The sequence below is a fragment of the Anolis carolinensis genome, chromosome 2 (assembly GCF_035594765.1).
Source record: "Anolis carolinensis isolate JA03-04 chromosome 2, rAnoCar3.1.pri, whole genome shotgun sequence".
In the NCBI taxonomy this organism is placed as follows: Eukaryota; Metazoa; Chordata; class Lepidosauria; order Squamata; family Dactyloidae; genus Anolis; species Anolis carolinensis.
Window position 1 is genome coordinate 4642061 of NC_085842.1, and position 134857 is coordinate 4776917.

General features: G+C 41.7%; 5 protein-coding genes across 8 annotated transcripts; 2 read left to right on the forward strand and 3 right to left on the reverse strand.

The window, feature by feature from the left end:
- Positions 1–1113: 1113 nt before the first annotated feature.
- Positions 1114–14344, reverse strand: LOC103281591 (oocyte zinc finger protein XlCOF6). 2 transcript variants are annotated; one of them, XM_008123485.3, is made up of 4 exons: positions 14206–14344; positions 10759–10854; positions 9119–9245; positions 1114–3865 (listed from the first exon to the last, which is right to left on the reverse strand). In XM_008123485.3, the coding sequence occupies exons 3-4, from the start codon at positions 9228–9230 to the stop codon at positions 1953–1955; spliced, it is 2025 nt and encodes a 674-aa protein (XP_008121692.2). In that variant the 5' UTR covers positions 9231–9245; positions 10759–10854; positions 14206–14344; the 3' UTR covers positions 1114–1952. The 2 variants fall into 2 exon arrangements, with proteins under 2 accessions (XP_008121692.2, XP_062828963.1); XM_062972893.1 differs by having other exon boundaries at positions 10729–10854.
- LOC134292272 (zinc finger protein 160-like) lies at positions 14297–31579 on the forward strand. The gene is made up of 2 exons (XM_008123484.3): positions 14297–14355; positions 22970–31579. Exon 2 carries the CDS (start codon positions 23213–23215, stop codon positions 24995–24997), a length of 1785 nt encoding a protein of 594 aa, XP_008121691.1. The 5' UTR covers positions 14297–14355; positions 22970–23212; the 3' UTR covers positions 24998–31579.
- A 907-nt stretch (positions 31580–32486) lies between these two features.
- Positions 32487–46092, reverse strand: LOC134296882 (zinc finger BED domain-containing protein 4-like). Its single transcript, XM_062972890.1, has 3 exons — positions 43563–46092; positions 41555–41690; positions 32487–35224 (listed from the first exon to the last, which is right to left on the reverse strand). The coding sequence occupies exons 1-3, from the start codon at positions 43677–43679 to the stop codon at positions 33162–33164; spliced, it is 2316 nt and encodes a 771-aa protein (XP_062828960.1). The 5' UTR covers positions 43680–46092; the 3' UTR covers positions 32487–33161.
- Positions 46093–47952: 1860 nt separating this feature from the next.
- Positions 47953–61298, reverse strand: LOC103281592 (zinc finger protein 135). Of its 3 annotated transcripts, XR_010003705.1 has the most exons (3): positions 61150–61298; positions 53444–55156; positions 47953–50801 (listed from the first exon to the last, which is right to left on the reverse strand). XR_010003705.1 is itself a non-coding variant. In XM_008123490.3 (2 exons), exon 2 carries the CDS (start codon positions 54869–54871, stop codon positions 53534–53536), a length of 1338 nt encoding a protein of 445 aa, XP_008121697.2. In that variant the 5' UTR covers positions 54872–55156; positions 61150–61298; the 3' UTR covers positions 53311–53533. The 3 variants fall into 3 exon arrangements, 2 of the variants coding, with proteins under 2 accessions (XP_008121697.2, XP_062828976.1); XM_008123490.3 differs by lacking the exon at positions 47953–50801 and having other exon boundaries at positions 53311–55156; XM_062972906.1 differs by lacking the exon at positions 47953–50801 and having other exon boundaries at positions 53311–55159; positions 61150–61255.
- Positions 61299–113247: 51949 nt separating this feature from the next.
- LOC103282171 (uncharacterized) lies at positions 113248–116247 on the forward strand. The gene is made up of 3 exons (XM_008124752.3): positions 113248–113496; positions 115079–115287; positions 116082–116247. The coding sequence occupies exons 1-3, from the start codon at positions 113368–113370 to the stop codon at positions 116212–116214; spliced, it is 471 nt and encodes a 156-aa protein (XP_008122959.3). The 5' UTR covers positions 113248–113367; the 3' UTR covers positions 116215–116247.
- The last annotated feature ends 18610 nt before the right edge of the window (positions 116248–134857 follow it).

Genomic DNA, 134857 nt, shown 5'->3' on the forward strand with positions numbered 1-134857 from the left:
AGAGATGTCATTCCGCTAGATTAGCTGCCAGAAATGCAGCTGAGTAATTAGGAGCTGTCGTAGCAGCTGTGTGGGAACTCAGGGCTATAAATCAGAAGCAGGTGCAGTCAGCTTTTGCTGGTAACAAACTGACTGTAATGCCTAAGCCTTCGCTCCCCTTGTGCCTGCTTTGAGTCTGCATCTGGGAAACTGCTCCGAAGGATTTATTGCTGTTTCTTTGTTTGAAATAAGACTGCTATTTGATTTGGGAATTTATCCGAGATTTAAAACTGTGTTTGCCTCAAGACTTCCTTACTTTCTTTTGCATTATACCACTGAGTGTGCTGTTCTTTTAAGTTTTGTTGAAGTAAAGCAGTATTCATTTACTTACCACATTGTTTTAAGGCTGTTCTTGAAAGACAAAACAGGACACTCTCCTCACAATAGGCATGTTCTGCTTCTTCCGCTTTTCTTTTTGCCCCTGAGCAGAAGCTGGTGCAGGCAATTACCTGTGTTACAAAGTTCCTGTGCCTGACTTGTCACCCAGATCTTGCATCAAGTGCTTCTAGATTGTGGAAATCACTCCTAGATTGTAGTCTGAGTCAATTTTTTGTAGTCTGAGTCAATTTACATTTTATTAGTATTGGTGTTTTAATATTTGTTCTATTTTTAATATAAGTATTTTGATAGGCCTTTGTCATATTTATGCGTTATAATTATGCTGTATTCTGTCCTGAGGCAAGAAACAAACAATAAATTAAAGGAGGTGGAATAATATGCTCCTTTGTTTGGCAGTTTTTATGAAGTTTATGTGTTTTAGCTATGTTGTAACCCACTTTGAGCCAAAGTGAGGTGGGTAAGAAATAAAATTATGATCATCATCCCCAGTGGACCATCCTTCCCTTTTGTTCTTCAAAACTGCAGTGTAGCTCATTCACTTTTGTGTCACCAAGTGGTCTTTCTTTATGTCACCTGAAACAGGCATCTTGCTCTGGTTTCACAATATGTATCGCATTCCCAAACAGCCTTTGTCAGAAATGTTGGAGGTTTTAGATATAAATAAATAGAAGCTTTACCATAGTTTCTGAACCATAATATACCCTGCAGTATAATAAAGTGTCACTCAGGCTGGTGTAACAAGTAACAGTATCTTTACTTCAGTTCAAAAGATCAAACAGATCAAAAATAAATACAGCAGTCTCTCTGAATTCACACAGAGAACAGAGGGAATATACCGTCCTTTTATACAGTCTTTAAATATGCCTCATTTGCCTTATAAATAATCAGGCTTCGGAGAGTATGGCAGCCATTTCCTTTCTGACCAATTTCCAGTCAGCTGCTCTCTTCCCTCTCTGAGATGAAAGTGGCAGTTAAAACAGTTTGCCTCAGCACCAAGCTAGAGACAGCAGCCAATCAGAATCCTGGCTCCTCACTGGCTCAGCCAATCAGCTGTTGACACATGCCCTTTCCAGTTAACTCGCCTCTTTTACAAACCCTCACAGTTTCTGGCAAGGATTTTATAACCGACATTTACTCCAATCTTCTCCCAATTTACTCCAATCTTCTCCCACTTCTTTTCCTAATGGAGGTGGACAGGGAGGTTTAAACTCAAACTGATGTATGCCGCTCTTCATCCCATATGTAAAAGCTGGCAGGTGGAGAGGGGCCCCTACACAGATCTTGAACAAGCCCCAACTTTGCTGCCTCTTACTAGGAGACAGGAACCTGGGATAATTCCTTCAATACTGCCAGAAAGAGCAATTAATTCATTCAACACAGAGACCCTGTACTGATGAAACAATTCCCTTCTCACGCATAAAGCGGTACCTAAATTTTCTACTTGACAGATGCAACTGTCTTTCAATCTGCTCAGGTCAACAGCGAGCTAGGCTATTAAATGGTCGGGAGCTCAATCCGACCCAAGTTTTGATCTTATGACCTCTCAGTAAGTATCGATTTATTGCAGCTGGCTACTAACCATACAGAAGTTTCTCCTCTGTATGAATTTTCTGATGTGAACGCAAATGCTCATTGCGAGTGAAGTTCTTTCCGCATTCCACGCACATGTACGGTTTCTCTCCTGTGTGGGTTCTTTGATGTAAATACAGAGACCCACTATTAGTAAAGCTCTTCGCACACCCCGTGCATTTATACGGTTTCTCTCCCGTGTGGGTTCTCCGGTGGGAGTGCAGGTGCCCACTCTCCCGGAAGCTCTTGCCACATTCGGGACACGTGTACGGTTTTTCTCCTGTGTGGGTCCTTTGATGGGACTGCAGATGTCCACCCTCGCGGAAGCATTTTCCACATTCCATGCACTTGTAAGGCTTCTCCGCTGTGTGGATTCTCTGATGCGCATGCAGAACCCCATTAGAAATGAAGCTCTTCCCACATTCTGTGCACATGTATGGTTTTTCTCCTGTGTGGGTTCTTTCGTGTACACACAGAGATCCATTCTGTTTGAAACTCTTCCCACAGTCCGTGCACTTATATGGCTTCTCTCCTGTGTGACATCTTTGATGTTTATGCAGATTGTCACTCCGACTGAAGCTCTTTCCGCATTCCGTGCATGCGTAAGGTTTTTCTCCCGTGTGCGTTCTCTCATGTAAACACAGAGATCCACTCTGACTGAAGCCCTTTCCACACGCCAGACACATATATGGTTTCTCCCCCGTGTGGGTTCTTTGATGTGAATCGAGATTTCCGCTGTTGGTGAAGCTCTTTCCACACTCAGTGCACGCGTAGGGTTTCTCCCCTGTGTGAGTCCTTTGATGCAAATGCAAGTGTCCATGTCGGCGGAAGCTCTTTCCACATTCATCACACGTGTAAGGTTTCTCTCCCGTGTGGGTTGTCTGATGTGCATGTAGGTAACCTTTGCGAGTGAAGCTCTTCCCACATTCCATGCACATGTACGGTTTCTCTCCTGTGTGCGTTCTTTGATGTAAATCCAAAAGTCCGCTATTACTGAACCTCTTTCCACAGTCCACGCATACATAAGGTTTCTCCCCCGTGTGGGTCCTTTGATGCGCATCGAGATTTCCCCTGTTAGCAAAGCTCTTTCCGCATTCGTTACATATATATGGCTTCTCTCCAGTGTGGGTTCTTTGGTGTGACTGAAGACTTCCGATATAACCAAAGCTCTTTCCACATTCCGGGCAGTTGTACGGTTTCTCTCCGGTGTGGGTCCTTTGATGTTTGGCACACGATTCGCTATGGCTGAAACGCTTCCCACATTCCATGCATTGATAGGGTTTCTCACCCGTGTGGGTTCTGAGGTGCGAACGCAAGTTTCGATCCCGACTGAAGCACTTTCCGCATTGAGTGCAGATATAGGGTTTCTCTCCTGTGTGGGTCCTTTCATGTGACTGCAGAGACCCACTCTGGCTGAAGCTCTTTCCGCATTCCTGGCACGTATAGGGCTTCTCCCCTGTGTGGGTCCTCTGATGCGACAAGAGACTCCGACTCACGCTAAAGCTCTTTTCACATTCCAGGCATTTATATGGCTTCTCCCCTGTGTGGATTCTTTGATGTAAATACAGATTTCCACGCTGACTGAAGGTTTTCCCGCACTCCATGCACTGAAATGGTTTCTCTCCTGTGTGGCTCCTGCAGTGTGCATTCAAAAGCCATGTATCTTTGAAGACTTTCCCACAGACAGGACAGTTTTCTTTTCTTTCTCCTTTGGGGTCTTCCTGTAACGTCAGGACTTCACAGCCGTCATACCACTGAGAAGCAAACGGATTCGTCCTTCCGGTCTGTGAAGGGTTTCCTTCATCCCTTTCCGTTCTTTTTTGATATTCCAAAATCTCTCGGCTTGTTTGATGCCGTCTTATTTCCGAGGATATTAGAGCTGCTTCCAAATCATTCTCACTCTCTTGCTCGTTTTCAGCTTGAGGAAGAAGGAAAAGAAAATCACATTAGGGTTTGTGAACATTATGTTTTGTTAATGTGGGATTTGTGTATTAGTAGTGTTTAAATGAAATTTGTGTCTAGCATGTATTGCATCATCCAGGAAATGCTATAGTGTGTAAAGAGTTAATTTGGTAAGAAGCTGTATTGACTTTGGATGTGTGGCTGGAGCCAGATAGGAGTGTCCAGACTACAAGTGTGTTTGTATATTGCTGATTGCATCAGATGAGAGATGTTTTCTGCCTGCTGAGAAGATCTGTGCTGTTTGCCTAGAGTGAAAGTCCTATGTCCATCGTCTGCAAGTCTGTTTGTCTTTTCCAGTAAACTTTGTAAATACTTTTTAACATCGTCTCTGACGTTCCTTCGTTCTGCACTCAACTGACATCTTACATCTGCTGCTAAGCTGCGCGCATTACTCTGACATGTTTAACATCTGTTCAACATCTTTATTAATGTGTTGTCGAAGGCTTTCATGCTGGAATCACGGGGTTGTTGTACGTTTTCCGGGCTGTATGGCCATGTTCCAGAAGCATTCTCTCCTGACGTTTCGCCCACATCTATGGCAGGCATCCTCAGAGGTTGGGAGGTACCTCTCAACCTCTGAGGATGCCTGCCATAGATGTGGGTGAAACATCAGGAGAGAATGCTTCTGGAACATGGCCATACAGCCCAGAAAACATACACAACCCTCTTTATTAATGACTTAGATCAGTGGTTCTCAACCTGTGGGTCCCCAGGTGGTTTGGCCTACAACTCCCAGAAATCCCAGCCAGTTTTCCAGCGGTTAGAATTTCTGCGAGTTGTGTCAATGTGTGAGAGGCTAATTGAGACATACACATTTTCTCTGTCTCAATTCCTCTCCTTCTGAAGATCTGGCGATCTGTCCAGTCTCACAGAAAGAATAAACTCTCATCAGTCAGATGTCAGCCGAAGTCGGCGGTTCTGAGCTTTATTGATGTTATTTACAACTATGTACAGACGCAGAGCTAACACACGTCTTTTCTCCAGCAGAATTAATGGTGTCTAGCAAAGAATCTTATCAGTAAACTTAGCGCCTCCCAAATTTGTTACCAGGTGAGTGTACAGCGGAATCAGCAGCGTCCAGTTAACACCATGTGCAAAAGACTCAGACCAGGCAGAGGAATTGAAAGAACAAAAGGAAACTTTACTTGTTGAGTTGAAGTTAAATAAACAGTTCAGCAATCTTACAATATCCTTGTAGTTGCATAGGATCAATAACTAATCAATCAGCATTCAAAATATATCCAGCATAGCATATTTAAACAGCTACTTGACCGTAGCTATAGAGAGCCTGTCTTTTTCTGTGCTCTCCCAACAAGCTCAAATTCCAACTGACAAATCCAGCCATCTGCCAGCAAACTGATACATTGTTTGAGGCGTGGCTAGCCTCTGCAAAAAGAGCTCAGCTCTCCTTTTGCAGAGATCTCTTGCAAACATCTCTGCAAGGATTTCTTTACACACACACACACACATAGCAATTTGGCGCAATAAAATTCCATTCTCAGTGACTGCATTCCTGTCACTCTAGGCAGTAAACCTACTTCTATGAACTTAACCATTCCTCTGCTGGAATGCTTACTGAAGCATTGCACACTTACTCTAGCTTTAACAATAAGTGAACATTTCACTATATCAGGGGTCCTCAAACTTTTTAAGTGGAGGGCTGGTTCATGGTCCCTTAGACTGTTGATGGGCCAAATTAGAAAATTCCTATGCACACTGCAAATGTCTTATTTGTAGTGCAAAAAAACAACAACAGCAACAATGAAAGAACAGTACAATATTTAAAAATAAAAACAATTTTCACCAACATAAACCTATCAGGATTTCAATGGGAAGTGTGGGCCTGCTTCTGGCCAATGAGATAATCAAGTTAAATAGGATTGTTGTTGTTGTTGTTGTGTGCCTTCAAGTCATTTCAGACTTTGGGCAAGCCTGTCTAAAACTGAGAGCAGGGGCCAGGTAAATGACCTTGGAGGGCCACATCTGGCCCTGGGCCTTAGTTTGGGGACCCTTGCACTATATTAACCATTACTCTGACAAGTTGAAGGCCAAAACATCTGGGGACCCACAGGTTGAGAACCACTGACTTAGATGAAGGGTTCGAAGGCATGATCATCAAATTTGCAGTCAGGACCAAATTGGAAGGGAGAGCCAATACTCCAGAAGACAGGAGAAGAATTCAAAATGATTTTAACAGATTAGAGAGATGATTGGCCAAAACCAACCAAATGAAATTCAACAGGGACAAATGCAAGATACTCCACTGAAGCAGAAAAAGTGAAACGCAAAGAGACAGAATGGGGGACGATCCCTGGCTCGACAGTAGTACGTGTGAAAAAGATTTTCGAATTCTCGTGGACAACAAGTTAAACATGAGCCAACAATGTGATGCGGCTGCTAAAAAAGCCAACGGGATTCTGGCCTGCATCAATAGGGGAATAGCATCTAGATCCAGGGAAGTCATGCTCCCCCTCTATTCTGCCTTGGTCAGACCACACCTGGAATCACACTGTGTCCAATTCTGGGCACCACAGTTCGAGGGAGATGTTGACAGGCTGGAAAGCGTCCAGAGGAGGGCGACTAAAAGGATCAAGGGTCTGGAGAACAAGCCCTATGAGGAGCGGCTTAAAGAGATGGGCATGTTTAGCCTGCAGAGGAGAAGGCTGAGAGAGAGGAGACATGATGAGGGCTATGGTTTAAGATGTGTGAGAGGGGAAGTCTTAGGGAGGAGGGAGCAGGCTTCCTTTCTGCTGCCTTGGAAACTAGGACACAATGGAGCAATGGGTTCAAACTACAGGAGAGGAGATTCCACCTGAACATGAGGGAGAACTTCCTCACTGTGAGGGCTGTCCAGCCGTGGGACTCTCTCTCTCTGCCTTGAAGTGTGGTGGAAGCTCCTTCTTAGGAGGCTTTTAAGCAGAGGCTGGATGGCCATCTGTCGGGGATGCTTTGAATGCGATTTCCCTGCTTCTTGGCAGAATGGGGTTGGACTGGATGGCCCACTAGGACTCTTCCAACTCTAGGATTCTTTGATTCTAACTTGAGGACTGCCTGTATATAACCGCACACTGAATGAGAGGTCTTACCATGCATTTAACCATGCTTGTATTTGTTTGGATATTGGAGCTGGTGAGGAATGCCGTTTTTTTCTCATCATCTTGGAATCCTATCTTGGCCTGGTAGATGGATGACTAGCTGCAGGAGGAGTTTATAATATAGCCAGAAGCTGCAAGGTCATTCTCATGAGCAACGTAAGAGGAAGGGGAAAGAGGGATATCCCTGCAATGTTTTGATTAGCCAAGAAATAAGGAGGAAACATGCATAAGGAGAGTGTTTTCTCTAATTGACAAATAATGCGAAAGTCCTTGAAAAGTTGAAATGCTTTACCTCTTCCTGCTCAAGCAAATCAAGCCTGAACTCCCCTCGCTAGAAGTATATGTATACACATATACACATCAAACACATACACTTATAAAAATACATATATACATATATATCTTGCACATGTATATACAGATATATACATGCACATGTACACACACATATATACATATACATAGAAACATGCACATGTACACATACACATATATTTATATATATATATAAATGTGTGCACACACATATATACATACGCATACATACATATACATGCACACAAATATATATATACACACATATATGTACACATGTATATACAGATATACACATGCACATGTACCCACACATATACACACATAGAAACGCAGACATGTACACATACACATATATGCATACCATATGCATACATATACACATACACTTATAGAAATACATATATACATATATACATGCACATATATACAGATATACACATGCACATGTACACTCATATATACATACACATCTAAATGTACACATGCACATATATGCATATATATCTGCAAAACCTTGCTCTTCCGACAAGCTTTCAATGGGTGAAAAACTCAGGGCTATATCTGTTTTTATTGTTGCTTTTATTGTTGTTTTTATTGTTTTTATTGTTATTTTAAAGCTAAGGGTATTGTTTTAATCTATTCCTGTAAACCGCTCCGAGCCAAACTGGGAGTAGCGGTATACAAGTCTAATAAATAAATAAATAAATACATACATACATACATACATATACAAATGTGCACATTCATATATATACATGTGCATACATACATACATATATATATATATACATACATACACACAAATATATATATATACTGATATATACATAAACATATATACATATACAAATACACATACAGTATGTAGTCAAACACATAAATGTACACACATATATACATACACATACATACATACACAACAATATATACAGATATACACATACACAAATATACATACAGAAATATGCATACGCATATATGCATACACACACATTGATTTATTATTTATTATCTTTAAATAATAATAATAATAATAATAATATAATAATAATAAGTTTATTTGTATCCCGCCTCCATCTCCCCCGAAGGGGACTCGGGGCGGCTTACAGAAATATCAGATACAAAAACAATGATAAAATATAAAACATCAGGACAAAAACAAAAACCAATAAAAAATATACACAATAAGTTAAAAAACACAACGCAGAATTAAAACATCAGGTTAAAAACAATGAGGTTGCAACAGTAGATAAGCAAAGTGTACGGTGCACATTATGGGTAACAAATTCATAAATAGATAAAGTGCATTAGAATCATTTAAGGTCACATTATTTATACCCTGTCTTTCTCCCTGTATGTATGCCTATGTATGGCGTACTTTGAAAACATGATGGGATGACACGGCTCTTTGAAAAAAGATAATAATGTCGAGTGAAGTGGAAAGTAACAGGAAAGGAAGGAGACTGTATTTCAGATTAATGATCCCAATCAAGGAAAATACAGTCGTCCTGAGTTTACAAGAGAAAGACAAGACTCTGGATGATTGGGAGTCTAGGAGGCCTCTCATTCATAAAGTCACCATCAGAGCAACCAAGATGATCAAAGGTCTCAAAACCAAACTTTTAAGAGGATCAAAGTATTGGACTTGAGAAGTTTAGTCTACAATATCGCTTCCTTTCTCAGATTCCTTTTGGCAAGGTGGTGGCCTCAAAGAACATAGGGATGATGGATAATAAAGCAAAGGGATTCATCCTTCTCTGGGTCAATATCCACTGAAGTCAAAAGGGATTCCTTACCCACAGAGGTCACTTCGCCATCGTCCTCCACCTTGACATCCTTGCAGAGGTCCTCCTGGCCTGGATCCAGAAGATCCCATTCCGGCTTCACAAAACACATAGTCATCTCCATAGAAGGAACCTAGAGCTGAAAGGGTGAAAGCATAGGACACTGAACCAATAGACAGCAATCCAGTTCAAACAGTATAACTGAACATTCATCTAAAGCAGTTCAAAACATTAGACCAGGAATGGGCCAACTTCAATTCTCTGGGTGTTTTGGACTCCTGCAATTTCCCGCAATTGGCATAATGACGACTTGGACTGGCCCTGAAGTATTATTTGGATGGTGTGATTTTAATTGATGTTTTAATTGTTATGATTTCAACGCATTTGTTTATTTATCAATATGTATATGTGGAGCCCCCAGCAGTGTAGTGGGTTAAGCCACTGAGCTGCTGAACTTGCAGACAGAAAGGTCGCAGGTTCGAATCCGGGAAGCGGAGTGAGCTCCCGCTGTTAGCCCCAGCTTCTGCCAACCTAGCAGTTCAAAAACATGCAAATGTGAGTAGATGAATAGGTACCACTCCAGCGGGAAGGTAATGGCGCTCCATGCAGTCCTGCCAGCGGCCACATGACCTTGGAGGTGTCTACGGACAACACCGGCTCTTCGGCTTAGAAATGTAGATGAGCACCAACCTCCAGAGTTGGACACGACTAGACTTAACGTCAGGGGAAAACCTTTACCTTTACCCTATATGTATATGTGGCATCGAATTGTTGCCCTTGTAAGGCTGCCCTGAGTCTCCTTTCGGGTTGAGAAGGGCAGGAGACAAATGTGATAAATAAATAAATAAATTTCTAACAGATGATGGGCATCCCTAATAGCAGAGGGAAACTATCTCCACACCTGACTAGTCTCTCTCCATGGAATACGAGGGGTACCATCTTGTAATAATAATAATAATAATAATAATAATAATAATAATAATAATAATAAGTTCCTGTGAATTTTCCAGGCTGTATGGCTATATTCCAGCAGATAATGAGGGGTATAAATATGATGATGATGATGATAATAATTTGATTTTGTGTTGTCGAAGGCTTTAATGGCCGGGATTACAGGGTTGTTGGATGTCTTTCGGGCTGTGTTGCCATGTTCCAGAAGTATTCTCTCCTGACGTTTCGCCCACATCTATGGCAGGCATTCTCAGAGGCTGTGAGGCATGGATAAACTAGGCAAGGCAAGGAAAAAAAAATATATCTTGTGGAGAGTCCACAAAAAATTTGATTTTTGATTTACATGACTATTGCTACTATATGTCAATTCTGTATCTATGTTTGGTGCAGGTTTTTATATTTTTGCGTTTTTCATCTTTGTAAATTATTGTATATATTTTATGTTCATATATTTTCGACTTTTGTTATACCTTGCATTGAGCCATCAGGAGAGGTGGGTAATAAATAAATATTATTATTATTATTATTATTATTATTATTATTATTAGCATTCGCATTAACATTAGCATTTTTCCTCAACACAAAGAAAGCAATTCATAACCATTATTTTAAATTACATTATAAAAATGTAGTTAGCAACACAATGTAGGTTTTAACATAAATATAAAAACCAAAGAACAGGTCATTGAGATGAATCCCACAATTCTCTTTCCTGGTCTTCCTCATTGGCATCTGGAATGTTTACAAACAGATCTGTTTTGATTTCGTCCAAAGCAGGACTGAAGCCCCCGTTGATCCTGCAGAGGAAAACAACAGACACAGATATAATTAAATTTATTTGTAATGAACACATCTAAAAGAACTTTATGATATTGCAATATGGCTGATATGGTCTACTGCCTTTCCCTGCTTCTGGTCTTTTTTGGCCAAAGGTGATGTTGAGAGACTGTGGTCTGGACTTTTGGCCATTAGTCTATGGGAGTCTTAACATGAATAAGACTCTTAATGTGAATAAGACCACCTCACCCACACCATAGGAAATCTGCTACAAAACAGGAGCTTTTCTGTTGAGTTCCAGGATCAGAGAAGCAGAAGAACGGCCTGCCTCAGGAAAGCGTGCTTGCTCCATCTATGTTTAACATTTACACAAATAATCAGCCACTGCTAGAAGGGACAGAGAGTTTCATCTATACCAGGGGTCCCCAAACTAAGGCCTGGGGGCCGGATGCGGCCTATCGAAGCCATTTATCCGGCCCACGGCACAAGGGCAGAAGGGGGTTGGGGTAAATGATCCAAGGGGTCTCTTCTTCTCTTACAACCCTATTATTATTATTATTATTATCATTATTAACATTGAGGCTGGGTGGCCATCTGTCAGGGATGCTTTGCTTGTGCTTTTGGTGCGCAGAGGCAGAAGGGGGTTGGACTAAGGGTCTCTTCCAACCCGCTTTTTTATTATAAGTATGACACAGCAAACAAGATAGATCTGCTGGATTTCGTTTCACAAAATCACAAGTCGAACACTTCCCAAGTGTCTAGGACTGTGTGATGTATTTTCGGATGATGCGCGCAGATCCCAGTAGGGTGGCCTTCTGCAGTTGGCAGATCGTAATTTTGTCAATGTCTATTGTTTCCAAATGCCGGCTGAGATCTTTTGGCATGGCACATTTTTTATTATTATCATTGTTATTGTTATTATTATTATTATTAACATTGAGGCTGGGTGGCCATCTGTCAGGGATGCTTTGCTTGTGCTTTCAGTGCACAAAGGCAGAAGGGGATTGGACTCAATGGCCCAAAGGGGCTCTTCCAACCCTCTTTATTATTATTATTATTATTATTATTATTATTATTATTATTATTATTTATTAACTATTATTGCTCAGTGGCCAACTATAGTCCGGCCCGCCAACAGTCCGAAGGATCGTGAACTGGCCCCCTGTTTAACAAGTTTGGGGACCCCTGATCTATGCTGACGATGGTGCCATCACTGCTCAATCCGGGAACTTTGAAATGGTTGAACAGAAGCTCTCCAAAGCTTTAGGTGCTCTTATTGCCTATTACAGGGAAAACCAGATGACTTCTAATCCATCTAAGACCCAGATGTGTGCTTTTCATCTTAAGAACAGACAAGTATCTCGAGCTCTGAGGATGACCTGGGAAGGAATCCCAATGGAGCATTGCAGCACAACAACATACCTGGGAGTTATTTTATTTATTTATTTATTTATTTACAGCATTTATATTCCGCCCTTCTTTCTCACCCCGAAGGGGACTCAGGGCGGATCACAATATACATATAGGCAAACATTCAATGCCTTTTAACATAGAACAAAGACAAGACAAACATAGGCTCCAAGCGGGCCTCGAACTCATGACCTCCTGGTCAGAGTGATTCATTGCAGCTGGTTGCAGCTGGCTTGCTCTCCAGCCTGCGCCACAGCCCGAGCCAGTTACCAGTCTCACAGCAACACCAGAGGCACTCAAGAAAGTGGCCAAGCTTCTGGTCGAAAGACATTTAGTATCATGCCAAGTTTTTAACTTTGTGATTTTTCTATGCATTATAATTATATTTCCGATTCGCTTCTGATACAATAAATAAACAAACCGTAAATAAAAACTTGAATCCATTAAACACGCACAGACAGGATTAAAACACAAAACAAAAACAATCATTGCTCTAAATTATCATGATATCATAGAAGCCCAGGGATGGAAGAGACAGATCCCAAGGGCCATCTAGTCCAACCCCATCCTGCCTTCATGCAGGAAAACAAAATCAAAGCACTCCTTACAGATGGCCACCCAGCCTCTGCTTTTAGAAGTCTTTAAAGCATGCCTGGACCAACTTGGGCCCTCCGGGTGTTTTGGACTACAACTCCCACAATTCCTAACAGCCTACCGGCTTTTTTTTTCATTTATTTGATTGGACAAGATTGTAACCAATCTAGAGACTACAACAGTTTTATGTTAAGACTTATGTGAAGGGTTGCCTTGTTGTACATATATACGTTAATAACTGTTTTTTTACCTCGATTCAACGCTGCGACAACTATTTTGATTGTTATTAAGTCAACAATAAGACCTTATCTGGTTTTGATTTCTATTTGACAAAACTGACACTGAAACTATAAAGAGGAATAGTTTTTCCATAATACCTTTGTAAGTGTTGCTGAGTGTATTCCTTTATGTTAAGAACCATACTAATGTAGTCAAAGTGAATACAGGTAGTGGATACCTAAAGTAAAGTATTCATTGTAATATATACTATTAGTAAATGTAAGAGATTCTAGAGGGCTATGATCTACCACTGTTTCTAATAAAATCCAATTTTGATTGATGTTAATAAGATACCACAATCCCCTTCTTTGGCAGCTTGTATGACAAGTGCCACTAAAAGTTGTTTATATAGAAGATAATATTACATTACTAACATAGTACAGTAGAGTCTCACTTATCCAACATTCGCTTATCCAACGTTCTGGATTATCCAACGCATTTTTGTAGTCAATGTTTTCAATACATCGTGATATTTTGGTGCTAAATTCGTAAATATAGTAATTACTACATAGCATTACTGCATACTGAACTACTTTGTCAAATTTGTGGTATAACATGATGTTTTGGTGCTTAATTTGTAAAAACATAACCTAATTTGATGTTTAATAGGCTTTTCCTTAATCCCTCCTTATTATCCAACATATTCACTTATCCAACATTCTGCCGGCCCGTTTATGTTGGATAAGCGAGACTCTACTGTACTCAAACATTACATACCATACTTTCCTTTTTACGTTTCACTGTAGATTATAGACATCTGCGTTTTGAGGGCTTTGATGGTGCCTTCCTGTACAGCAAAAGGGGGCTGGACTAGGAATATAGAAGCAGAGGCAGGCTGGCCATCTGTCGGGTGGATTTTGATAGTGCCTTCCTGTATAGCAAAAGGAGGCTGGACTGGATGGCCTTGAGGTCTCCCTTCCAAGCTTAGGATTCTATAAACAGAGGCAGGCTGGCCATCTGTCGGGAGGGCTTTGATGGTGCCTTCCTGTACAGCAAAAGGGGGCTGGACTGGATGGGGGCTGGACTAGGTTTCTATAAACAGAGGCAAGCTGGCCATCTGTCGGGAGGGCTTTCCCCTCCTTACTTACCTCTCTCTTCCTTTGCAGAGAGCCCTGCAGGAGGAAAACAAGCAGAGACAGGAAGAGGCGGGGCTTGTTGCCTGTGGCCGTCAATCCCGCTCTTTCCCGCTCTGATGCCGCTTCCGGTGTGGCGTGAGGAGAATTTCTTCGGTGGGGAAGGTAAGGGGGCTCTCTCTCTCTCACTCTATAATATAATTGCTGTATATAATAATGTGATAATGTAATTGTAAGAATATCATGTAATTCTAATATAATAAATATATAACAATATGGCATGACAACAATAATATGCCTATGATTTTATGTAGTAGAGTCTCACTTATCCAAGCTAAACGGGCCGGCAGAAGCTTGGATAAGCGAATATCGTGGATAATAAGGAGGGATTAATAATTACTGTATTTACGAATTTAGCACCAAAATATCACAATCCAGTAGAGTCTCACTTATCCAGCATTTGCTTATCCAACGTTCTGGATTATCCAAGGCATTTTTGTAGTCAATGTTTTCAATACATCGTGATATTTTGGTGCTAAATTCGTAAATACAGTAATTACTACATAGCATTACTGCCTATTGAACTACTTTTTCTGTCAAATTTGTAGTATCACATGATGTTTTAGTGTGCAATTTGCAAAATCATAACCTAATTTGATGTTTAATAGGCTTTTCCTTAATGCCTCCTTATTATCCAAGATATTCACTTATCCAGCATTCTGCCGGCCGTTTATGTTGGATAAGTGAGACTCTACTGTACTTACTTACCCTGTTTCCCCGAAAATAAGACATCCCCAGAAAATAAGACCTAGTAGAGGTTTTGCTGAATTGCTAAATATAAGGCCTCCCCCGAAAGTAAGACCTAGCAAAGTTTTTGTTTGGAAGCATGCCTGCTGAACAGAACACCAGAGCATGCAAGATTGGTAAATGTACGTATTATAGATCGTTGTACATGGAAATAATGGTAGTAACAAGAAATTCTTGATAGGATTCACAGTTTGTCTGGTTATGCTGGTTTACTGTATATTATATAATACATGTTCGTCTTTTGTTCAACAATAAATGTGAATTCTTCTTCATGGAAAACTAAGACATCCCCTGAAAATAAGACCTAGTGCATCTTTGAGAACAAAAATTAATATAAGACACTGTCTTATTTTCGGGGAAAAGGTACTTAGGTGATCCCTCGTAGCCCGAGGATGATGGTCCTCCAAGTGTACTGGATGTGGCTGTGGTGGCTGTGGAGTCCTATTCATGACCTGCATGTTCTTCCGCAGTGAGGACATTGGTTTCCAGGTGGAAAGGTGGTCCCGCTTTCTCTTGGCACGTTTCTCCATTTGTGCCTCTTCAACCACAGCACTGCTGTTCACAGCTGACCTCCAATTAGAGCACTCAAGGGCCAAGGCTTCCCAGTTCTCTCTTGGTGTCTGTGTCACAGTTTTTAAGTTTGGCTTTAAGCCCATCTTTCAATCTCTTTTCCTCTCCACCAGCATTACATTTCCTGATCTCGAGTTGGGAGTATAGTAACTGCTTTGGGAGATGGTGATTTTTGGGCATTCGGACAACATGGCCAGTCCAGCGGAGTTGAGAGTCGGATGTGACTAGACTTAATGTCAGGAGAAACCCTTTAGTTTTACCTTATAATATCTATATATATTTTGGCCTAGGACAAAACAACAAAAATACACATCCCAGAAACACTAAACTTGGCAGCACAACCCCTCATCCATGCCTCTACGTTCATACAACAAAAAGCTCCAGCTACTCCAGAAAACGGCTAGGCTTTGAGATTGCAAGGCTATTCACTGCTATTCCACCTGGCCAACAAAGGATTCCCATAAGCCATAGCAACGCGTGGCCGGGCAAAGCTAGTAATAATATATAATAATGTGCTGGAGAATAATGTCCCTCCTGCAGAGACAAAATTTTTGCAGTTCAATAAACTTTTTCCATATTTTTGTGATAGAATTAGGAAGTGACATTTATAACCCAGGAACCAAAAATGTGTTACACGATGTAACGTAAATACTTCTCTTAGAGATGATTTGCCCATGAATGTCCTTAATATCCCACTAGTGTCGTTAACAGCTCCCACCGGCCCCATTCATTGATGATGGCGCAGGCTGGTGAGCAGCCATCTGCAGCCAGCTGCAACAAATCACTCTGACCAAGAGGTCATGAGTTCGAGGCCAGCTCCTGCGTTTGTCTCTGTCTTTGTTCTATGTTAAGGCATTGAATTTTTGCCTTATATGTGTAATGTGATCCCCCCTGAGTCCCCTTCGGGGTGAGAAGGGCAGACTATAAATACTGTAAATAAATAAATAAATATAAATTGTTGCCTGTGTTCCCTGATTTTCTGTAAAGAACAGGACTGGGGCTCATGTTCAACTTGTTGTCCACAAAGACTCCAAGATCCTTTTTTACATGGACTGTTGTTGAGCCAGGCACCACCTGTTTACAAACTTGATAAGTATGCTCTCTAAACCTCCACCAAAGTCATTCATAAAGATGTCTGGGACAGGATGAGAAAGTCTGTTCAGCGCCTTCCAGGTCGCCCAGTCTTCTGTGTGCCCAGGAGGGAGTTTCTCATCCAGTACCAGTCACTGTTTGAGATTCTAAGTTTTAGCCTGCCACTTTTGGACTCTCGCTTGCTGTGGTATTCCTGCGATTGTCTCTGCAGATCTTAGGAAGCCGTTTGTTGATTTAAAGTGTTGGCATGCTGGCTGATATCCGAACAGAGGATGGGCCGGAGATGTCCATGCCTTGGCCCTTTAATTACTGGCAGCTACTTCCCGACAGATGTCATGTGGTGCAGTACCGGCTAAACAGTGTAATTTCTCCAGCGGTGAAGGGCGTAGACATCCTGTGATAATGTGGCATGTCTCATTAAAGCCACATCCACTGTTTTAACGTGAAATGTATTCCACACTAGGCAAACGTACTTAGCAACAGAGTAGTAAAGTGGAAAGGCAGATGTTTTCACTGTGTGTGGTTGTGATCCCCAGGTTGTGCCAGTCAGCTTTCATATGATATTATTTCTAGCACCCTCCTTTTGGTTGATAGTCAAGCAATGCTTATTGTAAATCAGAGCACAGTCCAGAGTGACTCCCAGGTATTTTGTTGTGCTGCAATGCTCCAGTGGGATTTCTTCCCAGGTAATGCTCACAGCTTGAGAATACTTGTCTGTTCTTAAGATGGATTAGGGGTCAGCTGGTTTTCCCTGCAATAGGCACTAAGAGCACCTAAAGCTTTGGAGAGCTTTTGTTCAATCATTTCAAAGTTCCCTGATTGAGCAGTGATGACGCCATCGTCAGCACAGATGAAATTCTCTGTCCCTTCTGACAGTGGCTGAACGTTTGTGTAAATAATAATAATAATAATAAGTTTATTTGTATCCCGCCTCCATCTCCCCCGAAGGGGACTCGGGGTGGCTTACAGCAAAATCAAAATACAAACAATGATAAAATATAAAACATCAGGACAAAAACAAAACCAATAAAAATATACACAATAAATTAAAAAACACAACGCAGAATTAAAACATCAGGTTAAAAACAATGAGGTTGCAATAGTGGATAAGCAAAGTGTACGGTGCACATTATGGGTAACAAATTCATAAATGGATAAAGTGCATTAGAATCATTTAAGGGCACATTAGGTACGGTAGGGAGGAGTCCTGAGTAATATTGAGGGAGTAAGCACGCTCCCTGGAGGCAGGCTATTCTCATCACAGTCAGTGAAAATATTTTTACTTGGCAGCTGAAGGAAAGCAAGATGAAGTAATCTTGTCTTCCTAGGCATTTAATGTAATAAATGTAATAAATAATAATAATGATGCTCATCTTATGAGCTTGAGAATGTGGTGAGTCAGAAAGAAGGACTTCCCAGAGGATCTTAGCACTAGGAGATATCCATGAAGGGTTGTTTGCATTACCAAAGATTAGGGTTTCTTTCTTTTCGGGTCCTTGACTATTTTGTGGAGGATCTCCTGGGTCCAGTCCAGAGAATTATCTACCGTGTTTCCTCGAAAATAAGACAGTGTCTTATATTAATTTTTGCTCCCAAAGATGTGCTAGGTCTTATTTTCAGGGGATGTCTTATTTTTCCATAAAGAAGAATTCACATTTATTGTTGAACAAAAAAAAATGAAAATTTATTATATACTACACAATAGTTGTCATCACAAACCAGACAAACTGTGAATCCTTTCACGAATTTCTTGTTACTACCATTATTTCCATGTACAATACTCTATGGTACATACATTTACCGATCCTGCATGCTCTGGTGTTCTGTTCAGTAGGCATGCTTCCAAACAAAAACTTTACTAGGTCTTACTTTCAGGGGAGGCCTTATATTTAGCAATTCAGCAAAACCTCTACTAGGTCTTATTTTCTGGGGATGTCTTATTTTAGGGGAAACAGGGTAGGAAGATAGCCTCACTAGGTAAGGATACCTTCTTGGGATGCAGCCTTAGAAAAAGATGTCCTCTGAGTCACAGTGTGCCAGTTTGCCCAGTTCAAAGAAATTGCCAGACTTCAGTACCAGCTCCTTCTCTCCCAATCCCAAAATCTAGCTGATGTTGAGAGAGATGAGACACCTATTTCTCTTATCTATTGCTTCCCTCTCACTAAGTCCCACATCCTGATAAGAGTTAGGGAAGGGATCTATTTCAGGATGGTTGGAAGAGAAGGCTTTCTGTCAATTATTCATCAGAGGAAGGGGAATTCATGATTTAGATCATGCATGGGCCAACTTTGGCCCTCCCTCCAGGACTTCAACTCCCACAATTCCTAACAGCCTATCAGCTGGGTTACACTGAGATTTTTTGGGCTGTATGATCATGTTCCAGTAGCATTCTCTCCTGATGTTTCACCTGCATAATATTAAGCATATTCAGAGGTTTGTTCAGAGGTCTGTTGGAGGTGAGGGAAGTGGAGTGCATATATATCTGTGGAATAACGTACAGAGTGGGAGAAAGAAGTAAGTGTGATTGTTGCGATTAGCAAGCTTGTGTAGCATTGTGAAGCCTTGCAGCTGTAAAGTGAATCAGCGAGTATTTATTTATTTATTTATTTACTACATTTATATCCCGCCCTTCTCACCCCGAAGGGAACTCAGAGCGGCTTACAAATAATATTTACATACAGTGTATTATATCAATAGCACAGCACAACACTAGTAGTATATACCAGCATATTGCACCACACCAATATACTGGTAATTAATGTTATTATATTGTAGTATTATTAGTATTATATTGCATTATTTGCATAGAGGTAGCCTGGCTGTTGTTTGCCTGGAGGCATCCTCTTTTTGGGCGGTGTTAACTGGCACTTGATTGTTTGCTGTCTGGGGTTCCCCTGATTCTGAATACTGTTCTTTATTTCCTGTCTTGATTCTGGTGTTTTTTAATATTGATGAGCAGATTTTGTTCATTTTCATAGTTTCCTCCTTGCTCTTGAAATTGTTTTACATGCTTGTGGATTTCAATAGCCTCTCTGTGTAGTCTGACATGGTGGTTTTTAGAGTGGTTCAGCATTTCTGTTTTTCCACTCACCTCCTTATATCCCTTATTGCTCAGTTGTTAATGTTTTATTTGACTTGTGTTGTTGTGTCTGGGCATGGCCCCATGTGAGCCGCCCCGAGTCCCTTCGGGGAGATGGGGCGGGATATAAGAATAAAATAATAATAATAATAATAATAATAACCCTGGACCGTTTCCATGGAGACCCTTGGTCCTGGTCAGCTCTCCCTTGCTTCAGGTGTGTTACCAGCCAAGCATGACCTACTTTCATGGTTCCCCACAACACCAGGAAAGGAGGTCATGACAGTTGGAGCTCTTCCAGCAGGTCATTCCACAGTCTTGGGGTGGATGAAAAGGTCCTCTGGGTGATGGTTGCCAGTTGGGTTCTGGCTGGTTGGAGTAGGCGTCCTCCAAAGAACCCCAGTGTCTAAAGGGCTGTGGATTATATAATCAATCCTGTAGGTAACCTGGCCCAAAACATGTAGGGCCTTAAAGGTTATATCCAATGCTTTACCTTGAAATTAATTGACAACCAGTGAAGTGATTTTAGTATAGGGGCAATATGCTCACTCCTAGATATTCCTGCAGTCAATCTAGATGGCATGTTTTGAACTACTGTAATTGCAGTTTCTCAGCTTGGTACAGAAGTAATGAAATGCAAAGATACAGAATGAGAGATGCCTGGCTTGACAGCAGTATGTGTGAAAAGGATCTTGTAGTCTTCATTGGGAGGAAGGGGAACATGAGCGAACAATGTGATCTGGCTGCAAAAAAAAAAGCCAATGGGATTTTGGCCTGCTTCAAGAGGAGTCTAGTGCCTAGATCCAGGGAAGTCATGCTACCCCTCTATTCTGCCTTGGTCAGATCACACCTAGAATCACACGGTGTCCAATTCTGGGCACCGCAATTGAAGGGAGATGTTGATAAGCTGGAATATAGAGGAGGGTGACTAAAATGATCAAGTGTCTGGAGAACAAGCCCTGTGAGGAGCTGCTGAAAGAGCTGGGCATGGTTAGCCCGCAGAAGAGAAGGCTAAGATGAGACATGATAGCCATGTACAAATACGTGAAGGGAAGTCATAGGGAGAAGGGAGCAAGATTTGAGGGGAAGTCATAGGACGGAGGGAGCAAGCCTGTTTGCTGCTGCCCTGCAGACTAGGACGCAGAACAATGGCTTCAAACCACAGGAAAGGAGATTCCACCTGAACATGAGGAAGAGCTTACTAACTGTGTGAGAGAGCTGTTCAGCAGTGGAACTCTCTGCCCCGGAGTGTGGTGGAGGCTCCTTCTTTGGAGGCTTTTAAGCAGAGGCTGGATGGCCATCTGCCAGGGTGCTTTGAATGCAATTTTCCTGCTTCTTGGCAGGGGATTGGACTGGATGGCCCATGAGGTCTCTTCCAACTCTATGATTCCAAGTACCCCAAAATATGGCGCATTGCAGAAGTCCATCCTTGAGGTGACCAGCACCCTTATTGTCTTCAAGTTCTAGGAAAGGGCGCAGCTTGCAGACATGCATATGCACCAGGAATAGCCATCTGTGGGCGGGTGAGGGTCTACATCCCACCCTATCAGTGTTCCCAAATGCCCTCTAGGATTGTTGAAGTTATTTATTATTATTTTTAAACAACCCTGGGCCATTTTGGGACCAGGAGAGGCTTTCTTCAGAACAGGAAGGCGAAAAACCATTTGTTCTGTGTGTATTTTATTTATAACTTATCAAAAGAAGGTGTTATAACATATTCCTATGGAACCCCCAGTGGAGTAGTGGGTTAAAGCCTTGTGTCTTGAAGGTTGGGTTGCTGACCTGAAGGCTGCCAGGTTCGAATCCCACCCGGGGAGAGCACGGATAAGCCCCCTCTATCAGCTCTAGCTCCACGCGGGGACATGAGAGAAGCCTCCCACAAGGATGGTAGAAACAGCAAAACATCCGGGCGTCCCCTGGGCAACGTCCTTGCAAACGGCCAATTCTCTCACACCATAAGCGATTCAGATTGCTCCTGACATGAAAAAAAACACAAACATTTCTATTGACAACTCTTTCCTCAAATAAACATGTTGATTTCCCATTCCTAACATACTCAGACACCCATTTTATTTAACCACTGATTTTATTTAAGTCGTTCCTGTCTGGCTTCTCAAAACGTCTGGAGCCCAAGATGGTGCAACAGCAACATAGCCTTCTAACCACCCAATGGCCTCCTTTTCTCCTCCTCTGTGTCCCTCCCAGGCAGTTTAGAAGCAGCAGAGCCCTGATCTGACTCCAAACTCCATTCATGTGAAATCATAAATCCTTCAAAGATGTTTTTTTTTAAAAAAATAACTGTATTAAATAGCTTGGGGGCCCCTGGTGGTACACTGAGCTGACCTGAGCTGCTGAATTTGCGGACCAAAAGGTCCCAGGTTCAAATCCCGGGAGCGGAATGAGCGCCTGCTGTTAACCCCAGCTCCTGCCAACCTAGCAGTTTGAAAACATGCAAATGTGAGTAGATAAATAGGTACCGCTCCAGCGGGAAGGTAACGACACTGCATGCAGTCATGCCAGTGGCCACATGACCTTGGAGGTGTCTAAGCAAGGAGGCATGCTTACAGATTTGAGCTGATAGCCAACTTTGTAAATCAGCACGGCTTCGAAGCAGAAAATCCAGGGTAGATGTAATGCTTTTATGTCTGATAACTAAGAGATAAGGAGAGCCACGCCGGCCACATGACCTTGGAGGTGTCTACGGACAACGCCGGCTCTTCGGCTTAGGAATGGAGATGAGCACCAACCCCCAGAGTCGGACACGCCTGGACTTAACATCAGGGGAAACCTTTACCTTACCTTATTAAATAGCTTCTGGGGAGCCACTCATTTTTTTGCTGTTTGTAGGAGATCACTTTCAGAAGACAGGATTTGTGGTATGAGAAATGTAATTTTCCCCTTTTAGCTTCCGGTCTCCTTTGAAGAAGTGTTGGGTGTATTTCACTGAAGAGAAGTGGGATCTCCTAGGTTGGGACTAGGGGGCTCTCCACAAGAAAGTCAGGATGGAATGTGAAGTGAACGTGGTTTCTGATAGTAAAATCTTTAATGTGTAGTTTTTTGAAGAGACAGAAATCAGCGATTAGTGCCATTAATGAAGGAAATTGACCAGAAAATAATCGATATCCTTGATTGATGGGGAAGGGAAAACTATTGGTTAAAAGGGAGTGATTGTTCTCCATTGAGAGCCAGAGTGTGTTTATCTCCTAATGAGATCTTTTTTTTCTCAAACAGGTCATGAGAAGGAGAAATTTGTATAGCTTTTTGTGGTGATGTAGAAAGCAATCAAGACTGTGGTGTAGAAGGACATGAAAATCAAATTGCAAAATGAAAAACCAATGAAAGAAAGAGAAGAAGAATTCAGCTCAGTTGGAGAATATCTGTGAACTCGAACCTCCCCCAGGAAAACTAGAGAGTGTAAAGAAAGGCAAACTAATAAGTCTGGGGGAAAAATTCCAGTATAAATTTAACTGAAACATGAATTGCACAATTAGCACAGAAGAGAAACCACATGAATGCATAGAAGTTGGAAAGAGCGCCAGTCAGAGTGTGAATTCACATCAAGAATCCCATACAGGGAAGAAATCCTATCAATGCTTGGTATGTGGTAAGAGTTTCACTCAGAGTGGAAATTTGCTCTCACATCAAAGAAGACATACAGGGGATAAACCATATAAATGCCCAGTATGTGCAAAGAGCTTCAGTGACAGTGGAGCATGTACTGTCCATCAAAGGACCCATACCGAGGAGAAGCCATATAAGTGCATGGAATGTGGAAAGAGCTTCGGTCAAAGGTCATACCTAAGTGTCCATCAAAGGTCCCATACAGGGGAGAAACCATATAAATGTGTTGAATGTGGACTAAGCTTCCGTTACACTGGAAGTTTGCGCGTACATCAAAAAATCCACATAGGGGAGAAATCATACAAATGTATGGAATGCGGAAGGAGTTTCTTGCGTAATGACTGTTTACTGTCACATCTAAGAACTCATACAGGGCAGAAACCGTATAAATGCGTGACATGTGGAAAAAGCTTCACTCAGAGTGGAAGTCTGAATATCCATAAAAAATTCCACACAAAAGAGAAACCGTATGAATGTACTGAGTGTGAAAAGACTTTCAAGTTCATGGGAAGCCTGCGTTCCCACCAAAAGATTCACACAGGGGAGAAGCCATATAAATGTGAGGAATGTGGAAAGAGCTTCTCTCGTAATGGCAATTTACATTTACATCAAAGAATTCACACAGGGAAAAAACCATATGAATGCATGGATTGTGGAAAGTGTTTCACACAGAACGCACATTTAAAGGGACATCAAAAAAGCCACACAGGAGAGAAACCCTTTAAGTGCATAGAGTGTGGAAAGAACTTTGCCCATAGTCAGAACTTACGGGTGCATAACAACATGCACACAGGGGAGAAACCATATAAATGCATGGAATGTGGAAAAAGTTTCACACGGAACACACATTTAAAGCGACACCAAAGAACCCATACAGGAGAGAAACCCTATAAATGCACAGAGTGTGGAAAGAACTTCTCCCAAAGTCAATATTTACAGGCGCACAACAGAACCCACACAGGGGAGAAGCCATTTAAATGCATGGAATGTGGAAAGAATTTCACACAGAATGCAGATTTAAAGGTACACCAAAAAAGCCACACAGGAGAGAAACCCTATAAATGCATGGAGTGTGGAAAGAACTTCACCCATATTCAACAGTCACGGGCGCACAACAGAATCCACACAGGAGAAAAACCCTATAAATGCATAGAGTGTGGAAAGAACTTCACCCATATCCAGAACTTACGGGTGCACAACAGAACCCACACAGGGGAAAAACCATTTAAATGCATGGAATGTGGAAAGAGTTTTGCACAAAATGCATATTTAAAGGTACATCAAAAAAGCCACACAGGAGAAAAACCCTATAAATGTATAGAGTGTGGAAAGAACTTCTCCCAAAGTCATCATTTACGGGCGCACAACAGAACCCACACAGGAGAGAAGCCATTTAAATGCGTGGAATGTGGAAAGAGTTTCACACAGAATGTAAATTTAAAGGTACATCAAAAAAGCCACACAGGAGAAAAACCCTATAAATGCATGGAGTGTGGAAAGAACTTCTCCCAAAGTCAACAGTTACGGGTGCATAACAGAACCCACACAAGGGAAAAACCATTTAAATGTATGGAATGTGGAAAGACCTTCAGACAGAGTGGCTATCTACAATTACATAAAAAAACCCATACAGAGTAGAAAGGTTATTGAGGCATGGAACATTGAAGCAGCTTTAGACAGAGTCAAAATCTACATTCACGTAAGTCACTAAGTTACGAACAAGACAGGTTCTGTAGGTTTAGTCTTAAGTTGAATTTGTCAATCAGGAACAGGTACATTTTTAAGTGTAACTCCAGTCATAGAATCAGAATTGAAAGAGACCTCGTGGGCTATCCTATCTAATCCCCTGCCAAAAAGCAGCCAAATATATATTTTAAGCTTTGGAGAGTATAGGGTAGGGTTAACACTCTTGTGAGGTTTCCTTTGCTGTCTGTGCCTCTGTTGAGAAGATTTCACCTCACTTTCTGTTCCTGTGAGAATTGGATTTTGAAAAAGTTGACTTGTGGAAACAAGGATTGGAGATCAAAGTTCAGTGGAGACACCTTTTCCCCGTGAGAACTCTTTCAGGAGTAAATTTCCCTTCCAAGCGGTAGATTTCTCTTATTCCCTGTCGTCTCATCCCTGTTTGTAACTATAAGTCATTTCTAAGTTAGATGTTTGTAACTTGGAGACTGCCTGTACATGGAATGTGATTCAGTCTAGAGTGGATGGACATCTACCTTCAGATCAAAGAATTCACAGGGAACTCTGACCGAGATGGCCAACCATTAGCTGTATCGGCTTTGCAAGATTTATTACTGTTATAGCCCAGCAGCAGTCACAGCAGTTGGGGGCTGATCAGTTGACTTAGAGTCAGATGGAATTGTGGACTTTCCTGGGATTCGTTCTAATGGAGGCCCTGGGAGTCATTCTCATAGAGGGCCAGAAAATGAAACTATTTTAGATAGCGATACAGGCATAGATGCAGTGCCTGAGACTAAGTGCCTCTGAACCTCAAGGCCAGTCACAGGAGTTGGAGTCAATTAGTCTAGCGAAGACTAATTGATGAGAAAGTCTCATGGGAACGTTCCTGGTGATACTGACCTAAGCAAGGAGGCATGCTTACAGATTTGAGCTGATCGGCAACTTCGTAAATCAGCATGGCTTCGAAGCAGAAATTCCATGGTAGATGTAATGCTTTTGTGTCGGTTTACTAAGAGATAAGGAGTGCCATGCCAGCCACATGACCTTGCAGGTGTCTACAGACAACGCCGGCTCTTCGGCTTAGGAATGGAGATGGTCACCAACCCCCAGAATCGGACACGACTGGACTTAATGTCAGGGGAAACCTTTACCTTTACTAACAGGCACTCTGATCTTCAGTTCAGACAACATGGCTTTCAAGTTGCAGTCAGGCCTGGGTTCTCTAGTTCTCTTGGTTTTGGGACTCAAGTATTCTGAGAGTTTTTCCATGTTCTTGCTGATAACCGTCGTTCACGTTTTGCTTATGGACTTAAGCTGCCTTTGGATTCTGGAACTACTCTAGAACTGTATTGCTTTTGGATTTACAAGAGAATTGATTGCTGACCTTTTGGATTCTACACCTTATTATTCCTGCTTTTACTATATATCTTTTGTCTGTTTTTGCAATAAACTGTTAGTCTCTACTCTAGATGCTTATGTGTGATGCTGTGATCATAGGTGGCCTCAGGCCTGGAGTATGACAAGATCAGACATAGAACTGAGCTGAGAACTTGCAAGAAGAAAACACTTACTTAGGCGATCCCTCATAGTTCGAGGATGATAGTCCTCCATTTCTTGGAAGACGCCTGTGCGTGATTTTTTAAAAATGTGTGGAGGTCGGTCAACACACAGTCTTCACAGACTGAGGCCCCAGCAGTGGTGTGATTAACACAAGAGTGGCTTCTCAGTCTGTTGCAGCCTTCTTCCGCCTTCACAGCCATTGTAACATGTACCATGTTATCCTCCGCCTGCTCCGCCATTGAGGTCTTTGGGTCTTCAGATTGTTCTTGGTCTGGATCATCTCCTGTGGCCACTCCTGGGAGTGTGTGACTCCTGTGGTTGTGCCCTCAGGTTCATTGGAACATGCAAGCCCCCTCACCACGTCAAGGTGACATCACTGCACACAATGAAAGTGAAGAGAACAATAGAGAATCCATTTAGGTCATTTAGACAGAACGCGCCTCCAAATTAGTAGGTATCTTCAACCTGTGGCCCTCTGGTTGTTTGGGTCTCGAACTCTGAGAATCCCTCGCCAGCTTATCGAATGGTAAGGAATTTTGGAGGCCAAAGTCCAAAACACTTGGGAAGACTGCAGATGGTGCAGATCTGATTTACAGCATAATTGATAGCCCCCACTTGGGCTTGGAACGCGCCTGAATGTATATTTATATGTACAGTAGAGTCTCCCTTATCCAAGCTAAACGGACCGTCAGAAGCTTGGATAAGCGAATATCTTGGATAATAAGGAGGGATTAAGGAAAAGCCTATTAAACATCAAATTAGATTATGATTTTACAAATTAAGCACCAAAACATCATGTTATACAACAAGTTTGACAGAAAAAATAGTTCAATACGCAGTAATGTTATGCTGTAATTACTGTATTTACAAATTTAGCACCAAAATATCACGATATATTGAAAATACTGTCTACAAAAATGGCTTGGATAATCCAGAAGCTTGGATAAGCGAGGCTTGGATAAGTGAGACTCTACTGTATAACTATGTAGGTTTTTTAATGTAAGCTCTCAATTTTAATGTAATTTTTAATCTAAATGGATTTTCAAATGTGATATAAATTGTTTGAATGTATATGTTCATGTTGTAAGCCGTCCTGAATCCCCTGAGGGGTGAGAAGGGCAGGGTAGAAATGATGTAATAAATAAATAATTTTTTGATGGAAAGAGAGCTTGGCTGGAAATCTGTTACCTTTGAGTGAATGCAAATAACTTACATTGTAAATATGTGAACTCCGCCTGCCATTATGAAATTGTTTGTAAATTGGAAGTACAGTAGAGTCTCACTTATCCAACATAAACGGGCCGGCAGAATGTTGGATAAGTGAATATGTTGGATAATAAGGAGAGATTAAGAAAAAGCCTATTAAACATCAAAATAGGTTATGATTTTACAAATTAAGCACCAAAACATCATGTTTAACAACAAATTTGACAGAAAAAGTAGTTCATTACACATTAATGCTATGTAGTAATTACTGTATTTATGAATTTTATGAACCAAAATATCGTGATATATTGAAAACATTGACTGCAAAAATGTGTTGGATAATCCAGAACGTTGGATAAGTGAGTGTTGGATAAGTGAGACTCTACTGTAGTTCTGAAAGGGATGGACATTATACTCCTCGAAAGAACTTAAGACCAAATTTAAGTGGTTATAGGCAGAAAATTAGAATTAATCTTATATATATATAAAAGAGTGATGGCATCACGGCGACCCACAAAACAACAAAACTACAGGCCCCCCCAACCTCGAAATTTGACAACACAGCCCATCATCCACGCCTCTAGGTTGATACAACAAAAAGAAAAGAAAAATAAAGTCCTAATTAGAGAGAGAGGAATAATTGCTTTTATCCAATTGCTGCCAGTTAGAAGGCTAAGCTCCTCCAACTTGGTCTCCTAGCAACCCAAAAAAATAAATAAAAAACACTAAAAAATTAATACAATAAAATACTATAATAACAGAAAATAACTAAAAATAATACAAGAAAATAATAAAATATAATAAATAAAAATATAACTTACAATAAAATTGATAAAAAATGCAAATAACGTCAAATAAAAATTTCACAACAATTTGTAACCAATACCACCACCACTTTGCCACAGCAACGCGTGGCTGGGCACAGCTAGTCTTACTATAATTGAGATTTAAACAACTAAAATGTGGAAAGGGAAAAATCAATGTAACCTTTGCAGTTATCTGTGACCTGTTAGCGGATTATTCCAAAACTATAACGTTAAAAGTTGCCATATTTGCAGTCGCAGCTCAAAAAATCCAAGTCAAATTTGTAAAGTCTGCAGCGGAGGCTAGAAATGGAAATGGAAACAGTTTGGGATAATGCAAATCAGATATTGTTATTATCATGCCTACGGGGATTGTCACTGCTACTATAGCTTGAAAGAGCTAGTTTGTAGAATAAGTTTTAATATTTGTATTGGAAAGTGTATTTTGTACTTTTAAAAATTGTATGTTATTTGATGGTCATGGCCTATGGCTAGTACAATAAACAACTCATTCATTCATTCATGTCTTCTCTGATGCTTGCAAGGGGGTAGAAAGTGTTTTACAACATGCCATAAAATACTGAAAACATTGAGAATGGACAGTTCGAAGTTTGACTTCGAAATTCCAGTAGTATTACTATCTGAGATCTGCAATCGAACGTTGGATCTGAAATAACGTGTGAAAGACATCCAAATTCCAAACAGATGATAGAACCAAAATTTGATATGTTTAGATCGGATATTTTTTGTTGAAATATATCGTTTTAAGAAGGTAGTTGAAAGACATTTTAGGGAAATCACTGTTTCTATCAAGAAACTCTGACACCACCTCAGCCCTGTCGGCTTGTTCGCAAACTGCTTTTTTTACGTTTAATGTTTTAACTGTTTACGATTATTACATCTATTAGTAAACGTCCTAAATGTTTGATTTATATATTTAAGTTCCTAATTTTGTTACTTTTGAGTTCTATAAGTACACCTGATGTTTACTGTTGAGGATTTGGTCTGTTTTGTTCTGTTATACCGGCATTAAATGTTTGCCGATTTTCTGTTGTAAACCGAGTCCAAGATAGGGCGGTATAGAAATAAAGTTTATCATGATGATGATGATGATTAAGAAATACAAACAGGATTAATCTACTTTCACACAGAGCATATTGCAAATTCAAGGTAAGACTTAGAAAATGCCCAGGATAGACTAATGATGATTAATTTAAAATCAAAGGCAATCAGATTCAGAGCTGACTAATTTTAAACAATTTAAAAATCCTTGGTAGAGCTCTTCAAGCAGGCCTTTGACAATGGCTAAGGCACCAGCTAAATTAGATGCCCAAAACAGATTGTTGTTCTGCTCTCGCACTTTAATGTTTACATTTTAACTTGGTTCGTGGTTGGGATGTTCAACTTGGTTTTATAGCCCATTTTTAACTAGAAACTACGTTTTTATTATTTTTAAATTGAGTTTTTTTTTTTGTTAATTTCTGTGTTTATGTCAATTGGTGTCATTGATATTTATAAATGCTGATGTATTTTATGTGCTTTGTGTAGCACCGTTATGTGTTACGTTAGGTAGATAAATAATGGACTGTTAGACAGGATTGCAGTGACTGTAACCTCGTGTAATACTGTTGGAAAATACAGTTCTAATGGACATGTGGTCACACATCCACTGAAGGGTTAAGTAGGTGGTGATGTGAAACTGAGGGGACATGGCCATGGGACAGGCATGACTAGTTACATCATTCACTGTTGTCCCTGTTTGATGACGAAGACAAAGTTTTGTGTAATCAAGTTTTGCCATGTTTTTGTGACAGAACCAATTAGGAAATGACGTTTATCAACCAGGAACAGAAATCATAGCACACCATCAAACCACTCCTGACAGATGCCCATCAGCCTCAGAATAAGGAAACCTGTTCCTGATTTAAAAGTGTTATTTCCTGTTTGATTGGGTTTTTTTTGGGGGGGGGGGTTGAGAGTGTGTGACATGCCCAAGATCACCCAGTGGGTTTCCATGGCTGAGAGGGGAATTAGGCCACAATTGTAGTCCAACTCTCAAACCACTACACTACACCATTCTCTCTCTCTCTCCCTCCCTCCCTCTCTCTCTCCCCCCCCCTCTCTCTCAACCTCTCAAACCCTCAACAGATGAAAACCAGGACATCTCCTATGGCCAACATCCAAGTTTGGTCAAGATGGTCAATGTTATTAATAACGAAAGTGTGAGGACCAAAGGGGGTGGGGAATGTTAAGAGGAGAGAGGAACTGGGACATCTGGAAAATGTAGTTTTAAATCAGTCATATGGCTCCTCTGACTGTTATCATTGGGGAAAATTCAGGGGCTGCTATCTCCCTTATTTTTAAAGCTATTGGGGTGAAACTTGCTACAGTAGTAGGACAAATTTACCATGCATCAATGCCTGAGAAAGAGGAGCAGGGAGTCAGGACGTGTTCTTCCTTGGGAAGCCACCCAGGTGCACACTGACTTGAGAATGGAGGATGGGAGGTTGGAAGATTCCCAGCTTACTAATGAATCTCAGCAAGTTAACAAGCAAACTGACCTTGATGGGATGGGCTCCTTAGATAGAGCTGAGCGTTTGGAATTGAGAGTGCATCGTAGTGTAAGGATTGCAAACAGACGGGGGGAGGTTAGAGGGCAAAGGAATGCTTTCATGTGTTGCAAAGAGTGATGTGATAAAAGAGGTGCTTTGGGGAAAAACTGTTGTCAAAGCAACTTTCTCGCAACCGGAGAAGCAAGCTCTAGTTTCCCTGCTGTGCTTTGGATTATATTGCAGGACATGTATCTATGTTTCTTGGATTTTGCCATGTTTCCTTTGGATGTTGTTTATTCCTGGTAAGCTCTGGACTTATATCTCAAGACTATATTTGTAACTGACTTTTGGATGCTTTACTTTTACTTTTGAAACACTTTTGACTATCTTTCTTTAATAAACTACAAAGACTCAAACCTGTGTGGAGTTTGTGTGCTAGAGCAAGGTGAATCAAGGCTGGGGTGCAACAGCACTACTGCACAGTGCACAACCATCCTGTACAATTCCATCTTAGGCGTGGGTGGCAGGATGTTTGTTCTCCATTTCCCCCTTGGATGCGGGGGCTTTGTTTTCCCAACAATTCCATAGAATTTGCCTTCACAGGATTTGATAGTTTTTTCCAGGGACAGGACGTCATGTTGTCCCCGAGGGCCTAGGCAGCCCCAGATCAGCAATCCAACAGCTACCCCTTCCGCAAGGACGAGATGTACTCCCAACCCAGCTCAGCATCAGCATGAGACACATGGCTTTACAACCCTCTTACACAACTTTATGTGAGCTGTGGCTGTTTCTTCACCCACCGACTTCCCTTTGCCCGTGGTATGTGGCCGGTTGGCCGCAGAAAAAGTACTTTTGTGAAAAACCCATCCACAACTACCCAAAGACATCACGTGAGTCCTGGAAGGCCTGAGTCATCATCATTAATCCCTACCACCTGTTTCTCTGACATGGCCAATGGCGTGACCTCTGGCCGGGCCTGACCAGTGGCCACAGGCATGAGAGATGTCCAAATCAGGGACAGCTAGGACAAGATTTCACAACCCGACAGACTTCTTTGAAAACAGAGGAACACTTTTTATTAACAGAAAAGCATTGCAGTCAACACACACGTTGGTATGGTATCGTGATTTCCCAGAAAAGAAGTATTTTAGCATTATGGGCTCACAAGAATATGTAAGATAAGGAGAGACAGTGGCAGCTGTTTGTCTCCATGTAGAGTTGGTATGCCTAGGAAACATCGGTGACAGACAATCTGCCTTGAAAAAATTGGAAGAAGAAATAATAATAATAATAATAATAATAATAATAATAACAACAACAACAACAACAACAACAACTTTATTTTTACCCCACCACCATCTCCCTGCAGGGACTCAGGCTGGCTTACATGGGGCAAAGCCTGAACAGCATAACTGAGCAAAAACAACAACATAAATACAATTCTAAATATACAAAAGATAAAACAGTAATATGATAAAACAGGAATTTTACAACAGGAACATGGTCTGGTCTGCTTTGCTAAATTGGAGAACGGACCCATCTGCCTTGGAAACAAACATAACAGAAAGTAAGAGCTGCAGAGAGAAATGGATGTCTCTCGATCTAGGAGACGTTGCTGTTGTCAAAATCCATCTCGGGAAAATTCAAAAGGTTGGCCTTCAGGAAGACCAGTTTCTCGACCAAAAGGGGATCCAGCAAGCTCCAGTGATGGGTGACAACATCTCCCGCAATGTTAAAGACCCTTTCGCTCTGCACACTGGTGGGAGGGCAGCTGAGAAACTTGCGGGCGACGTGTGATAGATCCGGCCAAACATGGCTCTGGCCAGTCCAGTAGGCCAACGGATCGCAGGAGATAGGCTCCTGTGGCTCCTCAAAGTAACGGTTGACCGAATACTCAGCAGATTCGATCATGTGTACTTTGGCCGACAAAGATGTGCTTGCCTGTACTAATATGGCCACCATTTCCTCAAATAAAGTGCCCGCCCGTCGCTGCTGGTGCTACTGTTGGGCCGGCACCTTGGGGCGGTCGGACTCGGCACTGCCACTTGTGCTGGGGATGACGGGCATCTCTGGAGGTGTGGCGACATGGGCAATATCCCCCACCCTGGCTGTGTATGCCTCTCTCACTAGGGTTACAAGCTGCACCTTCCATGCTGGAAAGTCTTTGCGGCAGATGGTGTCCTTCAGCCGCGGATCACAGATGGCTGCCAGCATATGGACCTTGCTGCTTAGCAGCGGCTCCAGGCGTTTCCAGACAGCAAGGGTCAACTTCCTCACAATCTCCTGGACCTGGGGTGTCAGCGGCCCAGCCGGGGAGTTTAACATATCCAAACGCCTCTTCAGCCCTAAGACGAGAGGCACCACCTGGCTGAGTAGGGCTCTTGTGGTGGAAAGGGTATCAATGGTATTTTTAAAGAGCCTCAGAACGTCGACCAACTGGGAGATGGTGTCCCACTCTTGCTTGCTTGGCACCAACTGGCTTACGGGGGCAACCAGTGTCAGGGAGATGCCGTGGACCGCCTTCTGCTGCTCCACCATGCGTACCAGCATCTTGTATGTTGAATTCCAATGGGTGGAGATGTCCTGCAGCAGCATGTGCTGCGGGAGGCCTTCCAAGATCTGCCTCTCACGCAGCTCTTGGGCTGCCTTGCTGTTCTGGTGGAAATAGCCAGCGATCTTCCGACAGCGCTCTATCAACAGACTGATTTGGCCAGGGTTCTGTTCATCTGTGGCTGTGCCCTTGAAACCATCTTTAACGGTGTTGTGGAGCAAGTGGGCCATGCAGCCGACGTTGGTAAATCCGGCACTTTCCACTGCTCTTATCATATTTTTGTCGGCGTCGGTCACCATGAACCCCGTTTTCATGGCCTTGTTCCTGCGTGGCATCCACTCCCTCATCATGCTTTCGAGGCACTGGCAGATTGTTTCAGCCTTGGGGTCCTGATCTATGACCTCCATCCCAAGGAGGGCCCAACGATGTCCTGTGTCGAGGCTTCCTTCTTTCTCCCACCAATGTGCTGTTAGAGAGAGGTAGGTATGCCGTCCTCCTAAGCTCGACCAAATGTCGGAAGTGAAATGGATGTAGTCTCCCATGGTGCACTGCAACATCTTCGCAACACGTTGCTTGCAGCCCTCATACAAGTTGGGTATCACAGTTCGGGAGAAGGTGGTGCGAGAGGGGATTTTGTACCAGGGACACACTAGTTTCATCAAGCGAATGAAGCCTTCTTGCTTCACCATACGGAAGGGCTGGTGGTCAAGAACCATCATCTCTGCCACACTCTGGGTGATCTGCTGGTGGGTGGGCAGTGTGTTCCCCGTTTTCTTCCTGCCCGTGACAAAGCCGCAAACATTCAAGGTGGCCTGAGTCTGTCTCCTGCCCTCGACAGAAGGCAAAGTGGGAGTGCTTTGACTGCTGCTGCAGCGGCTGATGGCTTCTCCCCCCAAGGGAATTGTTGGGTGATGCCTCTTCATGTGGACCCTCAACCCTGTGGTGGACAGATGCTTCAAGTTTTTTCCTCTGCTGATGTAGGCACCGCAGTGCCCACAAACTGCCAAATTGGCACGCTGGGTATGTACACTGAAATGGTCCCAGAGAGAAGACTTCGGCCTTCCCAACGCTACAGCGCCCCGAGACCTTGGTATGGTAGCGGGGCTGGGGTGGGTGGGTGTTGGCAAGGCCTCCTCAGAAGGACCCTGATTGGAAGGGTCTTCCTCCTCCTCCTCACTCTCAGATGAGAGAAGAGTGGGGGTGAGGCAAACAATTTCTTGGTTGGGCCCCATCTCAAGCTCCAAGACAACAACATCATCTTCCTGCGTTAGGTTAGGGGAGGGTCTAATGTCTGCAGTTGAACAGGTGGCTGAAATACCACCTCCACCACCCACAGTTTCATGTCCCTGATGGCTGGCTGGCCCCTTCCCCTTCTTGCTGCCTTGCGAAGTACAGGCAGAGACTTGGACAGACGTCGGACCCGACCCGCTTTCACTGGAATGCGTCATGTTTTGAGCGGCAGAGAGGATTGTCGGGAACGATGGGACGTTGAGGAGGCTCTGTGGCCATACTAAAAAAACAAAACAAAACAGAAAGCAGAGATAAGGATTCAGCAGCTATGTGACATTGCTGCCGCTCCCCAGACGAAGGGAGGACAATGGACAATTGTTTTGGGAACAATGGGATGTGCAGTGCTTTAAGGAGTCTCAGGCCAAACAAAACACAACAGGCAGAGAGCTTGAACCCGGAGGATTCAGCTATGTAACGTGGCTGGGGTCCCCAGACTTAGAGGGTTTGGAAATGATGGGACATGCAGTGCCTTGAGGAGGCCAAACAAACAAACCAAGAGAAGGCCTTGCCTGAACCCAAAGGATTCAGCTATGTAATGTGGCTGGAGTCTCCAGACTTAGGGAATCCAGCTGATTTTCTTTCTGGAAATGATGGGACAGGCAGTGCTTTGAGGAGGCCAAGCAAACAAACCAACAAACAAACCAAGAGAGGGTCTTGCTTGAACCCAAAGGATTCAGCTATGTGTAACCTGGCTGGGCTCCCCAGACTTGGGGAATCCAGTTGAGAGGGTTTCTGGAAATGATGGGTCATGCAGTGCTTTGAGAGGGCCAAACAAACAAACAAACATAAAATAAGCCCTTTCCCCTCCCCTACCCAAAATACCACCAACCCTCACTTTTTCTCAAAAAATAAACGCTTATTTCTAGCTCCTTGATTTTAAAATAAGATGCACTAGATATTTAAAAGAAGCCCTTTCCCCCACCACCAACCCCTTTTTTTCTAAAAAAAAAAAATCAAGGAGATTCTTCTAGCTCCTTGATTTTAAAATAAAACGCATCAGATTTTAAAAATAAGCACTTTCCCCTCCTAACCCCCACTTTTTTCTCAAAAAATAAACGTTTCTTCTTTTACTCCTTTATTTTAGAATTTTAAAAGAAAAAACAACAACCCTCTTTCCTACTGCGCTCCAAAAAAATGCCTTTTCTTCTTTGTTAAGAATTGACTTCTTCTTTCCATGGCTGGTTGCTTCCAAAATGCTTCCTCATCTATCCGAACAAATAACGAGGCCATTAAATGAATGGGCTCCAATGCGTCGTAATCGGGGGTTAAATCCAACACGCTAATGCGCGTCGGAACTCCTTTCGCAAATCGGAATAAATACAATTTTATTCCAATTTACGACATTCCAATTAATTCACCCATGCCTACTGTTTAGCTAGCACTGCAACACCTGACATCCATCGAGAAGTAGCAGCCAGCAATAAAAGGACCAAGGCATTGACATCTCCAGCCCATTCCCTGTTCAGATATCAGCCAGCACACCAATGCCTTAAATCTAGAGATGCTTTTCTAAGATCTACAGAGATACTCGCAGGAACACTACAGCAAGCGAGAGTCCAAAAGTGATAGGCTAAAGCTCAGAACCTCAATCAGTGGCTGATGCCGGAAGAGAGAATCCCTCCTGGGCACATAGAAGACTAGGTGACTTGGAAGGCGTTGAACAGACTGCGTTCAAGCACCAGGAGATGCAGAGTCAACCATAAGAAAGGGGGCTACCAAGTGGAGTCCACGACATGCGAGTATGGAGAAGAGCAGACCACAGACCACTGACTACAATACAGTCTGACCCTGCCACATGCACAATGGAGGACCTTCTTATACCAACACCAGAGGCACTCCAAGTGGCCAGGTATTGGTCAAAGGACATTTAGTACAATGCCAAGTTTTTTTAACTTTGTGTTTTCAAATACCGTATATACTTGAAGATAAGCCAAGTTTTTTTTATCTCTGTCTGGGGGCTGAAAAGGCCTCCCCCGGCTTATAATCGGGTCAAGGTCAAGCCAGCAGCCGAGCCTTGAGGCCACAGTATGTTTTCTTCTCCTCCCAGGCTGGAGTTAATCTTATTTTTTAAGAGTGAGAGGGACAAGGAGGGAATGTTTTTAAAAGCGAAAGGAGAGTGAGTGACAGAACCTCTTGCAAGCCAGGAAGAAGAAAAAGATTGCATGGGTGGAAGGGGAAGAAAAAGAGAGACTCTTGCAAATTTGCAGGATTTATTATTATTATTAATATTATTGCAAGAACGTTTGAGTCAAAAGGGAGGGAAAGGAGAGCAACAGAAGGTGTGTATTTCTTTTTGTTCCTAAGGAAACAAAAATGGAGTGGGTTTTTTTGGGAGAGGGAGGGAAGTTTTAAAAAGCCTTTTCTGGCTACTTTTAGAGTTTGAAAGAGGGAGAAATAAAAGAGGCGGGAAAGGGGAGGAGAAAAGAGGCCAAAGTTGTTTTTAAGAGGGCTTTGCTTGCATTTCTTCCGTGGGCAAATGCATGCCTCAAAGCTTGTAAATAATATATAGATTTCCCCCTACAAATACATTAATTTAATATATGAATTTTCCCCTCATATGTTTGCAGGTCTTTGCAAATCCTATATACATATAGATATCTAGAGATTTCCATGTACCTGTATATCTGTACCTATATGTATGCATTAATTTTATATATGAATTTTCCCTCACATGTTTGCAAGTCTCTGCAAGTCCTATAAAGATATAATTCTCTATATATAGAGCAATGTATAGATAGATATATAGAGAGATAGATATTAATATAGATATAGGCCTTTTAAATATGCACACACACAGAGATGTCTAGATAGATGTAAACATAGATAAATGGGACTTGCAAATATTGCAGGAGGGAAAAGCACATATACGTATATTTAAATGTATAATTATGTATATTTTAATGTATATTCTTAATTTTATTGTAATTTTTAATCTTGATGGATTTTTAAATTTGATGTGTATGTTTATATTGTAAGCCGCCTTGAGTCCCCTGATGAGTGAGAAGGGTGGGGTAGAAGTGATGTAATAAATAAATAAATAAATAATAAATATATATAGAGAGGATTTACAAACTTTTCAGGGTGAAATGCAAATGTGAAATTAGTATATATAATTATAGAGCTATATCTAGCCCTGCATTGTTTATATAGGCATTGAATGTTTGCCTGTTACTATGTTGGAAGCCGGCCTGAGTCCCCAGGGGGAGATAGATAGAGCAGGATAATAATAATAATAATAATAATAATTATTATTATTATTATTATTATTATTATTAAACTTATATACCGCTACTCCCGGTTTGGCTCGGAGCGGTTTACAAAAATAGATTAAAACAATACTTTAAAATAACAACAAAAACAATAAAAGCAACAATAAAAGCAACAATAAAAACAGACATAGCCCCGAGTCTTTCACCCATTGAACGCTTGTCGGAAGATAATAATAATAATAATAATAATAATAATAATAATAATAATAATAATAATAAAACAACTTTATTTATACCCCGTCACCATCTCCCCAACGGGGACTCGGGGTGGCTTACATGGGGCCATGCCCAAAACCATACAATATGACAAAATATAAAACAACATATCATAACACAATTTAACAATACAATAAATAATAACATACATTACAATCCAAAATTCAGAAAAGGAAGTTGTTGTTATTGTTGTTGATGATGATAATAATAATAATAATGATGATTATAAAGTTATTGTTGATACCATATTGTTTTTGGTGACCCTACTTATGCACTTACAGAGTTAGCTTACTGTTTTTCTTTGAAACACGGTAAATATTCAAAAAACATTTACCCCACTTATGCCTCAGTTAATATAATTTTATTGGTATCTAATTTTATTTTTGAAATTTACCAGTAGCTGCTGCATTTCCCACCCTCGGCTTATACTTGAGTCAATAAGTTTTCCCAGTTTTTGTGGTAAAATTAGGTGCCTCAGCTTATATTCGGGTCGGCTTATACTTGAGTATATACGGTACATTACAACTTGTACCTTCGGTTTGCTTCTGACATGATAAATAAATAAAACAGACAAGTGTCCCTTCCCCTTCTGTGTCAGAACAGCTCTCATCTCAGCCCACTGCAATAAATCTCACGAATCAGGAATGAGGCTGATATCTCACATGTTCTTGGCATATTTTCTAGTGAAACCTGGCTATTCTTATTTTGGTCAACGATACCTTTTCAGACTCTAAGCAACATGCAAAAGGAATGTTAAATCCTCAGTGCCCACCCAAAATCTTTTGGATTACCTCTGACAACGGGATCAGGATCCAAAATGACCATAACAGATTAGAACAATCTTGGGCCCTCCCTCCAAGTGTTTTGGACTTCAACTCCCACAATTGTCACGAGATGAAAAATGAATACCGTATATACTTGAAGATAAACTGAGATTTTCAGCCCTTTTATGAGCTGAAAAAGCCTTCCCTGGCTTATAATCAGGTCAAGGTCGGCAACGTAGCCTGCAGGCTGTTGCTTGCAATATGTGATCTATTTCTCTCTTCTCCTCCCTTATCAGTGTGTTTACTTTTGCAAAGCCTCCCTCACTCTTAATCAAGGGAATGTTTTGAAAAGAGAAAGACACCCTTGCAAGTCAGGAAGAAGAAAAAAAAATATTTTCATTAATCTTATGAAAGCATTTTTGCCTGAAATATTTATTAAACTTTCCTACAAATATATATAGACATTAACCCCTTGCAAGCTTTTGCAATCTCTATGTACCTTTATATTTGTATCTATCTATATACAATAATTTTATATATGAATTTCCCCCTCATATGTTTGCAGGTCTTTGCAAATCCTTTATATATATAGATCCATGTACCTGTGTATCTGTAGCCATACATATACATTATTTTTATATATGAATTTACCCTCATATGTTTGCAAGTCTCTGCAAATCCTATATAGATATAATTATCTATATAAAGAGAGATGTCTGGATAGATATGAATATATTCTTACCTACCTATATATAGGGCTTGCAAATATTACAGGGGGGAAGTGAACACACAAATATATATAGGCCCTGTCTCGCGCTCTTGGGAAGAGGCCCCGCCCCCTCCCCAGCCCCGCCCTTTAGTCCTAAAAGGCCTCTCAGGAGAGGTATAGAGGCTCAGCCCTGTCTCGGGCTCTTGGAAGGAGGCCCCGCCCCCTTTCCTAGCTCCGCCCTCTGTGTCCCAACAAGAGCTCCAGGAGAGGTATAGATTCTCAGCCCTGTCTCAGGTTCTTGGGAAGAAGCCACGCCCACTCCTCTAGCTCCGCCCCCTGTGTGTCCTAACAGGCGCCTCAGGTGCTCAGTCCTGTCTCCGGCACTTGGGAAGAGGCCCCGCCCCTCCCCTGGCCCCGCCCTCGTGTCCTAATAGGTGCCATCACCACCCCCCTGGATCACTCCAGTGCCCACCGAGGGGTGGTAGTGCCCACTTTGGGAATCACTGGCCTAATGTCATTCTTTGTGTAAATGTTCTGCAAAAGTCCTTATGTACCCTCTCACACTGAAATTGCCATAAAAAGAACTTATGCTTTAAAAGTTATTTGTAACACAATTCCTAACAACCTACTGGCTGTTAGGAATTGTGGGTGTTGAAGTCCAAAACACCTGGAGAGAGGGCCAGAGTTTGCCCATGCCTGAACTAGATTTTGGACACAGAGCAATTGATTCAAATTGCAGCGGGAAAAAGATTTCACCAAAACATTAGGAAGAACTTCCTGATTGTAACATACCCTGTTTCCCCTAAAATAAGACATTCCCAGAAAATAAGACCTAGTAGAGGTTTTGCTGAATTGCTAAATATAAGGCCTCCCCCGAAAGTAAGACCTAGCAAAGCTTTTGTTTGGAAGCATGCCCAGTGCCTACCGAACAGAACACCAGAGCATTCAGGATCAGTAAATGTACGTACCATAGAGTGTTATACATGGAAATAATGGTAGTAACAAGAAATTCTTGATAGGATTCACAGTTTGTCTGGTTATGCTAGTTTGTGATGACAACTACTGTACAGTATACAATAAATGTTCACTTTTTTGTTCAACAATAAATGTGAATTCTTCATGGAAAAATAAGACATCCCCTGAAAATAAGACTTAGAGCATCTTTGGGAACAAAAATTAATATAAGACACTGTCTTATTTTTGGGGAAACACGGTATGTTTGGCAGTGGATTATGCTGCTACCTGGGAGTTTTTTTAAAGCAGAAGCTTGACGACCATCTGTTTGGGATGCTTTGTGTATTCCTACCTGACAGAATGAGGTTGGACTGGATGGTCCTTGGGGAACTTTTCCAACTCTGTAAGTCTGACAACTAACTCTATATCTTTTTATCTCCAAAACATGGAATTTTGTATTTTAAAAAAGGCATCGGCCAAGCTGAGGACTGGCACCGTGTGGCCCAGGAAGCATGTCCAGAGGGCATGGCAGCGCTGCCCATTTCTATACCGGCATCCGATCAGAAGAGGGACAATTATCAAGAAGATCTATTCACCCCACACAAGATACTTTCACTAAAGGCAAAAGGGATCCTTACCCAGCGAGGCCACATTCTCATAGGTCTCATATGTCTCCAGCATGACTTCCCTGTAAAGAGCCCTCTGGCTGGGATCCAGGAGGTCCCACTCCTCCTCTGTAAAATGGATGGCCACTTCGTCAAAGGAGATCAGGCGCTGAAAGGAAGGAGAAAATGGGAATTCCTCTCTAATCACAATTTACCAGCTCAGCTTTAGTATAGCTGGTAAATCCCCAGCAGTAATAAGATTTACCAACCGAAAGGTGGCCAGTTCGAAGCCCGGTCGGGGTGAGCACCTGACCGTCAAGTCCAGCTCACTGTTTACCTAAGCAGTTCGAAAACAGCTTATAAAATGTAAGTAGAGAAATTAGGTACCGCTAATTAAGCGAGGGAGATATTTTACAACACCATAAAGAACAAGACCAGAAATAATGTGATCAAAAGGAAGTCCTGATGGATCTTCATCATAGAGAATGGAGCAACACCGTGCCCTTGTGGTTGAATCCGAGCTCAATTTCCAAGACTTTCAGACAACATACAGTAGAGTCTCACTTTTCCAACACTCACTTATCCAACGTTCTGGATTATCCAACGCATTTTTGTAGTCAATGTTTTCATGCATTGTGATATTTTGGTGCTAAATTCGTAAATACAGTAATTACTACATAGCATTAATGTGTAATGAACTACTTTTTCCTGTCAAATTTGTCGTATAACATGATGTTTTGGTGCTTAATTTGTAAAAACATAACCTATTTTGATGTTTAATAGGCTTTTTCTTAATCTCTCCTTATTATCCAACATATTCACTTATCCAACGTTCTGCTGGCCCGTTTACGTTGGATAAGTGAGACTCTACTGTACCTCCTTTCTGTCTGTTCAGTTCTGTCCTGACTGTCCAAACGGCATTGAATGTTTGCTGTGTATGTGTACTGTGATTCGCCCCGAGTCCCCTTGGGGAGATAGGGCGGAATATAAAGTGTTGGTATTATTATTAATAATAATTATTATGATTATCTCTTTCATATGCTCTCTTGTACCTTCTACATCCCACTGCTTTCTTTGGAAATGCAAACGATAAAGTGAACATCTCTAATAGGACTTGATTAGTTCTTTAAAAATATCTTCACGGGATGTTTTTATAGGAGAAGAAAAGGGCCAAGTGTTGGAAATAGCAACCTTCTACAAGCCTACTTACTGGTCATTTGCTATGTATATAATGGAGATGGTTTACTATATTGTACGTATATTTTGATATGCAGCTTTCCCTTAGCTCTATGTTGTTTGAGGTTATGGGAGGGACTACAGGCCATGTGACTAGATCTGGGACTATAGACTGAGACTTCATTTTAGAAATCAGTACAGTTGAGTATACTATAGTAGTCATATTTATTTATTTATTTACAACATTTTTACCCCGCCTTTCTCACCCGAGGGGACTCAAGGCAGATACATAAGTGTACGAATAAGTCTTTTGGTATGCAACAGAAGAGAGTGTTAGTCTGTATGCAATAGAGAAGAGACTAAAACAGATTGCTTAAAGAACACTTAAATTTGTAACCAATTAGCAATGTACCTGTATGCTGAAGACATGAAGTTTTGTAAGCAAATCAACAATGTTACCTTTTAACAAAGACTACTTATTTTTGGTCTCTTGAGAGTATGATTTAAAAGCAATATATTTTATGGGAGAGTAGAGGTTCTTTTGGGCAACTGAAATAACACTTCTCAAGATCTGCTATATATTTTATGCATTGGCATATCTTTGTTCCTAACAGTTCAAAGACAAGACCAGGGATATGAGTCTAACAACCAAGAAACCTAAGTTGCCTTGCATGAATACTTGTGAATATTTACCACTAAGGAGAAGGATTGACTCAAGCGTGTTTTTAACTCTTCTTAGGAAGATCACACTTTACAAAAAGGTTATGATTATTCCAGATAGTTTGAATGCCAATTAATCTCCAAAAAGGGGTCACGCTTTCAAATGGCTATGGAGATTCTAGTTTTCCAAAAATCAAGTTCTTACTTGGTCCATTGGACATATTCTTTCAGCATCGAAAGTCAAGAGTACAGAAGGCTCAGCAGCAGCAACTTCCATTCCATCCCAAAGAAAAAACGATTCAGTTTGGGTCTCTGATGCCATTGCGCTGCCTGAAGGAGAAGGGGAAATAACAATAACAAACTGATAATAATAACTTTATTTTTTGCACCCCGTTTCTATCTCCCCGAAGGGACTCAGGGCGGCTTACTCATGGCAAAAGGCACAACAACAACAACAAGCTGACTCTCCTTGTGAAGAGGCAGCAAACATAAAGCAACACAACCCATCATCAGTACCATCATTGTTGTTGTCATCATCAACATCAAGGGTTCTCAAACTTTTAAAGTGGAGGGCCGATTCACAGTCCCTCAGACTTTTGGAGGGCCAGACTATGAAATAGTCAAAAAATAGAATTGTTGTTGTTGTGTGCCTTCAAGTCATTTCAAACGTAGGTCAATCCTAAGTCTAAAGGACAGAGGCCAGGTCAATGACCTTGGAGAGCCGCATCCAGCCCATGGGCTTTAGTTTGGGGACCCCGATCTAGGCGATCTCATAAGACCATAGGTAAGCAAAGAGACCTCCCAAGACCATCTAGATGGTCTCATAAGATCATAGGTAAGCAAAGAGACCACCAAAGACCATCTAGATGATCTCATAAGACCATAGTTAAGGAAAGGGACCCATAGAGGCCATCTAGACGGTCTCATAGGTCCATAGGTATGGAAAGTGACCTCCAAAAGCCATCTAGATGGTCTCATAAGGCCATAGCTAAGCAAAGAGACCTTCAAAGACCATCTTGACGGTCTCATAAGACCATAGTTAAGGAAAGGGACCCTCAGAGGCCATCTAGACTATCTCATAGGACCATAGGTATGGAAAGTACCCCCAAAAGCCATTTAGGTGGTCTCATAAGGCTGTAGCTAAACAAAGAGACCTTCAAAGACCATCTAGACGATCTCATAAGACCATAGTTAAGGAAGGGGACCCTCAGAGGCCATCTAGACTGTCTCATAGGTCCATAGGTATGGAAAGTGAACCCAAAAAGCCTCCAAAAGGTGGTCTCATAAGGCCATAGCTAAGCAAAGAGACCTTCAAAGACCATCTAGACGATGGTGGCTAGACCATCTAGAGCGTGGCTTGTGTTGTTGTTGTTGGGCATGTTGGCTGGCTGCGCGTTGCTGCCTAGAGAAACAGCCATGGATGTGGGCGGGAGGCAGACTGTGTTGGATAATACAGACCTGATACTGGACTTCATATCACAAAATCAAAATCACGAACACTTCCTAAGCATTTAGGACTGTGTGATGATTTCTTATTATTAACAACATTGAGGCTGTGTGGCCATCTGTCAGGGGTGCTTTGCTTGTGCTTTTGGTGCACAAAGGCAGAAGGGGTTGGACTAAAAGGCCCACAGAGGGCGGTGCTAGGGAAGGGGGCGGGGCCTCCTTCCAAGAGCCCGAGAGAGGGCTGAGCCTCTATAACTCTCCTGAGAGGCCTTTTAGGACTAAAGGGCGGGGCTAGGGGCGGGGCCTCTTCCCAAGAGCGCGAGACAGGGCTGAGAATCTATACTGCTCCTGAGGCGCTTGTTGGGAAACAGAGGGCGGGGCTAAGGAAAGGGGCGGGGCCTCCTTCCAAGAGCCTGAGATAGGGCTGAGCCTCTATACCTTTCCTGAGAGGACTTTTAGGACTAAAGGGCGGGGCTAGGGATGGGGGCGGGGCCTCTGTATACAATCCGAGGCACTTGTTAGTTCACAGGGGTGGGGTATAGAGGTCCAGCCCTGTCGGGCACTTGGGAAGAGGCCCCACCCCCTGTGTCCAGGACAGGGGTAGAAGCTCAGCCCTGTCTCAGAGCTTGTAACTCCGCCCATCCCAGTCCTGGCTGCCCATTTGTGGCCCCGCCCACCTCCCCCTCCCAGCGGTGCATCTTGGACTAGGGGAGAGGCTCAGCCCCGCCCTCTTGAGCAGGAGCCACGCCCACCCCTCTAAGCCACACCCACTTTCTAATAGAGCAGGCATGGTCCAACTTGGGCCCTCCCTCCAGGTGTTTTGGACCTAGCCCATTCCCTAAGGAGCCTGCCAGCCCCCAGGCCCATTATCCTACCCCAAGGGGGTCCTCCTCCTTCCTCGCCTCTTCCACCCACCTGCCTCTCAAAACCGAAAGCACTCTTTGCCCTTCCGGAAATGGGGAAGGGTCCAGCCTATCCTCTCCCCCCACCCCCTAAGTCACACCTCTAGGAACCCTCCCTCGCTGCTCCTTTGGGTCTTGGAGGACTCCAGGTGCAGCCACATTGAAGCTTTACCCCACTTATGTACCGCTTTAACAGCCATGGCTCAAGGCTATGGGGCCCTGGGAGTTGTAGTTTCACCAGGGCTTCAGCCTTCTCTGCCCAGGAGACCTAACTACAAAGCTTAGGATTTCATAGCATTGAGTCAAATTGCATTCAGTCACATGTGGGCTTTATTATTATTAATATTATATAAATATATTATATAATTATTATATGATATATAATTATTGTACATTATTATATTGCACTATAGTACCGTACCACAATACATATAATATGCATTGAGTTTATTGTACTATTGGTATTATATAATATATCGTATCATAAGTTTGTGGGCTTTATTATTAGTAATATTATATATAATATATAATTAATATACATTATTATATTGCACTATAGTATCATACCACACCACATATAATATGCCATGAGTTTATTGTACTATTAGTATTATATAATATATTTATCATAAGTTTGTGAGCTTTATTATTATTAATATTATATATAATATATAATTATTATATTTATACTATTAGTATTATATTGCACTATAGTATCGTACCACAATAGATATAATATGCCATGAGTTTATTATACTATTAGTATTATATTGCACTATAGTATCGTACCACAATAGATATAATATGCCATGAGTTTATTATACTATTAGTATTATATTGCACTATAGTATCGTACCACAATAGATATAATATGCCATGAGTTTATTGTACTATTAATATTATATAATATATTGTATCATAAGTTTGTGGGCTTTATTATTAGTAATATTATATATAATATATAATTATTATACATTATTATATTGCACTATAGTATCGTACCACAATACATATAATATGCCATGAGTTTATTATACTATTAGTATTATATTGCACTATAGTATCATACAACAATAAATATAATATGCCATGAGTTTATTGTACTATTAGTATTATATAATATATTGTATCATAAGTTTGTGGGCTTTATTATTAGTAATATTATATATAATATATATAGTTATTATATTGCACTATAGTATCGTACCACAATACATATAATATGCATTGAGTTTATTGTACTATAGGTATTATATAATATATTGTATCATAAGTTTGTGGGCTTTATTATTAGTAATATTATACATTATTATATTGCACTATAGTATCATACAATACATATAATATGCCATAAGTTTATTATATTATTAGTATTATATAATATATTGTATCATAAGTTTGTGGGCTTTATTATTAGTAATATTATATATAAAATATAATTAATATACATTATTATATTGCACTATAGTATCGTACCACAATACATATAATATGCCATCAGTTTATTATACTATTAGTATTATATAATATATTGTATCATAAGTTTGTGGGCTTTATTATTAGTAATATTATATATAATATATAATTATTATATTTATACTATTAGTATTATATTGCACTATAGTATCATACCACAATACATATAATATGCCATGAGTTTATTATATTATTAGTATTATATAATATATTGTATCATAAGTTTGTGGGCTTTATTATTAGTAATATTATACATTATTATATTGCACTATAGTATCATACAATACATATAATATGCCATGAGTTTATTATACTATTAGTATTACATAATACTAACCATAAGTTTGTGGGCTTTATTATTAGTAATATTATATATAATATATAATTATTATACATTATTATATTTACTATAGTATCGTACCACAATACATATAATATGGCATGAGTTTATTGTACTATTAGTATTATATAATATATTGTATCATAAGTTTGTGGGCTTTATTATTAGTAATATTATATATAATATATAATTATTATATTGCACTATGGTATCATACCACAATACATATAATATGCCATCAATTTATTGTACTATTATACAATGTGTTATATTGCAACAATATTAATATTATATGTAATATATAATTGTGTTATCGAAGGCTTTCATGGCCGGAATCACTGGGTTGCTGTGAGTTTCCCGGGCTCTATGGCCATGTCCCAGAAGCATTTTCTCCTGACATTTCTCCCAGTCTATGGCAGGCATCCTCAGAGGTTGTGAGGTCTGTTAGGAACTAAGTAAGTGAGGTTTATATATCTGTGGAAGGTCCAAGGTGGGAGAAAGAACTCTTGTCTGCTTGAAGCAAGTGTGAATGTTGCAATTGGCCACCTTGATTAGCATTGAATGTCCTCGCAGTTTCAAGGCCTGGCTGGTTGCTGCCTGGGGGAATCCTTTGTTGGGAGGTGTTAGCTGGCCCTGATTGTTTCCTGTCTGCAATTCCCCTGTTTTCTGAGTGTTGTTCTTTATTTACTGCCCTGATTTTAGAGTTTTTTTTAAATACTGGTAGCCAGATTGTATTCATTTTCATGGTTTCCTCCTCTGAGGATGCCTGCCATAGATGTCTGTGAAACATCAGGAGAGAATGTTTCTGGAACATGGCCATACAGCTTGGAAAACTGACAAGTTACAACAACCCAGGGCTTTGGCTTGTTTGAGCTATTTTTAATTTGTTGAATTCTTTAATATGTTTTCGGCTCATTAAACTGTTTTATTTCCACATCTGGGGTTGTTTCGCACTGCTTAAATTTGTCTTTATTTCTACATGGATCTTATGATTGAGAGTGGGAGTAAAGATACATCCATGAAACAATATCCTACTTTGTTGTAACTCTTAGAATTTTTTTTTTTTCGTGTCAGGAGCAACCGAAGTTGCTTCTGGAGTGAGAGAATTGGCCGTCTGCAAGGACGTTGCCCAGGGGACGCCCGGATGTTTTTTTTTTTGATGTTTTACCATCCTTGTGGGAGGCTTCTCTCATGTCCCTGCATGGAGCTGGAGCTGATAGAGGGAGCTCATCCGCACTCTCCCCAGGTGGGATTCGAACCTGGCAACTTTCAGGTCAGCAACCCAACCTTCCAGTCACTTAGTCCACTACGCCATCTGGGGCTCTTAGAATCATAGAATCCTAGAGTTGGAAGAAACCTCATGGGCCATCCAGTCCAACCCCATTCTGCCCAAAGCAGGAAAACCGCATTCTTGCAGGCATGTTCCTTGCCTTTTAAACTACAATTCCCTACGTACATACATACCTTAAGAGCAAAGTAGGTTGATGCATAGTCATGTGGGAAATATTCCAAGGCAGTTTTTCAGCTTGAAATACACACAATCTCTTACTTCTTTGACTTACCTCTTTCTGTACAAGCTGGGCATTCACTATCTGGAATTCTTTCTTTTTTAAAAATATTTTTTATTGGTTGTTTTGCACATAGTAGTGAAATAATAATAATAATAATAATAATAATAATAATAATAATAACAACAACAACAACAACAACAACAACAAGGAAAAGCTGATAAGGAGAAGACCTGGCTCTGGCTCACAAATGGAGCCCTGAAGAAGGAGACAGAAGGCCTGATCCTTGCAGCCCAGGAGCAAGACATCAGGACAAAGGCAATTAATAATAATAATAATAATAATAATAATAATAATAATAATAATAATAATAATAGAAGACCTGGCTCTGGCTCACGAATGGGACCCTGAAGAAGGAGACAGAAGGCCTGATTCTTGCAGCCCAGGAGCAAGACATCAGAACAAAGGCAATAAATAATAATAATAATAATAATAATAATAATAATAATAATAATAATAGAAGACCTGGCTCTGGCTCACGAATGGGACCCTGAAGAAGGAGACAGAAGGCCTGATCCTTGCAGCCCAGGAGCAAGACATCAGAACAAAGGCAATAAATAATAATAATAATAATAATAATAATAATAATAATAATAATAGAAGACCTGGCTCTGGCTCACGAATGGGACCCTGAAGAAGGAGACAGAAGGCCTGATCCTTGCAGCCCAGGAGCAAGACATCAGGACAAAGGCCATTCAGGCCAAGATCGAAAAATCAGCTGATGACCCAAAATGCAGACTGTGCAAGGAAGCTGACGAAACCATTGATCATATCCTCAGCTGCTGTAAGAAAATCGCACAGACAGACTACAAACAGAGGCACAACCATGTGGCCCAAAGGATTCATTGGAAATTATGCCTCAAGTACCACCTCCCAGCAGCAAAGAACTGGTGGGATCACAAACCTGCAAAAGTATTGGAGAATGAGCACGCAAAGATACTGTGGGACTTCCGAATCCAGACTGACAAAGTTCTGGAACACAACACACCAGACACCACAGTTGTGGAAAAGAAAAAGGTTTGGATCATTGATGTTGCCATCCCAGGTGACAGTCGCATTGACGAAAAACAACAGGAAAAACTCAGCCGCTATCAGGACCTCAAGATTGAACTTTAAAGATTCTGGCAGAAACCAGTACAGGTGGTCCCGGTGGTGATGGGCACATTGGGTGCCGTGCCAAAAGATCTCAGCCGGCATTTGGAAACAATAGACATTGACAAAATCACAATCTGCCAACTGCAAAAGGCCACCCTACTGGGATCTGCGCGCATCATCCAAAAATACATCACACAGTCCTAGACACTTGGGAAGTGTTTGACTTGTGATTTTGTGTTACAAAATCCAGCATATCTATTTTGTTTGCTGTGTCATAATAAAATAATAATAATAATACAAGCAAACATATAACAAAATTAAAATGAAATACAGCAAGAAAAAGACAAAAAAACCCTAATATCAAATATAAACTAATAAAGGAAAAAGTGAGTGGCCGCTGTTAGCTCCAGCTCCTGCCAACCTAGCAGTTCGAAAACATGCCGATGTGAGTAGATCAATAGGTACTGCTCCAGCGGGAAGGTATCGGCGCTCCATGCAGTCATGCCGCCACATGACCTTGGAGGTGTCTACGGACAACGCCGGCTCTTCGGCTTAGAAATGGAGATGAGCACTAACCCCAGAGTCAGACATGACTGGAAATCATGGGAAATCTTTACCTTAAGAACAGAAAACAATCGAGGTAAACAACTGGTCGTAGAATGCATCTTTAAACCACTGTGAGGTCTTACAAACACATGAAGAGAAGCAAAGAAAAAAGAAGAGAGAAGGAAAGGCGAGAAAGAACACATTTTTATAGTAATAATAAAATGACTTCCATTTCTCTGAATGGTGTATTTAATAAAATTCCTTTTGCAATCTGTTATTCTTTTGTCATTCTTGTTTCAGGAGTCTCTGTTCTTTATTGTCCGGGGAAGTTCGATGTCTTGGACACTTTCCATACTATTCTCAAGTTAATATTTTAATTTTCTCTTTTTTAAGGTAATTTAATTAGTCTGCTTCCTGAATGCAAGAGCGAGGAGCAAACAAATCACCCGCTCTCGCTCCTTTTGCAAGCCCTGGCCAATTCTGGCTGCTCCTCCTCGGAAGGAGAGATAAACCCACACCTTTTCCTTGAGCTGACAGGAAGGGAAAGCCTCAATATTTTGATTCTTGAGATCTTGCAAAAGAAGTGAGAGCGGGTGATTTGTTTGCTCCTCCCTCCTGCAACCATTCTTCAGCTGGCTGAGTTTCAGGACGCGGCGGGAAACTGCAGAGGGTAGGAACTTTCTAAACTCATTAATAGTTCTGAAAAGGGCCTAATTTTGAATGGGGACTATGCTTAAAGGTACTATTGAAGTATGGCTTTTAACTGCATAAAATAAATATTTTATCCTATACTTCGTTAATTTTTAATTCCAAAACGTAACATACTTTCTGGATAGCCCTCGTATGTATTATTGGTGAGGGAGTGGGAGAGGGTATCCATATTCCTAATCTCTAAGATCTTATTAAACCTGGGACCTTTTGGTCTGCAAGTTCAGCAGCTCAGTGCTTTAACACACTTTGCCATTGTTAATACCATATTTTTTTACCTTACTTTTCCACTTAGAGAGCTAGTTTACTGTTTTTCTTTGAAATACGGTAAATATTCAAAAACCTTTAACCTCCTGATGCCTCAGTATAATTTCATTGGGATCTATTTTCATTTTGAAATTTGCCACTGGCTGTTGCATTTCCCACTCTTGGCTTATACTCAAGTCAATAAATTTCCCCAGTTTTTTATGTTAAAATTACGTGCCTTGGCTTATATTAGGGTCGGCTTATACTCGGGTATATAGGGTACTCAACCTATATTAGTATCAAGCCATCATCCTGAATGAGTTTGGTGATGTTTAATCAATATTCTGCAATCACGGAAGCTCTTTCCACATTGTAAGCATTTAAATGGTTTAAATCAGGGGTCCTCAAACTTTTTAAGTGGAGGGCCGATTCATGCTCCCTCAAATTGTTGAGGGGCCGAATTATCATTTGAAAAAAAAATGAACAAATTCCTATGCTCACTGTACACGTCTTATTTGTAGTGCAAAAAAACAAAAAACAAAACCCAGCAACAATTACTTATTTATTTATTTACTACATTTATACCCCACATAGCATATTGTGCTATGCTAATAATATATTGTACATACAATATATTATATTATTAGCATAGCACAATATTAGCATTATATATTACTGTATTGTACTATACCATTATACCGTAATATTATTAGTAATATTACATTTAATATATAATATATAATTAATATTATTATATTGTGAAATATTATTATATTGTATTATTATTATCAGCCGTCCTGAGTCTCCTATTGGGTGAGAAGGACGGGGGTAGAAATACTGTAATAAATAAATAAATACATATTATATTGTATTACATTATAATATTATCATCAATATTGAATGTATACACCAGGGGTCCTCAAACTTTTTAAGCCGAGGGCCGGTCCACAATCCTTCGGACTGTTGAGGGGCCGGATTATCATTTGAAAAAGAAATAAAAACAAATTCCGATGCACACTACACATGTCTTATTTGTAGTGCAAAAACAACAAGAACAATGAAAGAACAATACAATATTTAAAAATAAAAACAATTTTAACCACATACATTGATCAGGATTTCAATGGGAAGTGTGGTCCTGCTTCTGGCCAATGAGATAGTCAAGTTAATTAGGGTTGTTGTTGTTGTTGTTGTTGTGTGCCTTCAAGTCATTTCAGACTTTGGGTGAGCCTAAGTCTAAAATTTATTTATTTATGTATTTATTTATTATTTACTACATTTATTTACTACATTTGTATCACACTCCTCTGACCCCAAAGGGGACTCAGAGTGGCTTACAAATTATATGTACACACAATATATTATATTATTAGCATAGCACAATATTAGCATTATATATTACTATATTGAACTATACCACAATACTGTAATATTATTAGTAATATTATATGTAATATAGAATATATAATTAATATTATTATATGGTATTATTATTAGTGTTATATTGTATTACATTATAATATTATTATCAATATTATATGTATATACAATATATTATATTATAAAACTGAGGGCGGGGGCCAGGTAAATGACCTCGGAGGGCCGCATCCGGCCCCCGGGCCTTAGTTTGGGGACCCCTGGTATACACAATATATTATATTATTACCATATCATTCATTTACAATATTTCATTTACAATATTGATAAATGAAAGAACAGTACAATATTTAAAAAATAAAAATAATTTTAACCAACATACTGTAAACTTATCAGGATTTCAGTGGGAAGTGTGGACCTGCTTCTGGCCAATGAGATCATCAAGTAGGATTGTTGTTGTTGTGCCTTCAAGTCATTTCAGACTTTGGGCGAGCCTAAGTCTAAAACTGAGGGCGGGGGCCAGGTCAATGGCCTTGGAGGGCCGCATCCGGCCCCCGGGCCTTAGTTTGGGGACCCCTGGTTTAAATGGTTTCTCCCCATGTTGGGTTCTTTGATGTGAACGTAGAGATCCACTCTCGCTGAAACACTTTCCACACTCTATGCATTTATACGGTTTCTCCCCTGTGTGGATTCTTCGATGTCCATGAAGATGTCCATGCTGGCGGAAGGCCTTTCCACATTCAATGCATTTATATGGCTTCTCTCCTGTGTGGGTCCTTTGATGGGAACGCAGCTGTCCAGTCTCACTGAAGCTCTTTCCACATTCACTGCATTTATGTGGTTTCTCCCCTGTGTGGGATCTTTGATGTGAACGTAAAGTTTGACTATAAGAGTAGCTATTTCCACACGTCACGCATTTATAGGGTTTCTCCCCTGAGTGAATTTGTTGATGCGAACGTAAACTGTCACCACGAGAAAAGCTCTTTCCACATTGCGTGCATTTGTATGGCTTTTCCCCTGTGTGAGTTCTGTTATGAAACTGTAACTCTTGTCGATGAGAGAAACTCTTTCCACATTCCATGCATTTATGTGGTTTCCCGCCTGTTTGAGTTTGATGGTGTCCATTTTCACAGCTCTTTCCACTCTCTGTGCATCCATGTGGTTTCTCCCTTGTGTGGATTCTTTGATGTATACGTAGAGGTCCACTCCGACTGAAGCTCTTTCCACACTCTATGCATTTATATGGCTTCTCCCCTGTGTGGATTCTCTGATGTACGTGAAGATCTATACTCTGACGGAAACTCTTCCCACATTCCATGCACTTATATGGCTTCTCCCCAGTGTGGATTCTTTGATGTTTAGCGCATGTTCCACTATCCCGGAAGCCTTTCCCACATTCCATACATTTGTATGGTTTCTCCCCTGTATGGGATCTTTGATGAGAACGTAAGGTATGACTATAAGAGTAGCTCTTTCCACATTCTGTACATTTATATGGCTTCTCACTTGAGTGGGTTCTCTGATGTAAACGTAAAGTCTGACTATGAGAGAAGCTCTTTCCACATTCCACGCATTTATATGGTTTTTCTCCTGTGTGCGTTCTCTGGTGTACACGTAAATACTGACTATTGGAGAAAGACTTTCCACATTCTATGCATTTATGTGGTTTCTCCCCCGTGTGAATTGTTTGATGTCTATGTAAAGATGCTCTGTAACTGAAGCTCTTTCCACATTCCAGGCATTTATAGGGTTTCTCCCCTGAGTGGATTATTTGTTTTCCAGTCACACTGAAGCTCTTTATACCTTCCATTCAATAATATGTTTTATTCCTTTGTGTGGACTCTGCAATTTGTCTTTAAGTGAAATTTACACCAGAATGTTTTTTCCTAAGACAGAACAGTTAATCCTTCTTTTCCTCTTGTCGTTTTTCTGCAGGGTCAGGCATTCACAAATATAATCTTCTTCAGAATCAGAGCAGTTTTCTTTTTGCCTTTTCAGTTGTCTTTAATTTTGAGATTCCTCTTCCCCACAACAATCTTGACTTTTTCTTATGACAGCAGAGAGGGCTCCACAATATTCTTCTTCTGTTCATTACCTGCTTGAGAAAGAAGAAGATCCCATCAGGAGTTGAACACAGAAGCTCAGGATTACATTGGGAATCAAGACCAATTATCTAATACTAGTTGTACCCAGCCACGCATTGCTGTGACCCAGTCTGGCTCAATGGGAAAGAAAAGATAAAGAACGACTGTATATACTCGAGTACAAGCCTAGTTTTTCAACCCTTTTTTAGGGCTGAAAAAGTTCCCCTCGGCTTATACTCGAGTGAGGGTCCTGGCCGGCTTCTATTCAGGTCGGCTTATACTTGAGTATATAGGTATTCAGAGTTGGACAGTCTTATCTTATTAAAGTCTTATTATTATCTTAAATTACAGTTTTATATAAATATTCAAAAACATTTAACCTACTGATGCCTCAGATAATGCAATTTTATTAATACCTATTTTTATTTTTGAATTTGACCCGTAGCTGCTGCATTTCCCCACCCTCGTCTTATACTCGAGTCACTAAGTTTTCCCAGTTTTTGTGGTAAAATTAGGCTTATATTCGGGTGGGCTTATACTTGAGTATATATGGTATGTTATTTTCCTGTAAATGAAGAACACCACTTAGAATACAGAGGAATTCCAGACATGAAACAATCAGGGCCAGGTTACACCTCCTAACAACGGATTCCCCTTGGTAGTAAGCAGCAAGGCTATTCAAGTTGGCCAACAAAGGATTCCCCTCTGTAGGAAGCAGCCAGGCTTTGAAGTTGTGAGGCTATTCAGTTATAGTCAAGCTGGCCAATTGTAACATTCACACTTGCCACATGCAGAAAAGAGTTGTTTCTCCCACTCTGGACCTTCCCTTTCCTCTCAGCCTAGGATGTCTGGCCAATTGGAGATGGCTGTAACTCATAGCCGATGACTGGAACATTTTTGCTAAGCTTCACACAAATCTGTTCAGTAGGGCTTTAATCTGAGTTAAGGGGGCAGGGGAAAAAGACAATATTCTTGAGAACTACAGTGTTTCCTCACTTATTGCGGGGGTTATGTTCAATGACCACCTGCAATAAGTGAAAATCTGCAAAGTAAGGACACTATATTTATTTAATATTTACACATTATGTCAGTAGTTAGGTAGCCTTTCACCCCTTTGCAAGCCTTCTTCCTGTGTAGGCAGGGAACACTGTGCTGCAGATTCCCTGTTTCCACAAAAATACAACATACCCATAAAATAAGCCGTAAACAGGAGTTCGAGGCATGTGCACAATATACAAGGGCTATCCAGAAAGTAGGCTACGTTTTGGATTTTAAAAAGATCAAAGTATAGGATAAATCATTTCCCATATGCAGCTGAAAGACACATCCCAAAACTACAATCTCATGTAATCCCCATTTAAATTTAGCCACGTTTCTTATAGATAAATGAGTTTGAAAAGTACTGCACCAGTAAATTCCCCGCTTGTGTCCTCAGCTCTTCCCCCTTCTCCCTTCCTGCAGCGTCGCCAAAACGCTGCGCTGCCAGCCACGTCCCCATTGTTGGAAACGGAGGAGAGAGGCGGCAAATTTACTGGTGCCGTACTTTTCAAACTCATTTATCTATAAGAAACGTGGCTAAATTTAAATGGGGATTACATGAGATTGTAGTTTTGGGATGTGTCTTTCAGCTGCATATGGTAAATGATTTATCCTATACTTTGATCTTTTTAAAATCCAAAACGTAGCCTACTTTCTGGATAGCCCTCGTAAATCATACCCTAAAAATAAGACATAGTGATAGGCATGGCTATACTGCAGTGGTTCCCAAACTTATTTGGCCTACCACCCACTTTCCAGAAAAAACATTACTCGGCGCCCCCTGGAAATGGGGGCGTGGCTTAGAGGGGTGGGCATGGCTTCTGCTCAAAGGGGCGGGGCTGAGCCTCCCCCCTAGTCCAAGATGCAGGGCTGTGAGGGGCGGAGTTATTTCAAAACAAATGGATTTTTGGTGTCTAGCACACCTCTACAGTAGGAGCCCCTGGTGGCGCTGCGGGTTAAAGCGCTGAGCTGCTGAACTTGCGGACTGAGAGATTGCAAGTTTGAATCCAGGGAGCGGAGTGAGCACCCGCTGTTAGCCCCAGCTTCTGCCAACCTAGCAGTTCAAAAACATGCAAATGTGAGTAGATCAATAGGTACCGCTCTGGCAGGAAGGTAATGGTGTAATAATACCAATAATATTAGAGAAAAATAATAAATGTACCATATATACTCGAGTATAAGCCAAGGGGGGCTTTTTCAGTCTTGATGAACCAACCTGGACACAGCAGATAATTGGAGAACACAGAAATACTGGACCACTTGAACAACCACCATGTCAGACTACACAGAGAAGCCACTGAAATCCACAAGAAGCATGTGGACAATTTCAACAGAAAGGAGGGAATCATGAAAGGAACTCCAGACAGCAAACAACCAAGTGCCAGTCAACACTTCCCAGACAGAGGCAAGAAAAGTCAGGCTTTGCAGCTGTAAGGCTACTCAATGCAAATCAAGCTTGCTAATTGCAACATCCACACTTGCTTCAAACAGACAAGGGTTCTTCTTCCCACCCTGGACAGTCCGCATACATATACTGTATATATTCGAGTATAAGCTGTCCCGAATATAAGCAGAGGCACCTAATTTTACCACAAAAAACTGGGAAAACATTGACTCCAGTATAAGCCGAGGGTGGAAAATTTCAGAAATAAAAATAGATACCAAAAAATTACATTAATTGAGGCATCATTAGGTTAAATGTTTTTGAATATTTACATAAAGCTCAAATTTAAGATAAGACTGTCCAACTCTGATCAAATCATTATTCTCATCTTCTTCAATGTAAATGTGCTTATGTATCCTATTAATAATCGAGTAAATAATAAATGTATTAATAATAATAAAAATAGAGTAAAATAAATGTAATAGTAGCAACAATGAGAAAAATAAAAAATGTAATAATACCAATAATAATAGAGAAAAATAATAAATGTACCATATATTCTCGAGTATAAGCTGACCCAAATATAAGCCAACCAGGACCCTCACCTGAGTATAAGCCCAGGGGGGCTTTTTCAGTCTTAAAATAAGGCCTGAAAAACTAGGCTTATCCTCAAGTACAGTAGAGTCTCACTTATCCAACACTTGCTTATCCAACGTTCTGGATTATCCAAGCCATTTTTGTAGTCAATGTTTTCAATATATCGTGATATTTTGGTGCTAAATTCGTAAATACAGTAATTACAACATAACATTACTGCATATTGAACTACTTTTTCTGTCAAATTTGTTGTATAACATGATGTTTTGGTGTTTAATTTGTAAAATCATAACCTAATTTGATGTTTAATAGGCTTTTCCTTAATCCCTCCTTATTATCCAAGATATCGCTTATCCAAGCTTCTGCTGGCCTGTTTAGCTTGGATAAGTGAGACTCTACTGTATATACAGTATATATATATATATTAGCTTTGCCTGGCCACGCATTGCTGTGGCTTATGGGAATCCTTTGTTGGCCAGGTGGAATAGCAGTGAATAGCCTTGCAGTCTCAAAGCCTGGGCGTTTTATGGAGTAGCTGGAGCTGTTTGTTGTATGAACGTAGAGGCATGGACGAGGGGTTGTGCTGCCAAGTTTAGTGTTTCTGGGATGTGTAGTTTTGTTGTTTTGTCCTAGGCCGAAATTTCATTGCCCTTCTATATATATAAAAGAGTGATGGCATCACGGCAGCGGACAAAACAACAAAAGTAAACACCCCACAACCTCGAAAATTGACATCACAACCCCTCATCCATGCCTCTAGGTTGATACAACAAAAAGAAAAGAAAAATAAAGTCCTAATTAGAGGGAGAGGAATAATTGTTTTTATCCAATTGCTGCCAGTTAGAAGGCTAAGCTCCGCTCACTTGGTCTCCTAGCAACCCACTCAGCCCAGGGGACCCTTTACCTTAACTACCACCAATTCCTCAATACTTTATTTCCCATACCACCATACTTCACCACAGCAACGCGTGGCCGGGCACAGCTAGTTTATATATATAGATGTACACACATCACACACACTCCACTTGCCTCATAGAATCATAGAATCATAGAATAGTAGAGTTGGAAGAGACCTCATGGGCCATCCAGTCCAACCCCCTGCCAAGAAGCAGGAAATCGCATTCAGAGCACCCCCGACAGATGGCCATCCAGCCTCTGCTTAAAAGCCTCCAAGGAAGGAGCCTCCACCACAGCCCTGGGGAGAGAGTTCCACTGTCGAACAGCCCTCACAGTGAGGAAGTTCTTCCTGATGTTCAGGTGGAATCTCCTTCCCTGTAGTTTGAAGCCATTGTTCCATTGTGTCCTAGTCTGCAGGGCAGCAGAAAACAAGCTTGCTCCCTCCTCCCTATGACTTCCCTTCACGTATTTGTACATGGCTATCATGTCTCCTCTCAGCCTTCTCTTCTGCAGGCTAAACATGCCCAGCTCTTTTAGCCGCTCCTCATAGGGCTTGTTCTCCAGACCCTTAATCATTTTAGTCGCCCTCCTCTGGACGCTTTCCAGCTTGTCAACATCTCCCTTCAACTGTGGTGCCCAAAATTGGACACAGTGTGATTCCAGGTGTGGTCTGACCAAGGCAGAATAGAGGGGAGCAGGACTTCCCTGGATCTAGACGTTATTCCCCTATTGATGCAGGCCAGAATCCCATTGGCTTTTTTAGCTGCCGCATCACATTGTTGGCTCATGTTTAACTTGTTCCCCACGAGGACTCCAAGATCTTTTTCACATGTACTGCTGTCTAGCCAGGCGTCCCCCATTCTGTATCTTTGATTTCCATTTTTTCTGCCGAAGTGAAGTATCTTGCATTTGTCCCTGTTGAACTTCATTTTGTTAGTTTCGGCCCATCTCTCTAGTCTGTCAAGATCGTTTTGAATTCTGCTCCTGTCTTCTGGAGTGTTAGCTATCCCTCCCAGTTTGGTGTCGTCTGCAAACTTGATGATCGTGCCTTCTAACCCTTCGTCTAAGTCGTTAATAAAGATGTTGAACAGAACCGGGCCCAGGACGGAGCCCTGCGGCACTCCACTTGTCACTTCTTTCCATGATGAAGACGACGCATTGGTGAGCACCCTTTGGGTTCGTTTGCTTAGCCAATTACAGATCCACCTAACCGTAGTTTTGTCTAGCCCACATTTTACTAGTTTGTTTGCCAGAAGGTCGTGGGGGACTTTGTCGAAGGCCTTATTGAAATCTAGATACACTACATCCACGGCATTCCCTGTATTGACCCAACTCGTAACTCTATCGAAAAAAGAGATCAGATGAGTCTGGCATGACTTGTTTTTGGTAAATCCGTGTTGACTATTAGCAATGACCGCATTTGTTTCTAAGTGTTCGCAGACCACTTCCTTAATGATCTTTTCCAGAATTTTGCCTGGTATTGATGTGAGGCTGACCGGACGGTAATTGTTTGGGTCGTTCTTTTTTCCCTTCTTGAAGATAGGGACCACATTCGCCCTCCTCCAATCTGCTGGGACTTCTCCCGTTCTCCAAGAACTCTCGAAGATAATTGCCAGTGGTTCTGAAATAACCTCAGCTAGTTCCTTCAGTACTCTTGGATGTAGCTGGTCTGGCCCTGATGTACACACATCACACACACTCCACTTGCCTCACCTCCAACGGACCTCTGAACAAACATCTGAGGATGCTAGCCACAGATGCAGGTGAAACATAAGGAGAGAATGCAGCTGGAACATGGAAAAACTCACTGCCACTCATATGACTCAGTTCAAATAATCTGGATTTTATATGGCAGTGTGGAAGGGGCCTGAGAGATGGAGCTGGCTGGAGGAGGAGACAGGGTTTCTTTCCGAACCTGAGGATGCCCCTCCTTTGAGCTCCTCTCTTTAGGCCCCTTCCCCATTCTTCACCCCCTTCTTATTATGGCCATCCCATAGTATCCTTCCCCCCCTAAAGACTGATCTTTTTCTTTGCCTCCCCAGCAAAAAAATAAAATAAATAAAAGACAAGTGGATTTGGATGATTTACCTTCTTCTCTCCCCTCGCCGCCATGAGAACCCCAAAGGACCTCCTCTTCCAGAAATGACATCAGACCCAGACAGAGAGAGAGACTTGGACTGGCGGCCAGACAGCTCAGCCGCAGACAGGCAACGCCACGTCTGGCCACTAGGGGGAAACCTAGACAAAATGAATTGCCTCTGGGAGACAGACATCAAGGAATGATGTAAATCACTGATTGACTTTGCATCAAGCTTTCTAATTGCAACATTCATACTTGCTTCAAGCCGACAAGGGCTCTTTCTCCCACCTTGGACATCATTCCGCAGATATATAATAATAATAGTAATAATAATAATAATAATAATAATAATAATAATAAGGAGAAGACCTGGCTCTGGCTCACGAATGGGACCCTGAAGAAGGAGACAGAAGGCCTGATCCTTGCAGCCCAGGAGCAAGCCATCAGGACAAAGGCAATTCAGGCCAAGATTGAAAAATCAGTTGATGACTCAAAATGCAGACTCTGCAAGGAAACTGACGAAACCATTGATCATATCCTCAGCTGCTGTAAGAAAAATCGCACAGACAGACTACAAACAGAGGCACAAACATGTGGCCCAAGTGATCCATTGAAACTTATGCCTCAAGTACCACCTGCCAGCAGCAAAGAACTGGTGGGATCACAAACCTGCAAAAGTATTGGAAAATGAGCATGCAAAGATACTGTGGGACTTCCGAATCCAGACTGACAAAGTTCTGGAACACAACACACCAGACATCACAGTTGTGGAAAAGAAAAAGGTTTGGATCATTGATGTTGCCATCCAAGGTGACAGTCGCATTGATGAAAAACAACAGGAAAAACTCAGCCGCTCTCAGGACCTCAAGATTGAACTTCAGAGACTCTGGCAGAAACCAGTGCAGGTGGTCCCGGTGGTGATGGGCACGCTGGGTGCCGGGCCAAAAAATCTCAGCCGGCATTTGGAAACAATAGACACTGACAAAATCACGATCTGCCAACTGCAAAAGGCCACCCGGCTGGGATCTGCACGCACCATCCGAAAATACATCACACAGTCCTAGACACTTGGGAAGTGTTCATCTGTTGGATGAATGACAGGGACGGGGTTACGGTCAATCACCAGGTTAATTTAAACCCAGTTCAGCCCTGAAATGGTGTAGAACAACTATTACTTACCTATACAGTTTTGAACATATAAATTGATGTTACATTCCTAATATACAAGGGATTATATTACAATAGAAGTGTATAACTTCAACACAACTTACCTTGTATTATATTATATACCATACTTTTCCTTTTTGCTCTGGAATCTCCTTTCCTGTCATTTGAACCTATGGCTCCATTGAACCTTAGTTTCCAGGGCAGAAGAAAACAAGCATCTTTCTGTTCCTTTTAGATCAGTGGTTCTCAACCTGGGGTTTCTTGATGTTTTTGGCCTTCAACTCCCAGAAATCCTTACAGTTGGTGAACTGGATGAGATCTCTGGGAGTTGTAGGCCAAAAACATCAAGAAACCCCAGGTTGAGAACCACTGTTTTAGATACTGAAATATGGCTTTCATGTCTCCTCTCAGCCGTCTTTTCTAGCTAAACATCCTCTTCATAGGGATTCATGGTTTCCAGGCCTTAGGCAATTTTGGTTGCCTTTCTCTGAGCAGGTGAGATGTGACAAATGAGATGTGACAAACCGTCTCAGTGCAGAAAACACACCCTCGGTCAAAAAAGGAATCCAATAAGCCAGATACACCACAATTTTTTTTCCCATGTTGGAAATGGAGCGGAAAGCTTTGCCACCCCACCCAGATGACACATTCTTGGTATGAAGCATGTGGGCTGCTGGCAGTCATATCAAAGGCTTTCAAGGCTTCCTTTATTCGGAATTTTCCAAATATACTAAAAGCTACACCTGTTTAAAGAAAAGACAGGAAAAGAAGAAAGAGCATATAAATATGCAGGATATATTGGGGCCGGGCTGTGGCGCAGCTAGCTAGTAACCAGCTGCTATAAATCACTACTGACCGAGAGGTCATGAGTTCGAAGCCCGGGTCGAGTTAAGCCTCCGACCATTAAAAAAAAAAATAGCAATAGCCCCGGCTTGCTGTTGACCTAGCAGCCCCGAAAGACAGTTGAATCTGTCAATTAGGGAAATTTAGGGACGCTTTATGCGGGAGGCTAATTTAACTAATCTACAACACCATAAAACTGCTCACGAGGAAAAGAAGAGGAAGAACAGCCACCAATGGATGGTGAAGCAACAGCTCCCCCTGTGGCCGGAAATCGTGAAGCTGGAAGATGTTAAAAAAAATGCCTCTGTGTCTGTCTAAAACTGAATGTTGTTTGTCTATTGGCATTGAATGTTTGCCATATATGTGTTCATTGTAATCCGCCCTGAGTCCCCTTCGGGGTGAGAAGGGCGGAATATAAATACTGTAAATAATAATAAATAAATATATTCATTTTTCAACAATAAACCACTTATTGTTTTATTATAAATTGATATGTTATATTAATTTATATATTAATTTTTCAACAATAAACCACTTTCGATCAATGCTTCCTCTGATGATGTCAGTTGGCTTTTCCCATGTGTCTGGTTGGTGAATCTGCTCCAGGTTTTAGGCCAGACTAGGGTCCCATCTCCACTGCTATATGACATCCAGATTATCTGCTTTGAACTGGACTAAGACTAAGGCCCCTTCTACACTGTCATGTCATCCAGATTATCAGATCAGATAATCACATTATCTACTTTGAAATGGATTATATGTGTCTATAGGTAAGGTAAAGGTTTCCCCTGACGTTAAGTCCAGTCATGTCTGACTCTGGGGGTTGGTGCTCATCTCCATTTCTAAGCCAAAGAACCGGCATTGTCCATAGACACCTCCAAGGTCATGTGGCTGGCATGACTGCATGGAGCACCATTACCTTCCCGTTGGAGCGGTACCTATTGATCTATTCACATTTGCATGTTTTCGAACTGCTAGGTTGGCAGAAGCTGGGGCTAACAGCGGGTGCTCATTCCGCTCCCAGGATTTGAACCTGGGACCTTTCGGTCCGCAAGTTCAGCTGCTCAGTGCTTTAACACCCTGTGCCACTATACTACCATGTAATCCAGTTCAAAACAAATAATCTGGCAGGGTAGACGGGACCTTTAAAAGTGCTCTCCAAGGTGCTGAAACCCATCTCCAAAATAGATTCAGTACTTTGGATACCTCCTGGAAAAATCCAGGCTAAAGCTTGGCATTGGTTTTGGACCCTCTTTCCCTCCCCAATAGTCCAAGGATTTCGACTTACAAGAGGAAGAATTGGAGTTCAATGGAAGACCTTTTTTTTGGCACATTGAAAGTCCCCGGTGGGACCCAAAAGTGATAAAACACCAGGAAACCTTGACCTACAAATAACAGTTTTGGGGAGAAATTTGGTCAGATGTATCAGATGCAGGAGGACGCATTAGCGCTGAATATGCCTCAGCAACACATATATCCTAAAACTGAAAGGATACAGAGAAGATCTGCATGGCCCTGGAACACTTAGGACATGCACATCTATATATATATAAGAGTGGTGGAATCCTGGCGACCGCCAAAACAACAAAACTAAACACCCCACAACCTCGAAAATTGACAACACAACCCATCATCCAAGCCTCTAGGTTGATACAACAAAAAGAAAAGAAAAATAAAGTCCTAATTAGAGGGAGAGGAATAATTGTTTTATCCAATTGCTGCCAGTTAGAAGGCTAAGCTCTGCCCACTTGGTCTCTTAGCAACCCACTCACGCAGGTGACAGGCAGAGTTAGGCCTCAGGCCTCTTCCACACTGCCTATAAAATACAGATTATCAGATTTTAACTGGATTAGATGGCAGTGTAGACTCAAGGCCCTTCCACACAGCTATATAACCCATATAATCTTATATTATCTGCTTTAATTGGATTATCTGGACTCCACACCTTTACCCTTGACCTTAACTACCACCAATTCCTCAATACTTTACTTCCCATACCACCATACTTCGCCACAGAAACGCGTGGCCAGGCACAGCTAGTTCATTTATATTTTAGTATTTATGTATTTAACTGTTGCATAACATATTTGTATCTTAATTTTTTAAGTTGTCTTGAATCCCAGACAGGGAGAAAGGCAGTGATGAAATGATCATCATTATCAACATCACCATCATCGTTGTCATCTAGTACTTACAATATGTATGCATGCTGCCAAGGGATTTTCTAGTTCCTAAAGCATGATTCGATGTTATTCTTGAGTCCTTCATTTCGACAAGATAATGGATATGCTAGCAGCACCCGAAAACACAAAAAGACAATAGAATAATTAGACATATTTCAACAGACAGAGTTGCATGCATGTAGTTACTTACATATACAGTAGAGTCTCACTTATCCAACATAAATGGGCCGGCAGAATGTTGGATAAGTGAATATGTTGGATAATAAGGAGGGATTAAGGAAAAACCTATTAGACATCAAATTAGGTTATGATTTTACAAATTAAGCACGAAAACATCATGTTTGACAGAAAAAGGCTCGGGCTGTGGCGCAGCCTGGAGAGTAGCTGCAATGAATCACTGCAATGAATCACTCTGACCAGGAGGTCATGAGTTCGAGGCCCACTCGGAGCCTGTGTTTGTCTGTCTTTGTTCTATGTTAAAAGGCATTGAATGTTTGCCTTTATGTATATAATGTGATCCGCCATGAGTCCCCTCAGGGTGAGAAGGGCGGAATATAAATGCTGTAAACAAATAATAAATAAAAAAGTAGTTCAATGCGCAGTAATGCTATATAGTAATTACTGTATTTACGAATTTAGCACCAAAATATCACGATATATTGAAAACATTGACTACAAAAATGCATTGGATAATCCAGAACATTGGATAAGCGAGTGTTGGATAAGTGAGACTCTACTATAGCTCTCTCAATGGCTCTACAAATACAGTTGGCTTGTAACTACATGGATGCAACTCTGTCTGTTGAAATATGTATAATTTTTTTATTGTCTTTTTGTGTTATCGGGTGCTGCTGGCATATCTATTATGTTGTCTGTTATCACTTATTTAGGAATGTATTGAGTCTCACAACACTTGTGAAGAATCCTGAAGAAGGGATTTTCCCGAAACGAAGATTTACGATTTACTTCTTTGTAGAGACTTTCCCAAGGACAGCTTAAGTATTTTATTCATTCCTACGGAGACTCTTCTTAAACACATTTCCTTTCCATTGTTTATTAATCAACTATAAGACTATACAGAAGAGTGAAAATATAATTACCTCCACGAGGAGTATACAAAATTACTATGGGGACTTAAATCTATATATATAAATGGGTAATGAAATTTCGGCCTAGGACAAAACAAGAAAACTACACATCCCAGAAACACTAAACTTGGCAGCACAATCCCTCATCCATGGCTCTACGTTCATACAACAAAAAGAAAAGAAAAAGAAAATCCTAATTAGAGGGAGAGGAATAATTGCTTTTATCCAGTTGCTGCCAGTTAGAAGGCTAAGCTCCACCCACTTGGTCTCCTAGCAACCCACTCAGCCCAGGGGATAGGCAGAGTTAGGCCTCACTTAGGCCTCTTCCACACTGCCAAAAAAAATACAGATTATCTGATTTTAACTGGATTATATGGCAGTGTTGACTCAAGGCCCTTCCACACAGCTATATAACCCATTTATAACGGACTTAATGTAAGGTAAAACCTTTACCCTTCACCTTAACTACCACCAATTCCTCAATAGTTTATTTCCCATACCACCATACTTCGCCACAGCAACGCGTGGCTGGGCATAGCTAATCTAAATCCATAATAAAAGCAAAAACCCGTATGTGTGTATGTGGCACAGATCTCTGGTCACACAGACAGCCTCCGGCCTCCACAAACAGGCTATACTTCCCAGGGTTAAGAATCTAGCAAGTCACTCTTTCCAACTGACATTGTGGTTACAGCGAGTGCCATGAACATGCATCCCAGCCCCTGCCAATGTCCTTCTCAAACACTACAGCCCACCACCCAAGGAATGCTTTCGTTTGGGGACCATTTCATCCTAGATTTTGCTTTTTCTTCCACCACAGGCAGGCATCCCAGGGTTCTCCATTGCTGTGGAATTTGCATGGCCCCACCCACTGCCCTTCCCTTTCCAATCTCTCTGCATAACAAACACAGCAGAACTGAGCTGCAACTAAACTTACTGGAGGAGTTTGAGGATTGACTCCACATGGTGGAAGTTGTAGTTCACCCTGCACCCTGCACCAAGTCAGCACACTGTCACTCCTACTGGGGAATATACAGGAGTTGTAGTTCACCTACACCCAGAACACTATGAACCCAAATAATGATGGCTCTCGGCCAAACTTACCATGCAGACCTGATATGCCCAGATTTGACTACTGGTGGGTTTGGAGGGGAACTGGACTGGAAGTTCAGGAGTAGTAGGTACTAGGATTTATAGTTCACCTGCAATGAATGAGCATCACACTTGGCACACAGAGCCCCTATAACCAATACAACATATTGGACAAGTTTGGGGAAAAGGGAGTTATAGTTCACCTGCAGCCAGATAAACACTGACCCCCACCGACAATGCACTAGGACCACACTTCACACAGAGAAGCCTCATGACCTACTGAACATACTGCAGGTATTTCTGGGAAGGGGCCTTGATTTTGGGAGTTGGAGTTCATCTCCATCCAAAGACGACTGAACCCAGCCAATGACAAATCTAGACTTGGCACACAAACTGAATATTGCCTGCTGTGGTTTGAGGAAGATTCAGCCACGATTCTGGGAATTGTAGTTCACCCACTCCAAACAGAATACATAAAATTAAAAGACAAATAATACCATTCTCAAATGACCCGGGCATCGCCGGGTCCCCAAGCTAGTACTGTATATATGAGTGAAGACAAAAACTATGACTATATGTATAATCTCTGCTAAAAATGCACTATTGCATATTGTACCCTTATATATCCTTGTTCAGCTATTCATTTCTAGATTAAATTGTCTTATATGTTTTAGTACTGTATAAAACTATTGTGTATAACAGTTGACTACTTGTTGTTTTGCTTTTTGGTAACCAAAGTACCCCCAGTCCACAGGGCAGTTTATAAAAAGTGATGGGAGTTGCCATTTTATAACATCTGGGTCCCAAAATGAATAAAAACTAAATACGCAGCATTGGTCACTATGAAAAACCATTATAGTTGGCTGTCTGTATCCATGGTTTCTCTGTCCATGGATTAAGCAGCCCTTTGAAGGCAACCATGAGGCTGATGTGGCCCTCAATGAACATGAATTTGATACCTCTGCCCTAACCCATGTGAACGTGGAGGACGGATAGTACTTAAATCTAGGTTTTTGTCTGAGATACGGGAGCTATTTTGGGCATCTGGCTGAGCTCCTGGCATACTGTAGCTCTGTCACTGTGTTTGCATTTTGAAACCATTGCACATCTGTCATTTTAAAGGAAGATGTTGGTCTTGTAACTTTTCAATTGTTGTGTTCATCCAGTCCAAAGCCAACAGTTGAGATTATGGAAGAGAGATGCAACTTGAACCACCAACGTCTTTATGGAAACCTAAGTGTCAGGATGCAAAAAATATCAGCATTCTCCAAGCTGCCCCTTTTCACACCTGCCCAGAAGACCATTTGGTTGGGAAGGCTGATTTATGACTTGATCTGGTCTTCAAATGTGGGAAAGGACAATGGAAGGGGAGGTGTGAATGGAGAAGAAGAGACGTGAGGGGAGGAGGGAAGCAACAACTTAATATACCGGGGAAAGAGCGGAAGAGGGGCAGTAGAAGCTTTGTGGTCATCTTGGCAAGGCGGATTCAATAAAGTTTTCCATAGCTCCAAGCTGTGTGAGCCTATCTTTGTGTCCTACACCTTCCAGGAACTGACACCTAAGTCTCTCTAATATGGGGACCCCACCAATTCTCTCGTATGGGAAAATCACTCAAGTTCTTCCTCCAATGAAACCCTCAAATGCTGCACATGTTGGTGATGGTGTGAACACCCAAAACAGCCTCAGGAGGTAAGGTGGGGCCTTCTTATTCCTTGTCACCAAATCACTTGGGTGCCACCAAATGAGAGCAGTCACCTGGAAAACTTTCTAGCATTCCTTCCTTGTGACGTGGCCTTTTGGTATAAAAAGGTGAGACGTCCCAGAAGCCAGCGCCCAAGATCTCAAGAAGCTTCTTGGTCCACCAGAAAGGCATCCAGACCCCCATGACATCGGTTTGACGGTAAGGAGAGGGAAAGTGGGAATGGGTGAAGTGGCTTTTCTAGGGGGAGTAGAAAGAACTTGACTCATAGTGTGTCTTCTACACCAGGCATGGGCCAACTTGGGCCCTCCCTCCAGGTGTTTTGGACTCCAACTCCCACCATTCCTAACAGCCTCAGGCCCCTTCCTTAAGCGGCTGAGGGGAAAAAGGAAGGGGCCTGAGGCTGTTAGGAATGGTGGGAGTTGGAGTCCAAAACACTTGGAAGGCCCAAGTTTGCCCATGTCTGGTTGGCTTGAAGACATCCAGCAACAAGGGAGCAAATAGACTGTATTGTCAAGTGGAGAAATAGATTATTTAGAGAAGGTCTCTTCTCATGCTAGGTGTATCCAACTGCTAGGCATTGGGTGTAACTATCTACACTGCAGAATTAATAAAGTAGGACAGCACTTTAATTGTCTTGGTTCAATGCTATGGGAAGCTACATTATCAAGATTTTCTGGCTTTTTAGAGGGGTTTCCCCCTTATTTTTTCAATCTCCTTATGCCACCCAAAAGGTTCCAAGGGCAAGAAAATAGAGCCTTGAAACCAGCACAGTTGTACAACTTTGGTATTGGACTTTTGAGGTGAAATGATAGTAGAGGTGTGCAAAATGGCAGAAATCTGTTTCATTTCAAATTTTGGATCCCCTCCCTCCCATTTTGTTTTGGGAAGATTCAGAAAGGAGGTGCATTTTGATTCATAATTTGAAATCCAGAGTTTTGTTATTGTTTTGGTGAGATTCGGTCTGTTAGCGCCAATGGAGAAACTTGCGAGGCTTATTTATTTATTTATTTATTTATATGCAGTACAGTAGAGTCTCACTTATCCAAGCCTCGCTTATCCAAAGTTCTGGATTATCCAACGCATTTTTGTAGTCAATATTTTCAATATATAGTGATATTTTGGTGCTAAATTCGTAAATACAGTAATTACTACATAGCATTACTGCGTATTGAACTACTTTTTCTGTCAAATTTGTTGTATAACATGATGTTTTGGTGCTTAATTTGTAAAATAATAACCTAATTTGAAGTTCAATAGGCTCTTCCTTAATCTCTCCTTATTATCCAACATATTCGCTTATCCAACATTCTGCCGGCCCGTTTACGTTGGATAAGGGAGACTCTACTGTATTTATATCCTGCCCTTCTCACCACAAAGGGGCCTCAGAACACACATTCAATGTAGATCACACAATTAACAAGGACAGACAACACAGACAGAGGTAAAAGCAGTTTTTCCCATCTTATTTCTGACATTTTGAAGGCTGTGCTCGACTCCGGCCCTAGGTGTGTGTGTGTGTGTGTGCTGTCACTCCATCTTCCATGCCGAGGGGCTTTCCTACAATCATTGTTCTTAAGGGCACCTTTATTACTTCACCTCTAAAAGTGGTACCCATTTATCTACTCGCATTTCTGCTCTCGACCTGCTAGGTGGGCAGGTGAGCTGGAGTTAACAGCGGGTGCTCACCCCGCCCCAGACTCAAACTGCTGACCTTTTTATTTAGCAGGGATTTTTTGCAGCACAATGGTTTAGCCTACTGTACTAAGCCCAGCCCAGCTTGTTTTTCTGTCACTTTTGTAGCTATCAGGATTAAACTTGCCACATTTTATACCACATTTATGTCTGCAAGCATGCCAAGTTTCAGAATGTTTCAGTCAGCCACTGATATTTAAGGCCCGGGCTATGGCGCAAGTTGGTAAGCAGCCAGCTGAGACCAATCACTCTGACCAAGAGGTCATGAGTTCGAGGCCAGCTCGGAGCCTGCATTTGTCTTGTCTTTGTTCTATGTCAAGGCATTGAATGTTTGCCTATATGTGTAATGTGATCTGCCCTGAGTCTCCTTCGGGGTGAGAAAGAAGGGAGGGATATAAATGCTGTAAATAAATAAATAAATATTTAAGAAAATTTTCAGATTTCTACAAATAACATTTTTTAAAACTCAAAAAATATGCCCTGGAATTTTTCTAGAGTGACAGAACACAAGTAGGGCATTATTTCTGCAAAGTTTCAGAATGTTTTGGCCATTCACTGATTTTTAGGATTTTTTTTCCCAATTTAAGCACCTTGAGTGTCACACTCTCTCAGCCTCAGACTCTTGAAAGTTTTTTCTGAGCTGTTGGGATGAAACTTGTCACGCTTGTAGGCCACATTTACAACTGGAAGCCTGCCAAGTTTTGGTCTGTAATATATTACACTGGGAAAAAAGTCCAAATCAACAAATTTTCTGAATTTATCTGAAAGATTCGGAAGCTTGTGTTTCGATTCATAAATGCTTTGGAGGGGCACATTGTATTTTGACATCTGCAAGTTTGCACACCTCTATAAAATAGTATAAATGTAGCACGAACCTCACATTTGTAAATCAACTTATCACTATATTCCCATCTTTTTGGAAGCAAAATCCAATATTAATGCGTTTCATAGGTGTGCCAAACACAATGGATTTATGGCTAAAGTCCCATTTACCCCAATGCAACCATGTCAGTGTAACCCATGGTTGTAGAAGAGAGGAGCCATAGAATCTCCAGCTTTCTTTCGGTTTTTTGGTATTTTTTCACTCTTCATACAAAGAGTTTCCAAACTGGATTCCAAATAATGTTTGTGACACAATAAGGGACGAGAAGGTGAAGTCAGAAAGGGAGGCAAAGCAGTGGCAACAAGGGGGTTTCGGGGATCTTCTTTTGTGTTTTGGATTAAGAAGAAGGCCTAAATGATTGTCTTTATGGTTCTCTGTTTCTGCAGAACAAGATCTCGTGAAGAAAGTGAGCTGCTATGACAGAAACATCAGGGTCACACATTTTTACAGCCTTCACCATATTACTCATTTCTGGTAAGTGCAGATCTCGGTCATCTACACTGTTGAATTAATCATAGGGCCGTGGTAGCACAACTGCAGGAAATCTGCTGACTGGAGTTTTAGCAGTTCAAAGCCACGAGTCAGGGTGAGCTCCTGACTGTTAGCCCTAGCTTCTGCCTACCTAGCAGTTCGAAAGCATCTAATGGAGTAGAGCAGTGAGTAGATCAGCAGGGAGGTAAAAGGGCACCCCATGTAGACATGCCGGTGAAATATGATTGGAGATGTTTACGGACAACAGGTCCTCATCATGGAAAAATGGAACAAGAGCATCTCTCCATGGCCAGAGTGGAGCATCGCCTCCAGATGCCGGAGATGAAAAAGGGGAAAGAAGGCCTTTACGTTTGCCTATGTATTGTATGTCGTTGTAGTTCACTGTGTCAAAGGCACAATGGGTTAAACCCTTGTGCCAGCAGGACTACTGATCAAAATGGCCGTGGTTCGAATCTGGGGAGTGGGGTGAGCTCCCATCTGTCAGCTCCAGCTTCCCATGCGAGGATATGAGAGAAGCCTCCCACAGGATGGTAATACACCTGGGCATCCCCGGGGCAATATCCTTGTAGACAGCCAATTCTCTCACACCAGAAGCAACTTGAGAGCTGCTGACATGAGATTAAAAAAATGTTTGCCTTATATCTGTTTGTAATCCACTCTGAAAAGTGGGAAGCCTTGTCTCTGTCTATGTACTGTCTGCCTTTGTTGTTCATTGAGTAATGGCATTGAATGTTTTCCATATACAGTAGAGTCTCACTTATCCAACATAAACGGGCTGGCAGAATGTTGGATAAGCGAATATGTTGGATAATAAGGAGGGATTAAGGAAAAGCCTATTGAACATCAAATTAGATTATGATTTTACAAATGAAGCACCAAAACATCATGTTATACAACAAATTTGACAGAAAAAGTCGTTCAATACGCAGTAATGCTATGTAGTAGTTACTGTATTTATGAATTTAGCACCAAAATATCACGATATATTGAAAACATTGACTACAAAAATGCGTTGGATAACCCAGAACGTTGGATAAGTGAATGTTGGATAAGTGAGACTCTACTGTACATATATTCAGTAATCCAATCTGAGTCTCCTCAGGTTCCCCTTGTGGTGATAGAGCAGAATATAAATAAAGTATATTATTATTATCATTTTATTATGTCACAGAAAACAAGATAGATATGCTGGATTTCGTATCACAAAATCACAAGTCGAACACTTCCCAAGTGTCTAGGACTGTGTGATGTATTTTCAGATGATGCATGCAGATCCCAGTAGGGTGGCCTTTTGCAGTTGGCAGATCGTGATTTTGTCAATGTCTATTGTTTCCAAATGCCGGCTGCGATCTTTTGGCACGGCACCCAGTGTGCCCATCACCACCGGGACCACCTGCACTGGTTTCTGCCAGAGTCTTTGAAGTTCAATCTTGAGGTCCTGATAGCCGCTGAGTTTTTCCTGTTGTTTTTCATCAATGCGACTTTCACCTGGGATGGCAACATCAATGATCCAAACCTTTTTCTTTTCCACAACTGTGATGTCTGGTGTGTTGTGTTCCAGAACTTTGTCAGTCTGGATTCGGAAGTCCCACAGTATCTTTGCGTGCTCATTTTCCAATACTTTTGCAGGTTTCTGATCCCACCAGTTCTTTGCTGCTGAGAGGTGGTACTTGAGACATAAGTTCCAATGAATCATTTGGGCCACATAGTTGTGCCTCTGTTTGTATCTATCTGTGCGATTTTCTTACAGCAGCTGAGGATATGATCCATGGTTTCATCAGCTTCCTTACAGAGTCTGCATTTTGGGCCATCAGCTTTCATTTTTCGATCTTGGCCTGAATTGCCTTTGTCATGATGGCTTGCTCCTGGGCTGCAAGGATCAGGCCTTCTGTCTCCTTCTTCAGGGTCCCATTCATGATCCAGAGCCAGGTCTTCTCCTTATCAGCTTTTCCTTCAATTTTGTCAAGGAACTTTCCATGCAGTGTTTTGTTGTGCCAGCTGTCAGCTCTAGTTTGTAGTGCAGTTTTCTTGTACTAATTCTTTGTCTGCTGTGTTTTGAGGAGATTATTATTATTATTATTATTATTATTATTATTATTATTATTATTATTATTGCAGTTTGATCCCACTTGAATTGTCATGGCTCAGTGCTATGGATCCTGAGAGTTGTAGCTTGTTGGGACCCCAACTCTTAGACAGATGAGGTGAATACTCCCATATAAACATGGCAGTTACAGCATTGTCAAACTACCTTAATTCAACAGTGTTGACGCACCCTAAGACTAACTAAAAATCACTTTGTGCAGCTCATTCCGTAATAAATTTCTCACAGCTTGCGAAGGAGCTGCTGAATTTAATTTTCAAGATACATATTTGGAAAGGAATCTATTTCTGACTTCTAAGTTTCACCAATTTTCTTTGAAGGAACCTTGATTGAAGGCAGCCCACATAACTACCTGTCTCTCCGGAGCTCTTCCGTCTCTTTAAATGCGGTAAGTAGAGCAAACAATAGCAGTGTTCATGAATTTTGCAGCAAGCATTGGCTCTTTTGTGGGGGGTGACAGGAAACAATTGCATCTCTTGCTGGTGGATTCTGAAAGGGAACAATTCCAAGCTTTTTGGTCCCTAGAAACAAGCAATTGTCTAACCATGTCTTCTCTCTCTCTTTTTCAAAACCAGTGTCCGGCCTTCCCAGTCTGTAAGTAAAATCTGCAGTTTTGACTTGATTCTCATGGCAACACTTTTGAGGGCTGGAAGGAGACAGAAAAATTAAAATGAATATTATTGGGAGGTTGCTGTGAGTCCTTCGGACTGTATAGCCATGTTCCAGAAGCTTTCTCTCTTGACGTTTTGCCCACATCTGTGGCAGGCATCCTCAGATGTGGGTGAAACGTCTGGAACTTGACCATACAGCCCAAAAGACTCATAGCAACCTAGTGATTCCAGCCATGAAAGCCTTTGACAATACAATGAATATTATCTATGGCCAGAAAGTTGATCTGAAATCAGATTCTTGTCCTAGAATCTGGGGCCGGGCTGTGGCGCAGCTGGTTAGTAGCCAGCTGCAACAAATCACTATTGACCGAGAGGTCATGAGTTCGAAGCCTGGGTCGGATGGAGTGCCCGACCATAAATAGCCCCAGCTCATTGTTTACCTAAGCAGCCTGAAAAACAGTTGCATCTGTCAAGTAGGAAATTTAGGGACCGCTGTATCCTCTGATTCCTAAACAGAATTGCTGGTGAAGATAATGCACGATGTTCAATTGTTTTTGGATCTCCAATTCAAGAGGAAATGTTGTATTTTGGGATAGACAATGGGTGAAATATTGACTCCTAAAGCAGGAGATACATAAGAATCTTAATTGAGGCAGATGGTGGTGACTTCCATGTCAGTGGGGTGGAGAAATCCATACCGGGATTGACACCACTTTAACTTCGCTGGCTCAATGCTATAGATTCCTGGGAGCTGTAGTTCAGTAAGGCGCCAGCAGTCTTTGGTAGAAAGGGCTAAAGTAAAATGAAAACTGCCAGGACTGAGCCACGGCAGTCAAAGAGGCGTGAAACTGTGCTAATTCAATAGTATAGATGCGATCCTAGTATAGCACTCAAACCACTCTGTCATGTTTGCTCTCTGGTTAAAATATTTATATATCTGTTTGTTCTGTCTCCACAGCTCCCACCTATTGCTCCTTTGTCGGAAGGTATGTATCAAAAGGAATTTATACTGGATAATACTGAGCAAGACAAAAGACGGATACGATGCTCCAGTGTGAAAGACCTAGAGACAGAGGTTGCATCTACACTGTAGAATTGCTGCAGTTTAACACCACTTGGTAACTGCCATGGCTCAATGCTATGGAAGCCTGGGAATTGTAGTTTTGCAAGGCTTTTAGCCTTCCGGGGCCAAGCTTAGCTCAGTAGGCTAAATTGCTAAGTTGCAGAACATCCTGCTGTTTGAAAGGTCGGCAGTTCAAGCCCGGGTCGGGGTGAGCACCTGCCATCAGCCTCAGCTCCCTGCCTACCTAGCAGATCGAAAGCAGAAATGTGGGTAGATAAATAGGTACTTACTTAGGCGATCCCTCGTAGCTCGAGGACGATTGTCTTCCATCTTGGGTGTGTGTTCTTAAGTGGCTGAAGAGACCGATTCTTGACCCGCATATTCTCCCGCAGTGAGGACATCGGTTTCCAGGTGGAAGACGGTCCCGGTCGAGGTTAGCTTGACTCTCCTTCCTCTTGGCACGTTACTCCCTTAGGCCCTCCGTTCGTGCCTTTTCGAACTCCGCAGCACTGCTGGTCACAGCTGACCTCCAATTAGAGCGCTCAAGGCTTCCCAGTTCTCAGTGTCTATGCCACAGTTTTTAAGGTTGGCTTTGAGCCCATCTTTAAATCTCTTTTCCTGCCCACCAACATTCCGTTTCCCGTTTTTGAGTTCGGAGTAGAGCAACTGCTTTGGGAGACGGTGGTCGGGCATTCGGACAACATGGCCTTCAGTCCAGCGGAGTTGATGGCGTAGGAGCATCACTTCAATGCTGGTGGTCTTTGCTTCCTCAAGCACGCTGACATTTGTCCGCCTGTCTTCCCAAGAGATTTGCAGGATTTTCCTGAGGCAACACTGATGGAAACGCTCCAGGAGTTTGGTGTGTCGTCTGTAGACAGTCCATGTTTTGCAGGCGTAGAGCAGGGTTGGGAGGGGAATGGCTTTGTAAACAAGCACCTTGGTATCTCTACGGATGTCCCGATCATCAAACACTCTCTGCTTCATACGGAAAAATGCTGCACTCGCAGAGCTCAGGTGGTGTTGTATTTCGGTGTCAATGTTGACTTTTGTGGAGAGGTGGCTGCCAAGGTAGTGGAAATGGTCAACGTTTTCTAATGTGACACCATTAAGCTGTATTCCTGGCATTGCAGAGGGATTAGCTGGTGCCTGTTGGAAGAGCACTTTGGTTTTCTCGATGTTCAGTGAGAGGCCGAGCTTCTCGTATGCTTCTGCGAAGGTGTTTAGAGTGGCTTGTAGGTCTTCTTCTGAATGCACACAGACTACGTTGTCATCGGCATATTGGAGTTCTATAACAGATGTTGTGGTGACCTTGGTTTTGGCTTTCAGTCTGCTGAGGTTAAATAGCTTGCCATCTATCCGATAGATGATTTCCACTCCGGTGGGAAACTTCCCATCAACAAGGTGAAGTATCATAGTGATGAAGATGGAAAATAAGGTGGGGGCAATAACACATCCCTGTTTGACACCTGATTCCACCTTAAATGGGTCACTTTGGGAGTTGTTGCTGTCCAAGACTGTTGCCATCATGTCATCATGGAGGAGCCGCAGAATGTTCACAAATTTGTCAGGGCACCCGATTTTTTGGAGGATGGTCCAGAGAGCGCTGCGATTCACTGTGTCAAATGCCTTTGCAAGGTCAATGAATGCCATGTACAGAGGTTGGTTTTGTTCCCTGCATTTTTCTTGGAGCTGTCGTGCAGTGAAGATCATGTCCACTGTTCCTCTGGAGGGGCGGAAGCCATTCTGGGATTCTGGGAGGGTGTCTTCTGAGACAGGGAGAAGGCGGTTTGCAAAGATTCTTGCGACGATTTTCCCAGCGGAGGTTAGAAGGGAGATACCACGATAGATAAATAGGTACTGCTTCAAAGAAAGTAGGGAGGTTATAAAAGGCACCCATAAGGCAATTTGATCCAGAGGACATCTAAAAATAACAAAGCTCCTCAGCATGGAAAATGAAGTAGCAGCACCCCCCTGTGGCCGGAGTCAAGCACCGCCTCTGGATGCCAGAAATGGAAAAAGATAGGAAAAGCCTTTACCTCTGTTTAAGTATTGTCTGTCCTTGTTAACTGTATAAAGGCATGGAATGTTTGCCATATATGTTCTGTAATCCACCCTGAGTCTCCTCAGGGAAATAGAGCAGAATATAAATAAAGTATATTATTATTATTATTATTATTATTATTATTATTATTATTATTATTATTCCCTGCCAAAGAATGCCAGTGTCTCGCCAAACTACATCTCCAAGGGTTTCATAGCAGGGAGTTACAGCAGTCAATGGGGCCAAATTGAATTAATTCTATAATGGATATACCCATAAATTTCTGGCGTGGCTGTATCTGCCTTTAGTGCTGTGGTTTTCCTATTTTGTGTCTCAGGAGCTAATCCTTTCTATCAATATACTGCCTTCAGTCATAAATTATGACTGACCTCCAAGGTCAGTCATAAAGGTAAAGGTAAAGGTTTGCCCTGACATTAAGTCCAGCCGTGTCCGACTCTGGGTGGTGCTCATCTCCATTTCTCAGCCAAAGAGCCGGCGTTGTTCGTAGACACTTCCAAGGTCATGTGGCCGGCATGACTGCATGGAGCGCCCTTACCATTCCACAGTAGTGGTACCTATTGATCTATTCACATTTGTATGTTTTCGAACTGCTAGGTTGGCAGAAACTGGGGCAAATAGTGGGAGCTCACACTGCTCTCTGGATTCGAACCTGTGACCTAGGATTTGAAGTTTGGTGAGACTCAGCACTCTTGGGCAGGGAGGGTTAAAGGAAGGAGTCCTGGGAATTGCAAAACTCTATCATTCCCATGATTCCATAGCATTGATCTATGGTAATAAAATTGGGGTCAACCTGCATTCTCTCTTCAGTGTAGACACATTCCATGCAAATCTAGCTTTACAAAGATCACTTTATCTGCTCTATCACACAACATGTTTATTTTCTCATTTTCTTTCAGGGCAGAGGAAAACTCTACTCTCGAAGGCCCATGCGAGTTCACACTGCCACAATACGCTTGTGGTTTGGCAGGCCAGGTATCCTTGCTTGCTTCTCAATACGTATACCTTAGGAAAGAGTGTTCAGGTGACAAGCCTTGCAGGGTCAGCTCTCAGAGGTTTCCCCAAAAGCTCAGCTTCCAGTGCTTGCCTTTGCCAAGTAGATGTCTTGCAAAGCATTTGGAAGCACAGTTTTCAGAAAGCTTTGAGTCCTATTCTTTCCTTTCCCTCTCTTCCTTTGTCATCCTTTCTTTTTATTTCTTCCCTTTTCCATCCCTCTTTCACCTTGCTTTGTCTTCCCTTAGTTCTTTCTCTCCTTCCCTTCCCTCAAGCTTTTCCCTCTTTCTCTCTCTCCTTTCATCTGTCCTTTTCTTGATAGTCAATCATACTCTTTCCCTTTCAGAGCAAATTGCAGGCTCATAAACACCCCCCCCCCCTTCAAAAATATAAATTTAATTAATTTGCTTATTTCTCTGGCGTGGCTGTATCTGCTGTGGCCTTTAGTTTGTGGTTTTGCTATTTTGTGTCTCAGTAGCTAATCCTTTCTATCAATATACTGCCTTCTTGTGGCCTCATCTGTGTACTGCAGACATGCATAATTGTAGGCCAGTAGCTAATCCTTTCTATCAACATACTGCCGTCTTGTGGCTGCATCTGTGTACAGCAGATATAGATAAGTGTAAGCCGGTAGCTAATTCTTTCTATCAATATACTGCCTTCTTGTGGCTACATCTGTGTACTGCAGACATGCATAATTGTAGGCCAGTAGCTAATCTGTTGTCGAAGGCTTTCATGGCCGGGATCACAGGATTGTTGTATGTTTTTTGGGCTGTATGGCCATGTTCTAGAAGTATTCTCTTCTGACATTTTGCCCACATCTATGGCAGGCATCCTCAGAAGTTGTGAAGTATAAACATACAACAACCCAGTAGCTAATCCATTTTATCAATATACTGTCTTCTTGTGGTTGCATCCGTGTACTGCAGACATACGTAAGTGTAGGCCAGTAGCTAATCCTTTCTATCTATTAGGCTTGTTCAAATAATTCGATTTCCCATTTGTCGTTAGTAATTCGTTAGTTTTGTAACTTGTGAAGCGATATTCGACCTAGATTGTCCACTCGTGTGGATCCCGCGGTTTCGAACCGCGATAGGCCCTTTTTCTAATGTTGTCGTTTTTTTTCGCTAGGAAAACAAGGTTTTGCAAATCACCCAAACTTGTTTAAGTGCACTGGGGCAACCTAGATATTGTTTCCACCTTGTGGCCAATCAGAGAGCACGTTTAACCCAGGGGAGGGGCTTGTACGTCCTGAATGAAAAGAGCGAGCACAGGGAGCCTCGTGGCTCATTTGGCTCGGGATCTGCAGAGAGATGGTGATGGTTGGGACTGAGATTCCAGGCAGGCAGGCAAGATTGTTTCCTTCCTTGGCTGAGCTAAAGAAGACCGGGAGAAAGGGTGGGTGGGCGAGGACTGAGGAGGAAAACGGGAGGGTTAGGGTGTTTTTTCAAAGGGCCTGTGGGCTTTTTTTCCCCACCAGCTTGGCATTTGCCATTTGCCCACCAGCCCTGCAATTTTTCTGCTGCGCCATATTGCCTGGGTGCGGGGTGGGCTTTCGTTTGATTAGTAAACTTTTCTTTGCATAGGCATTAAAGTGAGTTGCAAATAGAAGAAATCAAATATTCCAATTTTCATTTTGCAAAGTCTGGCAAAACTCCCCATAATCCACCAAAAAACAACTTGGGCAAAAGGGAGGGTTTATTGCTTTCTCTTTCCTTTCTTCCCTGAGCTGCTCAATTTGGGCTTGCTGCAAATCTCTTTCTCCTATCAACCCTAGCAAAGTCTGGCAAAAGGTTGCAAGTCCCATCATCCTCCGCAATACCACTTGGCTTGGGCAAAAGGGAGGTTGTATTGCTTTCTCTTTCCTTTCTTCCCTGAGCTGCTCGATTTGGGCTTGCTGCAAATCTCTTTCTCCTATCCACCCTAGCAAAGTCTGGCAAAAAGTTGCAAGTCCCATCATCCTCCGCAATACCACTTGGCTTGGGCAAAAGGGAGGGTGTATTTGTTTTTGTAATTTGTTTATTTGTATTTGAAGGACTTTCACAGTGAAGGAACCCCTATTGAACAGGAAATAACAATTCAAAAGCAGGAACAGATTTTTGCAATTGTTAAATAAAGTTTTTTTAATATGAACTATGAAATTACGCAATAAATCTTAGGAAAGGGCAAACGCTCTGCAATTTAGCGAGCAAGCAGGGTGGATTGTGTTCTCCCGCTGTACCAAATTTGATCAGTATAGCTGAAAAAATGAGTGCAGGAGAGCCCCATAAAAGCCCCCCCCTTGGGCTGTTTTGGGCCACTGCGCATGTGCGTCCGCCATTAATGAATTACTTTTGAAACTAACAAATTTTCGTTAATTTTGAATTTTTTTGGGGGCAAAATTCGGAAATGACATCAGAAACGAAACGCTACCCCCCCTACTTTTGAAACGAGTTTAGAATCAATTTTTTCGTGGATCGCTCAAGCCTACTGTCTATATACTGCCTTCTTGTGGTTGCTTGGAAGCGCTCACATCAACATTTTAAGTTTATTAATGAAGGCTATGTGTGACAAGTTTGATGCAGATCCATTAAGCCATACAGGAGTCTTTAAAGTAAAAATCAACCAATCAACCAATGAAATAAATATATATATATATATATATATATATATATATATATATATATATACGACAATAACAATGCTTCTACTCAATGAACAAATTGGATAGATTAGAATCTGGAAGAGAAAATTCAGGTAGTTTAAAGAGTGATGAAAGGCTGAATTCTCTTAGAGCAGAAAATCCAGGAATTTTAGGCAATTCAACTGGCAGAATGAGAGGGGAATACTTTGAGGACAATTGCGTAGTAGAATTGCTTCTCTCTTTTCTTCTCCTTCCCATATCACCATCATCCTTATCACCTTGCTTTCCTTTCTGGACCAAGACCCCAAAATGGCTTACAGACCAGATTCCAAGTGGCTATTGTTCATATGGGGACCTAGAACTGGAATTTTATAGGTTCTTGAGCAAGATTCAAGGACCTATTAAATGACTTGACTTTTGGTTCCAACATACCATAGAATTGGATTATCCCAGCCAAATGGTTTTCTGTAGACCTTTCATATATACAACAACTGTATTTCCCATGTTGACCTTTATGGCATGATGCCAAAGTAGGCATGACACCAAGACTTCTAATATAATTCTGGTAACCTCTCAGGCACACATATCAGAGTCACTTGGAGGACTTAGAAAATATCCAGAAATGACACATTTTCTCAAAACTTGAGTTGGGTCAAACCAATAGTCTTCCAGTGCAACTCTAGAAGTTACAGTAGAGTTTCACTGGAAGACCATTCGTTTTACCCAACTCAAGTTTTGAGAAAATGTGTCCTTTCTGGACTCTGATATGTGTGCCATGGAATTGTGTTGAGGACCTAGAAAAATTCCCAGAGAGGAACATTCTTTCCGATGCATGGGTAAAACTGCAGAAAGGTGTCCCACAACTATGGAGGTTGTACTGTATTTAAGTTTGCGTTTCCCCAACTGAATCCATAGGGAGAGGTGGGTAATTTTGAAATGATGATGACATGACTGAAATAAATTATTTGGTGCCCCAGGTCTCCAACCTGACTGCCGGTGAGCTCACTTCTGCCTTGCAATGCTCCATTGCCAACCCTGAGGCCCAGCTGGATCAAGGGGCATTCTTGGTGCTTTTTGGAGATGTGGACCTGCACACCCTGCAGGAAGCTCTGGATGACATCAGTGTGCAGGTAAATACTATTTTCATGAGCACTCTTGTTGGAAAAACACAGTGTGTAGATGCATGTTTAGAGTGTCAAATTAATGCAGTTTTATACCACTTGAACTGCCATGAGTCAATGCTATGGAAGCTTGGTATTTGTAGGTTGGTGAGACACCAGTCTTCTTTGGCAGAGAAGGCTCTATTAGGAAATGGTTAAATTGAGACTCAATCACCTCCTGTCTCAATTCCTCTCCTCCTCCGAAGATGTGGCATCTGCTCAGATGCACAGAAATAAATCCAGACTTCCCAGCTGTCAGCTGAAACCAGCGGTTATACTTGTATTGCAGTTCTATACAATATTTACATAGTTTTGTCGGAGCATAGCATTTGTGCGTCCGACTCCTTCAGAACACCGCATGGGAAGCACTGCCATCTCCCACATTCCACTGCATGACGAATGTCCTGTTATGTATTGGAAATCTTTCACTCTTTCCCTCTAGCCATAAATCTCTACTCTATGCAGTTAACTCTTGCATTACTCGATTACTAGATTACATGCTGCATTACAGACACACACACACACTGTCAGTTAGCTTTAAACTATAAGTACAAATTTCAAACTACATAAAAACAACACATTCACAGGCTCAAGACTTTGCAAAACAACAACTCTTAGGATTTCATATCATTGAGGCATGGCAGTTAAAGTGGAGTCAATCTGCATTCATTCGACAGTGTAGATGTATGCTGTGTCTATATAGTGCTACCAAATCGCTTTGCATACAATATTCCAGACAAACACATCTCAGTCTTTGAAATCTAAACTCCGAATATTTATTTATTTATTTATTTATTTATTTCTAGTATTTATATCCCACTTTTTTTACCCCAAAATACTCAATACTGATTATATATATTTTTATAAAAGGTCCCCAGGGATGAGATCTCCACGGCATGCAAAGCCTTCTTGCTCAACGCAGCATGGGAAAAGCTGAAGATGGATCCACGAGTCCAGAGCACGGGCTTCCTGGCCTCCTGGTTTCAAGAGACCTTGCACTCCTATCTGACCACCATAAATCCCAGCATCCTTGACTGCATGAGCCAGCTCCCAATCAGTTGCGATGGCTTCACCACCATGTGAGTCTCAAATATCTGAGTCTTAGCTCATCATGATTGTCATGGCTCAATGCTATGGCATGCTGGGAGTTGCAGTTTAGTGAGGTCCCAGCACTCTTTGACAGAGAGGCTCAAGACCTTGTAAAACTAAACTGGGGTTAGGGATATGGGACTCCCATAGAAGTGAAAAACAACGAAGAAAAGAAACTTTTTTTTGTTTACTGGAGAGAATACCTCTGTGATCAACTTCTGCTGTAAGCTTAGTATAGAATGGCACTGGAGAACCTAAAGATTTATAGGAAGGTGTTCACTCTAAAAAATCTCTAGGTTTTCCAACACAAAAGGAAGATGTTAACTTTTCTAGGAATCTCTAGGTCCTCCAGCATGATTGAAGGAAGTTGTCTATTGAGTCCCACTGGAAGAGCATGATACACTTAGATCATTTGTGGACCATAGACTTACACAGGAGGACATAGACCTTCCTAGAAAGGACATTTTTAATTGGATCCATGAAGAATCAAGTCTGCAAAAGTCAAAACTTTGCATGAAGGACTTGGGCTAATGCTTCCTTCTCATGTCCTCAGTGTTCAATCCCTGGACAGTGTCTATTCTGGGATGACTAATGCCACACGGCAGATGGTGGCCACCTGGATTGCAGGATTCCTCACCATGCATGGTAAGTAAGGGGCACCTTTCCTCCCTGGTTTCTCCTCTGATGACATAATTGATGTCCCTGGTTAAGATGTCATTTGCCATGTTGCCAAGGTTCAAATCCTTGTTTGGCTACTGAAATTCATTGGGTGGCCTTGGGCAAGTCATATTCTCTCAGGCTCAGGGGGAGGCAAAGGAAACAAATCTTATTTATTTACAGTATTTATACCTCACTGTTCTCACCCCGAAGGGGATTCAGTACGGCTTACAGAACATACATACGGCAAGCATTCATTGCCATTATACAATTAACAAGGACAGACAATACACAAACAGAGGTAAAGGCATTTCCCATCTTATTTCTGGCATCTTGGAGGCTGTGCTCAACTCTGGCCATGGGATGTCTGTCTGTGTGTGTGCCGCTCCATCTTCCATGACAAGGAGCTTTTAATCATGCTTAGACATCCTCCCAGCCTTTTATTACCTCCCTGATAAAAGCGGTACCTATTTATCTATTCACATTTCTGCTTTCAACCTGCTAGGTGGGCAGGTGAGCAGGTGCTCACCCCGACCCAGACTCGAACTGCCGACCTTTCGATCAGCAGGATTTTCTGTGTCACATTGGTTTAACCTACTGTGCTAAGCCTGGTCCCTTAGGAAATCTTGCTAAGAAGCCCTTCCAATAAGTTTGCATCAGGGTCAATGCAAGCTAGGAATTACTTGAAGGCATAGAGCAACAATAAATAGTTTTAGAAAAAAGAGAAAGAGGGAGTTAAGAAAAGGAGAGAGAAAGAAAACAAGGAAGACAGAAAGAAAGAAAGGAAGGAAAGACTACGTCTACAAATGTTGTCAGCCTTGATCCATCCGTCCCTTTGAAGCATAAAACTCCTTTTAATGTTGACTTTTAGGGTGTCAGAGGAATTCAGCAAAAGAGTGGATACAGAGCAACTGGAAGAACTTTCTCAACTACGCCTCCTACAATGACCTCACCAAGACCTGGAACGATTTTGATGGAGTAAGGCACTTCATTATGTTTTGGGCCACTGGAAATCAGTTCAATCAGTTGCCATGTCAATTTATTTATTTATTTATTTGTTAAAAAATACGAGGGCTATCCAGAAAGTACATGGCGTTTTGGAATTAAAAAAAAACAAAGTATAGGATAAACCACTTACAATATGCAGTTGAAAGCCACACTGAAATAGTACATTTCAACATAGTTCTCATTCAGATTTAAGCACTTATCACAGTGAGGAATGACTTTGGAAGTTTCATAGCCTCAACACTTTCCCGCCGCTGCGACCAGCCTTATTGCAAGCTGAAACTCAGCCAGGCTGAACAATGAATGCAAAGGGAAGCAAGCAAGCTCCGGAAAGCGGCCTGGAGGAGAGCAGCTCCCGAGGAGAAGCAGGCAGGATTGGCCAGGTTTTGCAAGCAACCCGGATCAGCTGGCAGGAATGGAAGCGAAAGGAAAATGCTTCAGATCCCTTTGCTAAAGAAACAAGAGCTGAGTTTTTCCTTGCTTCCCTTTGCATTCATTGTTCAGCCTGAGTTTCTGCGTTGCAATAACGCTGGTCGCAGCGGCGGGAAAGTGTTGAGGCTATGAAACTTCCAAAGTCATTCCTTACTGTGATAAGTGCTTAAATCTGAATGAGAACTATGTTGAAATGTACTATTTCAGTGTGGCTTTCAATTGCATATTGTAAGTGGTTTATCCTATACTTTGTTTTTTTAAAATTCCAAAACGTCATGTACTTTCTGGATAGCCCTCGTAAATTAAAAATTTAAACAAGAAACAGCCATGCTTTGAAGCTGCAAGCCGTTTGATGCTAATCAAGGTGGCCAATTGCAACATTCACACTTGCTTCAAATGGCCAAGAGTTCTTTCTCCCACCCTGTGGACATTATTCCACAGATATATAAACCCCACTTGCCTAGTTTCCAACAGACCTCACAACGTCTGAGGATGCCTGCCATAGATGTCGGCAAAACGTCAGGAGAGAATGCTTCTGGAACATGGCCAGACAGCCCAGAAAACTCACAGCAACCTAGCGATTCTGGCCATGAAAGCCTTCAACAACATATTAAACAAAACACCTTCCTTTCCTGTGTGTTTTCTGAGAAGTACTCTCACTCTATGTCTGGTTTTTATTTTTAAAAATATATGCATAAGTATAAGTATTTGGATACCGTTTCCATTTAAAGGAATTCCACATCTTCAGAAACACTTCAGATTAGCACTCTGTCCATGCTCAGAGGCACAAATGGAAATATTTGGTAATGACTGGTGGTTCCATGAGCCAGGGAATCTGTTATGGGATTGGTTTTAACCATTGAGGAGCTGTCCAAGTAGGCTGGCCAACATGGACAGATCTTTCAAAGTTTTGGACTGAAACCAGATGGTCCTAATGTGGAAGGCATCAACTGTCCACTGGCCCTGTTTCTTTGAATGTTTGTTTGTTATGTTAAGATCTGGACTCACTCTGACTTATTTTGTAGTTTGCAGCCTTGGAGGTCCTGACCGCTGCCCAGGTGGCCCAAATGACAGTTGCCCGCGGCATCCTGGCCAATGTCAGCTTAGCCGACCCTGTTGCCCAAGCCCTCCGCCAACAAGACCTACTCTACCTTGGGAGCTACTTGGATGAATTAGCTGGATTGCCCCTGGATCCTCCGCTTGACCCTAAAGCCACGTATCTAATGTTGGAAACCATCCTGACCAAAGTCAAGGAGACCTTCCCTGATTTGTGTTCGCCCTCCTTGAAGGACCTCTTCCAAATCAAGCTCAGCAGGTTGTTGCCTGCAGCCGATGAGAAGACATTGGAGCTTTTCCCAACCCAAATTGGATGCAACGACTTCCGTGACATGTGAGTGAGAAGAGGTCTGGGACTTCAGGGTTGTTGTATGTTTTCTGAGCTGTATGGCCATGTTCCAGAAGTATTCTCTCCTGACGTTTCGCCCACATCTACGGTAGGCATCCTCAGAGGTTGTGAGGTCTGGGACTTGTAGGAGGCAGCAAAATATCCAAAGTCATTTATTCTCACGAGCCTTGACAATATGACCTCCAATATCCATAGGACTGTACCTGTGGCTTCATTTACATTCATCTGACAAAATAAGTCATCTCTGGGCATTTTGCTGAGGCTCCATAGTGACTCTGGAAGCTGACCATAGCGTCACACTGGAGTTGCTATTGATGTCTAGATAAGTGTTCTTTCTAGGCATTTTCTCAGTCCTCTGGTGCAACATTGTGGTATACTTCTGTTGGAAGATGGTCATATCGTCACACAAAAGGACCTCATGATGCCTAGAGAGGTATATGTGGTCCTCCAGGATGACCGTGGTATGCTTCTGTTGGGTGTTGATCATAGAAGCATACTGGAAGGCCTAACAATCCTGAAACCTTTCTAGGCATTGCCCAGGTCCTCTAGTGTGACTCTATGACAGTGGGACCACAGGTGTTTTGGCCTACAACTCCCATAAATCCCAACTAGTTTACCAGCTGTTAGGATTTCTGGGAGTTGAAGGCCAAAAACATCTGGGGACCCACAGGTTGAGAACCACTACTCTATGACATGCTTCCACTGGAAGTTGACCATAATGTTATGCTAAAGGACCTAGTGATGGCTAGAGGCATCTTCTCTCTAGGCATTGCTAGGTCTTCCGGTGTTATTCTTTAGTATGTGTCTATTGACTGTTCATTATTTTCTCTTGTAGATACAAAGGACTTGACACTGTATATCATGAATTAAGTCCCGTTACCCAGATGGCTGTCTTCAAGCAACGTCTCAATTTTCTTGAAGGACAGCTCGCAAAGGAAGGTGCTGGGTGCCTGCAATTATTATTATTTGTCTCTATTTTCCTTCTTACCGTTACAATGGGAGAGCTATTTTCCATGCCTTACAGCTCTCAGCAGACCATACCAAGAATAGTTAGAATAAACCAAAGTGATATACTGAGAGTATCTTCTGGCCACTTTTTGGTTTTCTGTTTTGGTATGGCTTGGAAAGTCTCCCCCTTCCCAGTCTATTGTTGACCAAAAAAAGCTTTTCTTTCAACTGAAAATAAATTCCATGTTTCAAGGGACCCCAGTGTCCAAGGGGGAGGCTGGGGTTACCCAAGGACCAATGTACCCCACAGAATACATGGCACTGCAACTTATTTCAAAAAGGGATTTCCCAGTTCTGAAACTCCCCAGGAGAGATAAAATGAAATGAAATAAATTTTTTAGATGATCCAACTTCTAAAATCCAACTATGAGACCACATTTTTTTCCTGGCTAGTAGAAAGGACAGTCCAGGAAAACTGGAATGGTTAAAAAATGCCTGCCCCTTAAAAATAAAAGAGTTGAAGTTGGAGAAAATGTGGTCTCATAGTTGGATTTTGCCCACCCATGCTATATAAGGAGGAAAGGGGAGACAATCTCAGAACAAAGGGGAGAGAAGGAATGGAACCGTTAAAATAAATGGATGAAATGGCAAAACACACTTGGATTCACACCTAATGCCTAAACTCTTTCCAAACATTTCTGCAGGAGCGGCTTGCACTTTCACAGTCTTGGACAACAGACAGTGGCTGGAAGACAACTTTGGACTCTCCAGGAGCTTTGTGGACTATAGTGATTTTCTCCGCTTGAATCCTTCTTTTAATGGGGTAAGGAACAGCCTAAATCCCTATGTATCCCTGTCAAAGCTAAGCTGGTTTATACTTGGATGGGAAATCAATGAATACTCAGTACTGTAGACTTTGTTCCAGAGGAAGGATCTGGCTAAGCGAGCTCTGAATTTTCAGTTCCCAGGATCCCTTCAATTAGAACCATAGCAGTTAAAGTGGGATCAAATTATATTGGTGAATACTAAAGATTCCTTCAAGATTATCCAGCATTGTTGTTGAAACTTGGAAGCTGGGCAAGATGGACTTCGATGTATTTTCTGTTGTCTCTCCAACAGAGTATGATGAATGAGCCATGGTTGACAACATTTTCTTTCTTTCTTCTCCCAGGTCGAAGTGTTAGATTTACTGACAGCACTCCAGATAGGAACGTTGGTGGTCATTTCTGGGATCCTGACAGACGAAGCCAGGGCCAATGCAGACATGGAGGCAACAGCTGTGATGGAGAGCTTCCAGGGCCGAAATATATCTGAGCTTCAGTCTTTCCTTCACAAAGTCAATACACTTGCTGAAGAGGTGAGCAACGGGTCCAACGTGTTTGTTGAATTTGGCAAAGTCTTAGCTGAGATTTTCACAACATTGGGGTAGAAGGGCATGGCTTTTCCTAAGAAAACCACATGGCTGTATTTATTCTACAGTCTAGATGCAGGCTAAGCATCCTTACTAGAAGAGCTTCTATCTCTAAGTGGTGGTTCCATGTTGTTGGGTCAGTGAATATGTTCCAGGTTCTAGTCCAAAGTTTAGAAGAGCTATCAAATGTTCTGGATGGATCCTAGCCCCAAAATATTGGCACATTTCTTTGCTTATTAAATGTACCCCACTCTATAGCATGGGATCTCAGGCTGGCATCAGTTGAAGTGCACTAGAAGAGCTTCTAGCAGATATCTCTACATGGTGGCTTCCATGTCGTTGGTCAATGAATATGCTCCAGGTTCTAGTCCAAAGTTTAGAAGAGCTAGCAAATGTTCTGGATGGATCCTAACCCCCAAATATTGGCACATTTCTTTGCTTATTAAATATTTATACCTCATTCATGGGAACTCAAAGTATTCAATGCGTTCAGCACCTTGGAAAGGTCCTTTGAAATTGGAATTTAAGAGTTGGGTTTAAGAGCCAACTGTTGACTTTGACATCAATGGTGGTTATGTGAGTAAATTTGCTCTGGGTCTGAGTCTGAGTAAATTTGCTCTGGGTCTGTAAATGGCTTATCCAAGGCATTGGACCTTTTATGGGGTTCAGCACCATGGACAGATCCTTTACCATTTAGCTTAAAATACAGAATAGATTGACTGCCTTGTGATAACTGCTAGTGTTGATATCAATGGCGGGTGTATAAGTAAATCTGCTGTGGGTTTTAGTCCAAAACTTAAAGAGCTCATCTAAGATATTGAACCTCTTTTTTACTTTATCGCCAAAGACTTTAATGGCCAGAATCACTGGGTCGCTGTGAGTCTTTTGGGCTGTATGACGTTTCAGAAACGTCAGGAGAGAAAGCTTCTGGAACATGGTCATACAGACTGAAAGACTCACAGCAACCCTCTTGTTTACATTGGAGAGTGCCTTTAAAGGTCAGACCAAGACCCCTTCTACTCTGGCCTTATATCCCAGGATCCGATCCCAGATTATCTTCTTATCCCAGATTATCTACCAGTGGAAAGTCATATAATTTATTTATTTATTTACAGTATTTATATTCCGCCCTTCTCACCCCGAAGGGGACTCAGAGTGGATTACAATGAACACATATATGGCAAACATTCAATGCCAACAGACAAACAACATATATAGACAGACACAGAGGCATTTAACATTTTTTTTCCAGCTTCACGATTCCGGCTACAGGAGGAGCTGTTGTTTCACTGTCCACTAGTGTCTGTACTTCCTCATTCCTTTCCTCGTGTTTTGCTGGCAGTTTTTATGATGTTGTAAATTAGTTAAATTAGCCTCCCGCATAAAGCGTACCTAAATTTCCCTACTTGACAGATGCAACTGTCTTTCGTGGCTGCATAGGTCAACAGCAAGCCGGGCTATTTTATGGTCGGGGGCTTAACCCGACCCAGGCTTCGAACTCATGACCTCTCGGTCAGTAGTGATTTATTGCAGATGGTTACTAGCCAGCTGCGCCACAGCCTGGCCCAATTCAAAGCAAATAGCTTGGGATCAGATCCTGGGATATAGGACAGTATAGAAGGTGCCTAAAACGTGGATTCATAAATAAATAAATAAGGCATCAAACTTTTCACTGGTTTTTGCACCACTGATCGATCCTTTAAAGTTCCCACTGAATCCTAGTGTGGATTGACTGAGTCTGGAGACATTGACCCTGACCAACATCCATTGTTCAGCACTCTGGTGAAAGTAACTTGTCTTCTTTGTTTGTTGATTGTTCTTCTCAACTTTATCCAGAGGAACATCAGAGAGATATCCAATGTGAAAGTTCGGGATGCCATGCTCAAGAGGATTTTCCAGCTCCTGCTTCCTCACTTGGCCTCTACGGAGAGCATGGATTTCGGGTCCTGGTTCGAGGGGATCTTGACACTTTATCTGCCTTCGATCACTGCAGACCAGCTGGAGCGCCTTCCTTCTTTGTCCAACTGCACACAGTTGCAAGCCATGTAAGATCTCCCATGGTGCACTTTTTGGGTTATTAGCATGGGTTGGGGAGGTTGACCCAGCATTGCGATTTGAATATTGGACTAGACTCTGTTGGCTTCACTTCAAATTTCCATTCAGGAAACCCACGGCATGACTTTGGGCAAGTTATGCTCTCTCAACCTCAGAGGAAGGCAATATTTATTTATTTATTTACAGTATTTATCACAATGCACATATACATGGCAAACATTCAGTGCCATTAGACATACGACATATAGACAGACACAGAGGCAATTTAACATTTTCCGGTTTCATGAGGGTATGCTCAATTCTGGCCACAGGGGGAGCTGCTGCTTTACCATCCACTTGTGTCACTGAGTCCTTGATGGAGTACTTCCTCATTTTTCCACATTCTACTGGAAGTTTTTATGGTGTCATAAATTAGTTAAATTAGCCTCCACGCATAAAACGGTACCTAAATTTTCCACTCGACAGATGCAACTGTCTTTCGAGCTGCATAGGTCAACAGCAAGCTAGGCTATTTAATGGTTGGGAGGTCAGTCTGACCCAGGCTGGCTTCGAACTCATGGCCTCTTGGTCAGTAGTGATTTATTGCAGCTGGCTACTAACCAGCTGTGCCACAGCCCGGCCCAGTAGTAGCAAACCTGCTATGGAGATTCTTGCCAAGAATAAGTTCATCTTAAGGTTGCCATAAGTCAAAGATTATGTGAATACACGCATCATCAACAATACATCTTTGCCAAAAAAGTATAAGTGAAAACTTTAGGAGCGGGTTGTCACAAAGTTGAGTTGACTTGCAGGCATATATTAAGAGCATTCAGCACCTTTAATGAATGTCTGGCTCGTTAAAGCCTTGACACATAAGTTAAACATGCCAGCTGAATCCAGAAATTTCTGGTAGCTCCCATGTTAATGTAGTGGTGAATCCATGTTGCAGAAAACTATGTGGTTATGCTTTGAATTACTCTTTCGACATGTTGTACAAGTGCTTATAAAGTTCTATTTACACATTGTTTTGAATATGAATATTTGCAACTTCTCTATTTCCATGTCTTAAAGTTATATTTGGAAGCCCCCTGTGGCACAGCGGGTTAAACTACTGAGCTGCTGAACTTGCTGACCGAAACGTCAGTGGTTCGAATCTGGGGAGTGGGGTGAGCTCCCTCTATTAGCCCCAGCATCTGCCAACCTAGTAGTTTGAAAACATGCAAATGTGAGTAGATCAATAAGTACCGCTCCGGCGGGAAGGTAACGGCGCTCCATGCAGTCATGCCGGCCACATGACTCAGGAGGTGTCTACGGACAATGCTGGCTCTTCAGCTTAGAAATGGAGATGAGCACCAACCCCCAGAGTTGGATGTGATTAAAGTTATATTTAAGGATTGTTTTTAGATTTTTCCTACAGGTTTTTAATGATCATGTAAACATTTTACATGTTTTTATCACAAAAATGGCAATACGCATACAGTCATGTTTTCAATGCTGTTATGTGTTGTACATAATTTTTCGTAGTCCTTGTATCCAATATTTGAATATAATTGATCAATCAATTGATTTGGTGGATTTAGGACTGCCTCCCCTGATTTAAGTGTACTGGATTACCATTCCCATTATCTACACCCACCATGACCAAGGTCGGGGATGCTGGCTGTAAATAAATGATATAGACATTCTCGTAGAATTGATTTGATATAAGAAGTCACCTTTTGTTGAAAGACTCTTTGAAAATGTATTTATTTATTATTTATTTACAGTATTTATATTTCACCCTTCTCACATTATATACATATAGGGCAAACATTCAATGCCCATAAACACATCAAACAGAGACAGACAGACGCAGAGGCAATTTAACCTTCTCCTGAGGGGATGTTCAATTCTGGCCACAGGGGGCAGCAGCTGCTTCATCATCCACTGTGATGGCACTTCTTCATTCCAAGTCGTAAATTAGTTAAACTTGACTCCCCGCTTTTATAAGTGGTACCTTATTTCCTACTTGATAGATGCACCTATCTTTTGGGTTGCTAGGTCAGCAACGAGAAGGGGCTATTTTTTATTTTTTATTGACGGGTGCTCACCCCGCCACGGGCTGGCCTCGAACTCATGACCTCATGGTCAGAGTGATTTATTGCAGCCGGCTGCTCACCAGCCTGTGCCACAACCCACCCCCCTTCCCTCCAACTCAAATGATAAAAACTCAAAAAGCAAATGAGGACATCCCATAAAACAATCGCAGCAAAGCTTCATAGATGTTCCCTTATTTTGATATTTTGCAGAGTGAAAGGACTGGACAAAGCCTTTGATCCAATGACCCTGGAGACAAAGATTGGGGTGGCCCAGTGGATTGTGCGTAGCCTTCAAAAAATAGGTGAGTTTTGCCATTTTTGAGCATGGACTCCAATGCAAAAATTTAGCTGATATGCTGAGATGGCCACGAGGTCCAATCTTCTGCAAACAAAATTTAGATATTGGCCCCTTTTGCTCAAATACTGTAGGACAGAAGTTCCAGAACATGGGGAAAGGGACATTTTTGGAGTGTCACTTTCAGAATCTTTCAATCAGTATTCTGGGTGTGACAGTCCAAAAAGAAGAACCTTCCCAAGTCCAGATAGACTGCCAGGGGATCCCAGGTGCCTTAAGCTCTATTTCAAAAGAAGGACTGCAAAAACTACTTTTTGAACATGATGTTTCATAGAAAACCCTTTCATGGGGTTGCTCTAAGAAAATGCGTGACTTGAGGGTATAAAAAAACACGTGGCGCATGTATAAGAATTTTTCAAGTTCTAAAATTATTCTCATTGCATTTTCAGATTGCCAGGGGACAGAAAACTGGTTATCCCTCCATTTCCAGAGATTCAAAGCTGTTGTGAACATCACAGACCTGATGGCTCTCGATCCCAATTTCAATGCGGTGAGAGGTTCTGGTCCTGATGCATATGTTACCACACTAATATGAAGTTTTACGATTTCCCATAGTCTCTTTATGGAGGAAGCATGCGGGCAGGGCAGTAGAAAGTTCCTTTGTTCAGTCAAGCCCTCAGAGTGTTGGTTCCCATCTACTGTTTTGATTTTGGAGTTTTGTAATACTGGTAGCCAGATTTTGTTCATTTTCATGGTTTCTTCCTTTCTGTTGAAGTTGTCCACATGCTTGTGGATTTCAATGGCTTCTCTGTGTAGTCTGACATGATAGTTGTTGGAGTGGTCCAGCATTTTTGTGTTCTCAAATAATATCCTGTGTCCAGGCTGGTTCATCAAATGCTCTGCTATGGCTGATTTCTCTGGTTGAGTTAGTCTGCAGTGCCTTTCATGTTCTTTGACTCTTGTTTGGGCGCTGCGTTTGGTGGTTCCTATGTAGACTTGTCCATACATGTATACTATGTATACAGACCCACAAAGAAAATCCAACAAATGCTATGGTCAGCGAAGGACAAGAGGGATCCTCTCTCTTCTGCAGGAGTCTACCGGATACCATGCAGCTGTGGACAAGTCTACATAGGAACCACCAAACGCAGCATTGCCCAAACAAGAGTCAAAGAACATGAAAGGCACTGCAGACTAATTCAACCAGAGAAATCAGCCATAGCAGAGCATTTGATGAACCAGCCTGGACACAGGATATTATTTGAGAACACAAAAATGCTGGACCACTCCAACAACTATCATGTCAGACTACACAGAGAAGCCATTGAAATCCACAAGCATGTGGACAACTTCAACAGAAAGGAAGAAACCATGAAAATGAACAAAATCTGGCTACCAGTATTACAAAACTCCAAAATCAAAACAGTAGATGGGAACCAACACTCTGAGGGCTTGACTGAACAAAGGATGCCCCCAGGCAAGGGACAAAACATTTCCAATGCTAATTAGGGTGATTAACTGAAACATTAATGCTGGCTCCCAGTGACAAAGAACTCTTGCCACACCTTGGACTCTACACAGATATATATTCTTTCCTTCCCTTACTTAGTTTATCCATACCTCACAACCTCTGAGGATGCCTGCCATAGATGTGGGCGAAACGTCAGGAGAGAATACTTCTGGAACATGGTCACACAGCCCGAAAGACATACAACAACCCTGTGATCCCGGCCATGAAAGCCTTCAACAACACAATTATTGTCGTCTCCCTTCAAATTGTTTCCCATTTTGTGGCAAGATTTCTTCAGAAGGGATTTTCCCTTGCCTTCTTCTGAGATGGAAGGAGTATTCTCAAGGTTATTGTGGGCAACTCCTGGTGTATCTCTTGCATCCAGCTAAGGGGATGGGGCTTCATGTGAGAACCTCTGAGCTGCTATTTCACCCATGAAGCTAAAGGCATTGCACAAGGAGGTTTTCACTACCTCCTGCTGTAATGCCCCTAGAAGTACATTACTCTGGTTAACTGGGATTGTGATAATGTATCCCACCTACAAGATTCTGATCTTTACTATATGGAGTAAAAGAGAGGGATTAACTGTTCCTTCCATTTATAAATATCTTTTCTCCACTACAGACAGCCTACCTGGGGGACCTCTCACCCGTACAACTTGGCCAACTGACCGCAACCGAAGGAGTGCTCAGCTCCATGAGTCAGGTGGAGAAGATCTTTGCCCAGCTGTCTCAGTTCCCAACTCTTGAGGAATTAGCCGCTTATTGGGACGAGTTCAACATCGCCTATGAAAAGGTACATATTCCAGCCAGAGGGATGACTGGGTTTCCTTTGCCCAGTATTACAAGATAGGGTTTCTTAGAAGTGGAAAGGGAAGACTTCGTCCTTGAATCACTTTGAAGCTAGTTTGGTCCTTCAGTGTCATTAGTTGGAATCCATTCGTCTGTTGGTTGTTATATGCGAGTCTTAGGTTGGACATTTCTGTCCAATTTGGAAATACAGTAGAGTCTCGCTTATCCAACGTAAACGGGCAGGCAGCATGTTGGATAAGCGAATATGTTGGATAATAAGGAGAGATTAAGGAAACGCCTATTAAACATTAAATTAGGTTATGATTTTATAAATTAAGTACCAAAATATCATGCTATACAACAAATTTGACAGAAAAAAATAGTTCAATACACAGTAATGCTATGTAGTAATTACGGTATTTATGAATTTAGCACCAAAATATCATGATGTATTGAAAACATTGACTACAAAAATGCGTTGGATAATCCAGAACATTGGATAAGCGAGTGTTGGATAAGTGAGACTCTACTGTATTAGCAAACCGAAGTGGATCATGTGGCACTGTGGTGCATGGGTATGCATTGTGCAGTGCTGCATGATGATGTATGCTGACTTGGTGCATGATTACTAGACATAGGTTCGGTTACTGTTTCATCCATTTCATTCGTTTTTTCGTACCATTTTGTTTATTCTCAATGCGCAAAACAGTACACTCCCCTCTGATATGGAAACACTAGTGAAACAAATGAAAAGTGGGAATTGTAATTGTTTGTCATCTGATTTTTGTGCCTGTGCATCTTGGCGTTCGGCGCTCTGTTTCAGGGACTGGCACATGCGCACATTTTGGGCCTGCTCATCAGAAGCACTCTCCTTGGGAAAAAATTGCATCTGGTGGGCAGACTGGCCAGCAGGCCCTGAAGTGAAGCTCCGAAATAGCAGATTTTACTCGGCACTCTGCTTACTTGTGCACCAGGCCCTGAAGTGGATCGCCAAGTGCTGAAGATGCACTGTGTGCACTTGATTGAGTTACAGTAAGCTTTTTTTTCCTTTGCTTTACACGGTTAAGGGGGAAGAAGAGAGAAGCGCCTGTGCCTCCCAGGGCCTGCAGCCCTGGCGGACACAAAAATATTCAGTTTTTTATCTTTTCCGAAACACCCATTTGTATAGGCACCCATTTTCGGAAGCAGTGCCTGCAAACGAAAATGGGGCCATACAGAAATGGAACATATAGAAATGAATAGCAATTCCATACAAATACACAACCCTAATAAGTACACATTGTGCAGTGCATTACACATTGATGTCCATGTCTGCATGCACATTTAGTTGTGTTTTTGGTTGAATGAAATTAACATTCCTATCTAGAGGCTGCTGTCAACTGATGTATCCATTCCATGAGCGTAAAACTCATTCTTTCCTCTTGATATAGGACACTGATCTTTGGTTGCCCTTTGTATAAAGTCAGCCTCCACATTCATATGTTCAGGGCATAAGACCTTGATAAAAATATGAAAAAATATAAAGAAAGTATTTTTTTTAATCTCTGTAGGAATTTCTAGCATCATTCTATGGTCAACATCTGTTGGAAGCCGATTATACAATCTCATTGGAAGATCTAGAGATGTCTAGAGAGGCGTTCTCTCTCAAAATCTCTCATTCCTCTGACATGAGTAGATGAAGTTAGCCATAGACCTAAAGATTCCTAGCAGTAACATTTTTAATTATACCCTTGAATAATCAAATCCACAAAAGTCAAATCTGGAGGGAGGTCTGTACCACTGTTTCTGTGAAAGTCCATGATCAGAAGGGTAGGAGCCTCCGGTGGCCTAGGGGATAAAAGCCTTGTGACTTGAAGGTTGGGTTGCTGACCTGAAGGCTGCCAGGTTCGAATCCCACCCGGGGAGAGCGCAGATGAGCTCCCTCTATCAGCTCCAGCTCCATGCAGGGACATGAGAGAAGCCTCCCACAAGGATGGTAAAACATCAAAACATCCAGGCAATGTCCCCTGGGCAACGTCCTTGCAGACGGCCAATTCTCTCACTCCAGAAGCAACTCCAGTTGCTCCTGACACGAAAAAAAAAAAACCAGAAGGGTGGGTGGAAGGGGGATAAAAATCCACTTTCCCTGAACTTCTTAGGCCCTTGTTTGACCACAACCTTTCCTTCCTACTTCAATAAGTATATTACTAACTTTTATCAGGCTAACCAAAGAGATGTAAAGTCTCAAGAGTCGAGACCGAGAATCCCCCGGTCTTTGCCACAGGTAAAGTCTTCTGCATCGTGTAGAAAACCCCATTGTAGGCTAGCAAATGCTGGATGAGGATTCACATCTAGTACATCTTTGGGAACTAGTGTGGTTGAAGGGTTTTTTTCCAGGTGATATCTGCTTTGAAGGCACACTTGCTTAGAAATGCATGTTCCAGACAATTCTACTTTGGGGCGGAGTGGCTGTTTTTAACCACACTGGCTTCTCTCAAGCTTTTAGCAATGTAGCACTAATACCAAGCATGGCTTGATGGAGAGGTGCAATTTGGCATGATCTTGGCAGGCAAAAACAACCGTGGCAGGCAAACACATCTCACTTGACTTATGACATTTTGTGGTGTTAAAGGCACACAAATTTGGATGTGGTCCTTCCTTTACCAAAAACTCTTGGGACTCATTGAGTGATGGATCAACAAGATGATCGCAATAAGGCACTTCACAAATCTTGGATGGCTGTGGGGATGTAACCAAGCACTTGCATGGTCCTGCCTTTTTGCACTGGGGCATGGGATGGCTCTGTGGAGAAGATTCAAGGGGATGTTGGGTCTTGCAGAGGGAGGAGGAGAATACCAACAAACATGATATGTAAGGGACACTGATATACATGTATCTCCATAAGGGAATTCCAGGCAAGGTCAGACACTGGTGTCCATAATTCTTGATGTTTGCAAGAAATGAGAAAGATTTAACTCTACCATGATCTGTTTGGTGAGCCTAATAAACCCTATCTTCATGAAAGCTGACATCTCCGCATGTCCTGTATTGTTTGCTGGGCTATGTTATTTCTGCTGTGCTAAAAATGCAGTAGCTAGCTACTAAGGGCCGGGCTGTGGCGCAGGCTGGTTTGTAGCCAGTTGCAATAAATCACTATGAGTTTGAGGCCAGCCCGTGTCGGAATGAGCACCCAACAATTAAAATAAAAAAATAACCCTGCTTGTTGTTGACCTAAGCAACCTGAAAAAACAGTTGCATCTGTCAAGTAGGGAAGTTTAGGGACCGCTTATGTGGGGAGGCTAATTTAACTGATTTACAACACCGGATGAGGAAGTACTCCATCAAAAAAGGACTCATCATCACAGTGGATGATGAAGCAGTAGCTCCTCCTGTGGCCGGAATCAAGCATACCCTCATGAAGCCAGAAGCTGGGAAGTTAAATAGCCTCTGTGTCTGTCTGTCTGTGTGTTGTTTGTCTAATGGCATTGAATGTTTGCCATATATATGTACATTGTGATCCACCCTGAGTTCCCTTCAAGGTGAGAAAGAAGAGCAGAATATAAATACTGTAAATACATAAATAAATATATTAAGTGCCCAGAGCCAACAGCCAGAAATTATGGTTGCATACAGTGCCATACCCTGAGATACATCCTCTTAAAAACAAACAAGGAGAGAATGCTTCTGGAACATGGCCATACAGCCCAGAAAATTCACAGCAACTCAGTGATTCCGGCCACGAAAGCCTTCGACAACACATCAAACAAACTCTGGTTACATTCTGTGTTAGCCACAAAGACCTCAGATAAGGATTGCTACATATGCATGTGTACTTTGACATTGTTGAATAACTCTGAACGTCTATAAAATACTGATGCTTGGAATGAACTTTATTTATCTTGACCAGGGCTGTGAGTAAAAGCAGATTTTTTGGTTTCTTTGGCCAATGTTGAGGTTTGTTGTATTTGCCTTCCTACTCTGTGGAGATATGGGAATCCCTGGGGATATGGGAATGCAGACATTTCATTCCTATCCAACATTTGTAGGACTAATTATAAAGAAGCTAAAAATTATTCTCTTGCCAATAAAGCCCCCAAATTTTAAAAACTAGCCTTGCCATGTGTTCATTCTTCCTCCCTCTTCTCTGTGCTGTCTCCAACAAGGTTGTGATGGTCTTTCTTCCCCATTGCAGTCCGATTTTGTCAACATCTCCATGCAAGTGGGAGGCCTCATGCTCGCCAAGACAATGGAGCGGCTGCGGTCCGAGTTTCCAGCCTTCACTGATGCGGATTACCAACTTTGGTTTGGGAAGAGACTGGTGCTCGTTCTGCCGAGTGTGACGGCAGCGGTCCTCAAGCAAATACCGGCCAACATCTCCTGCGAGGCGTACAAGTCTGTGTGAGTCCTTGCTTGTTCTCTGTTTCTGGAGGAAGGAGATGCTTTTATCCAGTTGGTGGCTCATCCCACACCACAGTGGCACAGCGAACTTGCTCTGTGTTGTATTCAGGGTGTGCCTACACTGCTGAGTTTGATATCACTTTAACTGCCATGGCTCAATAGTATGGAATCTTGGTAGCTGTCATCTAATGGGTCACCAGCACTCTTTGGCAGAGAAGGCTAAAGACAATGTAAAACTACAGTTCCCAGGATGCCATAGTATCGATCAATGGTCGTTAAAGTAGGATCAAATAGTGCTAGTAATCCTTTTAATGGTGTTCCATGCAGTCATGCCAGTGGCCACATGATCTTGGAGGTGTCTACAGACAACACTGGCTCTTTGGCTTAGAAATGGAGATGAGCACTGTGTCAGGGTGGGGTTAAAAAATCACCAACTCCGCACCACCCTGATTTATTGGTGATCCAGACTTCTCACCAATACATCCTCAGTCAGACTGCTTGCCCGTCCGGATAAGCAGCACCGACAAATGACACCACAGTCGTTAATCAGCTGAATGCAGCGGTTCTTAGACTTTATTCTATACTAGCTTGGGGTCCCGGCGGTGCCCGGGTCTTTTGAGAAACCTGTGTGGCAAGTTTGGTCCAGATCCGAAGTCGGCTGGGTTCAGTGCTGTCTGTATAAGGGTGAACTACAACTCCCAGAGCCAAAGGACAATCACCCTGAAACCCTGCCTGTATGCTCAGTTGGGCATGATGAGGTAGTGTACCAAGTTTGATCCAGATCCGAAGTCGGCTGGGTTCAGTGCTGTCTGTTTAAGGGTGAACTACAACTCTCAGAGGAAGAAGTGAGTGAAGCTACTTGCTCCATCCTCCCCCAATCTACCCCCTGACAGAAAGGGGTTCATGGGGGGTTCTGTGGGCCAAATTTGGTCCAGTTCCGTCACTGCTGGGCGTCGCAGTGGCCTGTGGGAGTCGTAGCGATTGAAAGTACTACAGATCTCATCACCAATGGACCATCATCCTGCCAACGGCACCAGGCCGTAGAGTGCATCATGGGGGTTAAACGTGCCAAGTTTGGTCCATGTCAGTGATTCCTGGCGGTCACAGTGGCCTGTGAAAGTGGCGGCCAATCAGAAACCTGCCACATACAAACATTCACTTTTATTATATATATAGATATAGATATACACATTATTTACAAGTTGCAAAATCCATCGCTCATAGGAGACATGCTCTCTCCTTGACGATCAGCGAAGCTCACACACTGCTGACAACAGCACATTCCACAGCAGAAAAGACGAACATCTTCTCAGACCGGAAGTCACGACCTATTGGCCTGCTGTTAACACTTAAGTTGCTGGAAAACACTTGATTCATCATTTCACCCTTACACCCAAAATACACCAACAAACCATCCCCCAGAGTTGGACACAACTAGACTTAATGCCAGGGGAAAAACTTTACCTTTACCCTTAATCCTTTTCCTTCCTAGGATTGGTGGACTGAACAGTGTTTTCTCTGAAATCCCACTGGAAAGAAGAATGGAGGTCGTAAATTACATTATTTTCTTCCTAACCCAGAAGTCTCAGACCACTGGTAAGTAATCTGAGAGCCTGCAAATACTGTATATACTTGACCCTAATATAAGCCGAGGCACCAAATTTTACCACAAAAAAACTGGGGAAACTTATTGACTCGAGTATAAGCTGAGGGTGGAAAATGCAGCAGCTACTGGTAAATTTCAAAATGAAAATAGATCCCAATGAAATTATATTGAGGCATCAGTAGGTTAAAGGTTTTTGAATATTTATCGTTTTTCAAAGAAAAACAGTAAACTAGCTCTCTAAGTGGAAAAGTAAGGTCAACAAAAACAATATGATATTAACAATAAAATAATATTTATCAGCAACTCTTGATCTAATCTTAACAAATGTGGAAGACCTGATCAATACAGTTGAAGTGGTTGGATCCTTAGGGGCAAGTGACCATGTGCTCCTGCAGTTTGCAATACAAAGGAATGCTGAAACTAAGACAAGTCAAACACGCTTTCTGGACTTTAAGAGAGCTGACTTCCAAAAAATGAAGGAATTACTGAGCGGCATTCCATGGACGCCGATATTAAAAAACAAGGGAGTTAAGGATGGATGGGAGTTTTTCAAAAGTGAAATACTCACGGCGCAAATGCAAACAGTGCCAACAAAGAAGAAAAATAAGACAAGTGCAAAGAAGCCAGAATGGATGTCCAAAGAACTTCTAACTGAGCTAACGCTCAAAAGTGACATGCACAAGAAGTGGAAAAGGGGAGAAATCACCAAAGAAGAATTCAAACGTATAGCCAACACCTGTAGGGAAAAGGTTCGCAAGGCTAAAGCGCAAAATGAGCTCAGGCTTGCCAGGGACATAAAAAACAACAAAAAAGGCTTTTTTGCTTACGTTGGTAGAAAATGGAAGAAAAAGGAGGCGATAGGGCCATTGAAAGGAGAAGATGGGGTGATGGCGACAGGGGACAGGGAAAAGGCAGAACTGCTCAATACCTTCTTTGCCTCGGTCTTCTCAGAAAAAGAAAGCCATCTTCAACCTCAGCAACACGGAATGGACGAAGGATTGGGGGAAATCCAACCCCAAATAGGGAGACACGTTGTCCAGGAACACCTGGCCTCTCTAAACGAATTCAAGTCCCCAGGGCCAGATCAGCTACATCCAAGAGTATTGAAGGAACTAGCGGAAGTTATTTCAGAACCACTGGCAATTATCTTCGAGAGTTCTTGGAGAACGGGAGAAGTCCCAGCAGATTGGAGGAGGGCGAATGTGGTCCCTATCTTCAAGAAGGGAAAAAAGAACGACCCAAACAATTACCGTCCGGTCAGCCTCACATCAATACCAGGCAAAATTCTGGAAAAGATCATTAAGGAAGTGGTCTGCGAACACTTAGAAACAAATGCGGTCATTGCTAATAGTCAACACGGATTTACCAAAAACAAGTCATGCCAGACTAATCTGATCTCTTTTTTCGATAGAGTTACGAGTTGGGTCGATACAGGGAATGCTGTGGATGTAGCGTACCTGGATTTCAGTAAGGCCTTCGACAAAGTCCCCCACGACCTTCTGGCAAACAAACTAGTAAAATGTGGGCTAGACAAAACTACGGTTAGGTGGATCTGCAATTGGCTAAGCGAACGAACCCAAAGGGTGCTCACCAATGCGTCGTCTTCATCATGGAAAGAAGTGACAAGTGGAGTGCCGCAGGGCTCCGTCCTGGGCCCGGTTCTGTTCAACATCTTTATTAACGACTTAGACGAAGGGTTAGAAGGCACGATCATCAAGTTTGCAGACGACACAAAACTGGGAGGGATAGCTAACACTCCAGAAGACAGGAGCAGAATTCAAAACGATCTTGACAGACTAGAGAGATGGGCCAAAACTAACAAAATGAAGTTCAACAGGGACAAATGCAAGATACTTCACTTCGGCAGAAAAAATGGAAATCAAAGATACAGAATGGGGGACGCCTGGCTTGACAGCAGTGTGTGCGAAAAAGACCTTGGAGTCCTCGTGGACAACAAGTTAAACATGAGCCAACAATGTGATGCGGCTGCTAAAAAAGCCAATGGGATTCTGGCCTGCATCAATAGGGGAATAGCGTCTAGATCCAGGGAAGTTATGCTCCCCCTCTATTCTGCCTTGGTCAGACCACACCTGGAATACTGTGTCCAATTTTGGGCACCACAGTTGAAGGGAGATGTTGACAAACTGGAAAGCGTCCAGAGGAGGGCGACTAAAATGATTAAGGGTCTGGAGAACAAGCCCTATGAGGAGCGGCTTAAAGAGCTGGGCATGTTTAGCCTGCAGAAGAGAAGGCTGAGAGGAGACATGATAGCCATGTACAAATACGTGAAGGGAAGTCATAGGGAAGAGGGAGCAAGCTTGTTTTCTGCTGCCCTGCAGACTAGGACACGGAACAATGGCTTCAAACTACAGGAAAGGAGATTCCACTTGAACATCAGGAAGAACTTCCTCACTGTGAGAGCTGTTCGACAGTGGAACTCTCTCCCCGGGGCCGTGGTGGAGGCTCCTTCCTTGGAGGCTTTTAAGCAGAGGCTGGATGGCCATCTGTCGGGGGTGCTTTGAATGCGATTTCCTGCTTCTTAGCAGGGGGTTGGACTAGATGGCCCATGTGGTCTCTTCCAACTCTACTATTCTATGATTCTAATAATAATAATAATAATAATAATAATAATAATAATAACAACAACAACAACAACAACTTCATTTGTACCCTGTCCTATCTCCCCATGGGGACTCAGGCCAGCTTCCAACATAGTAACAGGCAAACATTCAATGCCTACATAAACAATGCAGAGCTAGATATAGATCTATAATTAAATATACTAATTTCACATATGCATTTCCCCCTGAAATGTTTGCAAATCCTCTCTCTATATATGTGCATTTTTCTCCTGCAATATTTGCAAACCCTATATATTTATGTTTATATCTATCTAGAAATCTGTGTGTGTGTGCATTTCCCCTGCAATATTAACAATATTTTCCTATCTATCTATCTATCTATCTATCTATCTATCTATCTATCTATCTAGACATTTCTCTCTATATAGATAATTATATCTGCATAGGATTTGCAAAGACTTGCAAACATGTGAGGTGACAATTCATATATAAAAGAATGTATACACATAGATACAGATATACAGGTACATGGGCATCGCTAGATATCTATATGTATATAGGATTTGCAAAGACTTGCACACATATGAGGGGAAAATTCATATATAAAATTAATGTAGATAGATAGATAGATAGATAGATAGATACAAATATAAAGGTACATAGGGATTGCAAAGACTTGCAGGGAGAAATGCCTATATATTTGTAGCAGAGATTAAAAAATATTTCAGGGGAAAATGCTTTTATAAGATTAATGGGTATATATATACTGCATATTCTTCTTCCTGACTTGCAAAGGCTTCTTTCCCTTTTCAAAGCATTCCCTTGGTTAAGAGCGAGGAAGGCTTTGGAAAAGAAAACACTGATAAGGGAGGATAACATGAGAGATAAATATATCATATATTGCAAGGCTCCGCTTCCAGTTTAACCTTGACCCGATTATGAGCCGGAGTAGGATTTTTCAGCTCAAAAAAAGGGCTGAAAAACTCTGCTTATCTTCGAGTATATAAGGTATGTCTAGAGAGTTGATGGAACCAGAGAGAAAGCAGTTTGGATGCATCTACACTGCAAAATTAATGCAGTTAGGCACAACTTTAATTGCCATGGCTCAATGCTATGGCATCCTGGGAGTTGTAGTTTCCTAACAGAGAATTCTAAATGATTTAGCTAAACTACAGATCCCAGGATTTTTAAAGGATGTAGCCCAGACAGAATAGCATGAAGTATGGCATCTACTCGTGCAAGTTGTCATGTTTTCTTTTCCTGGGATCTCCCTTTTAGGACCTGCTTGTTCTGACCAAAGCAGTCCACGAAATTGGCTACTTGAATTATTTGGGAAGTTCTCCACCGAAGTGCCGTACTCCCAGCTGGTTTCTTATTACCGCCAACCTTTTGATGCCGTAAGTCCAAAAACTGGGACATGGGTGGTCATATTTACTAATATTGGGGGTGGGACCTCTGTGATACAGAATTTGGGGTTTCATTCATGCTACAGGACCCTTTTTCTTGACCGCAAGGAGAACACTTGGCCAAGACCCTGCATTGATCTAGGGTAGCATGAATATCCATTTGTGGGTTCTTTTGAGCATCTATTGCTGAATGCTCAAAGCCTATGCGTGGTAACCTGATTACGAAATAAAGGCAATGTGTAGAGGTAAGGTGGATTTACACAGGGTTCAGTGCCCTTCAAAGTCTACTCCATGTGTAGCTGTCCCTAAAGCGCAAACCTGCTTATCAATCTATGTATGTATGTAAGTTGCTTGCTTGGTTGGTTGTTTTGTCCATTTGTACTACAAAGGCTCTTATATTGCTTGATGGATCTGGACAAGAAGAAGGAGAAGGAGAAGAAGGAGAAGGAGAAGGAGGAGAAGGAGAAGGAGAAGGAGAAGAAGGAGAAGAAGAAGGAGGAAGAGGAGGAGAAAGAGAAGGAGAAGAAGAAGAGGAAGAAGAAGGAGAAGGGGAAGAGGAAGGAGGAGAAGGAGAAGGAGGAGAAAAAGAAGCAGAAGGACAAGAGGAAGAAGAAGAAGAAGAAGAAGAAGGAGAAGAGGAAGAAGAAGGAGAAGGAGAAGGAGAAGGAGAGGAAGAAGAAGGAGAAGGAGAAGAAGAGGAAGAGGAAGAAGAAGGAGAAGAGGAAGATGAAGAAGAAGAAGAAGGAGAAGAATAAGAAGGAGAAGGAGAAGGAGAGGAAAAAGAAGAAGCAGAAGGAGAAGGAGAGGAAGAGGAAGGGGAAGAGGAAGGAGAAGAGGAAGGAGGAGGAGGAGGAGAAGGAGAAGGAGAGGAAGAGGAAGGGGAAGAGGAAGGGGAAGGAGAAGGAGAGGAAGAAGAAGAAGAAGAAGAAGAGGAGGAGGAGGAGGAGGAGGAGGAGGAGGAAGAGGAGGAGGAGGAGAGGACACATGTGAAGGAAAAGGAGAAAGAAAGAGCCACAAAGAAAATGCATACTTGAGCAACACCATATATACTTTAGTGTAGTGGTGGTTCTCAACCTTTGGTCCTCCAAGTGTTTTGGACTTTAACTCCCAGAAATTTCAGCCTGTTGACCAGGAGTTGTGGGAGCTGAAGTTCAAAACATCTGGAGGACCAAATGTTGAGGACCAATGCAGTGATTATATTATATTATATTATATTATATTATATTATATTATATTATATTGGCACATACACATATCTACATGTGTCACAAATAGGATGCTGGCTCATGTGTATACACCCAGCAGGTTGGCTTTGATCTTATCCTTTTTAATGCCAAAACATCCACAGCATGGAGCCTTCCAGGTGTTATTGACTACTTGAAAACATGGATGCCATTAAATCACCTGATTTCTTGTCCCAGAATACCACAAATTTGTGTTGGAGATCCTTCAGATTCCTAGACAGGCATTCTCTCTAGGAAATTGCTATGTCCTCCAAGGTGATAGCTTTCATAGAGTCACCTGGCAAACCTCGCAAACCATTTCTCCCCGGACGCTGGTAAACGAAGCCATGATGACAAGTTTCCGGCAATCCTGTGGCAACTTCCTAGCAACCTAGCAAATTCCTATGGGACTATTTCCCCCAGTTGCTGGTGAATGAATAAATGTTCCCCTGTCACAGGGCATCTGAGTGTACATCTACACTGACAACCGTTTGATTCAACTTTCACTGTCCTGGCTCAATGCTATGGAATTATAGAAGTTGTAGTTTGAAGCCTGGTCACTTTTGGCAGAGAAGACATTAAACCATTTGTGCAGAACTTCTATGATTTCCTAGCATTGAGCCATGTAAGTGGTGCCAAACGGTACCAATTCTAGAGTGTAGGTGCACTCTTAGTGTATAATCTAACATCTCTCCATGTTTTTTTTTATTTCCAGTACACTGTTTTGGACCTATTAACTGCAAGCCAGATTGCGGACATGATTGTCCAGTCACAAACTCTGACCAGCCTGGATCTAGCCATGCGCCTGGTGGATTTCTTTGAAGAAAACAACGCCGAGGACGTCCAAACCATACTCAAGGAACTGACTAAGGCTGCAAATAAGGTATGTTTCTGTGCTCTAATGTTAAAGCTGTTATTCCTGGTCCATTATACCTGTTATGTAAAAGAGAGAAAGATCCCTTTTTCAGAGATTGTTTGCCATATGGAGCATTTGTATAAATGTTCGCACGTTAATAATAATAATAATTCACTTTATTTATATTCCGCCCTTCTCCCCGAGGGGACTCAGAGCAGATTACAGCATTTACAGCAGATGTAGGCAAAGATTCAATGCCTTTACAATTACATACAATGAGATACACAAACACAAACAAAGACAAAGGCTTCTCCTTTCATTTCCGGCTTCTGGAGGCAATGCTCACCAATGGCTCTGAGGAGATGCTTTTCTTAATTTTCAAGCCAAGGAGCTTGATTATGTAGCCGGCAAGATTGCTCTTTGTCTTTTCCCTCCAAAGCAGTACCTATTTATCCACTCATATTTGCATGTTTTTAAGTACTACTGGGGCTAACAGATGGGTGCTTACCCCATCTCGCAGCTTCGAACTGCTAATCTTCAGATCAGCAGTTCAGCCAACCTTTAGGTCAGCAGTTCAGCAGCACAAGGGTTTAACCCATTGCGCCACCGCTGTTGTTGATGTTGGAAAATATAGTCCTGAATCCTATCATAATGCAATTAAGTAGACACACTGAATCAATGTTAAATATTTATACACAGTGGGGAATTTTGTCTCTCTCATCTAGGGTGAGAAAATCTGGGGATAGTAGTTATATTTTTGTCAGGTTAGAAATAGGACATTTTGTCCTTTTACCAATAATGAATAATAATAATAATAATAATAATAATAATAATAATAATAATAATAATAATTTTTTTTTGACCGACTCTCCTCATGATTCGACGCGGGTTACAAAATTGTACAACACACATTCACCTAAAACATTCTTTAAAGTACGCATAATAAAACATATTTCCACAAAACACATATTAAAATATACAAAACAAAGATTAAACATAAGATGAAATTTTAAAATTCACCATTAAAACTATATTACCGATGGAGAGAATGAGACCCTAACTCCCTGACACAAAACATCTGGCCCCCAAACAGAATTTCCTTTATAGCATTGCAGTAGCTTAAATTGTCTGTTGATTCTTTAGAGAGTGCATCCTACATTATAGGTTTAATGCAGTTTGATCCTGTGTTTGGTATTATGAAATCCTGGTAAAGTAGTTGTAAATTTTCAAGTTCTTTAGCCTTTTCCGCCAAAAAGTGCTGGTGGCTCACCAAACTGCAATTCTCAGGATGCCAAAAAAAAAAATGGCATTCATGCAAGACAATTAGGTTTCTCAGCTGTTAAACTGATGTTTCTAGATATTTCTTTGAACTGTTAGGGACAAAGATATGCCAATGCACAAAACACACACACACATATATAGCAGAGTTTCAGAAGTGTTATTTCAGTTGCCCAAAGAAACATCTACTTTCCCATAAAATATATTGCCTTTAAATCATGCTCCCCAGAGACAAAAATAAGCAGACTTCTTTAAAAGAACATAGTTGGTTTACTCACAAACTTCATGTATTCAGCATATAGGTACATTACTTATCAGTCCAGTTACAGATAGGATTTGAAGTAGTTTCTTCTGTGCAGATAACACAGGGCATCTTTCTTAGAATCAACAGTCCATAGTCTAAAGCATCGCTCTGTTCTGAGAGTCTAATAGAGTCTCCGTTTAGTCTGAAAGTCCAATGGAGTCTGAGTCCTGAACAAGCCCAGACCTGATCACATGGTCTGCAGCCCCTCCCACAACAAAGAGTTAAGGAAAACTGCATGCCAATACACATATATACAATACAGTAAGCAATTTGAATTATATACATAACAAATAACTAGTGAAGGCTTGAAGAAAGTTACTATTTCCAACTTAAGAAATGACTTAAAAGCACACAACAATTTTATGTTAAGTGGATTTCTTTTTTTAAAAAAATACTCACTCTCTCTTTTAATTTTTTGCAGCAAAAGGCGGTCAACCTCCCAAATGTTGATGTTGCCTGGTTGCTTCTGACGGAGTATTTGGCCTTTGCGTCTCCTGAGATGGAGTCTTATTCTGCTTCCGACTGGAATGCTACTTTTCAGGAAGAACTCCGCTTCCTTGCCTTTTCAGCCAATGCAACAACACTTGCCTACTTTGTCCCCCAGAACTATGACTCCTATACCACCATGTAAGTCTTGCAAGGATTTTCGGGGGAGTGAGAAAGCAATGAACTGTCTAAGGGTCTAGTGCAAAACCTGCATACCTGGGCAATGGTGGGTATATAGGCTCATATAATATACAGTATAGACCCCATATCCACTGGGAATATGCTTCTGGACTTCCTATGGTGAGCGTGGATAATAGCAAACCTTATTGAACAAATGAATTCCAGCAGATGCATAGAATATGTCATTGTCTTTCTTGCTTGTGTCATTTGATAGCATTGCTGGGTTTAATGGAGTGCACGCCCAAATGTCAGAACCCTCAAAGAGAGATCTTGTGCTCTGGATTGTGCAGAATCTCAAGGCATTCAAAGGTAAGTTAATAGCAAAATCATAGAAGATGCCTGAGATGCATCTACATGAGTTGGGCTTTAGCGCAGCAGGCTAAATCACCAGTTACAGTAAATCTTGTCAATGAAAAGGTTGACAATGTGTTGTCGAAGGCTTTCATGGCTGGGATCACAGGGTTGTTGTATGTTTTCCGGGCAGTATGGCTATGTTCCAGAAGTATTCTCTCCTGACGTTTCGCCCAGATCTAGGGCAGGCATCCTCAGAGGTTGTGAGGTTGACAGTTTGAAGCCTGGATCAGGGTGAGCTCCTGACCTTTAGCCCAGCTTCTGCTTACCTAGTGGTTCAAAAGTAAAATTTGAGTAGATAAATAGGTACTGCATAAAAGTGGGGAGGTATTTTAAGGCACCCATAAGGAAATGTCAGAAAAATGCCGGCGATTCGATCAAGGAGGAAGTTTATGAACAAAGTTCTTTGGCAGGGAGATGGAGCGATAGCACCCTTCTGTGGTCTGAACTGAGCACAAGCCTTCAAGATACCAAAAATGGGAAAAGCCTATATATAAATCTATCTATGTATAATTGTCTGTCTTGTTAATGTATAAACCCCATTGAATGTTTGTCACATATGTATGTTCTGTGATCCGCACTGAGTCCCTTTCGGGGTGAGAAGGGCAGAATATAAATAACGTAAATAAATAAATACATAGTACAATTAACAATTTTATACCATTTAACTGCACTGGCTCAATGCTATTGAATCATGGGAGTTGTAGCTTGATGAGGCACCAGCAGTATTGGGCAAAGAACTTAAAAACCCTATAAAACTATAATTCCCATGTCTCTATAGCATTGAGTCATAGCAGGTAGTGTTGATCTGCATTAATTTTACAGTGTAGATAGGCTCTAAAATTCCCCTGACAGATTTGCCTCTTTAAAAAAGTATGTAAGGATGGGATTCCTGAAAAACAGTAAGACTTTTCAGTCTTTAACAGCAACAGTTTCCTATATTGGTTGGGTGGTTGTAGGGTGTATATCCCTTTGACAGGAAGAAGGGACAGGTGGGGCCGGGCTTTAGCACAGCAGGTTAATCACCAAGTTGCAATATATTTTGCCAACTGAAAGGTTATTTATTTATTTATTAGCGACATTTATATCCCACCCTTCTCACCCCGAAGGGGACTCAGGGCAGTTTACAAGTATATATACATACAATATATTATATATTATAAAGGTTGATAGTTCGAAACCCGGGTCAGGGTGAGCTCCTGACTTTTAGCCCAGCTTCTGCCTACCTAGCTGTTTGAAAACAAATGAACCGCATTCAAAGTGTAGAGGTATTTAGGCTTGGTGTTTTGATCAGAAAAAGGAGGAAATTTAAGAACAAGGAAAATTATTCGGCAGAGAGATATCCCAGTGGCCGGAACTGAGCCCAGCCTCCAAAGATGCCAAAAGATGGGAAAGCCTATATCTAACTCTATGTGTTATCTGACTTGTCATTGTTATAATGGGCATTGAAGGTTTTCCGTATATGTGTTATGTTATCTGCTCTGAGTCCCCTTCGGGGCGAGAAAGGTGGAATATAAATACTATCAATAAATAAATAAAATAAGTTATGTATTGTATATTGCAATATACAATAAATGTGTATATATGTATTTCACAAATCTTGTTCTTGTTTTAAAAAGAGTCCCCCAAGGAGCCCATTGAGGAATGGATCCAATCTGCGTGGGGCTCGTTTTTCCAGGATGCCACCTTAGAAGAAGTGAAGTCCACCAACAAAGACTTTGATCCCGTAAGTTTGTTTTCTATATAGATCATTTTAGAAAACCTGCTCCTGAACATATTCAGAAGCAAAAGCCATCCTTCAGAAACAATATTCCAGTTTTTCATGAGATCAGAAATCAGAGTAAAATAATTCCTTTCATTGAAACCAAGTTTTTGACTCCCATTGAACCTTCCATTCATTTGGGTATAACATTGTAAATTTTGTAATACCTATCTTGACAACTCAAAAGCTTGCTCTTTTACATATTTTTAGCAGTCTGTAAAGTCCTACTCTAATTTTTGGAATGTTTAATGTTTATTTTGTAACTAATTATATGCACAGGGTCACAACTGTAGATACTTTTAACGAAAACAAGACAGGGATGGCTGATGACTGTCTTTTCTCTGTGTTTTCTAGCTTCTCGTTTTGAACGTCCTCGGAGTTGACCAGCTGGTAGAGCTTGTCCCAATGTCAGATGCGTTGGACAATGTGACCACAATGAACCAAATCCTATCAAGCCTGGAGACAGGACACTCCAAAATCCCACTCTCCAAAATGGATGAATTCTTGATGGCGTTCAATTTGATGATGCAACAGGTATTTTATAAAGCTGGAGTGTCTTCTTTCTCTCAGTGACCATAGGATGCATCTACATCCATGTACTTTGAGGCTACTTTTGCTGCCTTGACTTATTGCTGTGGGGTCCTGAAGGCTATAGTTTGGTGGGGCACTATTTGGCAGAGAAGGCTGAAGACCTTGTCAAGCTACAACTCCCATGGTTCCATAGAAGTGAGCCATGGCAGTTAAAGTGGTTCCATAGTCTAGATCAGGCATGGGCAAATTTCAGCCCTCCAGGTGTTTTGGACTTCAACTCCCACAATTCCTAACAGCCTACCAGAATTGTAGAGTTGAAATCCAAAACACCTGGAGGAAGGGCTGAAGTTGGCCCATACTTGGTCTAGATCAGTGGTTCCCAACCTGTGGGTCCCCAGGTATTTTGGCCTACAACTCCCAGAAATCCCAGCCAGTTTACTGGCTGTTAGGATTTCTGGGAGTTGAAGGCCAAAACATCTGGAGACCCACAGGTTGAGAACCACTGGTTTAGATGCACACATAGATCCTAGATTGGGGAACAGCTAACCCAATAAAGCAGAGATGGAGATGCCAACTCTCCACCACCTATTTCTTTATTGTCTGGTTGTGAAGATGTCAAAGAATCATAGAGGCCTTCTGGGACCATCTAGTCCTATCCCCTACTAAGTGCAAGATCTCTATCCCCAGCAGATAGCTATTAGACCTCTTTCTGAAGATCATAGAAAGAAACCCATCATTTCTCCAAGAAATTAGTCCCATTGCTGAACCACTTTCACCACCAAGATGTTCTTTCTAGCATTCATTTCAGATCTATCCTCCCATAACTTAAATGGATTCCACCTAGTTCTCCTCTCCAAGGCCACAGATCCAAGACACTATCTGCCTCATCACACTAGAGCATGAATCCACTTTAAATCCAGCTTCTGTTTAATGCCCCCTCCTGAAAGTGGATTTAAAGTGGATCCAAACTCTAGTATGATGACGTCCTATGGCATGAAAAATCATCTTGCTTTTGTTTTTGCTGAGTGCCTTCTGGTCATCTCCCATCCACAGCAACCCACAAGTGATCCCATCATAGGGTTTTCTTGGCAAGGTTTGTTCAGAAGAAGTTTGCTATTTCCTTCCTCAGTGTCTGAGAGAATGGGATTCACTTAGAGTCTCCAATGCAGTTCATGGCTAGTGGGGATTTGAACCTTTGCCTCCAGAGTTGGAGTCTGATGCTCAAACCCTCAAATGAACCTCTGGACCATTCCAGATTTTCCTTTAAAATGGAATGGAGTTTTGGCAGGGAAATACAACTGCTCGAAATCTAGGGAGAGAAAACTCTTCTCCAGATTTTCCAAATCTACCCACCACTGCTACAAAGTAAAGTAACATTAATAGAACTACACAAGAAATATGAATTTTTGGGTTACTGTGAGAAATATGAATTTTCGCTGAAAGGGATAGACAGGTCAGCTACATATAAGTTACCCCACCATCACCAATCCAGTAGGATTGATTCCCAAAATCCATCCATCTCATTGTATGTTTAAGTCTGAATCCTAAATCATATTTTATCTTTCTTCTGAACTTCTGTTGACAGGGAACAATCCCCGGTTTCAGAAACCCTGAGGTGAGATTAGAAATGCTGACCACCATGTTAATGAACCTGGCACGCTATTTCAATAAATTCACTGACTTAGACTACCAGGCCTGGTTCACGGAGAAGTTGAGATTCCTCTTGCCTGGCATCAATGGGGATCTACTCCAGCTAATACCACTTGACCTCAATTTTCCTTCCTACAAAGCCATGTAAGTGTGAGCGTCCATTTGCACTTGGGTCAATTAAAATACTGTTCAGTCCATTCAGGTAGTCAATAGTTCATCTGTCAGAGCAGCTGATGATTTCCTGGATGGGTTTATTACAAGTTATGGTCCTGGAGCTCTCCAAGGTGCTGAAGTTAGTTTGGGATTAGATTTCAGGACATTGGAGAGCTCCCTCAAAGTTTAGCTCCCACTAAAATGAGAAAATAGGTGGTGATGTGCAATCTATCAGAAGTTAGCACATCCAGTGCTAAGGATTTCTGGGAAATGTAATTCAACAATATGGGGATAACTGCCCTGAATTAGAGATAAAGTTTTGTACTTTTGTCAGAATTCTAGACTGTACCCAATGAAGTTAGAGATCAACGTCTGGTTCAGGACAGACAAAAATAACTCCTTGTGTGGATCACAATGCTCTTGGGAATTTTGAAGTCTATGGGGTGCTGAATCCACTTTGGGTTGCTGCTGGAATTTCAAATAAGCTGCTGAATCCATTTGGTGATTCAGATTCAGTACTTCATATAGCTCTTCGGATAAAAACCTAGAGCTCTATGGAAACATGTCATTTTTGGACTATAGAATTCCACCACTGGTTGAGATCTTCTGGCCATCCAAAATGAGTTGCTTGCACAAGATTGAAAAACAATTTTGAAATGGATCCATTGTGGAGTTTATCATTTCTACCCTTTCTTGTGCTTACAATTTACAAAGATAGGTATCCCTGATAAGGAAAGGCAATTTGTCACCTTTTGATGTTTGACTTCAATTTTATTCACTTGCAGTTTTGGAGGCTTGGATCAGGTCTACCCAGAATTACCTGAACAGACATCTCGCCATATCTATGATTTGATGAAAATGATCATGGAAGGCCAACTGAACGTCTCAGGTCATAATTTCATGAATATCAAGCAATAAAATGGAACTATAATTAATTCTTTTCCTTGAAAGGAGCAGTGAGTAGGCCTCTGCCTTTGGCCAGATGGTTCTTAGAGTCCTGCCCATCATTTTATCCAAGGGGAACTCACAGCCTTGTTTTAAGTAATTTGGCACCTTATTTGGGGCGGATGAGAGATGATAATCTACATATACCTTTCTGGACAAATATTGTCTCAAAATAGGGGTGGATAGTTGTTACAGTTTGAGACTACATTTGTGCCCTAACATGGCATCCTGGAGGGCTGTGCCAAATTTTTACCCCCTTCTTGACACCCCAAATAACAAATATTTATTTATTTATTTTATTTACAGTATTTATATTCCGCCCTTCTCACCCCGAAGGGGACTCAGGGCGGATTACAATGAACACATATATGGCAAACATTCAATGCCAACAGACAAACAACATACATTAGACAGACTCAGAGGCATTTTTAACATTTTTCCAGCTTTTCCAGCTTTCCACGATTCCGGCCACAGGTGGAGCTGTTGCTTCACCGTCCAGTAGTGGCTGTACTTCCTCATTCCTTTCCTCGTGTTTTGCTGGCAGTTTTATGGTGTTGTAAATTAGCCTCCTGCATAAAGTGTCCCTAAATTTCCCTAATTGACAGGTGCAACTGTCTTTCGGGGCTGCATAGGTCAACAGCAAGCCGGGGCTATTAATGGTCGGAGGCTTAACCCAACCGGGCTTCAAACTCATGACCTCTCGGTCAGTAGTGATTTATAGCAGCTGGTTACTAGCCAGCTGCGCCACAGCCCGGCCCCAATAGCACCCTTCTTAAAGAGATAAGACCCTATAGTTTTGCCTGGGGTCCCATTAAACCAAGAGTAATCTGGAGCCAAAGGAGTATATCTACTGGGAACAGGGAGTGGAGAGGCGGAACTCTCTGTCTGAATGAATATGTCTGAAAAATTACCTATCTCTCATTTTTAGGAACAGCTTTTCCTGGTGCATATAACAACAGCCAAAGCTTCCTGGAGCAAATCTTTTACAGATTTAGACATTTTGCTACTTATGCTGACCTTCTCATGTTGTACAAGGATTTTAATGGGGTAGGTGAATGTAAGCATTCTTCAGGAAATAGTGTACATAAGCCCAAATGCCCTAAAGACACCAAATTTGGTCTAATCTTGGAAGAAAAGAGACTGCGAATGAATACCAGGCATTTAGAAGAAGGAATTGGCAAAACCATGGCTCGCAATTTTCCTGTCTAAGAAAATCCTCTGAAAGACAGGCAGCTAGAAGTCATATATAAGCACACAGTAATGAATAGCATCTTGCCATTTTGTCATCAATGTTGTGGGTTGTAGATATAAATAAATAGAAGCTTTACCACTGTTTCCGAACCAAAATATACCCTGCAGTATAATAAAGTATTACTCAGATTTGTGTAACAAGTAACAGTGCCTTTACTTCAGTTCAAAAGATCAAACAGGGCAACAATATATACAGCAGCCTCTCTGAATTCTTACAGAGAATACAGGGAATAAACAGTCCTTTTAAGCAGTCTTGAATATTTATTTATTTATTTATTTATTTATTACAACATTTATATCCCGGCCTTCTCACCCGAGAGGGGACTCAGGGCGGCTTACAATAAACACACATATAAAAATTATACAATAAACTATAAATCAGATTAAAAATTATTAACTTACATCAACATTCATAAAAACATTCTAAAATACAAATGGACATGTTCAAGTTCAAAAGACTGGGTCTGTTAATTGAGTTCTGGCATACATAATAATAATTGGCGCTGCTGATTCTTATTCGGATATGCCTCATTTGGCTTAGAAATAATCAGACTTCGGAGAGTTGGCAGCCATTTTCTTCCTGACTGTTTCCAGTCAGCACTCTCTTCACTCTCCGAGGTGAAAAATGGAAGTTAAAACCGTTTCTCTCAGCAGCAAGCTAGAGACAGTAGCCAATTGGACTGTTGGATCCTGGCTGGTTCAGCCAATCAGCTGGCAACACATGCCTTTCCAGTCAACCCATTTGCATCATGGTGCCTTTTAACAAATCCCCACAATCCAGGCAAAAAGGCTGTCTTTATTCCTTTAAAAGCCTAGGTTGGAATATGAATATTTCTGTGTGTGCATACACGCATACACACATATAACCACATGGGAGAACAAAAGAAGGGCTATATTGTCCATCTGCATGCATATACATATTTCATATTCCACGAATTGCTCTGAGATTTATGGAACCAATTTTCTTGTGCTTTTTTTTCTATCTCAGTATGAAGTCCTCCCTTTCCTTTCCCCGAAGCAAATGGGGGAAATGACGCTTCTTACAAAAGCCTTCAAAGATAAACTCCTGGTTGCCCAGATTTTGGTGGAATTAGAGAAACGTCCCTCAGAGGAGTTGCAGGACTTCATGACTGAGTTCAATGCGGTTGCAAAACAGGTAATATCCCCACCTTTCCTGACTCTTCCCTTCACTTGGACTGAGATCCTGCTTCATGGTTGTTCAATGTAAATCCAAACATGGATGTGTGCCATTATTGTTCTGTTCAACTCCAGTGTTAGGCAATATCTCGCATATCTTCCAGTGTCCAATATTAGGAGATCAATTCACAAAGATGTTGCAAACATGTGCAATAACGTCACTGAAATCCATGTTGGTTAGTTCCAACCAAAGTGGACCCATCAAATCCATTATTGATCACGTGTGTAAACCCAATGGATTCAGTGGCTTTACTCTAGCCAAGACCAATAATAGGATTGAGGCTCTTCATGAAATAGGAAGAGGTTTTCTGCTGATATGAAAGATAATAATAATAATTATAATTATTATTATTTTGTGATATGAAATCCAGCATATTTATCTTGTTTGCTGTGTCATAATAAAATAATAATAATAATAATAATAATAATAATAATAATAATAATAATAACTTCCGAATCCAGGCTGACAAAGTTCTGGAACACAACACACCAGACATCACAGTTGTGGAAAAGAAAAAGGTTTGGATCATTGATGTCGCCATCCCAGGTGACAGTCACATTGACGAAAAACAACAGGAAAAACTCAGCCGCTATCAGGACCTCAAGATTGAACTTCAAAGACTCTGGCAGAAACCAGTGCAGGTGGTCCCGGTGGTGGTCGGCACATTGGGTGCCGTGCCAAAAGATCTCAGCCGGCATTTGGAAACAATAGACATTGACAAAATTACGATCTGCCAACTGCAAAAGGCCACCCTGCTGGGATCTGCACGCATCATCCGAAAATACATCACACAGTCCTAGACACTTGGGAAGTGTTCGACTTGTGATTTTGTGATATGAAATCCAGCATATCTATCTTGTTTGCTGTGTCATAATAAAATAATAATAATAATAATGATAATAACTTTATTTTTATACCCCGCCTCTATCTCCCCAAAGAGGACTCAGGGCGGCTTACATGGGGCCAAGCCCGAATAAAAACAATAGCAATATAAAACACAACAATAGACAAAAGACATGCACAATTATAAAAATTTAAACATTAGCCAATAAAAACAAATGACAAGACTGAATAAAAACATGGATTAAAACGGAAAGGTTGTAAAAGTAGACTGGGTAAGGTGCACCATATAAATATTGTAAAGATATACATAATTCTTTGGGAAAATGGACAGGGGAACTATCTCAGCTGAACCAGAAATTAGAGAAATTGGAGTATAAGACCCAGATGTTGGAAGACACTGTGGAGACATTATTGCACAATGTGGAGGATGTTCTGGATGCACTGGCAGTCTTAGAGTACATCTATAATATGGAATTATAATGTAGTTTGGCACTCCATAAACTGTCATGGCTCACAGACTCCTGGGAGTTGTAGTTTTATAAGGGTTATGTAGAGAAGAAAAGATTATACTTTCCTGATGCAAAAGCTGAAGGCAAAGTATACCATCTGAATGGGAGTCACTGGAAGGAATTTCTCTCCCAAGAAAGTACAATTGTAGGTTTGATGAGATCCACACCATTCCTAAAGTTCTGCACAGTTTGTGTGTCAAATCAATGTGCAGACAGTCCTGGGTTGGATGGACCAATGGTGGGACTTCTGAGGATACAGAAGAGGTGCTAATAAATTTATCAACATCTCGAATTGCCATTTTCCAAGAAAATGTCACTATAAAACGAGTAGTGTTTTCTTTCAGGTTTGGAGTAAGGTTCTAGAAATATTGTTGAACTTCAGCTCCTAGAATTCCTCACCATTGGCCATGGTTTTCATTGTTTTTAATCTGTTTTAGGGTGTTATTTTATTGTTGTTGACTGGGCTTGGCCCCATGTAAGCCTCCCCGAGTCCCTTCGGGGAGATGGGGCGGGATATAAGAATAAAATAATAATAATAATAATAATAATAATAATAATAATAATTATTATTATTATTATTATTATTATTATTATTATTATTATGCTGGCTGGGACCTCTGGGAACTGAAGTCTAGCAACATTTCTCGTCATCCCTCCCCACAAGAGAAAACCAGTCTAGAGAATATCCTCCACCCCAGTTTTTGATGTTGCTGAAGAAGAATCTACTAATGCCTTTGTGTTCCTGAAAGGCATAAGAAGACAAAGAACTTTCAATTCTTTTTTCAGAAACGGTTGACTGCCCTCCCTGACTCTCAGATTCGGGACTTAATCTTCAAGACGGCCTTTAGGACACTCCAGTTGGATACCTTTTCTGCTGAGCAATTCTCCTTCTGGTTTGGGGACCAACTCCAGCTCTTCCTACCATCTCTGTCCCTCAAGGACCTGCAGATGATCCCCCTTGATATCGATTGCCAGTCCCACCAAAATCTGTAAGTCTGGCGGATCCATCTTGCTTACATGTTGCCCTTGATTTTGGAAGTTAAGCAGAGTTGGGGCTGGGTGGTCATTGGATAGGAGACCACCACTAGTGAAGACCAATGATCTCCAGGGGGAACAGTGAGCCATGGAGGCTGGAAGATCCTATGTTGGAGGATGGGCAATTCATGTTGGCTCTTGGATAGTATTGAAGGAGTTGCTCATAGTCCTGAATGTATGTAGGGTTTAGTATCTTGGATAGTTCCTTTACTTGTTAGAGCCTGGAGTGGAGTCACTGTCCCGCTCTCTTTTCTTCTATCCAGACATCTTTTGTGGCACAAACTCCTTCCCACTCTCTAACCATATCAAGATTGGGGGATCCAGTTTCATATTTTCTCTTCTCCTTCAGAGTGGCAGCGATGAACAAAGCATATGGTTATTTCACCGAAGAACTGAAGAATGCCTTTTATGGGAAGATATTGAGCTTCTTACAATCTCATCAGCTGGAACAAGGTAGGAGAAAGGCAGCATGGATGTTTTTTGGCACTTAAGAGCCCAGCTGGAACCCAGCAAATCCCATCTGGTTCTATATCTGGCTTCTCACAACGGTCAGTGAAATGTCTCCTCAGATTTCCATGAATGTAGCAGCCCTGTCCTGTTGCTTGGCTTCAGCACCTGTGATTATGAAGTCTTCCTCCCTATTTTTCTTCCTCCTCCTTCCTCCTACTGCTCTTCTTCTTTCCTCTCCTAATCCTTCTTCCTCTTCTTTTTCTTCTTCCTTCTCTTTTTCTCCTTCTTTCCTTCCTCTTCCCCTTTCCTCTCCTCCTCATGCTTTTTCCCTTCCTTTCTCCTCCTCTTTCTTCTTCTCTTTCTCCTCCTCCTTGTTGTTTTTTTTCCTCCTCTTGTTCTTCTTTCTCCCTTCTCCTTCTTCCTTCTCCTCCTCATGCTTATTTTTCCTTCTGCTCTTCTTCTTGCTATTCTTCTCTTCCTTTTTCCTTCTGATCTTCTTTCTGTCTTTTTTCCTTCCCCTTCATTAAATGTTTTTAAACTTCACTGTGCTTTCAACATTTTAACTGGTCAACAAGTCAACTTTTCTGTCTTTTCCGGGCTGTGGTGCAAGCTGGTGAGCAGCCAGCTGCAGCCAGCTGAGACCAATCACTCTGACCAATCGGTCATGAGTTCGAGGCCAGCTCAGAGCCTGCGTTTGTCTTTGTCTTTGTTCTATGTTAAAAGGCATTGAATGTTTGCCTTATATGTGTACAATGTGATCTGCCCTGAGTCCCCTTCGGGGTGAGAAGGGCGAAATATAAATACTGTAAATAAATAAATAAATAAATTTGCCTCATATCATTTTTTGGAACAGAAATAAGTTTTTCAAACAAACAGCTCTCTCAACATCTCCAAAAGTCAGTTTTGGAGATGTGGGGAGAACTGTTTGTTTGACGTACTTTGATATGATGTTTCACTTTTGGAGATGTGAGGAGAGCTTTTTGTTTGACGTACTTTTATGTTAAATCATTCTTCCAGATCAAAGATGTGAAAATTTGCAAGCTTGAACCAATATCGGACGGCATGCTTGTGTGATCCTAGAGCAGTGGTTCTCAATCTGTGGATCCCCAGGTGTTTTGGCCTTCAACTCCCAGAAATCCTAATAGCTGGTAAACTGGCTGGGATTTCTGGAAGTTGTAGGCCAAAACACCTGGGGACCCACAGGTTGAGAACCTCTGTCCTGGAGCAACTGTACTCAGCATTCATTTTGGTGAGCATTCATCAGCTGAAGAACATTGGACAGCTCTCTGTTTCCTTGCAGGTGTCAAGTGTTCTCCAAACGCCAACAGCAGCCAGTGGCTCCTCAACAACTTTGGCCGTTTCAGCTCCTTGGGCACCTTGGCCGAGTTTTTGTCAGTGAATGAGAATTTTAATGGGGTGAGTGAATCCTTGCAATCAGGGAGATTGTCCAGTTGAAGAACAACTGAATTGGAAATCTTTGGGGTGAAGGTGAGCACTGGCTGAAAGGAGCTTCCATGTCAATGGACCATTTAATCCATTCTGGGTTTTAGCCCACACTTGACGGGAGTTCTCCAATGTGCTGAGGGTATTTCAGAAGATGATTCAGCACCTTGGATGGCTTCTTAAAAATCAGATTTATATTCTCACTGACATGGAAGCCACCAGCCAAGTTTTGAGATGAGGTTGGGCCTGAGTGAAGCACCATTGAAATGTGGAGGGCTCTGTGACAAGGAGCCAAGATTTCCCAGTGTTTCACCCTCTACTGTGTCCTACTGTCAGTCCTAACTAGACCAGATCAATTGGCTTAATAACGCTGAGTTAAATTTTGATTCGCCATTTAACATTTGATTCCACAGGACTACTGTAGTTGAGACAAATAGGATTCAGACCTCTCTTTGTGTGGCTGTATATGTGTGTGTGCATGCGTGTGTACTCCCATTTGCGGATTTAATTACTAGGTCTGTTGTATCCCAGAGCTACACCTCTCTGACCATAAGACACCACACCAATTAAATATATCAGCAAGCAGTTTATTGAAGAATATATATAAAAGCAAAGCAATGAAAAGGATTAAAAGGTAAAGTCTCAAAAGGTTTCTTCAAAATATCAGCAATAGTCCACCACTTCCAAGGTACAGGAATCAATCACAAAATACAAGGTTGTAAAATCCAAAAACACCAGGCAGATTAAATCCTGAAAGACAAAGCATGAACTTGGTAAACTAGAACCAGGAAAGAATACACTTGGATTCAAAGAGCAAAACTTGGCATGACAGGAACCATGAATCAAAATCCATATAGGAAACTTTGAACATGAACAGGCATGACTGACTTGAAGCTGTTTACAAAAGTCTGGCTTCCTATCTGCCAGCTCATTACCCTGTACATCTGCATCTGAAGACTCTCCTTCAAAAAAAGCTACCCCTTTCAGGAATTTGGCTTTGAGGCTCCGGTCTCTCTCCTGCAGGAGCCTCTGGGTCTAAGGCAAGCCTGTTAAAACAATCATTCCCATTGCAAGCAGACACAGGCCAAGAATCAAACATAGGCCCAGGCCCATAAACCTCATTGACATCAGGCACTAACACAGGTAAAACAGACTGAACTACAACAACATCTTCCAATGTAATTCTTTGATCAGAGGAAAACTGATGTTGACTATAGAGTCATGCTGGAAGACCCAGAGGTGTTCCCTCAGATAAAAAAATATATAGCAATTTCGTTATTTGCAGTTTTGTACTTACATGGGGGTCTTATGTTTCTAACCCCAGCAAATGTGGAGTGCTGAATGCATGTATGTGTATGCGTGTGTATATATATATGTGTGTGTGTGTGTTGTATGCCTTCAAGTTGCTTCTGACTTATGACAATCCTAAGGCAACCTTACCATGGGGTTTTCCTGGCAAAGTTTTGTCAGAGGGCCATTGCCATTGCCTTCCTATAAAACTGAGAGAGTATGACGTGCCCAAAGTTACCCAGTGGGTTTATATGGCCAAACATGGATTTAAACCCTAATCTTTGGAATTGTAGTGCAACACTCAAACCATTATGTCATAAATAGCACTGTGTTGTTGAAGGCTTTCATGGCTGGGATCACAGGGTGGTTGTATGTTTTCCGGGCTGTATGGCCATGTCCCAGAAGTATTCTCTCCTGACGTTTCACCCACATCTATGGCAGGCATCCTCAGAGGTTGTGAGGTAACCTCACAACTTCTGAGGATACCTGCCATAGATGTGGGCAAAATGTCAGGAGAGAATACTTCAGGGACATAGCCATACAGCCTGGAAAACATACAACCACCCCATAAATGGCACTGTTTCTAGATGGAAACAGGCATTTGTATTGATAAAGGATCATGCTATAAGAAATGCAGAAGTCATGTATGTAAGTAACAAATGTGAATGTTCAGATTTCAGCAATGAACGAGTTATCCGCAAGCCAGCTGGCTGAGCTGTCAGGGCAGCCAGAAGCATTGATGGATGGGAACGTCCTTGTGGACATCATGGACAACCTGGACACAGTGGGAGACCTGGCTGAATTCCTGGATAAGCTGAACATGAATGCAGAGGTATGGGAGAACATGTGCTGAATACTAAAGACTTCAAAGACCATCCGATTCCCAAACTGTGGTACTCCATCTGTTTTGGACTCTTGCTCCTGACTGTAGGCCAAGCTAGCTGAGGTTTCTGGGAGACGGAGTCCAAAACATCTAGAGGATCAGAGTTTGGGAACTATTGTACCAATCAGAATATGTGAGTAGAAAAAAATGGTTGGGAGAAGATGTAATAAGGTCTCTTTTGAGAAGGTCCTTGGAGGATCATTTCAGGTCAAGAGAGGAACTTCATCTTGCTTCTCTATTGCCTCCTCAACATCTGCTGAATCCCTATTTTCCAAAAATGTTGTTGTTGGAGAAAAATGAAGAGAAATTGAAGGTCAAGGAGAGAGAAGATGAGAAATAGAGGGAAGGGGAATAGGGAACTGATGTGAAGACATCTTATTCTATAACTATAAGGTGCCTGTTGCATGCATTTAGAGCAAAGAACTGGGAGAGAAGAAGGAGGAACTGAGATAGGAATGTCAAGATAATGACGAATAAAGTCCCAGGAATAAGTGAAGAATGGGTGCAGTTGCTCACTGGGTATAACTGTGGCATTTTCTTACTATAGGTGGATTTCCAGAACAGAGAATATGCCAGTTTGCTTTTAAGCATCGCCTTCCAGAAGATTGCAGCGAACTTTCCGAGGTTCAAATCCAGAGATTACACTTACTGGTTCCAAGGGGCTCTCCAAAATCTCCTGTATGCTATGAATGAGACCCTTTTGGCAGACATCCCACTGAAGATATCGTGTAACTCCTACCAGCAAATGTAAGCCTTTCCTCTCATGTATGATATGGACTACAACTCCCAGACCTTGCTGCCAGTATGTCCAACTGCTTGCTGGCTGTTGTAGTCCATTGTCCACCCTTAGGTTCTGGTTTCTGTGACTCAAATGTTCCACCAGGAAATTATGTTCCTTCTTCCAAGGTTTGGTTTCAGTAACCCTTGAATATTCTCCCAAACTATTTTGGAGGGGCGGGTGTTGTGTGTAGAAGAGTCGCAGATTCTTCATGATGTCTTACCAGGCACTTACCTCTTGTTGATGTCTTACATTGATCACTGATTCCTTCCCCCAGAATGAAAGGTTTCAACAACATCCACGGCGACATCCCAGCTGAAAAGGCTCCCGTTATTTTTGGATTCAGCAAAGCTTTTCTCGCTACCAAAGTCAAATCAGGTAAGAGAAAATGAAAGCAATGAAACACAATGATCAAGACCAAATAATGATAATGATAATAATAATAATAATAATAATAATAATAGCAAGCCATCAGAACAAATGCAATTAAGACCAAGATCGAAAAATCAGCTGTTGACTCAAAATGCAGACTGTGCAAGGAAGCTGACGAAACCATTGATCATATCCTCAGCTGCTGTAAGAAAATTGCACAGACAGACTACAAACAGAGGCACAATTATGTGGCCCAAATGATTCATTGGAACTTATGCCTCAAGTACCACCTCCCAGCAGCAAAGAACTGGTGGGATCACAAACCTGCAAAAGTATTGGAAAATGAGCACGCAAAGATACTGTGGGACTTCCGAATCCAGACTGACAAAGTTCTGGAACACAACACACCAGACATCACAGTTGTGGAGAAGAAAAAGGTTTGGATCATTGGTGTCGCCATCCCAGGTGACGAAAAACAACAGGAAAAACTCAGTCGCTATCAGGACCTCAGGATTGAACTGCAAAGACTCTGGCAGAAACCAGCGCAGGTGGTCCCGGTGGTGATGGGCACACTGGGTGCCGTGCCAAAAGATCTCAGCCGGCATTTGGAAACAATAGACATTGACAAAATCACAATCTGCCAACTGCAAAAGGCCACCTGACTGGGATCTGCGCTCATTATCCGAAAATACATCACACAGTCCTAGACACTTGGGAAGTGTTCGACTTGTGGTTTTGTGATACAAAATCCAGCATATTTATCTGGTTTGCTGTGTCATGATAAAATAATAATAATAATAATAATAATAATAATAATAATAATAATAATGATGATGATGATGATGATGATGATGATGATGATTCTCTTTCCAGGCATTGCATGCGGACAGCCGGACTTGGGTCTCCGGGACTGGCTGGAAATCAACCTTGGCAACTTCAGCAGATACGCAGATTACCAAGATCTGCTCAATTGGAATCTGAATTTTGATGGTGTAAGTATATATATATAAACACACATATATGGTTTTATTCACAATTTTGTGCCAGGGTACCATAGTCCATAGCTGTCTCTCTATACGGGGTATATAAAGATACAAATTAAATTGCATTTCATACTGTAGGCAAGCAAAAGTGTTTGAATGGTTTTGAAAGTCAAAAATTGGGTGCATCTCCACTGTAGGATTAATGCAGTTTGGCACCACTTTGACTGCCATGGCTCAATACTATGGAATCCTGGGAGTTGTAGTTTACCAGTCTTTAGTCTTCTCTGCCCAAAAGTACTGATGCCTCACCAAACTACAAAACCCATGGTGTTCACATCATTCAATCATGGCAGTTGAAGTGATATCAAACTGCATTAATTCTACAGCAAAGATACAGCCAAAGTATTGCGATTATTATATTTATTTATCCCTTGCTTTTCTTTCTTAATTGAGACCTAGCCTTAAGAGAATTCCTGAAAAATTCACTATGTCTCTGTTTCTTTGTGTCTTCTTTTACAGATGGCTATATTGGAGTATTTGTCTCCTTCACAACTTGCATCCCTCACTCTTGAATCTGAGGCCATTAATACAGAGGAGAAAATATGCCAGATTCTTGCACGACTGCAAAGCAAACCTTTGGAAGATATTTATCAATATATTGACCAATTCAACATTGAGGCCCAGAAGGTATGGAGTTTTTAATGGACATAAACAATCTTTTTGGGAGGAACACTAGAGTATCAGTCAGTTAGATAGAATATTACCATTGCTTTATCTGGAAAATTAACATGCAAAGTAAGATTAGAAATAGGAAGAAATAAAATACATTTTGTCTGAGGTCATATGGAAGCCATTCTTCTTAGAACAATTGCACATTTAACCATCATTCAATCAGGTTAGATTTTGGATAAATGACATGGGGAGACATGACTATTATTCATATTTAGTATGTACGTATTTGCATTATTTTCATCGTTATTATTATTAGTGTTTATATCCTGGGTCTTTTTCCTGCCAAAGAAGATTAGACCAATCCCACTTTTATCTCAATATAGAGACTCAAGCCAGCTAATGATAAACATAAAACAGTACTAATAAAAACAGTATGAATACATTGAAACATAAATATAGAAACAAGAAAAAAACTAATTAAAATAGTCATGTCACTAAATCCATTAAAAAATATAACGATAAAATGCAGTAAAATTCCACACCCACCCCAAAATCCCAGTATAAGTGAATTCAAGATTTAGAAATCTAAGGACTGTGGATATATAGAGTCCCTGCCTGGTGAGCTCAGCTAATTGCCAAAGTTCCTGGAAGAGGTATGACTTTGACAACATAAGTAGATAAGTAGATAGTTAAGGGCATATCTATACTGTTAAATCAAGACAGATTGACTTCACTTTTAACCACCATGTCCAAATGCCATGGAAACCTGGGTGTAGTAGTGTTACAAGGTCTGTAACTTTCATTGCCAAAGAGAGTTAAACTACAACTCCCAGGATACCATAGCATTGAGCCAAACCAGTTAAAGGTGAGGTCAAACTGCATTCATTTGTAAGTGGATATGCACTCTAGGATAGATTGGATAGCTTGTTTAAACTTCAGACTGAAACCTGGAGTGGTTTTTCTGCCCTGCTAACATGAGACCCCTGAGCCTGTAATGGATGCAATGTGGTGAGTCCCAATATCGGGAGAAAGAAAAGACAAAGAAAAGGTAGATAAGTAACTCAAATAAATACCGTATATACTCAAAGATAAGCCGAGTTTTCATTTATGAGCTGAAAAAGCCTCCCCTGGCTTATAATTGGGTCAAGGCCGGCAACGGAGCCTGCAGGCTTTTGCTTGCAATATGTGATCTAGTTCTCTCTTCTCCTCCCTCATCAGTGTGTTTTCTTTTGCAAAGCCTCCCATGCTCTTAATCAAGGGAATATTTTGCAAAGAGAAAGACACCCTTGCAAGTCAGGAAGAAGAAAAATATATATTCATTAATCTTATGAAAGCATTTTCCCCTGAAATATTGGTTAAACTCTCCTACAGATATATAGGCATTAACCCTTTGCCATCTCTATGTACCTTTATATGTGTATATATTTATATACATTAATTTTATATATGAATTTCCCCTCATATGTTTGCAGGTCTTTGCAAATCCTTTATACATATAGATCCATGTATCTGTGTATCTGTAGCCATACATATACATTATTTTTATATATGAATTTACCCTCATATGTTTGGAAGTCTCTGCAAATATCTATATAAAGAGAGATGTCTGGATAGATATGAATATATTCTTACCTACCTATATATAGGGCTTGCAAATATTACAGGTGGAAAATGAATACACAAATATCTATAGACATGTCTATATAGATAGGTGTGTGTGTGTGTGTGTGTGTATATATATATGGCTTGCAAATATTGTAGGGGAAATGCACACACACACACACACAGAGGGGATTTGCAAACGTTTCAGGGGGAAATGCATATGTGAAATTAGTATCTATAATTACAGATCTATATTTAGCTCTGCATTGTTTATATAAGCATTGAATGTTTGCCTGTTACTATGTTGGAAGCCGGCCTGAGTCCCCATGGGGAGATAGGGTGGGAACCAAATGAAGTTATTATTATTATTATTATTATTATTATTATTATTATTATTATTATTAGGTTATTGTTGATACCATATTGTTTTTGTTGCCCCTACTTTTCCACTTATAGAGCTAGTTTATTGTTTTTCTTTGAAATACGGTAAATATTCAAAAACATTTAACCTACTGATGCCTCGATTAATGAAATGAAATTTTATTGGTATCTGTTTTTATTTTGAAATTTACCCATAGCTGCTGCATTTCCCACCCTCGGCTTATACTCGAGTCTATAAGTTATCCCAGTTTTTTGTGGTAAAATTAGGTGCCTCGGCTTATATTCGGGTCGGCTTATACTCGAGTATATATGGTACATTTTATATGGAGACAACTCTACTCAGTGAAGTCATTCTGCTGTTTCTTTCTTTCCCTCCCAGCGTGGAATCATCTCCCTGGAAGAGGAAGGCATACGGGAAAAGATGCTCTCTCAGTTCCTTGAAGAGGTGGAATCTGAATTCGTGACCTTCAGCCCCCAAAACTGGACTCACTTTCTCTCCGGGAGGCTAGCACTCCTTCTTCCAAGTGCCGGCGGAAAGGAATCCCAGGCCATCCTCTCTCGTGTTTCTGGTTGTGACAGTTTCAGAGCCGTGTAAGTGAAAAGGCAGCAAGGGAGGAAGATGGGTGCACAAAATATAAAAATGGATAGGGAGCAGATAGTTTGGGATCTACCACAAGGCTACTGGATCATTTGGAACACATTGGTAGGATTTTCCCAACGTCCAGTTGCTTAGCTATACCAGAAATCCCAGATCACCTGCCTTCCCGCATTCAGCCTCTGCTTAAAAACCTACAGAGAAAGAACTCCACCACGCTCCAAGAAAACATATCCCACTGCCGGACAACTCTTACCATCAGCCTTAATTTCTCCAAGCTAACCATACTCAGCTCCCTCAGTTGTTCTTCATAGGGCTTTGCTTCCAACCTTGGATCATTTTAGTCGCTTTTCTCTGGACACATTCCAGTTTGTCAATATCCTTCTTAAACTGTGGTGCCCAGACCTGGATATAGGATTCCAGGTGAGGTCTGACCAAAGCAAAATAGAGTAGGATTATGGCATCCCTCATTCGAGACACTATCCTTCTATTGATGCAGCCAAGAATCACATTGCCCTTTTAGCTGCTACGTCACACTGTTGACTCATGATCAGCTTATGGTCTACTAAGACTGGCTGCTTGGAATCTCTGATTTGATGTAGAATCATAGAGTTGGAAGATGCCTCCAAAGGTCATCAAGTCTACTCTCCCTCTTACCCATAGTATCACACTAGATAAGCTTCTCAACTAATGGCCACCCAACCTCTGCTTAAAAACTTAGAGGAGACCTCACCAGACTTCCAGGCAGCCGCAGATTCCACTCCCAAACTTCTCTTATTGTCAGGAAGTTCTTCTTAATGTTTAGATGGAATATCATTACATGAGTCAAATATTTTCAATATAAATCTTTTCATTCAGGGTGTCTTCTCTGAGCCAGGCTTACCCAGCGATGACTTCCACCAACCGAGAAAGTGTCTATGCCTCCTTGTTCACCTTCCTTGAAAACCAGCTCAAAACCACAGGTACGAACCCTTTCCATTAATTTATCATCATCATCATCATCATCATCATCATCATCTCTGACTTTTCCTTCAATAATGCATCTAGATTATTATTTATTATATGTATTTACACCCCACTTTTATCTTTTGATTGAGATGCAAAGTACTGCATAGTTGCATTTCATATGGACACTGTTTTTGTTGTTATCATTTTGTTTTTATTGTTTTGTTGTTATTATTGCGGCCCGGGCTGTGGTGCAGGCTGGTTAGCAGCCAGCTGCAATAAATCACTCTGACCAAGAGGTCATGAGTTCGAGGCCAGCCCACGTCGGAGTGAGCACCCAACAATTAAAATTAAAAATAGCCCGTGCTCGTTGTTGACCTAAGCAACCCGAAAGATAGTTGCATCTATCAAGTAGGAAATTTAGGTCCCACTTATATGTGGGGAGGCTAATTTACAACACCATAAAAATCATCCAGCCACCGTTGGAATGAGGAAGTGCCATCGCAGTGTATGATGAAGCAACTGCTCCCCCTGTGGCTGGAATCAAGCATACCCTCAGGAAGCCGGAAGCTGGAGAAGGTTTAAATTGCCTCTGCGTCTGTCTCTGTCTCTGTTCTATGTGATATGGCATTGAATGTTTGCCTTATATGTGTGCAATGTGATCTGCCCTGAGTCCCCTTCGGGGTGAAAAGGCACAATATAAATAATGTAAATAAATAATAATTATAATAATTATTATTGTGATTATTGTTATGGGGTTTCCCCTGGTGGTGCAGCACATTAAACCTCTGAACTGCTATTGGGTGAACTCCCACTGTTAGCCCCAGCTTCTTTCTGCCAGACTAGCAATTTGAAAACATGCCAATGTGAGTAGATCAATAGATACCACTCTGGTGGGAAGGTGATGGCACTCCATGCAGTCATGCTGGCCATATGACCTAGGAGATGTCTACAAACAACACCAGCTCTTCGGCTTAGAAATGGAGATGTGCACCAACACGCAGAGTCATATATGATTGGACTTAAAGTCAAGGAAAATTCTTTACCTTTACTTAAAGGTAAAGGTTTCGCCTGACGTTGTCCAGTCGTGACCGACTCTAGGGGTTGGTGCTCATCTCCATTTCTAAGCCGAAGAGCCGGCATTGTCCATAGACATCTCCAGGTCATGTGGCCAGCATGACTGCATGGAGCGCTGTTACCTTACCTATTGATCTACTCACATTGGCATGTTTTCGAACAGCTAGGTTGGCAGAAGCTGGAGCTAACAGCGGCTGCTCACGCCGCTCCCGGAGCTTGAACCTGGGACCTTTCGGTCTGCAAGTTCAGCAGCTCAGTGCTTTAACACGCTGTGCCACTGGGGCTCCTTTACTTACTTTACTTTACTTTACTTTACTTTACTTTACTTTACTTTACTTACCGTTATTATTTTGGGCCACCTGTCACCGCAGGATCGGCATGCGCATCACCCGCCTGGAATACAGCAGCTTGGCTACAGGATAACTTTGGCGCGTTTGTGGCCAACGCCGCCTATGAAGACTTCACCAAGCTGATGGGGAATTTCAATGGGGTTAAGTACCATTAAAAATATTACAATGACTTTGTGCCCTTGTCCCTGGCAGCCGATGGATTTGGGTGGCAAACCCACTCCTGATTTTGCCACTACTTCTTTTTGCAAATAATCCAAGTTGGTGCAGAGCCATAGGCATTTGCAACTCTTCCCTTGTCCCCACACCATTGTCCCAAACAACTGGCTAAGGGTGCTTCTACACTGTTGAATTAAAGCAGTTTGAAAGCCCTTGAACTCCCCTGACTCAATGTAATGGAATCCTGGCAGTTGTCGTTTTTTACTACTTTGTCAGATCAGGCTAAAGATTTGTAAAGATTTGTGATCCGCCCTGAGTCCCCTTCGGGGTGAGAAGGGCGGAATATAAATACTGTAAATAAATAAATAAATAAATAAATAAATAAAACTACACAGCCCGGGGCTGTGGCGCAGACGGGAGAGCAAGTCAGTGCAATTAACTGCAATGGATCACTGACCAGGAGGTCATAAGTTCGAGGCCCGCTCGGAGCTATGTTGTTGTTTGTCTTTGTTCTATGTTAAAAGGCATTGAATGTTTGCCTAATATGTGTAATGTGATCCGCCCTGAGTCCCCTTCGGGGTGAGAAGGGCGGAATATAAATGCTGTAAATAAATAAATAAATAAATACAACTCCTTTGAGTTATTGAAGTTACAAGTGGCATCAAACTGCATTAGAGTAGATACACCCTAAGAACAAGAGAGGGTTCATACGAGTCCTATCTAGCCGCACCACAACTACACCCTTTAACTCAATGAGTTATATATTTTATATTGTATTAAATTGTTTTTAACTGATTTTATGTATTGCTGATTGTTTTTGTATAGGCATCTAATTGTGCCAGTGTTGTAAGCCGCCCTGAGTCCCTTCAAGTGAGAAGGGCGGGATATAAATATTGGAAATAAATAAAAAAATAAATGAGTGCATCTACACTGTAGAATTAATGCAACTGGACACCATTTCAACTGGTGTGGCTTAGACCAGGGGTCCTCAGACTTTTTAAGTGGAGGGCCGATTCACAATCCCTCAGACTGTTGGGGGGCTGGACTATGATGAAATAGTCCAATATGAGGATTGTTGTTGTTGTGTGCCTTCAAGTCTCATCAGGCCATCAGAAGACCATAGGTAAGGAAAGGGGCCCCCAAGAGCCATCTAGATAATCTCATAAAACCATAGGTAAGGAAAGGGACCCTCAAAGGCCATCTAGACGGTCTCATAGGACCATAGGTAAGGAAAGTGACTTCCAAAAGCCATCTAGATGGTCTCATAAGACCATAGGTAAGAAAAGAGACCTCCAAAGACCATCTAGATGGTTTCATAAGATCATAGGTAAGGAAAGTGACCTCCAAAAGCCATCTAGATGGTCTCATAAGACCATAGGTAAGGAAAAGGACCCTCAAAGGCCATCTAGATGATCTCATCAGGCCATCAGAAGACCATAGCTAAGGAAAGGGACCCTCAAAGACCATCGAGATGGTTTCATAAGACCATAGAGAAGGTAAAGGCCCCCCAAAGGCCACCTAGACAATCTCATAAAACCATAGGTAAGGAAAGTGACCTCCAAAAGCCATCTAGATGGTCTCCTAAGGCCGTAGCTAAGCAAAGAGACCTTCAAAGACCATCTAGACGATCTCATAAGACCATCGGTAAGCAAAATGACCTCCAAAGACCAGGTAGACTTAGGTCAACCCTAAGTCTAAAGTTGAGGACAGGGGCCAGGTCAATGACCTTGGAGGGCCGCATCCGGCCCCCGGGCCTTAGTTTGGGGACCCCTGGCTTAGACTATGGCATCCTGGGATTTGTAA

What these genes read in the sequence shown, in the direction of transcription:
- LOC103281591 (XM_008123485.3), bottom strand. Translation starts at nt 9,230, where the DNA reads ATGGAGATGACTATGTGTTTTGTGAAGCCGGAATGGGATCTTCTGGAT. An exon ending in TGGCGAAGTGACCTCTGTGG is followed by an intron (nt 3,866 to 9,118) that starts GTAAGGAATCCC and finishes TTCTTCCTCAAG; the next exon opens with CTGAAAACGAGCAAGAGAGT.
- LOC134292272 (XM_008123484.3), top strand. Translation starts at nt 23,213, where the DNA reads ATGAATTGCACAATTAGCACAGAAGAGAAACCACATGAATGCATAGAA.
- LOC134296882 (XM_062972890.1), bottom strand. Translation starts at nt 43,679, where the DNA reads ATGGCATCAGAGACCCAAACTGAATCGTTTTTTCTTTGGGATGGAATG. An exon ending in GAATATGTCCAATGGACCAA is followed by an intron (nt 41,691 to 43,562) that starts GTAAGAACTTGA and finishes CCTTCCTTTCAG; the next exon opens with CGCCTGATCTCCTTTGACGA. An exon ending in TGAGAATGTGGCCTCGCTGG is followed by an intron (nt 35,225 to 41,554) that starts GTAAGGATCCCT and finishes TTGTTTTTTTAG; the next exon opens with TATGGCCACAGAGCCTCCTC.
- LOC103281592 (XM_008123490.3), bottom strand. Translation starts at nt 54,871, where the DNA reads ATGGAAGGTATAAAGAGCTTCAGTGTGACTGGAAAACAAATAATCCAC.
- LOC103282171 (XM_008124752.3), top strand. Translation starts at nt 113,368, where the DNA reads ATGTCAGATGCGTTGGACAATGTGACCACAATGAACCAAATCCTATCA. An exon ending in TCAATTTGATGATGCAACAG is followed by an intron (nt 113,497 to 115,078) that starts GTATTTTATAAA and finishes TTCTGTTGACAG; the next exon opens with GGAACAATCCCCGGTTTCAG. An exon ending in TTTCCTTCCTACAAAGCCAT is followed by an intron (nt 115,288 to 116,081) that starts GTAAGTGTGAGC and finishes ATTCACTTGCAG; the next exon opens with TTTTGGAGGCTTGGATCAGG.